Source organism: Tursiops truncatus, chromosome 15 (genome assembly GCF_011762595.2).
Source record: "Tursiops truncatus isolate mTurTru1 chromosome 15, mTurTru1.mat.Y, whole genome shotgun sequence".
Classification (NCBI taxonomy): Eukaryota; Metazoa; Chordata; class Mammalia; order Artiodactyla; family Delphinidae; genus Tursiops; species Tursiops truncatus.
In genome coordinates this window covers 71,810,055-71,951,893 of record NC_047048.1, presented here as the reverse complement: position 1 = coordinate 71,951,893, position 141,839 = coordinate 71,810,055, and the positions used below count along the sequence as shown (strand labels likewise).

Sequence of the window (141,839 nt, the reverse complement as noted above, 5' to 3'; positions counted from 1 at the left end):
GGCTGCTTGGAGGTGGGTTGCGAAGAGACCTTTAAGGCCAGGCTAAGAAAGGATGCTTTGTTCAACTTGACCATGTCTCCTAAAGTCCCCTGAGGGATAGGGGGTTAGTGTGGTTAGCCCAAGTGGGGACACATCAGGACGCTCATGCATATAGGAGCCTTAACCCACGGTTCCTGTAGCTCATGATATGAATGGGTATTGTAATTCGGGGACCACTGGGGTGATGTGTGATCCCCTCTCTCACCCATGTGTGCCCAGCTCTCATGTTCAGAATCCCAACTATTCTCAGGCTGGTTGTTGCCGTCTCCATTGTAGACAGGGAAACCGAGACCCAGACCCAGAGGAGTAAAGTGACGGGCTCAAGGTCACCCAGCTGCTAGGGGACAGAGCTGGGATAACGCAGGACCTCTGATTCCAAGTCTCTGTTCCTTCCACATATGCCCGTTGCCTTGACAGACTCTGACCCCGCCGAGAAGGCGATTACAGGCAGGTGATGTGTCCAGAGGGACGAACAAATACAGAGTCACAAAAACCCCTGAACATCTTGTCCAAACCCCATACATGGGGAATGACTTTCTCAAGGTCACACAGGGTTAAAGAGCTTACAGAAATAAAAAAACATTATTCATCCAGAGTCACCTTCTGAGCCTCTGGCTCTTCCGTTTTCCAGCTGTGTGACTTCAGACAAGTGTTTTACGCTCTCTGTGCCTCTGTTTTCTTATCCAAAAAGTGCACCCACTAGAACACCTACTCCATAGGGTTGCAGCGAGGATAAAATGCAGAAATAACCACTGACACTTACCGAGCATTTCCCACACGCCAGGCACTGCTCTAAGCACTTCACGTGAATTAACTCTTTTAATCCCTCACCAGCCCAGTGAGGTAGCCCTCATTTTATAGGTCAGAAAGTGAGGCACAGAGAGGTTAAGTAACTTGCCAAGATCAAACAGCTAATAAGTGGAGATGCCAAGATTTAATGGGAGCGCTCTGGCCCCCAGAACCTACACCGTCTGCAGCACTCACAGCGCCTGGCACAAAGGAAGCATTGGACATGTGGCCTGGGAGTATCTGATGTCCCCGCCTGTGCCCTGGGAGAACTTCACTCACCGCCACATTCTACAGCCTGTGGGAGTCCTCAAGCCTCCCCGTGATTTCTGCTCATAGTGGGGTGGGGATGGAGGGATAGATCACGTTCCCTTATCCCCTCTGCTTCCAGCTCCTGCACCTGCATTTGCCTTCTCCACTGGGCCCTGAGCCAACCCAGGAGTGAAATACGTGAGTCCGGCCCCTTCTCTGGGTTCCACAAGGTGTCCACTAATGCCAAGCATTTCGTGAGCTTTGTACACTTTTCTGATGGTTTGGGGTCACAGACAAGGGCCTGGTTGTAGCGTACACAGACTTTAACCATCGCCCTCGTTGGTTGCCACCAATTTCCCCCACAAGCTCCGTTTCCTCTCCCTGTGTTACGCAGAGCACAGCCACCCCAGCTCCAGGCTCTAATTGGGCACACCCGACTCTATCACGGAGCTCAGAAAACAAAGAACCTTCCCTTTCCCGTGTCTGCCCCCCTTTCAAGGCATCTGAGAAAATGAAAAGAAAAGAATTTCCCTTTTATTGTCATCATCTCGATCACTGTCGTCAGCACGGGATAGAAGAGCAGTCAGGGTCATGAGCAAGAATCGATATATAATTGGCCAAGAGTTTTAGAAGCAGGGATGTTAATGACAGTGGCAGTGATGGTAATAAGGATGGTGACAGCGCCCATACATGCCGCTTGCTGCGTGCCAGGCACTGTTCTCAGCCCTGTATGTAATTAGTACTAATACAGGTAAAACCCATGCAAGGTGGACTCTTTGTTTACTGTGTTTAGCGCTTTATTTAAGTGGCCTTGTTTAATTTTAAACAGGTACATCATTAGCCCCATTTTATAGATGATTTATAGATGAGGAACCCAGGGCTCCTGGGTTTATAGATGAGGAACCCAGGGCTCACAACTGGAGAGGGACTAGCTCTGGGATACAGAGCGTATAAGGGCTGGGACCATTTCACACGCACCCCACCACAATTCTGAGCGGAACCAGGGCAGCTCGGATTCTGAGTGGAGTTTCTGGGAGAGTGTGGGGAGGGGAGAGAAGCAGGTGGTGAGAAGGGGAGGCACTTGAGACAGATGGCAGAGCTGGGCAGCAAGGTGGAGTCCAAGCCCGGGTCTGCATCTCTGGTATGTCCCAACATGTGTGTGTCTGCACGTGGATGTGGGCACGCGCCGGAGAAGTGGGAAGGCAGCGCAGAGCACACAGGTCAAGAACTAACCTCCCACCTCCTGCTTCTGGCGGCTCAGAGAGCTGGCTGCTGTCACGGGGCGGCTAAGCGCTGCATCTGTCAGCCAGCCGTCATGACTGCCCACCCCCGGGTCACGAATCAGCAGCTCCACTTACCTCCTGCCAGCCAGCGCTCTCAGGCCATCTCTGTCACTGGCCGCTGAGCCTTTGGAAAATGTAACCCTGTCAGCCCTCAATCGGAGGCAAGAGGGTTCACGCTTCGGTGCGTGCACAAGGCGGTACGAGTGCGCCCACGTACTCACGCCAGCACACAACACAGGCACGTGTCTACCTTCAGACGTGTTGCTAGCTGGGTGCGCGTTGCAGACACACATGCTTGCAGCCATGCACGTAGAGCACACCCTGCAGGTCTGCAGATGTGGCCACGTGCCCTCACTCTACGCACGCACTAGAGGCACTCTCACGTGTGCACTGACACTTGTCCACAAAATTTGTACACAGCCTTCCATAGCTGTGTTCTCTTACATGCATGTACGTGTGTGTCCACTGTTACCCTGCCAGGAGCCACCACATTTCCTCATTCAGGCATGCACATATACACATTCATGAACATATGTGTATCTCCAGACACTCCCAGGCAGGTACGTGGTACACATATGCATATCCCCTCCCATGTGCCTGGTCACATGAGCTCGTAGCTCCACGCGTGCATTCATAATGCAAATGCACATTTGCATGCGTGCACGGGAAAGCATGCGTACGTAGCCTCGGGAACCGTTGGTTACAATCTAAATTCAACTGCATGATCCCAGAGATGTGTCTGCACGTGTGAGCACATAGATCTGTGTGTACATAATATACACGATCACTCACAAGCATCTCAACACACAGGCATCCTCCAGTAAGCGCTTGGATCTGCACCAAGGACACACACACATGCAATGGTACGTACCCCCGCACATCTGCCTGCCTACATGTGTGTACCTCCACTTTCGCACCACCTGTCCTCAGGTACCTAACCACCTCTGTTCACATGCGCCTTCAGGCTGGCCCACCATGGCTCACCCACGGCCGTGCCACGTGTGTCTAACTCCACACCCAATCATGCACACAGACAGACACGTGCCTCCGAAGCCCGTCTCCCACACGTGTGTGGGGTCAGAGCCCTGGCACGTGGGAGCACACACACCCACTCTGGGAAGCAGCATGTCCCAGCCCCAGATTGTCAGGTGTGCTGGGGACAGCAGGAATGGTGCCCACTCACAGAAATCACCACTCACGCAGAACTGCATCTGCCGCAAACTTCTCATCTGCTGTGCAAACGCTGATTAAATGTTATTGTGCGAGAGAAAACGGCAAGGAGGGATTCATTAGCTTTATTGTCAGAAAGGACTCCCTGGGCTACAGCTCCCGTCTCCAAGGCTGGCTTAACCCCCTGAATGCTGGGGACATTGCGCTCCGACGTGGGCTTGTGGAAAATGAAGGCCCCGGAGACAGAGATCCCAGCGTTGGGCCCACATGAGCCAGCTGGGTGCAGAGAGCACTGGGAGGGAATCATGAGTCCAGGCAGCTGCTGCAAACGTGCCCCTCATTTGCTAGGTAGGCTTGGTCTTGTCGTTTCATTTATCAAATAATTTCTCCCCCCTACCACGTCCCAGGAATGCAGAGATACAGAGGCCATGGTCCCCTCCTGGCTGCATGAGGCTTCTCAGATAGAGCAGGGCATTCCAGGCTGATGAAACAACTTAAGCAAAGACTTGAAGGCTGGGAGACACGGTAGTAGTGCCAGGCTTGTCCAGGAATCACTGGGCCTGGACAGGTCAGTTGGAGGACAGATTGTAAAGGGCCCAGTAAACCCTTCCAAAGAGCTTGGGCCTTTTCCCAAGAACAATGGAGAACCATGAAAGGTGTATGGAAAGGGTTGACAGATAAACTACAGGGTGCCCAGTGGTATTTGAATTTCAGATAAATAACAAATAGTTGGCCTAGTATCAATATGTCCTAAATATTACACAGGCCATACTTATAATAAAACATGTGTCATTGTTTATCTGAAATTCACATTTAACTGGGAATCCTGTCTTTTTATTTGCCAAATCTGTCAACACTGTGTATGGATTTGCATTTTAGAGGGATCGCCCTAGCTTGCTCTGTCCAGGGTAGAGTAGAGGGTGAGAGAAGAGAACGAGACCAGTGAAGAGATGAGGAGCTCACATTCTCACCTTCTTCCTTAATCAGAAAACCCCCAATTTTCAGCCGGGCACATGGCCCTCTATCACAAGGACCGCATTTCCCCGTCTCCGTCACAACTATGTACTGCATGGACTGAGTCATAGTCAACACAATCTAAGCAGAATTGTTAAGTGGCAGCTTCTGGGAACACCTCCTTAAAAGACTGTCGACCCATGCTTTTAGCCTCTTTTTCCTGCTCCTTTCTCCTTTCTGCTGGCTGAACACAGCTGAGATGGCGAGCACTCAAGCAGCCACCTTGGGGACTTGGCTTGGGTGAAGGAGTGGTGGGGATGAGTCCTCTTTCCCACTCCAAACCGAGAAAGAGGCTGAAACCCTGGGACCCCTCACTGAGACCTTTAGTGGCACCTGCTGTATGCAGAACACAGAGCCACGTGGGGAGAGGGGGAAAATGGGGAGAAAAAGATACGCTTGCTCTCGGAAAGGTGATGAAGCCCAGCCTTGCCAGGAGAGTTTAGATGAAGCTGAGATCTGGGAACAAGGGAGGGATTGGGAAAGGGACAGAGGTGAGGTTATCTAGCCCAGAGGAGGGACTGATGCCCTGAGGCCTTGAGGGCAGTGTGCTTAGCACTAGAGGGAGCTTAGTGGATTCCACCGGGCAGAGCGAAGATGTGGGATAGCCTGCTGATTACAGCATGGGCGCCTGTGAAATGGGTCTGCAGGAAACAGAAGAGCTATAGGAGAAACGCTTTTTTAAAAGGTGTATTTATTTATTTCTTTGGTTGCGCCGGGTCTTAGTTGTGGCACGCGGGATCTTTGGTGCCGCGTGTGGGATCTTCCTTGCAGCATGTGGGATCTTTAGCTGTGGCATGTGATCTCTTAGTTGTGGTATGTGGGATCTAGTCCCCTGACCAGGGATCGAACTGGGGGCCCCCCTGCATTGGGAGCACAGAGTCTTAGCCACTGGACCACCAGGGAAGTCCCAGGAGAAGTGCTTTTAATGCTTCATATCCCCAGATCTGTTTGCTAGGACCGCTGTACCAAAGCACTAGAAGCTGGGTGGTGTAAACAACGGAAATGTATTATCTCACAGTGCTGGAGGATGGGTGTCAGAAATGCAGGTGCCAACAGGGTTGGTTCCTAGCGTGTGGGTATGTGGGCCTAGGTGAGGCCCAGGTATGTGAGGCTATGTGAGGGAAGGATCCGTGAGAGAGAGGCCTCTCTCCTTGGCTGGTAGATGGCTGTCTTCTCCCCTCCGTGCATGTCTGTCTCCCTGTCCAAATTTCCCCTTTTTATAAGGATACTAATCATACTGGATTAGGGGTCCACCCGACTCCAGGATGACCTCCTCTTAGCTAATCACATCTGCAATGACCCTATTTCCAAATAAGGACACATTCTGAAGTACTGCAATTTAGGACTTCAACATATGACGCATCCGCCATGCCAGCCTCAGCACCAGACAGCACCAGAGACACCGGGCTCACAGGCTCTTTAACCGGGACCATGTGGGACTTCCGTCCTTTGGTGGAAGCTTGTACAGTCTGAGGGAGGAGGCCTTGGCACCCTGACCACAAGCTGGAATGGGACATAGTTTTCTCCCTTCTTCTTCTTTCTTACTGGTCGATTCTCTCAGAACTTCACATTTAACCATACACACACACACAAACATACACATATATACACATCCTCACAGACTCTCTACTCAGAGAAAACCCCTGAGACCCTCCCATATACATGAAGGCACATACACAAAGACACTCAGACAGAACCCTCACACACAAAGAATCACATGCGTATATACTCGTGCTCACAGCCACGGGGACACACAGAAACCACAGCTCACACACATCTTCCAGATGCGTGCTAGCAGACCCACACAGGGACAGTGACCGCCACATCGATGGACACACGGGGACATATCTATGGCCTCCCAATCCTACACGATGCAGACCTGCTTGTGCATTCTCACAGGACCTTATAGCCACACACGGACACAGAACATATAGACAAAGGCTTTCCCGTGCACACACACCCACACAGGGGCTGTCTGCACACACAGGACTGTTTAATCCTACTGTGGTTGGCAGAGCCTGGCATGCACACACCATCCCTCTGGCCTCACAGCTCACCATCCACTCCCTGGTAATTGGAAGCAATTTAATCCCCCACCTGCCCAGCCAATCGCAGTCTCCACAGAGCAGGCAGCAATCAAAGTGCCCCACCATGGAGGCAGCGGGGCAGAGAGTCCCCTCCCCACTCTGGCTTCCCCATCCACCTCTGTAGTTGAGATGGGATTTACTAACCTAGACGCACGTGGGCGCGCGCGCACACACACAGGCATGCTGAAGTCTTGAGACTGTACACACCACACACACAATCACGTATACACAGAAACACACAATTGCATACACACACACAACCACACATAGAAGCATAGGAAGATAGATTACACAACAGATACTAAGCCACGGTGAGATAGAGGGTGTCTGTATCTGCAAAGACACACGGTCTCTTGATCGGTGGTGTGATGTGTGTACATCGTTGCAAAAGTTCTACTAACGCGTGTGAACACATAGACATAGGGCGATACCTTGAGTTGGAGGACATGTATACACAGCCATGCACAGATCTCCACGGGTGCTCAGTGAACACCCTCCTGGGGTCTGAGCATATGCACACCGAAACACAGTGACAGTAAGAAGGTACACAGCACAGGGACTTCCCTGGCAGCCCAGTAGTTAAGACTCCACACTTCCATTGCAGGGGACACGGGTTCGGTCCCTGATGGGGGAACTAAGATCCCACATGCCACACGGTGAGGCCAAAAAAAAAAAAAAAGAAGGTACACAGCACAGAAACACAGGAGTAGGTGTACACATGCGTGCACACACACACAAAACACGCAAAACCCTCACTGGCCCATGGCGTGTCCCTCCGAGGCCCATGGTCCACGTTTGCTGAACCCAGAGATGGCCTGGTTCCCTCCTCTGTCAGGGCGATTTCCCATGAAAGGGGGGGTGAAGACCCCACCTGTCAGCCCGCTGTTTGTCACTCCATCATGACCGGCGCGCTGACATTCAGAGCCCGGCACTGCGATGATCGCATCTAGCTGTAATGTGCCACAGATTGCACTGACATTTGGAAAATATTCCACCTCGGGACCCATTCAACTTCAAACTTTTTTTCCTGGAAGAGGAGAGAAATGGCAGAGACGGGGCAGCGAGGGCCTTCCGTGTTCCGCCAAGGAGCTGCTTTCCAGCCCAGACCCCAGGAGCTGACTCCCGGCCCCTCCTCCCAGAGACCCCGGGTCACTGGCTGCCCCATCTGCATCTACCTGGGGACAGGGGGATGGGGAAGAGGAATGGAGGTTCCCAAGGAAGAGACGAGGTTCCAGCCCATCAGCACGTCTTCACAGAGGGTCTGCCGAGAATCCCTCCATCAAGTGTGACCTGGCGATCGCTCCCTGTCATCAGTAGAGCACCTACCAAGCACCAGGCTGTGTTCTAAGCACATTACATACGTGACCTCATTTGCAACTGTAACAACCTTGTGAGGCAGGAACTGTCATCATCCCATTTGAATGGTGATGGACCCAAAGCTCAGAGAGGTGAAGTGACTTGCCCAAGGTCACACAGCCAGAAAAGGCTGGAGCTGAGATTCGAACCCTGGTCTGTCTGGCTCCAGAACTTGCCCTTTTCCCACCTGCGTGTGGTGAACTTATGTGTCGTGGAGTCAGGCAGATGCTGAATCCTCCCCAGTCCCTCCCACTGCCTTTCTCTGTCTCTTCTTTCCCTTCTCCTCCCCTTCCTCTCTCTGCTTTCTTTCTCTCCTCTTGCATCCCCTCTCTGCCTCTCTAAGCAGAATGAGTGTTCCCAGAATGATGGCACAGTCTGAGACAGCTTCCTGGAAGGGAGGAGCAGGTCTGAGCTGCACCTAGAGACTCAGAGGACTGGATGGGTGGGATTGACATCTGCAGAATCAATGAGCAAGCCTCGCAGAAAAACCTCTGGAAGCCACTGCCTTTGGGTGGATGGAATGTTTGAGTCCTTCCTACATTGAGCCAGGACTTGGATGGTTGGATGGGGGAGACTGGCCTGGGGTGGTCCAGCCCTCTCTGAGGTTTTGCTCAGTCTGGAATCGGGGCAACAAGGCCATCCGAGTAAACTAATGGCAGCCAGCGATGTGCCTACCTGTCCCCAAAAGGGAGCCGGCAGAGGCCCCTGCTTAAGTGATCTGGGCAGTTGTGGTAAAAATACAGGCGGGGTCGTGGACAACACGTATTTTGAAGGCACGGTAAAAATGACATGGTCCCAGCTAGTCCAAGAAGAGATGGAAGAAGTAGGAAGACTGTCTGCTTCTCTGATGAGCTGATTAATCTCCTTAAATAACTTGCAGTCCAACTTCCCAAAAGGCAAAGGAAAGTTAAGTTAATCTACTCTAAATGACCCCTGAGCTTCTCAGGGGTGGTAATCAATACACACACACTCTCTCTCTCTTCATAAGTAATTCTCAGTAATTGCAAGAAAGAGGGGTTTTTGGTGGAAAATGACATTCTCACCACAGGATCCCTGGCAAGGGGATCAATAGGCCACTAGCTGGGAGGCTGGCTCCGCAGCTGGGGGGAGGCCACGAGCGGGGCACCATCACATCACACCGCAAGCTGCAGGGTCATCCTGGGCTCTGTCTGCCTGCAGGAATTTTAATTGATTGGGGAAAAGGAGACTGAATGAGATCTCCAGGAGAAGCAAAGACTGGCTCCTCCCCATGCCATCACTGATGTCACTGAGAGAATGACTAGTGCTCAGCAACAGTGCCCACCCCGGATGCCAAAGGAGTACCATCAATGCCCATTACCAGTAACCTTGGGAGTACATCAATGCTTAGCACCAACACCCAGAGGATACCATCAGTGCTCACCAGTGATGACTCTGGGGCACCGTCGATGTTCATCACCAGGGCCCTTGCAGGTCCATCACCTATATTCTCAGGAGTCCCCATCCGTATCCATCCCCAAAGCCTTTGGTTGGCATCCTCATTGATGCACAGGGATTGTATCCTTTTTGGTCATCACCATATCTCCACTAGCCACAGTGCCTGGCACATAGTAGCAACTCAATAAACATCTTTTGAAGAGATGAATAAGTGGGTGAATGTTCTTAGGAAGGACAGGAACTTCTTTATCCTGTTCACCCCCCTACCACCCTATCCTCAGGACCTTACCCCACTGCCTAGCCAAGGAAAGTGCTCCGTAACTATCTGTTGCATGGATGACTAGGTGGGTAGATGAAAGGATAGATGAGTGGGTGGACGCATGGATGGATGGATGGACGGGTGGGTGGATTGCAGATGGATGGTGGATGCATGCATGGAAGAAAGAAAGGATGACCTTGGCAGCACTGTCAGTGCCATCTGTAATTCCAGGCAATCAGCCTCCAAGACCAGAGTTCAGCACAAAGTAATCCCGAGAGAGAAGACGAGCCTGCCTGCTGCCCCACCCCTAGTGGTTCTGGGCCCTCCGTGGTGGCTTCACCTGATTCCCTCCTTTGCTATGGGGCTGGGGTCAGGGGTGCAGGTGGGCGGCTGGGCAGAAGAACCTCTCACCTCCTGGCCTTCCTCTCTCCCTCCCACTCTCCAACCTGAATACAATTTTCTAGAATGTCCCCAGGTCCTGGAGGGAGAGCTCATTACCTGCAATCTGCCCATAAAAACATCAGTAGCTGCCTGCTGGCTGGGGAGCCAGTTACTCTCAGCCCCGCCTGGCAGCGGGTGGGCAGGGAGGCCGAGGTGTGCAGGCTGTGGGAGCAGCTCAGCCTCTCTGGAGATGCCAGTTTTGTGTAGAAACAGCCATGACCTCTGGCAGAGCTGGCCGCCCAGAGGGCCATTCCAGGATGGGGAATGCTCTGTCTGCCTGCCATATATTCCACACGCATTCATTCCCAGCCCTCAACATGCTGCCTGTTATTATTATGAATAACAACGTCGGCAACCCAGGTTGGGGCCCTCTCGGTTCTGGGTACCTCCTGGCCCACCTCCCACCATGCAGCCCCGCCCACTGTTGGGCAGGGTTTCCCACAGCACATCTGCTACACAAATCACTGCCATTGATTTCTTGGAAAGCAGCTTTAGGGATTTTGTGATTTTTTTTTTTTTAAGTTTCATTTTAAAGCCTGGTTTATTCTCAGCACCTTAAAAGAGGAAGTGGAGATTTGAAGGCAGGCTGGATCCTTCCTGCCACTTGGTTCTCCTGCTTTTCACCCTACTTCACCCCCAAACCCAGCCCACCTCTTTTACATAACTTGTCTCTTCCCCCAAAGGGAGTGGCATGGGGACCTCTGCCCTGCCCTGAGATGGGAGGAGGGGATGGAGTGAAAGATAATGACTTGGGGCCCAGGCACTGTCCCCTGTCCTCCTGGTGATTCCCCCCACCCAAGCCCTAGTCAGGATCTCCCCTTCCTACCCCCAGCCTTGGACTCAGGGCACTGTCCCAGGAGCCCCCTAAACTCTGCCGCTTCCAGCTCTGTGGCCTCGGGCACACCATTAAAACTCTCAAGGTCTCTGTTTCTTCCTGCAAAATGGGTATAGAACTGCAATCTCCCCGAACGGTGGAAGGACCCACGGAGATAACCAAGGCAGTGGGGGCTTTGCGAGTGCTCTGAGTCATGAGGGGTTCTCAGTGATCATCGTCTCGCTGGGAGAGGGTCTGGCTGCCTCACAGGGGCCACTGGGTACAGGTGGAGTTAGAGAGGCCTTCCCAGCTGAGTGTTTCAAGCTCAGCCTCTGGAAATGTTGCAGCTGCCACTCTGCTACGACCCAGCTGGGACCCACTGACAGCATCTTAATTTCAGCCCAAGCTCTTCTCCAGACGGACTGCTAATTAGGGCTAATGGGCAGCTCTCCCTGCTGGTTCCCGCTGCCTTCTCCTCCTTTATGAAAGGGAGCCACTGAGCAGGGTCGCTGGGCTGATGCCCCAGGGCCCCATGGGTGAGTCAGTCCTCTGGGTTAAACATTGCTTCCAAAGTCTCTTGGCCAGGGTGAGCTTTTCTGTTGCTTTTTTACCTGACAAATGGGAGGTGGAGGAAGGGGCAATATTCATCCAGGCAGGCAGTTCAGTGACCATGTACCCACTTCCTACTTTATGCCAGGCCCGTGGGAGGCACTGAGGCCATACAGATAAGCTGAACCCGAAACCAGACATTCCTGAATTCAAAACTTAGTTTAAGCTTGTTCTGGCTGTGTGACCTTGGGCAAGTTACTTAATCTCTCTGAACCCAAGCTCCACATTTGTAAGACAGTCCCTACTTCACAGATGTGTTGTAAGGATGAGATTAGATGAAGGAAGCTGAACACAGTGAACAGCACCACGGCCACGAGGCTGGCAGGAGTCTAAGGGATCATAAAAGGCCTTGAACACCATCTTGAGAAGCTAGAACTTCATGCCTAGAGAACAATAAACAAGAACTATTATTCTTATCATGTCTATCTCTGTTCAGTGCTTATTAAGCACCGCCAGAGTGCTGAGAATATGATAATAGCTACACTTACACAGCACTCACTATATGCCAGTCACTGTTCTAAGTAACTCGTTTAATCCCCACAACAACCCTACAAGATAAGGGTGATTATTATCCCCATTTTACAGATATAGAAACTGAGACACAGAAAGGTCTTGCCCATGACCACCTAGTCAGTATTTAGTTATCTATCGCTGTGTAACAAATTAGCCCAAAACTCAACAGCTTAAAACAATAAATATTTATTATCTCACAGTTTCTGTAGGTCGGGACTCCACAGGCACAGTTTACCCGGGTGCCCCAGGTCCTCACTGCTACTGATGGGAGATATTAGTTCCTTGCCATGTGGGTCTCTCCATAGACCATAGGGCAATTCATAACATGGTAGCTGTCTTCCCTCATAGAGAATGAGCAAGATAGGGTGCCCAAGATGGAAGCCATCATCCATAACCTACTCTCAGAGGTGACATTCCATCACTTCTGCTATATTGTATCTATTAGAAGCAAGTCACTAGGTCCAGCCGACACTCAAGAGGAAGGTACTCCACAAAGGCATAAATACCAGATGCCACCACCCCATCGGAGGCCATCTTAGTGGGTATCCAGTGCAGCCAGTAAATCGAGGAGCTGGGACATGAATCTAGGAAGGCTGGGTCCAGAATCCTTGTTCTAAATCCAGAATCTGGTTAATATCCCAGCTCCACAATTGTTGCCTGAAAGATGAGAAGTGAGACACCATCCCTGCCCTCCTGAAGCTCTCCATCTAGAGAGAGAAGCAGAAAAGGAAGAGGGTGAGATGAAAGGTACAGCAGCAGAGGAGGGTGGAGCAGATTAAGCAGGAAGCCTTCCTGAGGGAGGTGCCTGATCTGAGAAGCAAAAGACAAGATGGAGGGCTTCCCTGGTGGCACGGTGGTTAAGAATCCGCCTGCCAATGCAGGGGACACGGGTTTGAGCCCCGGTCCGGGAAGATCCCACATGCCATGGAGCAACTGAGCCCACGCGCCACGACTACTGAGCCTGCTCTCTAGAGACCGCGAGCCACAACTACTGAGCCTGTGTGCCGCAACTACTGAAGCCCGCACGCTTAGAGCCCATGCTCCGCAACAAGAGAAGCCACCGCAATGAGAAGCCCGCGCACCACAAAGAAGAGCAGCCCCCGCTCACCGCAACTAGAGAAAGCCCACGCGCAGCAACGAAGACCCAACGCAGCCATAAATTAATTGATTAATATTTTTAAAAAGACAAGATGGAGTTGGTAAGCAAAGAGGGGTATGGAAAAGAATCTGGCAGCTGGAACAATTTGCGCCAAGGCTCACGTGGAAGACTGGTGCTTTGCGTGAAGGCCAATGCGTGTATGGGGAGAAGAGGGGAGGGCTGGGCTGGGAAAGCAGGAGCTGGAGAGGTAAACAGAGACCAGGGTGTAAAGGGGCAGGTAACGGAGCTTGGATATTATTCTAAAGAACTAGGGAGTCGTGGAAGGCTGTCCACGGTAAGATTTTTTTTTTTTAATTTTTTCAGGACTATTGATTTTTTTTTTTTAATTTATTTTTGGCTGCGTTGGGTCTTCATTGCTGCGCGAGGGCTTTTCTCTAGTTGCGGCGAACGGGGGCTACTCTTCGCTGCGGTGCGCAGGCTTCTTGTTGTGGAGCACAGGCTCTAGGTGCATGGGCTTCAGTAGTATGGCACACGGGCTCAGTAGTTGTGGCGCACGGGCTTACTTGCTCTGCAGCATGCGGGATCTTCCCGAACCAGGGCTCGAACCCGTGTCCCCTGCACTGGCAGGCGGATTCTTAACCACTGCACCACCAGGGAAGCCCTAAGATTTTTGTTTTAAAAAGACTATCTTGGGGCTTCCCTGGTGGTGCAGTGGTTGAGAGTCCGCCTGACGATGCAGGGGGCGCGGGTTCGTGCCCCGGCCCGGGAAGATCCCACATGCCACGGAGCAGCTGGGCCCGTGAGCCATGGCCGCTGAGTCTGAGCGTCCGGAGCCTGTGCTCCGCAATGGGAGAGGCCACAACAGTGAGAGGCCCGTGTACCAAAAAAAAAAAAAAAAAAAAAAGACTATCTTGAGTGGTGTGGAGAATGGAAGAGGGTGGCTGGGGGCAAGGAGAGGAGTGAGGAGGTTCTTCCTTGTTTTATTCATTCATTCAGGTCATGAATATTTAGCAAGGGCCAAGTATATATACGGTTCTAGGCACTGGAGATACAGCCATCAATAACACAAGGCTATTCTCTCTTGGAAGTCACATTCTACTGGGAGAATATAACTTACAAAACTAATAAATAAAAGTGAAAATTACTAAGGTGATAGGTGCTACGAAAAATCATAATCATAAAGCAAAGTAGCATAAAAGCAAAAGTGACCACATAAGCCACATTGACCTTAAACCTGAATGACGAGAAAGAGCTGGCCATGGGAACACAGCATTCCAGGCAGAGAAACAGCTAGTGCAAAGGTCCTGAGGTGGAGTGGCTTTGGTTGGAGGCCAGTACGGCTGAAGCATACTAGCCAAGAGGGAAAAGGACAAGAAATGAGGCTGAAGAAGTAGACAGAAGCCAAAACAAGAGAGCCTGCACCTGACTCCCAGCCCTGGTAGCAGGGAAGAAAGGAGGAAATGCCGAGGGGTGATATGAAGAAGGCGCAATCCACTGGCCTTGTGCAAGCAAATCGGAGGAATGATGCTGGGTCCAGTGGACCAGGGAAGCCATGGCAAATGAGGGAGAGAAGAGAGGCTGGCCTAGCCCTGGCCCACTTTCCAAACGGGCCTCCTCCCCACGGGTCCAGCTGCAAATTAACAGTCATCCCCACGGCAGACCCAGGCAAAGGCAGCAGATAGGCAGTATTTGCATATTTGTTTAATAAAAAGTTATGGATGTACAAAGATGGATAATTAATTACCCAGCATATTTTCCCTCTGTTCCCCCGCCCCTCCTCCACATTACCACCATGGCCCTCTCCTTCTGGCTGAGTCAGCAGAATCTTTGCCTCTGCTTGTGGGGAGCGGGGAAGCCAGGCCCAATAAATATGTACTTATGAAGTGTGTATTGCGGCCCGTCAGGCTTGCACAAGCAGCAGCCCCAGACTGTTCTGCCTGAAATATTTATGCCAGTACCTAGGGCCACTTTATCTATTTATTTCTGCAAAGAAATTAAATTAGATAGTTTGATAGCTTTCAGTGTAATTACAAAAGAAATTTACATGAGATGGTTATGAGAAGGAGGGGGATCGTTAAGCACCCAAACCCCAAGGATATCCATTAGTTGGGACCCCCTCCCTGATTTCCTCCCCAGCTACTGCAAGATGGTGGGGAGGTGTCCCTCCCAGGGAAAGCCGGGGTGGGGGGATTCAAATTGCTGGAACATGAGCCCCAGGAGGGTGGGAGCGTCTGTCTGTTTCAGCCATGGGCGTGGAGCATGGTAAGTGCCCAGCGAATGCTCAGAGTGAGTGGATGCCAGCTCCCCCAAGCAAAGGGGTTTCTTATTCTGAGCCTCAGTTTCCCCATCTGTAATAACGCCTCCCTCACCAAGTTGTTCTGAGAATTCAACGAGATGATGCACGCAAAATGCTCTCTAACCATAGCTGCCATTTATTGAGTGCTTATAATATTTCAGGAACTGTTCCAGGTACCATATTGAATCCTCTCAACAATCATTTTTCCCCGGTGGTCTGGTGGTTAGGACTTGGCCTCTCTCATAACAATCATTTAAATCATATGTCAGTACTTGAAGTTTATCGCCGTTTAACGATGGGAAAAGTGAGAGTTGAGCAGGTTAAATGAGTTATCCCAGCAGATCAGGGCAGGGCCAGGTTTTAAACCAGGCAGCTGGGCAGAGCCCACACCTCTGGTCAGGAGCTAGGAAACCACCATAGCTATCTTTGAACTGGGCGGGTCTTGTATTTCAGAGTTAAAGACCTACTGCCTTCACCTGCACCTGAGTGTAGCCAGGGAAACCCGGACCCAGGAAGGAAGAGAGAGCATTGTACCAGCAACCCACGGAGCGAGCCAGGGCTGGAACCCTCCTAGCACCACTGTGCTCACCTCCCCATGGGCTGAGTCATTATCTGGGTCTGATTAGCACTGATTGCGGGGGGCGAGGGGGGGGGGGGCCGCGGGGAAGAGGAGGGAGCCCCACCTGGGGCTGGGCCTGGGGGGTGGGAGAGTAAGGGCGCCGAGGTGCTAGAGATTCCTCTCTGGAATCTGGTCGCCCGCTCGCCAGGCCAGGGGGCTATGATCTGAGCCCTGGAGGGATGCCCCCTGAAACCCAGGGCTGGGGAAACACACTTTACTCCCAAACTGGGGAGCTGAGGCTGGTTGAGGAAGTTACGGGGGGGCCCAAAATGCCTGAATTCTAATTCTGCCTCTGCCACTTAAACTAGTTGTGTGGCAAGTTAATCTCTCTGAGCCCTGGTTTCTTCATCCACAAAATGGGAAGATAATAATAGTCCCTTCCTCCTTGAGTTTCATAAGGACAAAAGAAGATCTGAAAGGAAGTAAGCACTCAGGAAACATACCGTTATTATTATTATTATTTCCCGAATCCCTGAAAGTGGGAAAAGCAGTGATCTTTTTTTTTTTTTTAATTTATTTTTGGCTGTGTTGGGTCTTCGTTGCTGTGCGCAGCTTTCTCTAGTTGCGGCGAGCGGGGGCCATTCTTTGTTGTGGTGCCTGGGCTTCTCATTGTGGTGGCTTCTCTTGTGGAGCACGGGCGCTAGGCATGTGGGCTTCGGTAGTTGTGGCATGCGGGCTCAGTAGTTGTGGCTCGTGGGCTTAGTTGCTCCGTGGCATGTGGGATCTTCCCAGGCCAGGGCTCGAACCCGTGTCCCCTGCATTGGCAGGCAGATTCTTAACCACTGCGCCACCAGGGAAGTCCTGAACTGTCTTTTTAGCCAGCGGCTGCAGGGCTGATGGAGGCAGGAGAAAGCTCTGCCCTTGGGGCTTAGAGGCAGGGTGGGGTGGCCCTTCTTCCGGCCCTGTGAAAGCCCCCACCCCACGGCCGCCCATCTTGGGGGTGGGCTGAAGAAGGAAACACCATGTGTTAATGGTCTCTGTGTGACGGGTAAAGTCATTCAGGTGAGTCTCATTCCCAGATGAGGACACAGGTGCAGCCTGCAAGTCCTTTGCACAGGTCACCCATCAGGGGGGCGGAGCCAAAATTAGAACCTGGGTCACTCTGACCCCAAAGCCTCTGGGGCATCCAGGGCACCGACTCGAAGCCTTCTTCGTGGCATGGGAAGTCACCTGGGCCCTGGGTGGCCCTGCCTGTCCCAGGCCCTGCCCAGGGCAGAAACTCAGCTAAAAGGAGTACAGAGGATTTAATGGAGGGGGCTAATCAGGGAATCCTAGCGAGGACGCCAGACAAGATTTAATTAAAATGCCGGCCACCATGAGTTCCCTGTTTTAATTTACCACAAATTAGCTTAAAAGGGGGGATGGAAATGAAGATATTAGTTTTTTTTTTTAAGAGCCAAGAGGGAAAATCCTTTGAGGATTTTATTACTTGTTTCTGTTTTTAAAAAAGCCATTCTCAGCTGAGGGATTTGGGTTCCATCTCTATCCCCATCGGAGGCAATTTTCAGGGCCAGCCTCTTAGAGTGCTGGCATGGTAACCCCTTTATAATATAAAACACCATTTCCTGAATGAGCACTTAGCACGTGTACATTCCAACCCTCACCACCCCACAGATCAGCATCATTGCACCTGTTTAACTGAGGCTCAGAGAGGTGAAATGATTTGCTCCAGGTCACCCAGCTGGGAAGTGGTACAGCCTGGTTCCAACAGCCATGTGCTCCCCACTGCAGCCAGGCTCTTGTTCAGCCCCAGATCCTGGTCCAAGCCTCAGACCCACTCTTTAGGAACCAGCAGATTTGAGGAGGGGACACAGGTGGGCTCCAGCCTGTCCTCTGCATCCTGCAGGGCCTGCCAGAGGTCATTAGTATTCCAGAGGCACCATGAACTTCCTGACCTTCACTCAAGGTGGGGTAGTCCCAGGAGGGGAGCAGTGATTTCTGGACCCCCCCCCCCACACACACAGGAACTGTGTCTCTGCCCTTCAGCACCTCGCAGCGGGGACCCAACCCATTCATCACTGTCTCCTGGCAAAGGCCAGCTCCTGCCACCACCACCCCACAGTGACTGGCCCTGGCAACCGGTGCCCTTGATCTCACTGCAGTGTCCTCCCCTCCGTGTTCCCCCCATCCTCCTGTCTACTGGAAATAATTTGTTTTGCCGATGTGGAAACAATACAAACTTAGGCTCAGCAGCAAGAGCAATCCCCCCACCGTGTCTTCTACATAGGCAACAGCACCCCACCCCAATTCCCTGAAGCCTGAGGGCACTCCCAAGCTCTCTTACAACTTCTGGGGCAGGACCTTGGCAGAGACAAAGTTCCCACCCTTCAGGGCTGTGTATCTTTGGACAAGTGACTTAACTTCTCTGTGCCTCTGTATCTTCATCAGCAGAATGGGCATAATAAAAATCTAGTTCACTGCGCTCAAGAGCCTGAGAGCCACAACTACTGAAGCCCGCGCGCCTAGAGCCCGTGCTCCGCAACAAGAGAAGCCACCACAATGAGAAGCCCGCGCACCACAAGGGAGAGTAGGCCCCACTCGCCGCAACTAGAGAAAGCCCGTGTGCAGCAACGAAGACCCAACGCAGCCAAAGTTAAAAAAAAAAAAAAATCTAGCTCAAAAGGTTATGGTGAGTGTTCCATGAGACCACAGTCATGCCAGGCCCTGGTACACAGAAGATGCTTAATAAATGTTACCCTCTTCCCCCAAAAAACTGGGAGGTGAAAGGCCCAGCTGGGATGGGGATTCTAGATGGAAGAGGAGGCAGGAGAGGGCTGAAAAGATGAGACAAGACTTCCTTTAATGGTGTCCCGAGTCCACTGAAAGGGAGATAAATGAGGCATCAGGGACTGGGTGACAGACGAAAATAGCTCGGCTGCCTCCCTGGCCAGTAGTAAGGGCCAGGGCAGACCTGAAACTTCCTAGGTCATTGCTTCCTAAGTCATTGCCAGTGAAACAGTATCTCTGCCCCTGGTGGGCACTGGGAGAGCCAGAGCCTAAGGTGACCTCAAGGTTTGGTGTGAGCTTGTTTGGGGGTGATGCATGAATCTGAGGGTGATTCCTTGGATTCTGGTGGCAGCCCAAGGCTGGGGATGCCCAAGCTAAGGGTTAGAGTCTAGTTCAAGGAGACGTCTAAATCCGGGGTTGTGCTGAACCCACATTTGGGGGAGGTCGGTATAGGGAGTTAACTCTGAACTTGGGGCTGGCCCTGGTTGTGAAGTTCCAGGTTTAGGAGGCGGGACTCAGCATTTGGTGTTGACACTGAGCTGAACCCCAAGTCTGTCTGTGAGCCCGAGCCTAGGAGATATCAGACTTTGAAGTGAGCTCTGAATGTGGGATATGCTGAGAGTGAACCTTAAACTATTGGGGTATCTTCGAGCCCAAGTATGTGAACTTCACATCTGACGGATGCGGTCTGTTTAGGGGCCCTGTGTGTGAGGGTCCACACACCAGCTCTCGAGGTGTGTTGAGGAAGGAGACAGGCATCCCAGGGCACGAGGAAGGAATGAGTCTTGGGGGGCTCCCCGGGCAGCAAGTGAAGCCCCACCCAGTTCCCCGTCCTGTGGCTCATCCCTTACCCTCTATCAGCACACACAATCCTCACCATCACCCATTCATATCCCCTCCCTTACCCCCATCTCTGCCCTGAACTTCTCACTCTCCAGAAACCTCTGTTCTGAAGCCCAAGACTCAGACGCCTCCACATTCCTTCCCTGGGTGAAGAGGATCAAGGGATGAGGGGGAGAGAAAACCCATCATCATCTCCTCCGCCAACAGGGTAAATCCTCCCCAAATCACCCTTCGGGGCCTGGGAAAGGCAGATCCGATTCTTGGGGAGCTCAGAGCCCTGCTTCCTTATCTAAGCCTCTGGAACAAGCGTTTTGCATTTATTCCCCCAAATGTGATGCCAAATTGTGTTCCAGCCTATGGCTCCCAGCCATCTGCAGAGAGAAATCCAGTTAGACCTTGTATATAAGCTCCTGACAATCTTGCCGAGGACGCTGGGGCATAAAAGTCTCCTGGTTTTATCGCTGGTAACAGACACGGAGTGAAATGAAGTTGTCTTATCAAATTTAGATAATATATATCCCTCTAGAGTAGAAGGCTCCGCATGGGGCTTTCATGGTATGAGCCCAGCAGGGGGACGGGGAGGGGAGGAGTGTTCCTAGGATGTGGCACAGGGTGGTGGCCATGCTGGGGAGCCTATCAGAACTGGCAGTCAGGAGGACAAGGTTACTGATGTCCCAGGTCCCAATGTCAGCCAGGCCTGAATTTGAGAACTGACTCTGTCATTTCCATGCTGGGAGAACCTGGACAACTTCCTTTACCTCTCAGTTTCTTCATCTGTGAAGTGGGCATAACGATAATAGCGCCTGCCTCCTGGGTTGTTGTGAAATTTAAATGAGATGCTGCATGCAATAGGCTTAGCCCAGCGCATGGCTGGCGAGCACTTGACATGTGTTGTCTGTAATTTGGGAATGGGAGAAGGGAAACAACGGCTGGATGCTGACATTTATCTGGTCCATTCTCTTCCCATTTTATAGGTGGGGAAACTGAGACGGGGAGTAAGTAGACGGTGGTCACACAGCAGAGTGGGTTCCCAAGTCACCTCTTCAGGACTGAGCCATCCCAACTCTCTTCCACCCCAACTTGGGCCTCCTAAGGAGCTGAATGTTGCCACTTTTCTGCCTCTGTCTGTGGTTCCCCCCACGTTTCAGGGCCTTGCCCCAGGGAATGGACGGACATTCATGGAGGGAAGCTTGGCCATCCCTTTGTTAGTGGAATGGGCTCCCAGGGCATTGCCCAGTGTCAGGCTTCCAGGCTTGCCCAGCTGGTCCTGAAAAACTTTAGTATTTCTTTTCTTTCTTTCTTTTTTTTTTTTTTTTTTTAATTTGGCCACGCCACACAGCTTGCAGGATCTTAGTTCCCCAACCAGGGATCGAACCCAGGCCCCAGCAGTGAAAGAGCCGAGTCCAGGACCGCCAGGGAATTCCCTGGTCCTGGAAAACTTATCCCACTGTCCCAGGAGGGGGCTGTCACACTCCAGAACCAGTGTCGGCCTGATGGAATTGACCTGCCTTTCTCCCACAGCTGGGATCTTCTCTGTGGCAACCTCACACATTGGCATTCCTCCAGTGATGGAGAGCTCATGACCTTACCAGGCAATCATTCCATTTTCCCCAGCCTGAGTGTAAGGCAACCTCAACTCATCTGACTTCTAAGCTAAGACTCATTCATTCTAAAACCACACCCTGCCATCACAACTTCCTTTCAGCACAGCCCAAGTGTATGTGAGCTTGTGTATGTTAATGGTTTCTCTGTGTGTGTGCCACACTGTGAGTTCTAAGGGGAGAGGAAACTGGACTGGTACAGCTCTGTGTTCCCAAGGAACACACAATAGGACTCAAAAAATAATAACCATAGCTAACCTTTATTGCACTTACTGTGTGTCAGGCATGAGTTACATGCATTAACTCATTTAATCACTATAACAACCCCAAGATGCTGCTACCATTATTATCTCCAACTTACAGAGAGGAAACCTGAGGTACAGAGAGGTGAGGCAACTTGCCCAAAGTCACACAGCCAGGACAAGGGAGAGCCAAGATTTGAATGCAGGCTGTGTGAGTCCAGAGCTATGACTCATCTCCCAGGTATTCTTAAGGATTATTTGGAATGAAGGAAGGAAAAGAAAACAGGAAGGGCAGACCCAGGTTTGTGTATCTATCTCTTCCAAATAGACTGGACTCCTGGAGGGCAGGAAATGTGCATCTCTCCCCCAGCACTTAACACAGTGCTTGGCAAACATTAGGTGCTTAATAAATGGTTTTTTTCTCAGTAAATTTTAAATGACTCATCATATGTATATTTTTCTCCCCGGCCATCCCAAGAGCCCTTGGATCAGGAACTGAATTATATTCATCTCTATAGAGCTGTCACTAGCCCATTCTGTATGGATTAGAAAAAAGCAAGCATGATCCCCTGAACATAGCTTGTCAAGCTAATGGCCCACTGTGCAAAAAAAAAAAAAGAAAGAAAAATCTTCTTCTGCCACTAGGGGTCTCAGTTTGACAAATGGAGCCCCACTCTCCCCGGGATGAACCTTTATGCAGCACATAACCTGAAGAACTGTGCGTGGAAATCCTGATCCGGCTCCCTGGGGCCCAGCACTGAGCCTGAACATGCAATAGGCATTGTGAGTGTTTGTTGAATGACTATTTGCCAGTATTTGCCTCTCTCCTACCCTGTTTCACCCGAAGCCAGTCTGAGCCCCAGGAGAACGATTGGTGGAAGAGCCACCAGCTGGGTGTCGTGCAGCCATGGTACTGACGGGGGAGTTTGCAGACACAAGAGGGACAGACAGGGTTAGGCATAATTGGTAAATGTTTGTCTATCTAATCAGAGGGTCTTTTTTTTTTTTTTTTGCGGTACACGGGCCTCTCACCGCTGTGGCCTCTCCCGTTGTGGAGCACAGGCTCCGGACACGCAGGCTCAGCGGCCATGGCTCACAGGCCCAGCCGCTCCGCGGCATGCGGGATCCTCCCGGACCAGGACACGAACCCGCGTCCCCTGCATCGGCAGGCGGACTCTCAACCACTGCGCCACCAGGGAAGCCCCAGAGGGTCTTTTAATTAGCAATTTCATCCTTGCAACTGGTTTATTCTTTTTTTTCTGCGGGAAGTCAATTAAATGTAACAGATGGAAGAGAATATGGGGGTTTCCTTGTCTCCCACCATCTGTCCCATCCCACCATCACCACCACTACCACCCCCAGCTGCACTCACACCTCACTAGTGGAGCTGCCTGCCAGTCGCCAGAGGGAGGCAGGGCCTCTGACCCTCAGGAAATGCTCCTTGATGCTCCCAGTCTCCCAGCTACCCGGCACATCCAGGCTGATCCTGTCTGCAAGACCAGTGGCCCCAGGTCCTGACACGCTCTGACAGCTGGGGATCTCCCCTGCCTGCCTGCCTGGAAGCTAGTATCATGGAAGGTGTGCAAGTTTGACCTCCCACCGCAGGCCTGCCAGGGACCGCATCCAGAGAAGACTTTTGATTAGTGCAACAAATCTTTACTGAGTGTCTGCTCTCTGCCAAGCAATGTGTCAAGCACTGGGGACATAAAACGGGCAGTCCCTGCCCTTCAGGAATTTGCAGCCCATTGGAGAAGACATCCATTCATTCACTTATTCTCTAGATATTTATTAAGCAGCATGTGTGTGCCAAGCTCTGTGCTGGGTCCCGAGGACACAGTGATGAATCCAACCATTCCCTGACTTTAAGTAACTATTAAGCAGAGGAGACAGGCACGTAAATCCATACATTTGATAAGTATTTACGGAGCGTCTGCATGAGCTGTTCTGGCCGTTGAGTACACAGCAGTCAACAGTACAAAGTTCGTGTCCTTTCTAGCAGGGGGGCAGGCAATGATCAGATGGATGTATAATGCCAGGGGTGCCCAGTGATTTGAAGAAAAAATAAGCATAATGTTCTTTGGAATCTACCTGAGCTCTGGAATTAGAAATCCAGAGTCCTTGGCATGGCCACCGAGGGCCCTGAACACCAGTCACCCGATCACTTTCCCTCTAAGACCATTGCTTGCCTCTCCCCGCCTCTCAGGCTACATTCCAGCCACGTCCACCTTCTGATGACTTCTCCAACCTGCTGTGCTCTGTCCTGAGGATTTCACCTAGTCTGTTCCCTCTGCCTGCCACACTCTTATCCCTATTCTTTGCCTGGCTAAGTTGCACAGCTGAAACATCCCCTCTGTCCCCTCTGGATCTCTCAGGCTGTGTTAATTTCTTCCACTGTATTTCTGCAGCCCCAGTGCTCCCCGAATCCCAGATTCTTCTTCCAGCTTGGTTGTTGCCAGGTATTCATCCATCTCCCTCATCCTGCCTGGGAGCTAGCTCAGGGCCCAGACTGTGTCTTTCTCGCTCCTCTGCAGCGTGTCGCCAGCACCAAGCACGGTGCTTTGCAGATGCCTAGCAATCCCATGGATATCGACTGGACCGAATTAAACCAGGCAGAGAAAAGGAGAAAGACATCCCAGTCATGAGCCAAGATTTGCAAAGACAAGGCAGCATGAAAGATTCCCAAGAGTTTCAGAGACAGGGAGCAGCCCAATGTGGCCAGATTAAGGAGAAGAGCTGTGTACGAAGCTGGCGTTAAGCCTTGAGTGTTAAACTACGAGGTCTAGACTTTATCCTTGTAAGCCTACAAGCCAACTTCTAATTACTCACTTTCCTCTTCCATGATTTTTGCCAGAGGTCCATGTGTTTCTGTACAACTGTTGGCTTTTTTCTTTCAATGATCACTTTTTTTTACTGTATTTTTTGATAATGACTTTATCAAGATATAATTCACATAACATAAAATCCGCCATTTTAAAGTATACAATTCAGTGGTTTTTAGCACATTCACAGTCGTACAGCCATCACCACTATCTAATTTCTGAACATTTTCATCACCTATTATCAGTCATTTCCCATTTCCCCTCCCCCCAGAACTCCTGGCAACCACTGATCTATTTTCTGTTTCTATGGACTGACCTATCCTGGACATTTCAGATGAATGGAATCATGCAATACGTGATGTGACCTTTTGTGACTGGCTTTTTTCAATTAGCAAACTGGTGATGAGATCCATCCATGCTGTAGCATGTGGCAGTACTTCATTCCTTTTTGTTGCTAAATAATATGCCATTGTATGGATATCCCACATTCATCAGTTGTACATCTAGTTGTGTCTATTTTTTGGCTCTTTTGAATAATGTCACTGTCAACACTCACATACAAGTTCTTGTGTGGATGTATGTTTTCGATTCTCTTGGGTATATACATAGGAATGGGATGACTGGGCTATATGATAACCCCAACTATTTCCAAAGTGACTGCACCATTTTACAATCCCACCAGCAATGTATGAACATTCCAGTTTCTCCACATCTGTGCTAACACTTGCAAAGATTGTCTGTCTTTTTCATTTTAGCCATTCTAGCAGCTAAATTCTAATGGGTTTGAAATGGCATCTCATTGTGGGTTTAATTTGCATTTCCCCAATGACTAATGATGTTAAGCATCTTTTCATGTGTTTGTGGGCCATTTGTATGTCATCTTTGGAGAATGTCTATTCAAATCCCTTGCCCATTTGTAATTGTGTTGTCTTTTTATTGTTGAGTTGTAAGAGTTCTTTAAATATTCTAGATACAAGTCTCTTATAAGACCTTTTTTGGCTTTATTCTTAAGAGGAAAGTTTATATCACTATCTAAAGTAGAAAAACCAGTGACAGCTGTCATAAATCAAAGGTGATTGTAAAAACATATATAATTCATTAATTCAAGAAACAAATACTTAATAATCATCTCCAACGACCCAGGCACCATTCTTTGGCTTTGGGGATACAGCAATGAACCAGACAGGTTCCTACTGAACATCTTACTAACTAAAGTTCTTGGTCTACAAGTATATGGGGAAAAGCAAAAACCAAACAAAGGAAACAGATAAAAATGTCATGTCCTGCTGTGCTTGAAGAGGCAGATGTGGTCCCGTCTGGGGGTAACCTGGCTATTGGATGGTCAGGGAAGTCCTCTCTGAGGAGGTGACCCTCAAGTGGACAGCTAAAGGAAGAGAAGACACTGAGCCTGCAAAGATCAAGGTTGAGAGGATCCCAGACAGAGAGAATAAGGTGGAACTGAGCTCCGAGTGACCAGGACAGAGTGGGCAGGGCGGAGAGTCACGTGGGGATGAAGAGGGAGAAACAAACAGAAAAGGATCCCAGTTACGTGGGTCCTTGTAAACCAGAGCAAAGGGCTTGGATTTTTTAAGCATAAGGAAACTCCCTTGAGACTCTTAAGCAGTGGAGTGACATCATCTGATTAATGTTTTTAAAAGCCTTTCCGGCTGCTGTGAGGTGGACTGTAGGGGTGCAAGGTGGAAGCAACAGGACCAGTGAGGAGATGACTGTAACGCGCAAGTGAGGAATGAGGATGGCTTGGGCCAGGGCAAGAAGCCATGGAGGGAAGTGGCTGTTTCAGAATATGTTTTGCAGGTAAAGTTGACAGGTATAGCTGATGGATTGGGTGCGGCAGGTGAGAAAGAGAGAGGAACCAAGGATAACCCCTAGAGGTTTAAGCATCTCCTGCAACAGGGCGGGCAAGAGGGGAGGCAGAGGTGTGGGGTAACTAGAGCTCCATTTTGGACTTTTAGGTAGAGATGGACATCTGAGTGGTGTTGTCAAGAAGGCAGCTGGACATTTCTCTGAGTCTGAAGAGAAGTATTTGGGACTCGCTGGTGGTGGTGTTGAAGTCCACGGGATTGGACTTCTCCCCAGACGAGAAGCGGCCTGATGGTACATGAGCTTCAGAGGCCCAGCCCCAGAGGACAATCCAGGACACTGGGGAGAAGCAGCCAGTGAAGTGGATACAAAGAAGAAAGCGCGCAGTTGAGGGGCAAAGAGGAGAGGTGTTTTGAGAGGAAGGAAATGGTTGGAGAAACCTAGTTCGAAAACACGTCAGTGATATTGAGTTCGAACAGAGGCAATTGCTTGCTGATGGCTCTGAGTCTGAGCCTGACCTCCCTTTGGTAGAAGGTGTGAGAGACAAACACCACCAAGAGATGGTATTGAAAGAGAACTGGAAAGCCTCAAAGGACCCCAGATCGTGCACCACCTAAGATTATCCCCCAACTCCCTGGGTTCTCCTGGCGCACTTGGAGAATCACATCCGTGGGCAAAGGGGAGTCATCGAAGGCTGTGGATGAGGCGGTGACATGGTCAAATGAATGGGGATGGAGAATGGAATAGAGGAGAAACTGGGCAGGAAAAGCAGGGAGGGAGGGAGGAGTAACGGCCCTGAAAGGAGACGTGAGGTCTGGTCTGAAGAGAGGAGCCTAGGGATCTGCAGGTGACGTCACCTGAGCCTAACCCCTCAGAAGCCTCAGAACCAGCCCCTGCATTTCCACCTTACCTTCTGTTCATCTTAAGGCCCTCCTTTCCCGCAGCTCTCTCTGATCCCCACCCCCACACCCCCATCCTTTCCCACTCTGCCATACGCCTAACACGCAGTGTTAGAATTTAACCCCTCCATTTCACAGATGAGAAAACTGAAGCACAGAGAGGGCTAGCAAGGTGCCCAGGGTCACACAGTGAAGATTCCAACCCAGGGGCTCTGACTCGAGTCCATATTACAAGGATGGAGAAAATGGAACCCAACCTCCTATCTCTCAAGGAAGCCCTTCGTCAGTGAGCCGCTCCTTGCATACCTCCAGCGATGGGAGTTTCACCACCTCCCAGGTCAGTCTGCTTTGCTGGTCAGGTTGGTTCAGAAATCCCTCTTTTTCCATCCCTACAATCTGTCTCCCTATAACTTCTCCCCACTGGTGATACAGCAGAGGGCTGGGGACTGTCATGGATGGTGGCATAAAGGTAACAGGAGGGCTCTGAGATCAAGCCAACCTGGATTAGTAGCTGTGCATTCCCTCGCGGCTCTGAGCACCGGTTTCCTCACTCAGGAGCCTGGCTGATGATTGAAGTTGCCTCCATGCTGTGAGGATTGATTGACAGATGCCTGGTCCATCGCCAGGCCCACCGAGAGCTCTGGGCGGGTGGGAACTGCTAGGGTCATGGTGACATCTTTATAGTCTGTCTCGCCATCCCCGGGGACCCCGGTCATCAGTCCAGGTCCTCAGCTTAGGCCCTGCTGTGGTTTGTCCCTGGCTCAGCCCTGGGCTCCCCCCAACCCACCACCCACCCCGGGCTGCCTGAGGCTCAGGTGAAGCCTGCTGCCTAATCAGGGTGCCAGGCCCCCCACGCCTGCCCCCCTGCAGGACCCTGGGCGGCTCCTCACTAATTCCTCTTCCTCAATCAGCCAGCACTCTCATGGCCTCTCAACTGATTGCCCCTTTGTTCCCTGCCAGGCCAGGGCCACCTCCAGGGCCCAGCTCTCCCCAGACCGCCCTCTGGGTGCCCTGCCCCCCCCACCCCCCGGCTCTGTCTCTTAGGTTGTGTCTAGACCTGCAGGCTGCTGAGGGGGCTGGGGTAGGACTGGGGCATGTACAGATAAAACCACTGGGAGTGTGTGCCTGTGTACACACACACACAAGAGAATATCAACACATGAGCGGGAAGCAAAGCACTCACGCACGCATTTTAAAAGGACATCCAGGACGAAGTGAGAGAGTGGCATGGACATATCTACACCACCAAGTGTAAAACAGACAGCTAGTGGGAAGCAGCCGCAGAGCACAGGGAGATCCGCTCGCTCGGTGCTTTGTGACCGCCTGGAGGGGTGGGATAGGGAGGGTGGGAGGGAGGGAGACGCAAGAGGGAAGAGATATGGGGACATATGTATATGTATAACTGATTCACTTTGTTATGCAGCAGAAACTAACACACCATTGTAAAGAAATTGTACTCCAATAAAGATGTTAAAAAAAAAAAGGACATCCACATAAACCAGGAAAACACATACACACTTTGGGAGACAAAAAGGCACAAATGTCCCAGGGACACACACACACACACACACACACACACACACACACACACACACAAACACACAACACACACACACACTCCAGCACGTGCTCCGTCCACTGCAGCCTGTGTTTCAGCTCCTGCTACCCCTCTGCTTGCAGGCCCCTCCCCACTTCTTAACTCCTTGGATAGGTTAGTTAATGCCCAGGGCCCTCAGCCTGAGCCGGCATACTTAACAGCACGAATCTCATTTGCAGAGCCGGCTCCACCCCCGCCCTGCTGCCTCCAGGCTGCACTCACACATCAGGCCCCCCACCCAGCCCGAAACGATGGTCAGGCTGTCTGCACTTTACCATCCCCCAGAGTCACTGTGCCCCTTCCTGGGAAGAGGAGGGGGAGGGGAGTCCCAGGACAAGATCAGGGAGAGCAGGGGAGGCCCGTCCTGCCCAGTGACCGCTGCAGAGCCTTGACTCTCACCGATTCCCATGGCAGGAGCTGGCCTTGCTCAGGAGGCCGGATGATCGCATCCCAGCCAGCTGGCTGCGTCCACTTCCAGCTCAACGCTCAGGGTGCAGGGGGGGATCCCCTGAGAGCTGGATGAGGTACGGGTTGGGGGAGGCAGGAAGGCTCCCTGCGTGCACGAGTCCCTGCGTGCCCTTCAGCCTTGGGCTCATCCCCTGGCTCAGTGGCCTAAAGGCCAGCGGTCATGCAGGGTCTTTGGGGAGGGGACCCAGACACTGCCAGCCAGGGTGGAGAGAGAGGGAGCAGGGGGCTTTGGGGAGCTGCTGCCTCAAACCCTTGCCCTGCTCCAAGGCTGGCGTTCAGCTGGAGCACACCATCCCGCTACAGGGGATGCGAACATACTGAACCACACCTGACCCTTGAACAACACGGGTTTGAACTGCACAGGTCCACTAATACGCAGATTTTTTTCAATCAATGCATTCTATGCTACTACACGATCCGAGACTGGTTGAATCTTTGGAGGCGGAATTGCGAGTACGGAGGGCCAACTGTTACACGTGGATTTCCCACTGCATAGAGGGTGGCCGCTCCCAAGCCCCACGTCGTTCAAGGGTCAACTGTACTGCCAAACATACTGGTAACTAGGTGCTGCCCCAAGCTCGCCAAGCAGCCCCCCTCAACACTGATCCCTTCCCTGACTCTCTCCTCATTCCCAGAAATTAAAGAGTTAACACCTGACACAGCAGGGGGCCTCCAAGGACCTGGTCTTCCGAGGGCCCTTCTCATTGGTCCCTGCAGACGATTACAGGTGGACAACAGGTGGAGCATCGCCCAGGACTATGATCCTGGCCCTGATTCTGTTGCCTCCACCCCTCGCCCTGGACCCAACCCCTCCCCCAGTCCAGCTGCCCTGTTCGGGTTGCCCTGCCTATCTCTCTGACTCTGGGAGTCTGGAAGTACCGGTGACTCAGGGCCTCATAGCGGTAGGGTCCTGCCTCCAGTCTCGTGGGTATGAGTCTTGCTGGGCAAGGGGCTTCAAAAGGGAGTTGGAAGCAGAGGTGGAACAGAGCTGCCCACCCCAGCCAAAGGCTTCAACGGGAAGGAAAGTCAGCGGGATCCCCTCTCTGGGTCTCAGCCAAGCGAGGGTGGCCACGGCCCCCCCACCTGAGCCTCAGCTTCCTCTGCCCCTCGCACCCTTGCTGCCTCCACCCTGCCAGAGCCTTCATCATCTGTAGATTTATTTCACGATAATTTCATTTCATCCCTGACTCCAGAAAGATGGATCGGCCAGTGAGGTGACTGGGGAATCTGGGTTGGGCTCATAAATGTCCTGCCCGGCTGTGAAGCCCCCACGAAGTCCCCTGCACTTAGCGAGGTGGGTGGAGAGGAGTGAGCGTGCCTGGCGATCATCCATCTCTCCTTGCCACCCTCTCTGGGGGCAGGAGAGGGGGCGGCACATTCATGGGGAAGGGAATTTTTTAAAATATTTTTCTAATTTTAATTATGCTTTATTATTTGACCTACATGCTATTTATGATTGTATTGATTAATTTTAAATTCTTTTCTTTTTTTTTTTTAAACCCCACATTTGTTTATTTATTTATTTTTCTGGCTGTGTTGGGTCTTCGTTTCTGTGCGAGGGCTGTCTCTAGTTGCGCCAAGCGGGGGCCACTCTTCATCGCGGTGCGCGGGCCTCTCACTATCGCGGCCTCTCTTGTTGCGGAGCACAGGCTCCAGACGCGCAGGCTCAGTAGTTGTGGCTCACGGGCACAGTTGCTCCGCGGCATGTGGGATCTTCCCAGACCAGGGCTCAAACCTGTGTCCCCTGCATTGGCAGGCAGATTCTCAACCACTGCGCCACCAGGGAAGCCCAGATGGGGGAATTTCCCTGCCCTAGAACTATTGAGGGTTTTCTCTCCACATTAGTTCCAAACAAGGCTGCTTGTCACTTGGCTGGCAGGATGACCCACCTTCCCCTGCCCCTCACCAGCCCCCAGCCGTGAGGGGAGGCTGTCTCCTGATTGGGCACTGGAGCTGGCTGGGGGGAAAGGGGACAAGAAGCAGGGGCTGTGCCCTCTCCTCCTTCCTCTCACTGGTCAGCAGGAGGCTTTGTGCTGGGCAGGAACGGGAGGCTGGTGAACAGCTAGCCCCTTTTGGGAGGGAAAAGCGCGCTCATACACACACATCTAACAAGCATACACACAGAGAGAGAATAGCAGCACACCCACACTAACACCTGCTAGAGAAGAGATCCCAAATGCAATAGCAGAATCAAAGCCGCATAAGACAGGAGCACGGGATTCGGGATGCCTGCTGCGCTGTGTTTCCTTGGGCCACTTACTCAACCTTTCTGAGCCTCACCTTGTTCAGCTGTAAGGATAACTATGCCCCCTCAAAGGGTTGTTGTGAGGATCAAATGAGATCATGTGTGAGAAGCGCCTGGCACATTAATGGAAGAATCATGATGACTACACACACACACACACACACACACACCCTCACTCTCCTTTCTGCATCTCCCCATAGCCTCACCTCTGACCTGCAGGAGCTGCCCAGAATAGAGCCGCCTGGGGCCACATTCAGGTCTTCTTCCTTCACCTCCCCCTACCACCCAGAGCAGACACTCACAGGGAACTAAGGTCTAACCAGTGGTTTTCAGTCCTGGTAGAATCTTTGAATCACTGAGAAGCTCTTAAAAAAATACCGACACCTGAACTATTACCATCCCACCCCCACCCCACAGACATTTTAATTTGTCAGGAATGAGGTTTGGGTCATTCTCAGTGTTAGGAACTCAAGCTTGGTATCTAAAGAGGGCTGAGCCCCAGCTTGGCCCCAGCTGGCTCTGATGTGGGATGAATCACTCACTTCCCCTCTCCCAGCCTCAGTGTTCCTCAGCTTAGATAAGGAGCCTGCCACCCAGGAGGGCTGCCGTGAGGATTGTGGCCATCGGTCTTTAGCACATGGTCTGGCCCTGGTAGCCTGGGAGCAAAGGGGACGCTCCTGGGAGCCAGCTGGGTCCCCACAGCTCCAGGTGGGACTGAGGTTTCTTGCTGTCCACCCTCACCCCGGCACATCCCTCCAGGCGCTGCTGGGCCCTCCTGCCTCTCCCCACATGAAACTCTAGCCCCCTGCCTTCCTCGAGGGCCGAAGGCTCAGCATTTCATGTCCCCCAGCCCCCAGCCCCCATAGTAGCCCTTCCAGGGTCCAGGATGGATCGGGCCTGCAATTAGATTCACTCGCGGTATTTGTTTCACCTCCGGATCCCGGCTTCCCGGATGGGAGGGGGACGGGAGAGGCAGCTGGGTTCCTGATTTGATCCCGGCACTCCTGCCTAATTAGTATTCCAAGGAGAGATGGCTCCACAGGCCCCAGGATTTGTTTGCCAGCCGGCCAGTTCCCTGTCTCCCCAGTTCAGAGTGAGTAATTCTGTCCCTCCCAGGCCCATTTAAAGGAGTGAATAATTAGTTACATTCAATTAGGCCTCTCGCTGCCACTGTGGCTCCTGTCTGCCTCACTTGAGGGGACAGCTCACTAATGAGGTGGCACATGTCTGACACGGGGCGGGGGGTGGGGAGTGGGTGTTAAACACCAGTGACCCCCAACCCCTCCGCAGAGGAAGGGAGAGTGAAAGAGGAAACGGAGGGGTGGGGGAGACGCCGTAGAAGCAGGAAGGGGCTGAAGAGCAAAAGAGAAAAGCCGCCTAGATGTCCATCAATACGGAGCCCTCACTTGAATCAAGGCTCCAGCTGGACAATGGAATCCTATGCAGCAATTAAAAAGCACGTTGTCGATCTACATTTATTGGCATGGAGAGATGTCTGCCGTACACAGCTAAGCAAAGAAGATGCTTACAAAGCAGGGTATGTAATAACAGCCCAAGTGGAAACAATATTTTTGGCACGGAAAACAAGTCTGGAGGGACCTGTAGCTCTCGGTTGGGGTGTGGGGAGGACTTACAGGGGGACTGATTTTTCCTGTGTGTTGTTTGGATTGGGGGCACAGGGAGTGCAACGCACAGGTGTGACTTTTGTGATTAGCCCAAACAATAGTACTTCTTCAAAAGAGAACCAGGGTGAGACGCGAGGGCTGGGAGAAGGGAAAGGAGGTGGTCGGTGGGGGAGGGGCAGAGACTGCAGAGGGTGGGAGGGGGTCTTGGAACGAGGAGGTGGCAGGGAACTAGCTCGGTGCCAAGGCCCAGCGAGACGTGCCAGTCAGCGGGAGAGAGGCAGAGAGCCCCCAGGGACTGGGAGGGGACACTGGAGTAGAGAAGCAGGGCACCCCGGCCGCTCCGCCCCGTCTGTCCGGGCGAAAGCTGCTCACTGATTTTACTGAGCAACACGAAGCCGCAGCAGCAACGTTGCACGTCCCAGAGGACATGCCCCCGCCATGAGCGTCTCCATCCCCCAGACTCCGGGACCACAGCATGGGTGTTTTTTCCTTTTTTTTCAAATTAAAACTATCTCCCCACCCCTGCCGGTGGGTTTGTAATTTTCTGTGCCAGAATCACGGGGGGAGAGAAATCCTTCAGGCAGAGTCTTTAATAACTTCTGCTGCCCAAGGAATCGACCACAGGGCCCTAAAGGCTTAAGAGGAGAGTATGTGGGTGCATGCCTGGGGGGCTGAGATGGGGGGGTCATAGGATTAAGAGGACATCTACACCCAGCTCAGCCCCCGCCCCTCGGTCCTAGAGTTTCAATGCTTTAGACCCAGTTAACCGGGGACTTCCCTGGTGATCCAGTGGTTAAGATTCCGTGCTTCCACTGCAGGGGGTGTGGGTTCAATCCCCGGTTGGGGAACTAAGATCCCATATGCCCCGCAAAAAAAAAAAAAAGAATGCTGAATAGAGCCAGTTAACCAGGGTCACAGGGTGGAGCCTAAGGACCTCTCTGCAGCCTCCCAGATGGGGTGCAGAGAAAAGAGACAACCTGCCTAGGACATGTTGCCTAACTTGGCTCTGGACCCTCCCAGGGCCTCAGTTTCCCCATATAGAAAACAAAATTGTCGGACACAATGAAATTCCCAGTCTCTTTTAATTCCAACCCTCCGTGACATGCTTTCTTGGGTTCTCACAGAGTTGTTGTTTTTTCTTTTCTTTTTCTTTTTTTTTTTCTTTTATTTTTGGGATTGGTAGCATTTAAACATTGGGAGATTTCACATAGAAATCTGGATTCCCAGCAATACATAACTCTCATCCCTGGAGGGCAACCATTAGAAGCAATCCATAGATGCTGTCCCACCAAAACGGGCAGAGCCCCGCCGCTTTGCCAGAGTCTGTGCCATCCTGACTCCTCCTGACCCGGCCTCCCTCACTTTCCAGCTCCTGTGCGCTCCGCTGAGTCTACAACTGCTGTCCTAGAGGTGAGCTGCTCCTGCCGTGGGCTTTCGCGGATTTACTCGCTGAGTGGGTAAGAAGCAAAGGTTTTTGGATCAACCTAGTTAGATCCAAATCCCAGCTCTGATTCTTCCGACCTTAGCAAGTCATTTAGCTTCTGAGCCCCATCTGTAAAATGGGCGTTAGAAGAGACTGTGCCTTATGCAGGGTTGTCCTACGGACTTAGACAGTGCATGTGAAGTTCTTAGGACTGTGCCTAGCGCAGCGAGCCCTCTGTCCATGTGCATTCTTAGTGCTGTCATGCACAACCCTAGCTCGGCGAGAGGCCACACTAGGAATGCAGCTGATGCTTGTTAAGAAGAAGGAAGCAGTGGAGAGGGAGACCTGGGGAACGGATGAAGTTAGTAGAGATCGCAGGAGGCTCAGGCGGATGGACGGTGAAGGGAGGAAATGAGAGTTGGCGAAAGCCAGACGCCAGAGTCTTCGGGCATTACTTTGGCGCCACCTTCTGGCTATTGTGAGCCTCACACCCACCCATTCATCCACAGGCCAGAGCAGACACTACAGTGGGCTGATCGCCTTATTTTTAGAATTGGCAAGATCCTTAGAACTTGTAGAATCCCAACCCTTCATCACATCTGGGGGAAAAAAAGCTCAGAACCAGAGAGCAGCTTTCCACAGGTCACACAGAAGGTTCCTGGCTGAGCTCCATTTAGAACCCAGAACTTGCTACAGGTGCCAGGAATAACAACCCCTTCTCTTTGCTGGGGATGCCAAGATATACAAAATTATACCTTCTCATGCTTGACCTCTGCTGACTCTTGGGGGGGGGACTTCTCCAAAAGCAGACTCTGCAACAAGGAAACAATGCAGGTAGTTTACTGGGGAGTTGAACCCAGGAAGCACCAGTGGGGTGGTGGAGAATGACACAGGGAAGGGAAGACAGCCATGGAGGGCATCTGTGGCTCGAGCCCTCTGGGGAACCTAGGAGACAGTATAGAACACACCTCAGATTTGTCCCTCCCAAGGGCAAGGAAGCCGGGTCATGTATCCTCCAACTTTCACTCCTATTTGGTTGAGAGTTTTGGGGGCGTTAGCTCTCCCAGGTACATCTTACCTGCCCTACACCTGCACCAAGCATTTTTTTTAAACCAAGGAGGGACTTCCCTCGTGGCACAGTGGTTAGGACTCCACGCTCCCAACGCAGGGGGGCCGGGTTCGATCCCTGGTCCGGGAACTGGATCCCACGTGCATGCCGCAATTGGGAGCTCGCACGCCACGACTAAGGAGCCAGCAAGCCACAACTAAGGAGCCCGCCTTCCGCAAGTAAGACCCAACGCAACCAAATAAATAACATAAAACCAAGGAAAGCCCCGAGGTAAGCAATCCCAAGTGCTTGCAATCGGAAAGCGACTGCTTATCAAGAAATGTGAATGCCAAGGGTGGTCGTTCTCAAAGTGTGATCCTGGACCAGCATCATCACCTGGGAAACTTGTAGAAATGCACAGTCTTGGACTCCATCCCAGACCTACTGAATCAGAAACCCTGGAGGTGGGGCCCAGCAATCTGTCTTTTAACAAGTCTTACAGGTGGTTCTGATACATGCTCAGGATTGAGAACGAAGGGCCTAGGAGAGAACGAAGGAAGCACCCATAGCGTCAGTCCGTCATATTGTGTCCATTCGCCAGATGAGCAAACTGAGACGCTAAAAGGTGAACGTGACCTACCCAAAGCCACACAGATAATAGGTGGCAGAGATGGGTCTTTTGTCTCCTTCCACCATACTGTCACGTACGGTACGTAACACTAGCATTTTAGACTCTAGGTAGGGGATAAAGGTGAGGTCGCAGAGCTCCCCTCCCCCCACTCCACACCACCACCACTTTGCACTGCTTTCTAAAGCAGACGTCTCCCCCTGGTGCCTCCAAATGGTTCTCTTCTGGGAAGCCTGCCAAGCCAGGTGCCCCTCCCTTGGCTCTCAGCTGCCCTCACCGCCTCCACTGGGGCAAGCCCTCTCCACGCTCACCCTGCAGGCGGCAGGACATGTTGGGAAATCCAAAGCAGCTTCTCACGAAGGCGGGGTTGGGGTGAGATCCCTGGGGTAAACCAGGCTGGCCTCACCCTCACCAGGAACCTCTGTGCTGGGGCTTTGCAATCTTCTTCCTTCCCCTTCTTGCCCTACAACCTTCCCCTCTCCCCTCCCCTGCCCTCCCCTCTGTTCCCTCTCCATCTGCTGCTCCTCCTGGCTAGGCTCCCCCTCAGTTGGCACAGCAGGAAAAGAGAACAGGACGGTTTATTTTTATCCTAAGATACTGCTTAGGGGGAAGGGGACACCATCTGACCGAGAAGCAGCAGCTCCTGTAGCAGTTGGGAGGTCAAAAGGAGATAGAAGGCCCAGGAGCTCCCTGGGAAGGGGCTACAGATGTAGGCTCCAGAGAGCAGGTGGGGCTGGGAGAAGCAGCATAGGACTAGGAGTGGGGAGCTCTGAGGGGCACCACTCTGAACGGCTGTGTGACCATAGATAAATTACTTCACCTCTCTGGGCCTCCATTTCCACCTCTGTTAAAGAGGGAGGGAGGAAAGGAGGGATGCTGGCCCTGCCTGCCCCGAAGGCTACTGTTATGAATGTGAATCAAATGGGGAAAGCCCTTTGCAAACATGATGCCAAACGTGAGTGCATGTGGAAACCACCTTAGAAGGGCAGCAGCCTGGGGGACGTCCTTATTTATCCTCCGAAAGTGCCCTCATTCTGTGAGCCTGACAGCATGTGAAGCAGCTCATGTCACCCAGCGTGTCCGCTCCCTTTTTTCTTTTTACACGTTTGATGACTTTTTAATTACATAAGCAGTCTGTGAATTCACTCTCCTTTTGGGGAAAAAAAATGAAGCATTATGGGAGAGTCAAATCTTTCTTTAACCAACCCTCCCCCAGACCCTTCTTCCCCAACCAAGACATTACAATTCTTTGAGCTGTGCATGTTGTGTGTGTCCTTCCAGAACCCCCCTGCCATCCCGACATATATAACATATACTATGTTTATACACATATCTGTAGAAGATATATTGTTTTGGGTTACTTGCTTTAAAAAAAATGTTTCCATGCCCACCATTCTACAACCTGCTTTTGTTTTCCCCCCATGACAGTGTTTTCAAGATCCTGTTGCATAAATATATTACAGTTTTATTTAGCCAGTCCCCTGTTGATGGACAGTTAAGCAGCTTCCAGTTGCTCACTGTCACAAACAGTGCTGCGATGTGTATCTATGCATATGCCTCCTGGGTTCCCAGAAGCCACCGCGTTACACCTGTTGGCACCGAACCGCTGGGTTGGAAGGTTTGGTGGATACCCTTGTACGGCCTCCCCAAAGTTTTGTTACCATCTTTGATATCAAGTTGGGAGACTGAATGGGCTCCACGGCTGGGGTGAAAGGTTCCCCGAGGTGAACTGTTTCTGGACTGCAGGGGTGCAGGCAGAGGGGGGCTGTCGCCCTCACCAGCAGCAGCCCCAGGCTCTCCAGCCACGTGCCCACATTCCGGTGCCACCACGCTCCTGGGCACACACAGCTTCACTCTCGCTCCTGCACGGAGATGCGGCTTTCTTTGCCATCCTCCTGGGCGACCGGCTGACACCAGTGTAAGGTCTCCTGCACTGGAGGGGTGGAGTGGGGGCCGAGAAAATCCTCTGGATCAATTGTCTCCACAGGATCCTGCCTTTCAGCCTTAGGGTGCAGAGCCTGGGGAGACAAGGCTTGGGGTTACCCCTAGCATCTCAGCCCTTCCTTGGAAGCGATTCCACTCTTCACCCCTTCCCCTTTCCCAAACGGAGGGTCAGTGCTCATTCCATGGGTGCGTCCTGCCCCCTGCTGGCCACACCAAGGGTGTCAAGAAGCTTCCGCAGTAGGAGCCAGTGGGGTTAAGGAAATGTCCCTCCATCACCCACCCATGGATCCCACACCAAGGCCCCAAAGATGCGGTTCCCCCACATATCCAATGCCAGGAAAGAAGAGCAAATGTCAGACTTTGCCAGCGGTGCTAGGGCAGCTCTGTGGGAAGGTGAGCTCAGGAGATGAAAAAGGCGGGTGCTGAGGGAGAGAAGGGGAAGAGCCCTGGAGCACAGGGGAGGGGGCGAGGGAACAGACCTTGAATCAATGTTTCTGCCATATAGGCAACAATGAATCAGTCTTTCTTTCCAGTCTGACAAAACTCAGCCGGTTCCCCAGGGTGACCTACCTTAGTCTCCTGCTTCTTGACCATCTTTCCTAGAGAGAGAGAAAAACATATAGGATGGGGAGTCACTGAGGCCAGATCAGGAAACAGGTGACCCGTCAATTGTACCTTCTGCTGCCTCTTCCCCCATCACCTCCCCACCTGGGGACTCACTGATACAGGCAGATACCAACAGGACAGTGAACAGGATCACCATCGTGATGGGGATCACCACCAGGGCTCGCATCCGATTCTGGAAACCTGGAGAGATCAAGACTTCAGCGATGGCTCCCCACCGCCCTTCCCGAAGCTGCTGCACCTTGCTGGACTTCAATGTCTAAACTCATCCATATCAGAAGTTTCAAATAGGTGGCTCCTGGTAAAATGTGGCCAGCAGATGTCTTTAGTGTGACTGGCACATTTTTTCTTCTTTTTTTTAATATTTGCCGACATTTTTAAATGGGAGATTGTGTATTTAAAATCTGGATATCTGATTTCTCTTGCAAATTGGGAAGATCCAGCCCTAGTGGGCCAGCAGCCCACATGGCGCCCACTGGCCAGAACTGAGTGGTGATAGTTGTCTCTACCGGCTCGCTACACTGCCACCCCTCCCTACTCTTTGCCCAATACCAAGGCCCAGCATCATTTATGTCTGTAACATTGCCTTTGTTATAGAAGAATGGAGGAGAAGGGAAAGTATTTCTTGTGCCTAAGTCTCTATTCTAAATGGGAAAATGAAAAAAAGACCAAGAGACAGGGTAAGGACTAGGGTAAGGCTAGTGAAGCACTGCCTCAGGACAAAATTTAAGGGGACACCAAAAAAACTCAATAACTGGGACTTCCCTGGTAGTCCAGCGGTTAAGACTCTGCACTCCCAATGCAGGGGGCCTGGGTTCCATCCCTGGTCAGGGAACTAAGATCCCACATGCCACAACTAAGAGCCTGCACGCCAACCTACATGCTGCAACTAAAAGACCCCGCATGCCGTAACTAAAGGTCCCGGATGCCTCAACTAAAGATCCTGTATGCCGTAACACAGGATCCAGTGCAGCCAAATAAATAAATAAATATTTTCTTAAAAAACTCAGTAATTAAGATAAGTCATATTTTAATGTCATGTTTTAAAAAATCATATCAGCAAAGTCTGGCCCACAGGCCAGCTGCCTGTTTTTTTAAGTAAAGTTTTATTGGAACCAGGGATGGGATTAGGGTGAGGCAAGTGAGACAAGGTTGTACAAATACAGGGTTGGATCCTGTCTTTATTTAAAATGTTGCTATTCTGTTCATTATGGATTTTTTGCATGAATTTTGATTTTTTTAATATTGCATCAAATGGTTATCTTGATTACGGCATTTTTCTGGCACGCCCTTAAATACCGTGCCCAAGGCAAGTGCCCCTCTCACCTCACTCTAGTCCCAGCCCTGCCAAGAGGCAAGTGAATTTTAAGGAAAAGAAGAGAGTGTATTTGTCTTACCCCTGATCTTTTCACTCATGAACATGATCCTGCCTAATCCCCGTAATTATGTGAGTCTGTGACCTGTGCTGTATGCCAACCTCCTCATTCTAAAATCAAAACTGAGGCCCTGAGGGAGTTCCCTGGTGGCCTAGAGGTTAGGATTCTGGGCTTTCACTGCTGTGGCCTGGGTTTGATCCCCGGTGGGGGAATTAAGATCCTGCAACCGCGTGGTGCAGCCTAAAAAAAAAAAACTACAGCCCTGAGAGGAAACAGAGTCACACCATGCTGGCCCTCAACGTGCAGGGTAGCAGAATAGCACTGAGGGAGCACCTCCAAGGTGTCAGAACCCATGCCAGGTACTTATACCACCCTATTAAGGGAGGTGGTAGTATCCCATTTCACAGATGAAGAAACTGAGGCTCGGGGGTGGGGGACTAACTTGCCCAGGCTCCACAGATAAGTGGCAGAGCTGGTTGCCACAGTTCCAGACTGCTCCTCCTCTTGCTTTGCCTCCCCTCCCTCTTTCCCCACTGGTGCTTCCAGGTGCCCCAGTCTTCCCCTCAGCTCCCCACCTTCCTAGCCTGCTCCCGGGGCCCGTTCTCCAGGACTCACCACAGACAACATCTGTCTTGTTAGTCCCTGCATGTTGTTCCACCAGGCCTTTGCTCTCGCAGCTGTGTACAGACACGTGTACACACACACACACACATACACACACACACAAAGAAAGAGACATTAAGTTTCCCCAACCATGCGATTTCCAACCCCAGAGGGAGACAGCCAACAACCAGCAAGTCCAGGTTCACTGAGCACATATTATGTGCACCCTCCTGGGCTGGTTACTATGGGGATGACACAGACTCTGTTCTTACAGAGCTTGTGAGTGCAGAGGAAAGATGATGGTATATCTTGAAGGAGTAAGGAGAGTCTCTGATGAGGGCCAAGCTTTGTGATACAGGCTCATGTGAACAGGGGGTTGTTCAGAGAAGAGGAGACAGAATCCACAATGGCTGGAATGGAGGGATGATGGGGGCTTCTCAAGCTCGGCACTACTGACGTTTGGGGGCCACATAATCCTTCTTCCGTGGTGGGACCTGTCCTGTACATTGTAGGATGTTCAGCAGCTTCCCTGGCCTCTACCCACTAGACACCAGTAGCCTTCTCCTCCCCAGCTGTGACAACCAAAATGTCTCCAGATATTGTCAAATGTTCCCTGAGGGAGAAAACTGCTCAGCTGAGAATCTCTGGTTTGAGGGTCATCCAGAAAGACTTCCCTGGGGAAGTCAGAGCTGAGTGGGCCCTTGAGGGATATAAAATTTAGAGCATCAGTATTTTCTCTTCAAGCAGGACAACACGATATGGGAGATTAGGTGGGTGACGAGCCAGATGGTATAAGGAAACTCTGGAAAATTGGGTCTTTAGAACCAGATCACTGAGAATCAGCCATGAAGGTTTCAGCTGGATTCAGCTAGTGGGTCATGTCAGCATCCAACCAGATGACTTAAGTTGTAAGAGGACTTAGTTGGCCAGAGAGCTCCCCGGAGGAGAAATGACAGAAAAATGCCAGCCAGGAGGCCATCGACAGAATCCAAACATGAGATGATGAAGACTGGGCCAAAGTGGTCCCAGGAGGAATGGAAAGGGATGGACAGAGAAGGACATTGCAAAGGAACAAAACATCTAAAGCTGGAAAAAGAGAAAGAAGCTTCAAAGAAAGCACATACACAAGAAGAGTGCTTAAGAGTTTTCGAAGCACGTTACATGTCTTTTCCTCAAACCTTGTAAAATGAAGGTCATTCCTATTTTCTTTTTTTTTTTTTTTTTTCATTCCTATTTTCTGAATGAGGGCACCGAGGCTCAGATGAGGGTCACACTTCCACCCCTTCTAAGCTGAGTGAGTTTGGAACCCAGTGCTCTGGTTCTATGACATAAAGGAGCCTCCCTTTCTCATTGAACATTTATCAGTAAAGATTTATTGAGCACCTACTATGCATCAGGCACTGTTCTAGGCATAAGGGATGCATCTGTGGAATAAAAAAAGTCAAGTCTCTATAGTTAAGGAGTTTACCATCTACTGGAGAAAGGCAGACAGTAAACAAATAACAAAGTATATATGGGATGCTACTATTTGTGTGAAAAATATGTCTGCATGTGTGTGCATGTATTTGTTTGTGCATAGACTCTCTAGAAGGACACACATGGTCCAGTGGCTGCTGGATGGTTGAGGGTGAAAGGGAAGCATATCACTAGAGGCCCTTCTGTGCCTTCTGTCCTCACGCCTGTCTTACTCGTTTTTTCAAATTAAATGTAAAAGGTTAATCAGGCGTGTGTTTAAGGTATTCCAGGCAGAAGAGGTTGATGCAAGAGAACGAACAGTGTGTTGACAGGACTGCAAGCAGCAAGATGTGGGAAGAGGTCAGGAAGTGGAGCTAGAAGGTTGGAGGCCATGCACAGGAGTCAGGGTTTTATCCTAAAGGCACAGAGAGCCATGAAGCATTTTAACAGGGAGTGCCGTGATCCAAAATGAATGGTGGAAAGTTTCCTTCGCCAAAGGGATGGAGAACTAGCTGAAGGGGAGAGAGTAGAGGCAGGGCAGCTGGTGATGAAGCCCAAGCTAACGTGGTGATGGTGGGGATAAGTGAAAAGGAGGAGGAGTCCCAAAACATCTGGAAGGTCAGATGGACAGGACCTGGTGACTGATTTGGGGAAGGGGGTAAGGGGAACTTTGGAACGGGTGCCCAGAGGCATGCTTGTGCCTTTCACAGCGGGTATGGGGAGCAGGCAGGTGCCTGTGGGTTGTCTGCACGGAGGTATACCCTCGGCAGTTAGATATGACAGTCTGGGACCCAGGAGACAAATTTCAACAGGAGATGTTGATTGGGAAACGTCCAAGGGCAACGGTAGCCGAAGCCAAGTGTGCGGATGAGATAGATGGTCCAGGGGAGGCGGGCAAGGTGATGGGAGAGTAGAGCCTAGAATAGAGGCCTAGAAAACCAGTTAAGGAGGAGCAGAGGAGGGGTACAAGGAATGGAAGAGAGGCGTCACGGTGCCCCCAAGAAGGGAGGGCTTCACCAAAGATCAGAGATCAGCGGTATCTATTACCACCAAGAGAGAGAAGGCAAGAAATGCTGAAAAGTGTCTGTCTAGTTGGCCACGAGGTCACTCTAGAAGTTCTACAGGTGCACGAGTGTGTGTGGACATGGGGAGCAGGGGCTGAAGGGCAGGTAGCCGGAGAGAATGGAAGCAGGTCCCATGCCCCTCTCGGGGCAGGAAACACAAGGGATGAGTCCTTATACCTTGTCCAAGGGTGACACTTTTCAAAAGCAGATGACACACTGGAGAAGAAGCCGACCGGGCAGCGTTCACAGATGGTATCAGAAACCCCTGTAGCTGAGAGGGTAGAGGAGGAGTTAATCATCACGGCGGACCACCTGTCTGGCTCTCAAGGGAACTGGCAGGCAGGCAGGCCTGGAAGAGCATCCTGCCTTAAGCCCTTCTCCCCCCAGCATCCTGCTGCAGGCAGGCCCCAGGAAGACTTCTCCCACTGCCCTCTCAAGGCAGATCCCCATGGCAGGAGGCAGGAGGCAGGAGGCAAAGTTTCTATTTCCCACCTGCTCTGGTGGAGATATCCGCGTAGGTTGGTCCCTCCCCACCAGGGCTGAGTGCCCACTGCCCAGCCCCGCTCCTTTGGCCTTCACCTCCTCTCTCCTGCCTCTAGAGCTGATTCCCAGACAGACCACTTACCCATCTGCTTGACCCCGAAGCCAGGGAGACACAAGCTGTGCGGGGTGCAACTTTCGCAGGTGTGACTGGTACAGTGATGGCCTTCGTCACATGTGCAAATGGTGTCTGTTATTGAGGTGCCCTCCGTCTGGATCTGGAGCCCTAGGTCTGGGCAGGGATGGGCAAGAAGGATGGGAACCCCTTACTGGCCATGCTTGGGGGGCCCCGATCCTCATACTTCCTGTTCTTTTTCTCTTAGACCCTCTTCCAAGTAGGGGTGGCAATCAAATTAAGTAACAACCAAGACAACCCAGACTCTAACCGATCAGAACAGACCCTCGCTATGAAAAACAAACAAACAAACAAACAGAACGGCTGTGCTGTCAGCAATGAGCTGGAATATCGGCCCAGCTCCCAAGTGCCCCTTCCCCAGCAGCCCACGCACTGGGGTTGCAGTATCTGTGCTGGTGACAGTATTTCTCACTGTTGCGGGTGGCTAGGAATTCGCCTTTACTGCAGGGAAGGCATTCTGTTTCGGTGACCTCTGTGCAGTCATTCTTCAGTTTCTGTCCTGGAAAACATCAGGAAATGAGGTAGCTCTGGCTCACTCAGTGAGTCAGACACTGAACTGAAAACTGATGAGGCCGGGCTTTAGGGAGGGAGAGTCAACGATGACAGTCTCAGACTCTTCCAACTTTCATAGTCTGGTAAGGGACATAGAAGAGATAGGAACCCTAAGTTCTGGGTAGGCAGAGAGGGACCCCAGAACATCCTGGGGCAGGGATGGAAAGTGCCAGGGGTCAAGACACGAGTTTATAATTGACACAGGGGGTCTGTATCTGCCAGCAAACCAAGAGGGGTCCCACTATGGGGCTAAAGGGTTAGCATCTCACCTGGTGGGCACAAATTACAGCACCGGCTGTTTGTTTGGTATTGGTTTTCTCTGCATGAAGTGGGTGGTTCTGCGTGGACCTAAAAACAAAATTGGGCAATTTGAAGGGATCTTGAAATCTCCGATATAGCCTTGGCAGACAGGTGCAAATCAGCCAGGACAGAGGTTAGAACTGAAGTGGAAGTCCAAAGCAGAGAAACAGCGCCTGCATATTACTTGTTGTGTTTGTTTTTAACTAAACTGCCAACTAGTATGATGACAAAGGCACCCAGAGAATCAATCTGGTATTTTACAAAGTAATTGCGCTGGAAACTCACAATAATCACTGAACTAAACAGATCTTCCTTCTGGCTTGACTCCTGAGTCTTTCCTCTACCCAAAAACCCAAGAGCACATGAGGACTCCAGCATCTCCCCTGGAGTCCTGAAGCTGGCTGACTCCAGCTGGTCCTAGTCTGGACAGGGGCTATATTTAGCACCTGACCTCTTCCTTCTATTCTTTTGCTCCCCACCCTCTTCCCCTCTCCAAGTCCCATCATCTGATCATCCAACCCTTCTCTCATGAAATGCAAGGATGGAGAAGCCGGAAGAATAAAATCCAACTCTTTTACTTTACACATGGTGAGACTGAGGACCAGAAAGGGTGGGTCACTTGCCCAAGGTCACACAGTGATAGAATCCAAATGAGAACTCAGGTTTCAATACTCCCTCTCTCCAACAACTTGAGTCTCATCTGCACTATTTTCACTACATCCAGGTACCACCCAAGCTATTCATTACTTCTTGTTCATTTAAATACATTTATTTTCAATGTAAACCTCACATCATTGCCATGAGAGAAAAACCAGTATCACTTCTCATAAATAAAAGGCAACCCTAAAAATAAACTCAACAGAAACAAAACGATGTTATTTATTAAACCCCAGCTGATCGCTTTGCTTGCTGACAGCCCTCTACCTCAGGCCTGCTCTTGATTTTTGTTTAAAAAGGAGGATTAGCAGGCATTTGAGAGGTATTAACTATGTTCTAGCTCCAGCGACTTCCTTCTTGAAAAAATGAAAAGGATTTTAAACAGAACTGTAAAGTGAACCTATGTTGTTAATTCTATGTCCTTGTGCTGCCTAAATCATCCCACACTTTGGGAACAGCCTGTGAAAAGAACACAGCTTTAAGGGTCAAATAGCTTAAGGCTCCAATCTTGACTTTGTAACACTTAACTAGCTATTTTGCCTCTCTTAGCCTCAGTTTCTACATCTCTAAAATGGGAGTGATAATACCTGCCCCACAGATTAGGTTGTGAAGATGAGAAAGAATAGATGTACATGGCCTGGCATAGTATCTGGAACATAGTAGGTGCTCATTGAATGGCAGCTTTAATTATCATACATATATGAGTATCTGCTTGGATGCCTAGCAAGCTGGCTAACTGGCTGGCTTCCAGGATCCTGCCTAATTGGTGGCTCTCATTCAGCCTGGGTGGGCAAATTACTTACAAAGTGTATCTGACCCCAAATGGGGAAGGAAATAGCAAAGGCTACTGCTCCCACCATCACATCGCAACACACTATCCCATGAATGTTCTCCCCGCAAGCCTATGGACTTTCCCACCACACTCCCAGAGCAATGAAAGTCCTTTACGCCATTTTCAAACACACAAGAAATACAGCTCCTCCTCTGTAAATCTGTCAATCCCCAGTTCCCACTTCACAGCTTCGATCCCTCTGACACGAAGGAGCTTAGGACCAAGGCTTGGAGACTCTCACCATCTGAGAGGCAGGCTCAGGAATCAGGCAGCTGGAGATTTATATGCAGGTTCCACCTAGCTATGAGGATTGGGGCAAGACATTTTCTCTCTCTGAGCCTCAGTTTGCTCACCTGTATAATGCGGCGGTTAAAAGAAATCAGACCTAGAGTGCGTGTAAAGCTTCCTGGCCCACAGGAAGCTCTCAACAAATAGCCCCAGTTATTGTTGTCACAGCCTAGTCTCCACCTGGAGCTAAAATTGGGAGATTGTTCTTGAGAAACCACGACCACCCTTCACCCTACCTCCCCTGGCTTTTCCTCCACTCCTCCTCCAAGAGCCCTCTTCCTGCCTCCTTTCTCCCTAAGAGCCATTACTTAGAGTGAAAATGAAAGCTCTCGGACCAAAGCAGCTTTCCCATGAAATCTCTTCCCTTGCTGCTAACCCCCTACTTCATGGGTCACTCCTGCCCTGCCTTCATGCCAGAAACTACAGCCCTTGAAAGTTAGGGGGAGACCAGGGGGGTTGGGATGACAGTGTCCGGTACTTGGGGGATTCCCAGCCTCCAGAATGAGGAACTACAAAAATACACTTAAACTAAAAGCGAGTCAAGTGTGGAACTCTGAAAATCCCGGAGATGTGCTTGGTTGGGCATATCTGAGCCCCTCTCGTGCCTAGAGAAACCCCTGCTGGTCTAGCCCTTTCATGGTCCCATGAACTGTTCAGCTCCCCTGAGAGTCCTCTATGTCGTCTTAAATTCAGGAGGCAGAGACACAGCCTTGGGTATTCCTCCTAACTTGGATCACCCAGGATCTGCGGCCGGTGGTGGGAGTGTTCAAAGCTCCTTGCCTTCTCAAAGAAGCACCTGGGCCTCTACACTCATCCCTTGTTCCCAAAAGATGCCCTGGAAGAAGGCAGCCCCAGCTGGCAAGGAGATGAACCACTCACAGAGGCTGGCGTCTGTCCACAATGGGAAAGAGAAGGGAAACTAGCCAGACCCGCCCCTTCACTTGGCTGCCCTCCCTTCCCGCTTCTGAAACCCCTCACCATCTCTTTGTGGCCAGCCTCTGACGCAGACCCAGACTCCAGTCTTTTGACCAGATCAAGCCTTCAGGTTCCCAAAATCCCAACCCCATCTGCGCTGGCTAGGCACTTTTCCTGCAGCGACCCCACTATGCGCCCTCTGTGGGCTACCTGGGACCCCAACCTGGGAGGAGAGACAGGCAGCCCACCTCATTCAGCCCGGACCCGGGGTACCCTACCCAGCTTCCACCCACCCTCCTGTCCCCCCAAAATCAGCTTGGAAGGTCCCCTCCCCGAAGTATTGTTTCTTTTCCCATTCCCTACTCTCTAATTTCAAATTCCCGCCTCCGGTCGGAACAGAAACTCAACTTACGGCGGTCAGAAAGCAGCCCCAGAGGAGACACTGCAGAGGCAGACGAACCATGGCGAGGTGAGAACCAGGCGGCGGGGGGAGAAAGCGCCAGGACCCGGCCTTTTCCACTTCCACTGTCCCAGCCCATGGACCCTCCCAGGAAAGGGGCGGGTCTTAGGGGACAAATCGCGACCAGCCTCGCTGACGGGGGCGGAGCTCCGGGCGAGTCACCTCTCTGGGGTTTCCCCCAGGACAGTCCCGGGTAGTCTAATTCCCCAAGGAGTTTAGGGACGCGCCTTGGGCGGGGAGGGGTGGGGGAATCGGGAGGCGTGGTTCCAAGGAGAGCCCTTCTTAAGATTCCTCCCCCCCCCCCCGGGACTACAAAGGCCGAACTGAATTGGCCTAGGAGGAAGCCCGCTTCCTGGGGGTGGGGAGGACGCGAAGGGAGTGAAGAGAGATCCCTATGGGTGTTGGGAAGACTCCCCCCGCGCCCCGCGTTCTTCCCCGCCGCCTCCGGCAATCCCGGCAGAACCGAAAGCGTCCCACACCGCGATGGAGAGGTCTGAGGAAGTTCCCAGAAAACGGGAAGGTTACAGCTGAGTGGTGGGAGGAGGGCTGGGGAGGCCTTTCATGGAAAAGAGTTTCTCACCTTACAGTTTCGCTCTCTTTCAAAGGAAATTCCCTCGCGTGGGCGCAGCGTCCCAGCCTCCCCGTCCATCCAGCCGTCCGTCCAGCCATCCATCCAGCCATGCAGCCCCCACCAGATTGTGTTCCATCCCAGTTCCCATCCGCCGCCTGAAGACAGGCACTCAGAGTAGATCAGCCTTTCGTGGGATCGTAGGACCCCCTGAGAATCTTAGGACACTGGAGACCCCCTAGTTCTGCAGAAACACACACACCCTTGTACCTATTATTTCCCCAATTCAAACCCTCCTAGCTGTTCTTGAACCAGTGTTAACACTCTGCTCTGCAGCAGGAAGCACCTGGGTTCTGGCCTAGGCTCTGCTTCTGATGGGCTGAGTTTCCTTGAGCCTTAGTTTTCTTCAATGAAACCTGAGGAGTTTGAACTAGACAGTGGTTGGGGTGATGCCCCCCCCCAAGCTCTGAATTTCTGGACTGGGCCAAAAGGCCAAACTGCACAGATCAAGGAGGATGGGAGAGGAGAGGGCTGCTAACCCCATTCTCCTGGCTTCCGCTGCAAAGGGCACATTTGTAGACCTGCAGATTCTACCTCCGGAATCCATCGCCTCTTTTCTATCCCCCCCCACCCGCCACTACCCTAATTCGGAGGCTCAGCATCTTTCACCTGGGCTGTTGCAACAGCCTCACTCATTCAATAAGTATTTGTTGAATCTCTGCTATGTTCCAGGCAGCTTCCCCACCACCACCACCACCACCCTTTCTCTCTCTCTCTTTCTCCCCCTCATTGTTCACTTTGTTGCAGTTCTCTTTTGTAGGATCTGGTCTGATCAGGGCACTGCTCAGTGCTCCCCTAGGCCCTCAGGATGCTCCAAATTCCTTCTCCTGTCACAGCTGAGTCTCCGCTCAGACCCACCCTCTCCTCCTCCACTCACACCCTGCCATGTCCTCCATGCACGCTGGCTTCAGCCATACTTGCCGTCCCCCCACTTTCCAAACACACAGTTGTTTATTCTGTGTCTTGCTGTTTTCTTCCTTCTCCTTCCTCGAATGAGTTTAAATTTCTCCTCCTCTTCAGTTAAGCCTCCTCTTAACTCCCTGGGACAAAGGTAGATACTCCACCCCACCTTCGCCCCTGCCCCCATGTTCCCACATCATGAGCATGGGACTATCACTCCCATCTGCCTGGCCCTATTTGATGGTGAGCTCATTGAGGGCAGGACTGAATCTATGCCAGGCCTGGGCACCAATACGCATTTGCTGAATGAATAAATGAGTAGGTTTTTCTTATTCTAAGCACAGCCTCCATCGGGAAGGAGATACAAAGCTGGTAGTCCCAACACAGACCTCAAGTTGATGGTCAGACACCAGTAGTCCCAGAACACTTGAAAACTAAGACCAGAGGACGTCATGAAAGCCACACAAGCAAGCCTGGGATAGAGAGAACATTAAAATATCTTTTCCCTTTTTAACCCACACTGAAAAAACAAGCACAGTTTTAATTCCTAAGGGGGCTAGGGAGGGAGTTACTATAATAACTTCAGCCATTACTTATTCATTATTTGCTTGATTCTAAAATTGGGCCCTTCACAAAACTGCCTTGGGAAGCAAGTACACAGAATTAAAACATTAATTATGTTATATAAAACATATCATAGCAGCAATTAAAGCAGCTTAAATTACTATGTGAAAGAATAAATAGTAGCCTTCGGGTGGCCCCATGGGGTGAAAACCAGATGAGATAAAGGGAAGATATTTTAGTATATGCATATCCCAAGGAGACATGGGCTGGCGGGCATGGGCCCAGAGAAGGCATCGAATCTCCTTGCGCTGGAGAAGGAAAGAGAGATGATGACTTATGGGGAGGGTGGCAATATTTCAGAGTCCCATCAAAGGGTGGAACTATGAAGGGTTCAGTGATGGGAGTAGGGCAAAGGACGTTCCAAAGAGTGGGGACCCAGGATTTTGGAATCACAGAGGAAATGGCCTTTGGAGGGAGGTGGGGGTCCCAGGGCCAGGTGAATGGATGAGAAGCATGCCTGGAGCTCAAGTCCACAGCACTGCCAGAATCCGGCTACTAGATGGTTCTAAGATGCAAACCCAATTGTGCTGCTCCCAGGTTTGAATCAACTCCCCAGAGCCCTCACTCCTTAAGCCCGCAGGGCCTCAAGGCCATGGGGTTCCTGGCCTGCCTCTCTAACTGTCCTCTCTGCCTTCAACTTACTCTCCAGACTGTGTTGTCATCTCTCCCTGGAAAGCCCTTTCCCACTGTCCTTTCAATGAATCAACTCTTTCTCATCCTTCAAGGCTCAACTCAGGTGCCCCTTCTCTGGAAAGCCCTCTCCATCAGCCAACCTGGGATGTGCACACCTGCCTCCCCGGGCCCTCTCGGCACCCTGGAGCTGCTCGCCTAAGCCAGACTCCAGTCCTACCAAGCCATGTCTCAGTTATTCTGTTTACTCACAGTACCAGTGCATTGAGGCAACTCGACCTGGTGGGATATAATAATAAAGCTTTTTTCCCCTCTATCTCTGCTTTCAGCCCTGCTGTGTTGAATCTCCATTTTCCATCCTTTAATGACATCTTGGGCAGATTGCATTACTTTTGGATCCCTTTCTGTTGTTAAACCTCCACCCTTGAAAGCTTTATTCTCAAACTCAATTTAAATCTCATTTTATCATCTCCCTTACTGATCCAAGGATTGACTTGTGCCAGGACCCCACCTGTTTGGATAAAAAGTGGAAGCGGGGGCATGGCCTGGTTGGGAGACACGCCCTAGCACCCTCCCTTTATTGAAATTGGGAGGAGGGAGCAGGAACGGCCCTCTGCAATATAGCCCTCTCCCTGTTGCTTGACCCTGCTTTCCTGGCTAACCCAGGGAAGCAAGGGTCCATACATGGTGTCTCATGGAGCGCATAAGTAAGTGTCTTAGGTAAGGGCTTCTCCACTGCAAGGTTCTCTGACAAGGAGCATCCAGCTCAGACTTGAGCTCTCCTACCGTACCCCACCACCAGGGCGCCTGCCACTGGTGGGACCCTCTTGTACAGCAGTCAGCCTGCTTGAGTGGGGTACCGGCAAGTCTGGCTAATGACTGCAGCATCCACTTGACCCAGAGAAACTCATACATCCTGGCCAGCTACTACACTTCCTCCCCTCTCCATCCTTCTCCCTCCCTGCTCAGATAAGCATAGCAAGTCCACCACCAAGTAGACCCCGACTGGGAAACAGCATCCCAGCATCCCCTTCTTGAAGTCACCCCTCAATATCCAGGAGGGACTCCCAATTAAAGGTGTGGAGGTGGGGATTGTCTTCTGCCATAGACACCATATTCCTCAATAAAACCGGAGAAGCCCTCCCTCCCCAGGATTATTATATGGGCAAGGAAAAGGAAAGCAAGGTTTGGGCTAGGGGATATAGGACAAGTTCTACCCCCTTAGTAAACCTCGGAGGGGAAGTATCTGGCTCCCATTTGGAACGCAGGGTACGTAGGGCCAGTGGCTTCTACCAGCTCCTAAGTAACAGGGAACTGTCACTCAATAATGTTTGGACTGGGCCATCCCTCATACCTAACTTGATTCCTGGAAAAGAGGATCTTTGTAGCCAGAGGCCCACAGGGAGCCCAGGCATATGCTGGATGCTGAACAACTGTTGAATGAATGTGGGACCGTGAAATGAGACTGAAGGGATCCATTGGAATCCACCTGCTCGTTCCCACACCATCCAGGGTAACTGCCCATCTTCCCCAGATGACTGGACTCTCTAGCTGGGATTCCCAGGCCCAACAGTGGACAAAAATCTTTCCCCTCAGCTCAGCAGAGCTGGGTTGGAATTTATCAAAGGTAACTAAGGAACTCAGGAAAGAACCCAACCAGAAATTAAGGAAACCCACAAGCTAGCAAAACAGACGGGTGAGTTGACAAAGAAGTTCTTTATCATGATCTGGTTAAAGGCACTCACTGCCTTAGCTGATCCTGATACCCAGACAAGGGGACCTCAGGTCTGATCCTCAGCCTTCTCAGACTCTGATGTCTGGAATAAGAGATGGATTCGGTTGGCGGAAGGGATCCAAGTTCTTTACCGTGACCTCGAGATCCTGCGTGATCTGGCTTCCGCTGACCTCTCCCCCCACTTGCCCACTTGCCTGCTACACTGCAGCCATCCAGGCCTCTCAGCTCCCGCCTCAGAGCCTTTGTCCCTGCTGCTCCCTCTGCCTGAAATGTCTGTCCTTCCACACTACATCTGCTGGCTATCTCACCATTCAGCCCTCTGGGTAAATGGTACTTCCTCAGAGGGGCTTTCCCTGATTACCTTATCTAAAGTGAGTTCCTCCACTACCAACTCACCTTTCCCACCGCTGTCCTCTCCTGTAGCACCCGTTTTAGTCAGGGTTGCCATTGCAAGCAAAAGAAGACAGAGTTGGTGAACTGAAATAGAAGAGAGCGTTGGAAGGATGTCAGGCAACTCGTAGAATTGATGGGAAGTCTGAAGAATCAGACTCAGGCAGGAACCACAGGAGGCAGGACGCAGTCAAGACTCTGCTACAGAACAGGTCTTACAAACCAGCTCTGTGCTAGCCCATCTCCAAGAGCCCTCAGTGATCCTGCCTCCTGGCCTTCCCGCCCTTGGGTAGTACCCTCCTCATTGCGCCAGGGTTGGTCTGTGTGACCAGCAGAAACCAGAAGTGATGATATGTCACTTCCAAGGTTAGTTTCTAAAACTACTGAGGCTTCAGTTGTATGTGCTCTGTTGCATAAACTCTCTCTGCCTCTCCTTCCTCTCTCCTTCTTTCTCCCTATCTCTCTCTCTCCCATCAGGTGCTCTGGGGAAGCCAGCTGCCATGTCATGAGAATACCCAGGTAGTCTATAGAGAAACCCACATGGATGGCAAGGAACCGCAGCTTCTGGCCATCAGCCACATAAGAGAGTTTAGAAGTGGATCCTCCAGCCCCAGTCAAGCCTCAAATGACTTCACACCCAGCTGACACCTTGACTGCAGTCTTGTGAGAGACCCCCTAATCAGAACCACCCACGTAAGCTGCTCCTGGATTGCTGGCCCACAGAAACGGTGAGATAATAAATGTTCGTAAGTCACTAATTTTAGGGTAATTTCTAACACAGCAATAGTTAACTAATACAACCTCTAAATGACTCTGAAGTTGAGCGTTCCCTCAAGGCTCAAAGTCTTGGGAAGGGACATCAGAATGGCCATCATGGCTTACGCTCCATATTCTGGTGGCCAGGAGGTAAGAAAGACTATCTGTGTCCTCTTGTTCTCCTTGGTGGGTCCTGCCCCTGCCCCATTCTCCTCAAATAAAAAGGATGTTTAGATGCTGAGCAGCCCAAACAACTTATTTGCACTGCCACAGTCCTTCAGGACATTTGCCACAAGTTGTAGTTCTTTATGTGGAAAGGCATTTTCTCCTTTCCCCTTCCTCCTCCTAAGTTTGGGCATACACCAGACCCCAAAAACAAAGAATGCAGGTACTTTCTTGGCCCAATAATGTGGAGGAAATATCCTCAAAAGTCAAAAGTCTGATTGCCTTCAAAAATGCCAAACCCTGAGGAAAGAGCTATTCTTCTCAGTGAATTAATAAGGGAAAGAAAATAAAGTTTGGGAATCTAGATGAAGAAATACAATTCTGCATCTTTTCATATAGCCGAAGCCCAATGAATAATCAACTCTTTCCTGCTCACGGTATATATATGAAGCAGACACTTTAAAAAGACCACAAAGGGGAGTTCCCTGGCGGTCCAGTGGTTTAGACTCGGCGCTTTCACTGCCGTGGCCCAGGTTCAATCCCTGGTCGAGGAACACAAGCTCCCACAAGCAGAGCAGCCAAAAAAAAAAAAAGACCAAAATATTACCTATGGTCCCATCCTGAAATTATATCAATATGTTTATTTGTACGTGTCACCTTGTTGTCCTTGTCCGTATATACCTTCAGATTTTTCTTTCCCAAGGATATCATAGGTAAATTTCCTGTTTTATATTTTCCTATAACATTATACCATACGTATTATTTTCACTTTCATAAATAACTGTTTTTTTCTCTGTCTTTACAGCCCCCTCCCTGTAACAGCCTTTTAGGTATCTTCCTTCATATCTAAGGATATGTTTGGTTGTTTAGTTTTTTTTGGGGGGGAGTTGTTTGTTTGTTTGGCTGCTTTGGGTCTTCGTTGCAGTGCGCAGGCTTCTCTTGTTGCGGAGCACAGGTTCTAGGCACGCGGGCTTCAGTAGTTGTGGCACATAGGCTCAGTAGTTGTGGCACACGGGCTTAGTTGCTCCGTGGCATGTGGGATCTTCCCAGACCAGGGATCAAACCTGTGTCTCCTGCATTGGCAGGCGGATTCTTAACCACTGCGCCACCAGGAAAGTCCGATATGTTTATTTCATAGAAAAAGAAATCTTATCACTTTTCTGCAATCACTTTCTCACTTAACCATATATGGTGGAAATCATTCCAGGCTAGTAGACACAGATCTGACACATTCCTTTTTTAATAACTGTGTAATATTCCATGGTGTGGATTGTCACAATTGATTCGACCATTCTTCTGTTGACGTGCATTAAGTCTGCATCCAAGTTCTTACTACTGCAAAGCATGTTGTAACAACACACATGCTTGTACACATATGCTTAGGCATTTGTACTTTTATTTCTATAAAACAGATTTCTAGATATGGAATTTGTGGGTGTGTGTATTGTAAATGCTAACAGATATTTTCAAATAGTTTTTAAAAACTGTATGAAGGGACCTTTACTTTCATTCTCACCATCACTAGACATCATCATTCATTTTACTATTTGACAGTTTGATCAATGAAGAGAGACAGCTCATTGTTGCTTTAATGTACACTTTCCCAATTATTAGTGAAATTCAACACCCTATCAAAGGTTTATCAACCATTTGAATTTCCTCTTCTATAAACTAACTGTATATATCCTTTGCCCACTTTTCTACCAAATTGTCTTTTTCTTATCAATTTCATTTATTCATTTATTCATTCAACAAATATTCTTTGAGTATTTACTGTGTGTCACATGTTGAAGTTACACTACTAACTAGACAAAGTCCCAGACCTAATGAAGATGAAACTGCTCAATTCAGATGGGACTAGAACCCACGGGCCAGGGCTTGAACCTAGCCAGAACACAGATTGGGACCTGAACTCACTGACTTTTCATTGAGATCACACACCTGGTCTCAGGACTTATTGAAGCTCAGGTTCTTTACGTCTCATTACAGAAAGAATTCAGTGAGAGACAAAGTGATAGGTAAGAAGTGGATTTATTTAGAGAGATACACATTCCATAGACAGATGTGGTCTGTCTCAAAAGGCGAGAATGGCCTTGGGAGAAACATACTCCTCAGACAGACTGTGGACCATCTCAGAAGGTGAAACGGACCGAAATATGGGATGGTTCGTTTTTATGGGCTGGGTAATTTCATAGGCTAAGGAGTAAGAGGATTATTCCAACTATTTGGGGGAAGGAGCAGAGATTTCCAGGAATTGGGCCACTGCCCACTTTTTGATCTTTGATGGTTGGCCTCGGAAACTGTCATGGAGCTGGTGAGTCATTTAGCATACACTAGTGTATTACAATGAGTGTATAATGAGGCTCAAGGTCTACTGGAAGTCGAATCTTCTGCCATCTTGGACCTAGTTGGTTCTAACCAGTTTATGTTGTATCCTCAACGGCTATGCATTCTTATAGAGGTTGTGCCCTGACCCGTTCCCTCTCAAAAAGATCTTTGTATATCAATATTAACCCTTTACTCTGTCATCCATGTTGAAAATCAGCTCAGATGTCTAATTGTACCTCCAGGCTTTCCCTGTAAACATTTTCTGGCAGACTGTTAATCATTATGGTTTCAAATTTTATGATGCAAAAATACCTAATGCCAAGCTCAACTAGCCACTAATTTGTTAAAGAGAGCACTCAGTCCAATCTCCCATGTAGCCTCATGTTGGTACCCCACTCACATGCCCTCCATATACACGTCCTTGTTCCCTACTTCAAGCACCCGTGGCCTCTGCCTGGGGGCCTTGTGTGGTTACTGGAGCTTGTTTAGCCCTTGAGCTCAAGACATAAGTGCCAGAGTTAATGCTTTGGGGAACAGCCATCTACAAATGACAAGGATTTGATGGATGAATACCTACCTCCCTCGTTCCTTAGGTGGGATAACTCAGAGGTGCATGTTCTACACTGTCTCCCCCATCAAGATTAAGCTCCATTGCCCACAGTGTAACCTGGTCCTTAACCCACCCTGTAATGGCCTCCTTCCCCTCCCTGTTTCACTTCCCCACTCTCCCCTGTGTTCTTCCTGAGGCCACCTCCCAAAAAAACCAGCTGCACTTAAGTCCTTGTCTCAGTTTCTGTTTCTGGCAGAATCCAACAAAGGCGGCTTCATTTGCATATGAGGAACCGGGGTAGTTAGGTGGGTAGGAATGTGGCCTCTGAAGTCAGAGGCCTGAGTCCAAAGCCAGGTTCTGCTCCTGACCATGTGACCTTGAGCACTGTCTTAAACTCTAGTTTCTCCTCTGTTAAAATCAGGGGCTTCCCTGGTGGTGCAGTGGTTAAGGATTGGCCTGCCAGTGCAGGGGACACGGGTTCGAGCCCTGGTCTGGGAAGATCCCACATGCTTCCCGTGCACCACAACTACTGAGCCTGTGCTCTAGAGCCCTTGAGCCACAACTACTGAAGCCGCGCGCCTAGAGCCCGTGCTGTGCAACAAGAGAAGTCGCCCCAATGAGAAGCCCAGGCACCTCAACCAAGAGTGGCCCCCACTCGCCACAACTAGAGAAAGCCTGCACGCAGCAACGAAGACACAACACAGACAAAAATGAAGATAAATAAAATAAATAAATTTATTTTTTAAAATGGGCCTAGGGCTTCCCTGGTGGCGCAGTGGTTGAGAGTACGCCTGCCAATGCAGGGGACCCGTGTTCATGCCCCGGTCCGGGAAGATCCCACATGCCACGGAGCGGCTAGGTCCATGAACCATGGCCGCTGAGCCTGCGTGTCCAGAGCCTGTGCTCCACAACAGGAAAGGTCACAACAGTGAGAGGCCCACGTACCACACACACACACACACACACACACACACACACACACACACACAAAAAGGGCCTAATAGCTCACATGGTTATCATAAGAATTTAGTTAATTATGTAATTTTCCTATAATATCCAGTAAAATATTTATATTACTCATTAATATTAGAAAACTGAGTCTTAGAGAGTATATGTGCCAGGTCACACAGGAGCCTGGCACTCGTCTGTCCCACTTCAGAAGATTCTACTCTTGTCTTCCCATGGGCTGAGGATGTTACAGTCACAGGGTTCCACTTGTCCTGGACTTCAAATTCTCCTACACTTATAGGTAGAATTGGGTGTTTTTCAGTGCTGTCCAATAGACCTTTCCAGGGTGAGGGAAACATTCTGTGTCTGTGCCATCCAATATGATAGCCACGAACTACATGTGCCTATTAAACACTTGGGAGGTGGTGAGTGCAGCCAAGGAAGTGAATTTTTTTATTTACTCCTAATAAATGTAAATAGTCACATATAGCTAGTGGCTACCATATTAGACAGCTCAGGTCCAGAGAATAGGGGTTGGGTGATGGTGGGAAGAATCTCTTAGTTCTTTTCTTCTTCTCCTGTTTTCTCTTTCCTCCTGTCACCTTTCTTAGCCCCAGCTATTCAGCCCCCTCTTCATAGCACTCTCTGCCTTTCCCTCCTTTGTACATGCTATGTTCTATGAAAGGAAGCAGTAGTGACTGTGACAACCGTTGTATTTTCATACACCCAGCAAGGTGAAACAAACTCCTTTGTGATCCCCATTTTGAAAGACAAGACGAATACCTGCTATAAATAAAGCTGAATAAAGATCCTTTTCTAGACGGCTTCCACTGTTCCCTGTTCCCTGTTCCCTTACGGTATTCACGCTGAGATAATTTCCAGCTTCTCAGATCCTCAACAGTTATAAAACATACCATTACCTCATTTTCATTTCATTAGATTTACAGGTCACAAGACTACTTTGATCTTTACCAAGTTCATCATTAATGCTTTCAAAGTAATGGTTCTTTCCGTTTCAGCATGAGCTCAATACAGAACTTCCTACTTGTGTATTCTTTTATCTCCTGCTTCCTACTTTTAACTCTGTCTAGACAATAGCAGCTAATGGAGTTTCCCAGATGCCAGTGTGTATTTCACATCCACGAAGATGTTCCATACAGCGCTCTGTAACCCCACAGCAAAAGCAGCAAAAGTAATTTCTTTCTAAACAGTCTAATCCTAGTGGATGGCATGAAAAGTTCTGCCTGAGTCATATATCTGATAAACCATCCGCTCTCCAAGCCTGATGGTACCTTTCATCAACTCCGCAGGGCACGGTGGGGCACATGGCCTTTGGAGCCTGACAGACGTGGGTTTGAATCCTGACTCTGTTGTTTATCTGTGAGAAAAAATAACTAATCATCTTTGAGTCTCAGTTTCCTCATCTGTAAAATGGAGGAATAGGATACTTACTTGGCAGGATAGTGGAAGGACTAAGAGGATTTATATAGGAAGCAGGATATTGAAGTCATTAAAAGCATGGACTTCACCACTAGTAGAGTGTCCCGTGACCTTGGGTAATCTACCCACCTCTCTGAGCCTCTATTTTCTCATCTATAAAATGGGAATAGTAATACCTACCTACCTACCTATTAGGGTGTTACAAGGATTAAATAAGGATATGTATAAAGTCCTCAGACAGTGACTGACTCACCTCTTAGTGTACCCGGAGAAGAGTGCCTCATCCCAGTCATTGACTACTTTCTTTTTTTTGGTTGAAATATAGTTGAGGTATATGTGAGAGGTGTACAATATAGAAATTCACAATTTTAAAGGTTATACTCCATTTATACTTATTTTAAAATATTGGTTATATTCCCTGTGTTGTACAATATATTCTTGTAGCTTATTTTATACATAATAGTTTGTACTTCTTAATCCCCTACTCCTATATTGCCCCTCCCCCTTCCCTCTCCCCACTGGTAACCACTGGTTTGTTCTCTATATCTGTGAGTCTGCTTCTTTTTTGTTATATTCACTGGTTTGTTGTATGCTTTAGATTCCACATATAAGTAACATCATACAGTATATGTCTTTCTCTGACTTATTTCACTTAGCATAATACCCTCCAAGTCCATCCATGTTTTTGCAAATGGCAAAATTTCATTCTTTTTAATGGTTGAGTACTATTCCATTGTATATATAAGCCACATCTTCTTTATCCATTCACCTGCTGATGAACACTTAGGTTGTTCCATACCTTGGCTGTTGTAAATAATGCTGCTATGAATATTGGGGTGTGTGTATCTTTTCGAATTATTGTCTTGGTATTTTTGGATGTATATCCAGGAATTGCTGGATCACATGGTAGTTCTATTTTCAGGGTTTTTGTGGGGTTTTTTTGGCCATGCCACGCGCGGCTTGTGTGCCCCAACCAGGGATTAAACCCGGGCCCTCGGCAGTGAGAGCACAGAGTCCTAACCACTGGATCGCCACGGAATTCCCAACTTCTAGTTTTTTGAGAAACCTGCATACTGTTTTCCACAGTGGATGCACCAATTTACATTCCCTCTAACAGCATATGAGGGTTTCCTCTTCTCCACATCCTCGCCAACATTTGTTTCTTGTGGGGTTTTTTTTTTTTTTTTTTGCGGTACGCGGGCCTCTCACTGTTGTGGTCTCTCCCGTTGCGGAGCACAGGCTCCGGACGCGCAGGCTCAGCGGGCATGGCTCACGGGCCCAGCCGCTCCGCGGCATGAGGGATCTTCCCGGACTGGGGCACGAAGCCGTGTCCCCCGCATCGGCAGGCGGACCCTCAACCACTGCGCCACCAGGGAAGCCCCTCTTGTGTTCTTTTTGATGATAGGCATTCTGACAGGTGTAAGGTGAGATCTCATTGTGGTTTTGATTTACATTTTCCTGATGATTACTGATGTTGAGCATATTTTCATGTGCCTGTTGGCCATCTGAATTTCCTCTTTGGAAAAATGTCTATTCAGGTCTTCTCATTTTTTAAAATCAGGTTGTTTTTTTAATGTTGAGTTGTATGAGCTGTTTATATATTTCGGATATTAACCCCTTATTGGTCATATCATTTGCAGATATTTTCTCCCATTCAGTAGATTTTCTTTTCGTTTTGTTGATGGTTTCCTTTGCTTTCAAGTTTAATTAGATCCCGTTTATTTTTGCTTTTATTTCCTTTGCTTTAGGAGACAGATCCAAGAAAACATTGCTACGATTTATGTCTAAGAGTGATTGACTACTTTTTTTTAGATTCTTAAGTTTTTTTGTGTGTTATGGACCCATCTGACCATCTGGAGAAGCCTAGGGACCCTTTCAGGAAAATGTTTGAAAATGCATAAAATATAATAAATAGGGTTACAAAGAAAACCAATTATATTGAAATACAGTCATCAAAATATTAAAAAGACAAATGTGTGATATAGCACTGTATGTGCTTCTTTATTAATGGTTTAACTAATAAGATCTAGTGGTGAGTCTAAAATTTACATAATTTCAAAGTAATTATATGTGCAAACAATAATTCAAGACATCTCTAATAATTGTGATATGAAATATCTGTGATTTCTGTTGGAGACAATATAGCAGGCTCTGCTAATACTGTTGTTTGTTGACTACATTCCTAATTGAAATGAATGCTTAATTTCAGTAAGAAGTAAATGAAAATATGGAAGTAGGTTTTTCCCAGTTCGTGAACCTCAGGTCAAGGGCCCCTGCTTTATACTTAGTACCTCTTTATCCTCAGCTGTGGGATTAGGAGGTAACCCATTGCATATCCCTTTGCATAACCTCTGACTGGAAAGGTAATTTTAAGACAGAAGAGCACAGTTCTATGAGTGTGCAATAGGCTGGCAAACTACGACCAGCTAATGCTCATTGAGCCGTACATGGCAGGCACTGTTCTAAGTGTTTTAAATATGTTAACTCAGCAACATTCACAATAATCCTTCGAAATAGGTCTTTTTACTATCTCTATTTTACAAAGGAGGAAACTGAGGCACAGAGAGGTTAGGTAACATGCCCAAGGTCACACAGCTAGTAAATGGTAGAGCCAGGATTTGGACCCAAGTAGTCTGAATCCATAGTTTGTTCTCCTAGCTACCATGCTATACTATCTCTCTACTCTGAATGGAGAGGGGGAGTGAGATTTAAATTAAAGCCCTCAGGATGAATAGGAGATAAAGATGTGGCAGAAAAGGGAGGAGAGGGAATGGGAGGGTCAAAGGTCCTGAGGTGGAAAGAATGCTGTGAATGTAGGGCCTGAAATAACACCAATGGGGCTGCAGGTTGGAAAGCAAGGGGAACAGTGGTATAAAATGAGGCTGGATGGCAGAAGGTTTCCAGATCTTGCAGGGCCTTGAAGGCAGTTTTATCGTTATCCTAAAGGACAATGGGAAGTGACAATCAGATTTCTTATAAATATGTATGTATACAAACAAACTCTAGCTGTAGAAGAGAAAGAATTGGAGGCAAGAAAAGTGGAAGCAAGGAGCCTAGTTTGGAGGTAAGCTAGGAGTGATGATAGTTTGGACTGGGTGATGGCCAGAGGTTCCTAGAGAAGGTACCTAGAGAAGTGGACAGATTTGAGAAAGACTTGGGGTCAGGTGCACTGAATGTGGACCTGAATGTGGAGGCAAGGGATGTGGAGGCAAGGGATAACTCTGGGGCAGACTCTATTTCCCAGAGACAGCCAGAGCTATATCTCCGATCCACACACTCTTTTTTTTTTTTTTTTAACTTTTTATTTGATATTGGAGCAGAGTTGACTAACAATGTTGTGTTAGTTTCAGGTGTACAGCAAAGTGATTCAGTTATACATATACATGTATCTATTCTTTTTCAAATTCTTTTCCCATTTAGGATGTTACAGAATATTGAGCAGAGTTCCCTGGGCTATACAGTAGGTCCTTCTTGGTTATCCATTTTACATATAGCAGTGTGTGCATGTCAATCCCAAACTCCCTAACTATCCCTTCCCCCCACGCTTCCCCCCTGGTAATCATAAATTCATTCTCTAAGTCTGTGAGTCTGTTTCTGTTTTGTAAATAAGTTCATTTTCTATCATTTCTTTTCAGATTCTACATATAAGTGATATCATTTGATATTTCTCTTTCTCTGTCTGACTTACTTCACTCAGTATGACAATCTCTAGGTCCACCCATGTTGATGCAAATGGCATTATTTCATTCTTTTTAATGGCTGAGTAATATTCCATTGTATATATGTACCACATCTTCTTTATCCATTCCTCTGTCGATGGACATTTAGGTTGCTTCCATGTCTTGGCTATTGTAAACAGTGTTGCAATGAACATTGGGGTGCATGTAGCCTTTTGAACCATGTCTTTCTCCGGGCATATGCCCAGGAGTGGGATTGCAGAATCATATGGTAGCTCTATTTTTAGTTTTTTAAGGAACCTCCATGCTGTTCTCCATAGTGGCTGTACCAAGTTACATTCCCACCAACAGTGTAGGAGGGTTTCCTTCTCTCCACACCCTCTCCAGCCTGTATTGTTTGTGGATTTTTTGATGAGAGCCATTTTGACTAGTGTGAGGTGATATCACATTTTGGTTCTGATTTGCATTTCTCTAAGAATTAGCGATGATGAACATCTTTTCATGTGCCTCTTGGCCATCTGAATGTCTTCTTTGGAGAAATGTCTATTTAGGTCTTCTGCCCACTTTTGGATTGGGTTGTTTTCATGATATTAAGCCTCTTCACAGAGTCTTCTTACAGTGGGACCATGCTATTCCTCTCATGGAGAGGTAGGCCTATGTTCCTTCCCCTTGAATCTGGGCGGCCTCATGAGGCTATACGACTTCCAAGGCAATGTCATACAAGGCCATACAGCTCCTGCCTGGTTCTTTCAGCCACTCTCTCAGAGCCCTGAGCTCCATTTAAGGAGCACAAGTGCTCTGAAACCACCATGCTGTGAGGAAGCCAAACTAACCCATGTGGAGAGACCACGTGGGGAGGCCCTGAGACTATGTGAAGCGAGATATCCAGCCAGCCTGCAGCGACTCCATCCCCCTGCTGTTCCAGCTGCAGCCACTGTCTGACTAACTCTGAAGCAGAACTTCTCAACCAGGCCCTTCGCAAATTCCTGATTCCCAGAAACGATGAACAAGGATAAAATGGCCGCTTTACATCACTAAGTTAGAATCTGGAACACTCATCCTTCAGATTTTGTCTCTACTGACTTGGCCGGTTTTCCAGTTCTAAACCTGGTAAGAGAGAGTCAACATTCTCATTTGGGGTTATTTGTAAGGGACTCTGAAACATGGTAACTAGCATTTACTTATGCTGTCTCTGCAATTTTAATTACCCAGCCCAGTGGTTTGCAAATCTGGGAGGGCTTTTTTAACAAAAAAATGGATTCTCAAGTTCTACCCTAGACTCGCTGAATCATAATCGCCAGGAAAGAGTGAGCCATTGACTTAGCTGAACTGTCTTACTCTCTGATATTATCCTTAAACAGTTTTATGATTATTATATTTATATTCTATTTCTATACCCCAACCTATGTAGGCAAATTAGGAGATGGATCCTTTGAGAATTTCAAGGGAAGGGAGGCATTAATCAGATTCCCTGGTCATCTGAGGAGTACAAACAGAATTCAATTACCTATGTCAAAGAATTCTCTTTAAATGTTTTCACTAGTATATTTTACATGGCTCTGGAAATAAAATAACTAAATATATTCCATCTAGAGTAACAATAATTGAAATGGTGTGAATCACCCCAAAAAGGAATATTATGAAAACAATGAAGAGAGGCCGCGACAGTGAGAGGCCTGCGCACCGCGATGAAGAGTGGCCCCCGCTTGCCACAACTAGAGAAAGCCCTCGCACAGAAACGAAGACCCAACACAGCCAAAATAAATAAATAAATTTATTTAAAAAAAAAAAAGGGGGTCAGTTGGGCTTCCCTGGTGGCGCAGTGGTTGAGAGTCTGCCTGCCGATGCAGGGGACACAGGTTCGTGCCCCAGTCCGGGAAGATCCCACATGCCGCGGAGCGGCTGGGCCCGTGAGCCATGGCCGCTGAGCCTGCGCACGTCCGGAGCCTGTGCTCCACAATGGGAGAGGCCACAGCAGTAAGAGGCCCGCGTACCGCAAAAAAAAAAAAAAGGGTCAGCAAGGCTGTGCTCCTTCTGGAAGCTCTAGGAGGAAATCTGTCTTCTCGCTCTCTCCTGCTTCTAGAGGCCTCCTGCATTCCTTGGCTTATGGCCCCATTCTCCATCTTCAAAGCCAGCAGTGCAGTAACATGTTCTGATCTCTCTCTCCCCCTCCCTCTCTCTATCTCTATCTCTGTCTCTCACCCCTGCTCTGCTTTTGTCATCATATCTCCTTCTCTGACTCTGACCTTCCTACCTCCCTCTGATAAGGGCCCTTGTGATTACACTGGGCCCACCTGGATAATTGAGGACTATCTCCCCATCTGAAGATCCTTAGTCTAATGACATCTGCAAAGTCCCTGTGCCATATAAGGTGACATATCCACAGGTTCCAGACATTAGGCTGTGGACATCTTTTGGAGGACATTATTCTGACTACCACAGTTGCATAGAGCTATCCTGACATAAATGGGTGTGTTGTGGAGGCCAGACTCCCTGATGGCTGGGAGGGACCTTAGGGTGACTGCACTGCATTTCTGGAGCCGCCTCTTTCAATGTACAACACACTTGCCAAGTGGGGGCAAAGTCATTCTGATCCGCTTTGTTGGCAGAATCTTGCTTTGAGGAGTATTAGGTCTGTTGGGCTCACCAGGAACTCATTATCATCACAATAAAGTCCCCTCCACCGCCACCCCAATGTCCTGGGGAAAAGGACACACTGACCAGCTTCCAGCGACATTTATTCCATCTGTGAACAGAGTAGGCCATGAAAAGCCAAGGGCCTCTGTTTTCTAGGGATGGTCTAAAAACTGTTAGCAAAAGCAAATGTATAGAAAGGTGCAAACCATAATGTCATAAAATAAACCTAGATGAGATCTATGAGCTGATGAGGCCACGTGGTGAGCCAGGCATGATATGTGCTACTTCATTTAATTTAACTTACTGACCTTACGAGGTACGTCCTATTCTTATCCCCAACTTACAGATTAAGAAAATGAGACGGGATGCAAACTATTATATACAGAATGGACAAACAACAAGGTCCTACTGTGTAGCACAGGGAACTATATTCAATAGTCTGTGATAAACCATAATGGAAAAGGATACGAAAAAGAATGCATATATATATATATACGTGTGTGTGTATATATATATACACATATATATACAACTGAACCACTTTGCTGTGCAGTAGAAATTAACACAACATTGTAAATCAACTATACTTCAATAAAATACATTAAAAAATAAATAAATAAGATAATGAGACATGGGAGGTTAAACAACAAGCTCAAGTTTGCCCAGCTAGAAAGTGATGAAGCAGAGTAGTGGACATGGGACTGTCTGATTCCACAGTCCACATTTGGGGAATCTGGGTGAAGGACATTCAGGAATTCTTCATCCTACTTTAGCAACTCTATTGTAAATCTGAAATTATTTGAAAAATTTCAAAATATTTCTAAGAATCACGAAGTCTAGAGCCAGAGGTTTCCGTGATGTAGTAAATGAGAATTGCACTTAACCTGCAGCCTGTCTGAACTCTGCACATCCTCCACATCAATAGAAAAAGGCTGAGAAGTGGTCTCATGAGACAACTAGCAGAACGGGGTGGCAAGAGACTCCTCAGTTGTGGAGTGCAGTGCAACCCGGGGGGTCAAGAGCCCAAGTCACTCACCTCCAGTCTCTGTGGCCTTGGGCAAGTCATATCAGCTCTCGGTGCCTCAACTGACTCACCTGTAAGATTGGCATACTGATAGTATTTACCTAGGAGAATATCTACATGACATCACAAGAGGGAAGGAATCCTCAGACAAGACACTGAACACTACAAACAGTAAAGGGAAAGATTGAAACATATGACTACATTAAAATTTTAAACTTTTGAATGATGAGATACCATTAACAAAGTAAATCGACAAACTACAGAAAGAAGACCTAACTAACGCAAGATCAGTATCCAGAATATGTAAACAACTCCTATGGATCAATAAGAAAAACATAAATAAACCCGTCAGAAAAATGGTCTGGAAATATCAACAGGCAGAAACCTGGATAGCCTGTAAGAAAAGATGCTCCATATCACTAAATTCAAGAAAGTTAAAACTAAAACAACAAAGATATCATTTCACACCTATTGTCATAAGCAAAAATAAATGAATAAAGTCTGAAAATATCAAAAGTTGGCAAAGATATCTAGAAATGGTACTTACACATTGCTGGCAGAAGTATGTATTAACAATTCTTTGGAGAGCAATCTGGCTATAAACCTCCTAAAGCTCAAGATGTGATATACTACAAAGTCATCAGTTCCACTCTTAAGTGTGTATTCTAGAAAAGTATGACATGTATACACAAGGAGGTATGTACCAATGTGTTCAATGTAGCACTCCTTGTAATAGAAGTCTAAGTGTTCCTTAGTACAGATACATAAACTGTGACTGATTCATACAATAAAATACTATGCAGCAAAAAAATGCATAATTTAGAGCAGTAGTTCTCAAACATTAGGGTGCATCAGAATCACCAGAAGGGCTTGGCAAAGGGCAAATTGCTGGATCCTATCCCTAGAGTTTCTGATTCAATGGATCTTGGGTGGAGCCAATTTTTTGCATTTCTAACAAGTTCTCAATGTTACTACTGCTGCTTGCTGGTCTAGGGACCACACTTTAAGAACCACTAAACTAGCTATATGTTTCAACACAGTTAAATCTTGAAAACCTAGTCCAGTTTCCAGCAAGTTGTGAAAAGATACATAATATATCTCTAAACACAGTAAACAATAGCATACAGATTATGAATATATATTTTTTTCTTTATAATAAAAATACAAAATATACCTGAAAATGTATAGAGAGTGATTATCTCTAGAAGAGAGGGGAAGGCAATGGAAGGAGAATCTTAGTAGTGAGTAGAAAGGTATGTGTTATATTATTTTATGTAGTTTAACACATGTTTGAAATGTTAAGGAATTTTTAAAGTTTAAATTATATAGTATCAGAACAGAATAGAGAACCCAGAAATAAAAATAAAATTTTAAAAATATACAGTATCTATCACATAGAGTTGTTGTGAAGAGTAAATGAGATAATGTGAAACTTCTGGGTGGGTAAAAATAGCAGGATGCAGTGGAGTCACAGAATCTCTGTCCTTGTGTATCTAACCAATAATAAAAAATTAAGTTAAAGGATACCCCCCAAAATTAAGAGAATTCAACCAGACAATGAAAAGGGTACAATTTGGACTTTCCTGGCGGCACACTGGTTAAGAATCCGCCTGCCAATGCAGGGGAGATGGGTTCGAGCCCTGCTCCGGGTAGACCCCACATGCCGTGGAGCAACTAAGCCTGTGTGCCACGACTACTGAAGCCCGTGCTCCTCAACAAGAGAATCCACCGCAATGAGAAGCATGTGCACCGCAAAGAAGAGTAGCTCCTGCTCGCCGCAAGTAGAGAAAGCCCGCGAGCAGCAACAAAGACCCAGTGCAGCCAAAAATAAATAAATAAATTTTTTTTAAAAAGAAAAGGGTACAACTTTATGGCATAAACATCAAAAAGGCGTAATCAAGGAAAGAAACAGAAGATTCTAAACTGAGTCAGTGTGGTTTTTAACCTGACCCAGAAAAGGATATCAGGAAAGCAGGTGAATCCACAAAATCCTGAGCCTTCTCATCTAGAGTGAGTGAACAACCTGGGATAAAGGGGAAACTCCTGGGAGTAGACGTCCCTATCTGCCTTCAGAACCTCTCAGTGGAGTCGGAAAAAAACACACAGCTTCCATTTTCCCAGGTGCCATGATGAATTATGGGAAGGATCTGAAGGCCAAACATATCTGCTCATAGGCATCAGACACACCCTGTACTATTCACAAGGAGAAAAACTAGACAAAAGAGTGGATCCCTATTTCTTTCCTTCAGTTATTTTTGTTTGTACACAAGTGTGATTATTCGCCTAATTCTATCTCTCCACTGCACAGCATCTCCAAGATAGCAGGGATGGGTCTGCCTTTGCTTATGATAGTGCCTAGCAAGTAGGTGTATAATAAATCATAGGGCCACCTAGTAGGTGTATAATAAACATTCAGTGAATAAATTAGTGAAGGAGGGAGCATATGAGCTGGTGTCAAAGAAATCTGATTTCCCATAGTGTTCAGATTTCACAGCCACCGTTTTTATTTTGCATGAACTATTCACAAGGAGAAAAACTAGACCCCATGGGGTCTGGGGCATTTCCTAACTAATAAAAAAGCCTACCTGATTCACATAGCCATCGGCGTGATTAATAGAGTGTATTTACAATTGTGTGAGCAAATTCTATTCCCTGTGACAAATATATTCTACAGATTAAATGAACAATACAACATTTTACGTGCTTCACGGTCAACATTCTGGGAAATTTCTTTTTGACACTGAATGAATATTCCAGAAAGAAAGAAATAATTCAAAAAGAACCTGTGACTATATCACCAGAATCCTTTTGCCTCTTGTTAGTGAAACTAATAGGACACACAGCCTCTTTAAATGTAAATTTAAATAAAACATCTTCTCTACCTCTCTGCTCTCTTTGTTCCTTGTGATCCGCAGATTACGGGAATATATATACTAGTCTCCAATACACACATCTATAGGTGTTGAGTTTTATGCAAGACGAAATCAAGGTATTCTAGAATTTAAATGATCTATTTCCACAGTTAGAGAGGAAAGAAAGTACTCTGAACATCAGAAGAAAGGCGAAGCCCTTTAGGGGGAGGGGACCAGGACTGGGACCCATCCTCAGCCGGGGACGCCGTTACTAGGCAACCCCTCGCGTTCTCAACCACCGCCCGAGCCACTTCCACGCCCTCATTGCTAAGGAGATCGACGCTCCAACTCAGCCCTGCCGCAAACCTGCGCGCTCTTGCGACATTGCCGCGCCTGCCGCTGCGTGCGCGCCCTCTGCCCCCACTCTCCGCCCCGGCCGCCATTGCCTCGTGCCCGCGCTGGTCGGTTGGTGGCGCCTTTGTCCTACGGCGGGCAGGTGGGCTGAGGCGGAGGCGGCAGCGGCGGGCCTAAGGCGAAGAAGCGGCCGGGAGCCCGCCGCGCTGGTAGCGGTGAGTGCCGGGAAGCGGTGGCCGTCCGCCGAGGCGTGGGGCTGACGGGCAGGCGGTTGAGGGGGGCCGGGGCCGGATGGGGAGGCTGAAGCGGGAGGGCCCGCTCGACGCGCGGCCGCGGCCTCGGCTCCTCTCCGGGTGCGCGCGGGGCTGCGCATGCCCGGTGCGGGGCGCGGCCTTCTTTGGCTCCCGTCGGGCATAGGCCCGGCCAGTCGGAGCGGCTGGAGGTGGGCTCCGGGCGGGCAGCGCCGCATTGCCGCTTCCAGTCTGTGCGCGACCCGCCGATAACAGTCCTCCGGGCTCCTCTGTAGGCTAGGGCTGCACACCCCGCGCCCCTTTCTCGAAACGTGAAGTCGCTCGCCTGCGGGTCCTCAGCGAGTCGGTGGCGCAGTCGGGATTCAAACCTGGGACGAGGCGGCCGGCCTCACCGGGCGTTCCGCTGGGCGCGCGGCGCCGGGCGGCGAACCGAATGCTCTGTCCCCCATCGCCGCCGCCCGCCTCGCGGCCCCTTGATAGCATCCTCGAGGCGTCTCGTTGTTATGTGACACCCTCCCCCCACACACCCGTTTTATAACGCGGACCCGGGCCCAGAAAACGGGGAAAGCAACCGGGCCTGCGGTTACCCTGGCAACTAGCGACCGAGCCAGCGTCCCAACCGGCTGGCTCTCTTTCTCTGGACCCCGGGCACTTTCCGCACCCGGACGACCCGCCGGGGGCTTTTTTTAGAACGGCGTTTCCCCTGTTTCAGTCTCTCGCGTTGCACTTTTATGTCCGTGTACCCATTGTACTGCTGTTTATTTACCAAATGTTACTTTTTTCTTCTTTAAACTGACTCTTTTCTTCTTTTTAAATATATTTGTTTAAGGTGGAAACGTAAATCACGAAGCGTATGATGGAAAGCCAGTTATTTTTCTAATGCTCATAAAGAAATAAATACTTATGTATTAAAATAAACAGTGCGTCCTGATTCCTCCTGAAATTATTCTGCGTTCCACGCTCTGGGAAACGCTGCTCTAGGAGTATGGGGTTAATTGTGCTCCTTCTGCGTTTAGCTCTGTGCACGAAATTGTTCCCTGAGGCATAGCAGATTCCATGAAATGCCCCAGGGTCTTCGGGGATAATAATGTTGTAAGCTTTCTCGTTGTAAACTGTTCTCGTTATTGACTTAACGCGGGATAGTCCCAGAGAACTTCAGGGACTGCGCTCAAGGGCATCCGGTGTGCCTCCTCAGTTTTCTTGTAGCATCGTGGTGTGGTAGCTACCGGACAGTTCAAAAAAGATGTTTCTGCCAGCGCCGATGGATTTGGCTTTTGACAACTCTAGGTTTAATGTTTTCTGTACGAGTCAGTCTGGGTGTGAAAACTAACTTTGGTGTTGACTTTTCCAAAACAGTAAAGCCCAAGCTTTGCGCTGTGAATATTGGCGATCACTTGGCTATATTTCAACATCAGTTTCTTCCTTCATTCTGATCTCTTTGCCTTTCTTCTAGCTCATCTGTCACTCTCCAGATATTCTTTGAAACCTCTGACAGTCTTTTAACCTAAAACATAGAAACAGTGATTTTCCTTGTAGGCTGTGCTGGAGAAGGCCCAGTGGAAGGAATTTTTCTAGGCGCAGGTTGTTCAATGGCACACGCCTCTAAACACCACACTTTGAAGGAGGCATTGGTGAATTAACTTATTCATTAGTTAACCGTCTGTTCCTATTTGCAGTATGTCCATAAGCTCTGTTTTTGTGTGTGAGAGAGTAGATTGACTCTCACTCACTGAGAGAAAAGTCAGCATAGGCCATTCAAGGGTTTTTTTCCCTCAAAGGCTGTGTGAAAAATCCATATTCCTTGGGATTACTTTGTATGAGCACAGTGTAGAATTTATGGAAGGCTAAGGTAATTTTCTTCACATTTCTAAGCAGCAGTCCTGTGTGGAGAAGAAATGAGAATGTTATTTTACTCCAGTCAGTTTCAGAACTTCAGCAAATGGAGCCTCATCTACCAGTGCTCCAAGGCTAAGAATAAACATTTTTTGGAAAGGCTTTAGAAGTCTAATGAGAAGGAGCACCTGATGGTTTGAAACTTCATTTTAAATAACCATTGCAAGCATTCATTCTCTATGGCCTGCAGATGGCAGTGCCTTTGTACAGCTTATTATTTTTGTGCAAATTGTTGGAGTTCAGTTGTGCTTTTAAGAATGGAAAACCTTTGGAGGAAGTATATTTAATATTTTATTCTGTTCTGTTTACATTGTTTCTTTGTGTTGGTTTTTTTTTGTTGTTGTTGTTGTTTTTTGCGGTACGCGGGCCTCTCACTGCTGCGGCCCCTCCCGTTGCGGAGCACAGGCTCTGGACGCGCAGGTTCAGCGGCCATGGCTCACGGGCCCAGCCGCTCCGTGGCATGTGGGATCTTCCCGGGCCGGGGCACGAACCCGTGTCCCCTGCGTCGGCAGGGAGACTCTCAACCACTGCGCCACCAGGGAAGCCCTGTTTCTTTGTTTTTGACTCTCCACACTAGGAATGAAACATCTATTCCTACACTCACTATTACTCTTGGTGGTAATGATAACATACAACTAGCAGTGCTTATGGTTCACAAAGCAGGTTTACAAATACCAACCCATTTTCTCCTGCCAATCCTCTTGTGAGATAGGTAGACCTGTCTTATTGTTATATCTTTTTTGCATATGAGGAAAACAGTGGCTCAGAGAGGTTATATTTCTTGCCCAATATAACGTATTAGTAGAACATATTCAAGAAATTATTGAAGGTAAAAGATTTTGTGGTCAAGCAAAATTGGGAATTGTTGAGGTAAAGCATTGTTCTTACTCCAAAACTTCTCAGAGGCTTTAATATACTGAACATGTGCAATGTAGATGTCCAAGAGAGGAAGGTATTGTGATGCCTTTCTCTTGCTCTCCTCCCACGAACATCCTATGGTAGTAGTGTTCCCCCAAACTGACCACTCTTTCTTCTATTCTCGGTTTGCTCTCTGTACCTTGCCGTTAACTAATGATTACCATATGTCTTTAAGACAAATACTTTTAAAGCTCTATCAGCCTTTTTGTGCCAAAAGATTTGTCCTGTGAACAGCGTACACATTGTCCAGACTATTCAGTTACTTGAAGTAAACTATCAGGAAGTTAAAAGAACAGTGACAAACAGAAAATTACCCTCTGTGTAATTCTCATTAATGAGAGGCATTAAGGAAAGGATCAGGGTAAGGCCACTGGCTGAAGCAGCAGCACATTAGGGAAATATGAACTGTACTGACAGCTAAATATATAATACCAGCATGCCTGCTGCTTTTTAAATGGTGGTTTTATTACCACCAGATACGAGTATTTATAGGGATGGTCATTTTCATTCTTTATCCTGTCACTAAAAAATAAAAGATAATAGGTCAACTGGACCAATTACTTTCATGTTAAGAAAATAATTCCCCTCAAAGAATCAGAACTTTTCCAGACCATAAGACTCTTTTCCCTTTATTTCATGTTCAAAACAACATTATTGTTGACCTATGCAAAGACCAACAACTTTAGGCAAAGAGCAGGGGAACTTAAGTTGCATTAGTGAACAGTTATAAAGCAGAGTGTCTTATAACTTTAGTTCTAAAAAATATCTTGAGTGGTCCCCTGGTTTGGATCTGGAATGATTGAATTACTGAAGGTTAGGTTGATTCTGCAGTTAGTGGGCAAGCTTTGAAGAACTTTGAATTGTAAGTACTTTGGCTTGAAGTTGCATACTTAATCATGCAGTTGGAGATTGAGATAGTAATAACAAGTATTTAGGGTCAGAGATGATACAAGAAATTTATTTTTAATCTCTATTCAGAAATTACTTTTGATATCCAAAAGAAAAATATAGGAAAAACATGACTTCCGCTCAATTTTACAACTTAGAGTTATAAATATATAATTGAACTTTTTTGCAGCCTTTGGTAAACTTACAGTAGGACAGCATCAGAATCACTAGAACAGCTTTTTGGAAATACAGATTCTTGGATGCAGCTCCCCACCCCAACTCCTAACTGACCTATCTTTGGAAGAGAAAGCTAGAGAATCTGCCTTTCAGAAGCCACCCGTGCAGTTTTTATGTACGTTAAAGTTTTGAGAACCCCCGATGTAGGACTTTAGAAAATGAGCTTTCACTGAAAATGGAAGGTTGAAGCAGGTTCTAGTACTAATCTATTTGTATAAGATTACTAATGGGAATTGACAGCTCTGGTTTATGGTTGAGTTTCCGTTAATGCGTTTGTTTTAAGAGAGACATTAATTTTAACTATAAAATGTTTTTTGGCTTCATAGTTTGAACTAGAGGTAAGAAGAATAGTTATAATGTCTGGAGTTTTCAATATTTTAATCCCTTCCATTCACATCAGTCAGAGCTTTCACCTTATGGAGAAGAAAGCAGACCTACCAAGATTGCATGGTCTGCTTAATAACTTTAGATTTGCTTCACTTTGCTTGTAATAGTGTGAATGTGAAATTATATGTATGTGTCCATTTTTCTCTTTGTTGCATTTAGGTATGAAAGCAAAATGCCTCAGAAGTTCTAGCCCCTGCCAGCAAAACTATACTGACAGCTCTAGTTTGCAGAATTTAGAGAGAACTTTAATGGGTAGTTTGACCCTTTTTAGCCAAAGAAGTGGATAACATGCTGTTAAAAAGTGGCAAACTTGGTGGTTAATATTTTTCCTGCCAGTTTGTAACTACAGGATTGGAAAAAGAAGCTTAAATTTTCAGGATACTTTTTAAATGATCAGATGAAATTGAAGGGAAGTGATGGACTGCACACTCCTTGTGGGGGGAGGGGGCACTGACCTTATAATTGGATATTATTATTACCTTTAGCACTATGGAAACTTGGGTTGATCCCATTTCCTTTGGAGGTTGCTATGTGATTATACTTTCTATACTGTTTTCAGGGATTGTATTTTTACAGATTTTAGCCATTGTGACATGTTCTTTGTAACATGTTTATGAGCTATTTCCCCTTGAACACAGGAGTTTAGAAGGGTTTTTAAATGGAGAACCTAATTATATGTTATGCATAAACTACAGGGATAAATAGATAATAGAGTAGTACTGTAGTTCCCAAATACCTGCCAAGAATCACCTGAGAAACTTGTTAAAATGCAGATTCCCAGGCTTCATCCTCAGATTCTAAAAGTTTGAGAAGGGTCTAGGAATCTGATTTTTAAACATCTTCTCAGATGGCGCTGATGTATCTTCATTAAAGAAATGTGATGTGGAGAGTGAAAAGAATATATATATAAACGAAGGGAGAGGGTGAGGAGTTGTTTAATGGGTATAAGAGTTAGTTTTGCAAGGTGAAAAAATGCTGGAGACCTGTTGCACAACTGTGTGAATATGCGTAACACTACTGAACCGTACACTTAAAAATAGTTAAGATGATAAATGTATATGATGTGTTTTTTATCACAATTAGATTTTTTTTTACGATATTAGAAAAAAATGAGGAAGAGCGGTTTGTTGTTTGTTTCTTCGTAATCAGTGGATTGTTGCTATTAAATACTGATTCCTCTGGCCATCAGTTCATTTTATATCCCTTTATTGAAGGTAAAATCATAACGTTTTAAATATTTTTCTCCCACATGGTCCCTTCAGTGTCAAACCAATGATCCTTGAAGGACATTATTATAATGGGCAGTATTTTGAATGTCTGAGGTTTAAATACATTCTTTTTTTGAATATACATACAGTAAACCTTCCTTAATTTGGCTTCACTGAAACTCTGTTTATGGTAGTTCAGCGCATAGCCTCCTAACAGGCCCTCTTGCCACCAATTTCTTCCTTTGCCATGGCAAAGTTTTTTGTTATCTAGTCTACTCTGGCTTGCATCTGTAATTCCTCTCTTTTCCTGCTCCTATCCTCCCATTCCCTACATTAAACTCCTATGGTATTTCTAACTTATGTCCTTCACACCACTCCTTTCCCTTTGCACGTGCTGTAGTGACTTCTCTCTTTCTGGTAAACTTCTGCTCATTCTTCAGGACTCATTTTAAATGTTACTTTTAGGCCTTCCCACCTCCTCCACCTCTCCTTTGCCCCCTATTCCTCCCAGTCTTCTCTCTGCCCTGCCACACATATACACATAGTTAGGCCTTCATTGTCTCTGCCACAATCCCACTTTAAATTATATTGTGATTATATACATGTGCCTCTCTCCTTTATTAAGCAGTGAACTCCTTTAAGGCAGAGACTTTAGCCTTGTTGTTTCCATATATCTTAAGACCTAGTATAGAGTGTGACACGTGGTATGTATAGAAGCATTTGATGTACCGTACTTTTTAAGTTCATTAATTTAGTTCTCTAAGGATCTCTACTTGTACAGTTTACTGAAATTTTACCTGTTTTAAATACACCTGTATTTTGAATTTTGTGTAGGTACAACTTTTTTAGTAGTTTAGATTAGCTCAACCTTTGTCAATCCAAATTAGTGAGCTTTTTCTCTTAGCTGATAATCTTGAATCAATATAACTAATACAGGTAGAATATCCACTTTATCAGGTTCAGAGAACCTGACTAAATCCGCCCCCACCCCGCCAAAGTAGGACTAGAACTCAGATTTGCTGATCCGAGCCAAGTGTTCTTTTCTCAAAAGAAGTCAAAAGGGCAGAAAATTAAATGTTGACAGAGAATTTTTGTCTGAGAGGTTGAAGTGAATAGAATGTCAGTAGCAAAAGCCAGAAACATTGTGGTTTGAGGTGATAGAAATCGAAGTTGTAATTGAATAAGCAGGTCCTATCCTATTGAGTGTCTGGGGCACTTACACATTGCAGTGACCAGCATAGACTGTGCCTTTTCCAGATTCCATCAGCATTTGATCAGGGAGTCCTCGCCAGTATTTAGAATGGAAATCAGGTCTTTCTACTCCCTGTTGGAGTCAGCATAACATGTTTAAGCACTTTAGTGTCAGACACACCTGGTTTTGAGTTCTAGCTCTGCCTTTTGATCATCTTGTGACCTCAGCTAAGTCACTTAATTTCTCTAAACTTCAGATTTCCTCATTCACAAAATAGAGATCATAATAGTACTTAACTCCAAGAGTTGTAGAAAGGATTGCATGAGATAATGCACATAATGTTCTTATGCAGGCTCTTTCCCCCATTCCTGTTCCCTGGAATAATATTCTACCATTAAGGGCATAATAATTATTTTAATTAGAAATTGAAGGAGATAATCAAATATGAGGGAATGTGTAGTTTTCAAAGTGAGCGTAAAGGATTGATTTAGAAACAGCAAGCAGGGCATTCTCTTATCCCTGACTCTTTACAGTATAACGCATAAATGATATCCCTGATGTTACAATATATCATCAAAGTCATCTTCATAAATATAGTTTCAATGAGAAGTCCTGTCCTTTCCCTTCCCAGCTTTAGGAGTTACTGTGTGATATCCACTGTCTCATCAGTATGGTTTTCCAAGTACATCACCTTTGTCATCATGTATCTCCAATTTAATAATTCCTGATTGTTGGTTGGTTTTCAACTAGACCTTTTGGCAAGCTTTATTTCATTTGTAATCACTTATTGAAATTGTAGTGAATTCCCTGGTGGTCCAGTGGTTAGGACTCTGTGCTTCCACTGCAGGGGGCCTGGGTTCAATCCCTAGTCAGGGAACTAAGATCCTGCAAGCCCTGTGGCGCAGCCAAAAAAAAAAAAAAAAGAGAGAGAAAAGAAATTGTATAGACTTCTGGGTTATTTCAACCAGTCGTGGTACTGTCAAATGTTGTGGTTCAAAATGCACTTGTTTAAAGTAGTTCTCACTGTTTTCCATTGTGATAGTCTTTGAAGTATAAAAATTGGTTTTAAGGGGAAAAGAATTATTTTACAGTGATACAGTTAAAAAATAGAGCATGGGGCTTCCCTGTTGGCACAGTGGTTAAGAATCCACCTGCCAGTGCATGGGACGTGGGTTTGAGCCCTGGGCCGGGAAGATCCCACATGCAGCGGAGCAACTAAGCCTGTGCGCCACAACTACTGAGCCTGTTGTGCTCTAGAGCCCACATGCCACAACTGCTGAGCTCACGTGCCACAACTACCGACGCCCGAGCACCTAGAGCCCGTGCTCCGCAACAAGAGAAGCCACTGCAATGAGATGCCCGTGTGCCGCAACAACGCAGCCAAAAGTAAATAAAAAAAAAAATAGAGCCAAAGCAGTTTCTGATACTATGAATGAAACATGCATTTTTATTTATAACATATCTAAGAACATTGTGTGAACCCTGTCTGGCATATTAGTCTAAAATAAAATTGTAGATTAGGCATTGTGTCTTCCTTTGGGAGTTCTTTACCCCATTCTTTTGTGATTTAAAATAGCTCTGCCACTTCCTGTATAACATTATGTTTTCCAGATTTTTTTCGCATTTTTTCCTTTTATGTAAATCCCTTCAATTGATGCTGTTTTTCTTGTCTAAAAATTCTTACCTGAGTAGTACTTTTAACTGTTTTCACCCGTTGGAAATTATAGATATTCAGGTGAAAGTTAAGCACCTTGTGGTGATGGTGATTTTGAATGGCATTCACATTGCTAATAAATTGACAAAGTATAGAACTACCAACCAAACTGAGGTGGAAGAGACACTAAGAGACTGAGTTGGCCCGGATAAAGTAAAGCAGGAGGGAAAAGAAGCACCATTTCTTCCCTTTTCTATGCAGAGGAGGCATTCCACCTCTCATTGGAGGCTCTTAAGTTACCACTGCCCTCTTGTTAGTTATATTCTCTCCAATTTTGTTTCCCACCTAATGTCCAGAAAGATTCCCAAATTGTCTTTCCGTCTGTTTTCCCTTCTCCTTTACATTAATATTTCTGTTTCCTTGGTGTAGATTATGTATCTCAGTAAGGATTAAGAAATAAAATAATCTAATTCAACTAATTAATACAAAAGCCTCCTTTACCAGTCCCAGTATTTTCATTTTCAGAGAGAAACTTGTTCAAATGAACCTCCAATTGATGAGTTTTCAAATTGTTTGACAGAAAATTGGGAATGGGCAAGGTTTTTTTTTTCTGATTCTTTAAATCTTTGCTGTACCATGATAAGCCCCCTGAAGTTATTTCCACTTTTGGTAGCTTCTGTAGTCTTCCTGTATTTCTGAACTCCTAGGTTTTCCAAAAGTTCTGTGTGCATATATGTTAGGATTTTTTCTGTATGGGAATTGGTGGTGATAATAGTTTTTCATAACTCTCACTGAAAACCCCTCCACCTCTACCCTAACCTGAGCAGTGAGTCCTCTTAGATGGCAATGAGACTATCAAAATTTTCCAGGTCTCATTTTCTCCATATCTTACTCAAGATGGAGGTTTAAGGAACTCTTAAATAGGAATGAATAAACAAACACTTGACATACCACACTAAAAGTTTGCTAACTCCTAAAATTAAGAAAATAGTCTAAGAATTCTCTTTTTTGCAAAAGAAACATAAGCCACACCATCCAAATATAATTCCTTTGTACTACTCCATGAAAATAGATACTAGGAGGCAAATTACAATCAGAATCGTTTAAAGATATAATCTTGAATTTTTAAATCTTTCAAATGATTGCAAAAAAATTTCACCGACTTCAAAGGAAAATATTTACCTCCTTCATTCTAACTGGAACCAGTTTTGCTCCAAAGGTGTATGGTACACGACTACTTTGGTCTCCCCAGTCCTGTATATAATGGCCCTCACAGAATTGGATATAATTATACAATGTAGTAGTCCTTTTCATATGATGAGGGCAAAATTATATAGTATTTATAGACACCAATTAGAGTAGTACCATATGTTCCATGTCACCTAAACATTTGCCAGGTCAAGTCAGTGTTTAGATGAGTTTTCTTCATTCACAAGGCCATTTAATAATACATGGAATCCTGCTGGGAAATATGGTACCTATTTATTTATTTTTAAATAGCTATTTATTTGGTTGCTCCAGGTCTTAGTTGTGGCAAGTGGGCTCCTTAGTTGTGGCAGGCAGGCTCCTTAGTTGCGGCTTGTGGGCTCCTTAGTTGTGGCATGTGAACTTTTAGTTGTGGCACGCATGTGGGATCTAGTTCCCTGACTAGAGATTGAACCCAGGCCTCTTGCTTCGGGAGTGTGGAGTCTTATCCACTGCGCCACTAGGGAAGTCCCTATGGTACCTGTTTAAAAAAATCTGCACACCACCAACACCACTCCCCATGTATTCCAGAGATACTTTGAAAACTACTTAAATAAAGACATTACATTTGTCTCTGAATCATAGTCACCGTGTATTAGAAAGCAGTACAAAGTAAGTGAGCAGACTAGGTCAGTAGGCCCTTCTAAACCTGAACTGATACTCTTCACAATTACATATAAAAGGAACTAGATAGTCCCTGTAAGACCTGTCATTATACAACATGTAATTCAGGCCTTAGTGAACTTTAAGGGTTGCAACTTGTGACATGCAGTACCAAACCCATGGTCAGGTATTACTGGCCAAGTCCTTTAGAGAACATATTTTGTTACCTTCAGTTTGGTCAAAAGCCATTCTACTAAAGATAATGGGTTTTGACTTAAAATGGAATTGAAGATCATTCTCATTTGAACAGGAACTCACAAGTTGACAACATAGCAGGGTAAAGGCTATCCAAGACCTCTTAAGTTTTGTTATTACTGAGGTCTTTCACATGATAAGATTCTGGTTAGAATTTTTCAAACACATAATTACTATTTTAAAGCACTCTATGTGAGTGCTTAATACCATTTAATGTCACTAGATACACTGTTAACTGCTTAATATGGAACAAGGGGAATAAAATTACACTGCAGCAGAAAGCAGTTTTATTTCTCCATTTACTAAAGTATGAAATCTTTAATGTACTTATTTATCTTTAAGGCATATAAAAATTGTCAAGTATTATCTTTGGGCATGGATTGGTACTTTAGATACTTCATCAGTTTTTTACTTACATAATGGTGTTTTTATTATTCAGTTTTTGCAGAGCAGGTTTGTTTTGTTTTTAGCAGGGAGGCTTTAACTGCACAAATTGGCTTTCTGTAAGTTTGTATGTTTCCACTGTTCTTTATCTGGTTGTGTATGCTAGGCTTCTGTAACGAAAACTTACAATGAGTGTTTTATTACCTAACCTTACTATACCAGATGCCAGTTTTTATTCTTAGGTACTTGCCTATGAGGGTTATAGATGTTAACATGTCATATACTTTGTTTAGAAAATAATAAATTTCTTTCCTACATCTCATCCTGGAAGATTCTATCCAGTGGAATGCAACACAAGGCAAACTAAAAGGAGGCCCTGCTTCATGGAATATTCGAAGTTTTAAGACAGTGGATTCCAGCCATTACTTCTTTATAGCATAAAATGGAACGATTTGCCTTTGCTCTTTCTTTTTTTTTTTTTTTAATTCTCTTTCTTCCTTTCTCCTCCCTCAAAAAAGAATCTTACAGCTGGTTCTCCAAGAGTTTAGAAGACAACCTTTTCCCCTTTCAGAGGGGGCAGTTGTTAGGTTTAGGCTTGGCATAGTGTTAAAGCATTGACATAATCAGTTTTACACAAATTATGTGTTAGCTAGAAAACTGAGGGGCATTCCCTACGAAGCCATGACCATGTACTGCCGTAACTTAATAAAAATTGCCCAAGTGACTGTGCGTCTGCTGAATGGATTTTCTTACACCATCTGGTTGTCATTGTAGTTTTTTTGTTGTTGCTTTCATTTGAAATGTGCTGATGATCTTGTTTTTATTCCGTAGCATTGAACAGATGGGTTGATTATTCTTTTCAGATATTAATAAGGCAGCGGAAAGAAGAAATATGAATACGGCTCCATCAAGACCCAGCCCCACACGAAGGTAAAGTACCCTGAAGCAGTGAGTTACCTTGGGAGAGTTGGGCTCTGGGGAGTTAAGCCCAACTTCGTACATCAAGGGTCTTTTCTTCCCCCCAACAAATCAGAAACGCTCAAGCAAACAATAAGAACATGAACCTTGTGTGAAGGGCCTTGCTGCTTTTTTAAAACTTACATCAGGAGATGCAGAGGAAGCTTTGTGTTTTCCGTGACAAACCCAGCAAGTTCAGCTTGCAACATAAGTTGCAGGCGATTGGAAGAGGATAAATCTCTGTCTGTCCCCAGCTCACGTGTCAATGGGAGCCTCCACAGCAGGAGTGCCCAAGGGTCGTTGGTGTGTGCTGCGCTGCACTGCAGCAGGCAGCAGAGATTCGACTCTTCATTCCAAATGGCTGCTGGTCCAGATGTTAACCCAGGTTTACAGAAAGTGCTGCTTGAGAGATTGCTACTGTGCCTGTGCTGCAGATCCCCTGTGTGCTCGCATGCTTGGGTTACCTATCGAGGGGAAATAAAAAGGGCAAAAACACCCCACCTCTCAGAAGTCTCCCTTTTTCTTAGCTTTCCTGGAAATAAAAGGCATTTCCCCAGATGTTCTTCCACTATTTACAAAAGAGGTAGTCCTGATGTGTATCCTCAAGGTGTGCATTAAATTGGTCCCTTCTCTTAAAGAAGAGCCTTATTAACGTTACCATTTATACCAAAGATGAGAATATTATATTCAAACTGTCTGGCTCCGTAAACAGCACACAAGTGGATGTAGTGTGTGCGGTTTTGTGTGGAATGTGGACATATATATCTCATATCTGGTGTCTCTTCATGGCCCAAGTGGATATTCAGCATGGGTTTTGACTTTTCCCCTAAGTAAAACGCCAGTTTTCTGCCTAAACTATATACCACAGTAAACTACATTTCATATGATAAACTGAACACTGCTGAGTACAATGAATCCTAGTCTGTACTGGTAGCTCCACAGGTCACCTAGGGATATACCCAACTAGCTGGGCATTTACACATAACATACAGTTGTCCTGCTTTGGACCAAAAACACCTATAGTTTGTTACCTACTTATAGGAAGGAATGGCTGCTGTGTGTTTGGTGTATATGCCCCCACTTGGATGTGAGGATATTTTCTAAGCTACCAGGATTAAATTACGCGTGTCTGTTCTGCAGAGCTCAAGCAGACCCTAGAGGCAAAGTAATGCTGCTGATTTCAGTTAGATTCTTTGAGCACTCTGCCTGCACAGAGGAGTTGAGTCTGACACCACAACTATAGCTACACCACAGCTGTTAGGTGGATACCCTGGTCATCCATTGGTTTCACTGCAGAAATGAGCATATACATTGGTATTCTGTTTGTTCTCTCTAACACCATAACGAACACCTGCAGCTTGCAGGTAAATACTGTATTGATTCATTTTGTGTGTATGTGTGAGTATGCTAAAGAACATAAACGAATCCTGTAGAGCTTCAGCAAATCCATATAATGTCTGCTTCCGTTGTGCTGCATCTAACCGTGCTGCAGATGTTGGGCAGTCCCTCTGTGTTGCCCCTTGCCCCGGTAAACATGGAATACAGGTGGCTAAGAGTTTGCATCTGTTGGTCAGAAATATGGGGCTCCACTGGAAGTTGTGGTTGCTAAATGACTTGAAAGGAGATACGGTGTATACCTAATTTCTAAGGAGCTCTAGTGTGTGTGTTTCTGAAGTAGGTAGCTTACCAGGAGTGTGGAATTGGTCACTATAAAACACTCCATTGGTAAAATCCTCCTCCTTTCTGTTGTCCCCATGATGCTTATGATCTCTAGATAATGTTGGTGTGTTTCCGCAGGCAAAAAAGGGGGAGTGCACATCGCAGAATACAGAGTAGTTCCCATTTGTGCTATGGATTGAGAAGAATATTTTATGTCATTCCATTAACAGTATACCTAACCAGATGCTTTTAACATTTCCAGTTGATTGTAGGCATTCAACCTGCATTGGCAATGTAGGGGAAATAACCAACTCACCTGGTTGGAATCCAATATAGCCATTGCCAGGGCAATTTACATTTTAAATTGCATTAAATTTAAAAGATTAATTTCATCCCAACCTAAAATGCCACTCCATAATTTCATCTGTGATAGAAGAAATATTTTATGCTGTTTTTCTTCTTTTAATACCCCCCCCCCCAAGGAAAAACATACAAACAACATTGGAGGGGGTCTTTTAAAATGTTCTCCTTAACCAGATTTACAAATAGAAATACACGTTACCTTTATATACCTTTTAATATATCATCTTCCTCAGAAATAAATTCTCAAATGAGGTTGTTTGGGATGTGGATAGGGCTGTGGCTTCCCACTTTATTTACAATCAATAGAAGGGACAGCTAGGCTAATTCAAATTCCATTAAGAATCAGTCTTCCTTGGTGATAGTCCCTAACTGGATTCCTCATCGTGGTGTTTGCCATGATTAAGTTTCATATAGTCATGCTTTAGTAAGGTTCGGGGAAGAGGGATGTTCACATTTAGTAAAATCTTTTCTGGGCCCCATCTAAAAATCTAAGCAGAGTTTTTTTACATTTAATAAAAATAAAAATTTTCAAACCTTAAAGCCAGATAAATTGAACACTGTATTCAGAATAGAACACTAACATTTTGATCATTGCCCTGATCACGAATTATCTCAAGATATACCAATAGGTATATCTACCAATAGGGTAGAAATAAAATACAGTAAGTAGGCAAAGTGTGTGGTTAGTCTGGAAGGGGCTAATCATTTCTCTGAGGGTGAACACTGGATAGCACTGTCTTTTTGGGTGCATGCTTCCAGTCAGAACCTTGAGATAATTCCAGGCAAACCAGTATGTTGACAACAATCCAACTGCCTTCATTTGGCAACCCTAATCATTTTATGTGCCCCCAGGCATAGAGAAATGCATTATTCACAGGAAAAAACCCCACTACCTATAGCACACATTTCCCTTAAGTTGTAACTCTGTGTCTTCAGTGTTGCTACTTTTAATAAGAGAATTGTTTTTAAGCATGTTGGCAGGACCTTTGTAACATCTTGTTTTGCTGGACTTTAACCTTGAGTGTCAAAACACCTCAGTATCTTTGGGAGTTTTCACAGGATTATCACCTCTTCAAATGTCTCTGTAAGCCACGGTTCTGCTGGCTTTGCTCTCCGTTCAGTAATATGCCTCCCTAATGACTCCAGCTGTCAGAATGTGGTTCTGACAATATTGGCCCAGCCAAGCACAGAATTCTGCATCAGGGATCCCTGCTCTGGATCAGATTTCAGCCTGAATTCTCATCATTTAATCCTTGGACCACTTCATTGGACTCCATTGTATGCATTGAGTACATTGCATAGTTACCATGCAGCTTGTCTAGCATTGGTGCTAGGCATCAGTCCTTACCTTCCTCAGAGACTGGACCATGATTCTAGTCGTACCTCAGTTCTCAGTTTCCATCTTCAGCTCAACACTTCGGCAATCCAGGTCTGGAATATATCCTTATGCAGACGTGGCCTCCAAGTGAGACTCTGCATTTCCTAAACCTTCCTGCATGACCTGAAAAAAAGCAAATAGAATTAACTTGTCTACATCACGAACTCTGCAGAGAATTTCCCTATGTATTCGTGAAGGATGTTAGGCCTGGTGCCTCTTTGGTGAAAATCATCAAGGATTGGTTCATCAAAAATAACCTCGTCATCATCAACTATATTTCAGTTCTTTAAAGAAGAAAAGAAATAACCTAACTGTAGACAAGTTTCTTATGTAGCCCGAGGTGATTTCTGTGTATCCACAGTGTTAATTCCTTTGATAACTGCTTGCTCCTTGGGTATGAGACGGCCCTAGCTCTAGGTGGGCTTCACAATTAAAGATTGCAGGCTGTGATTACCTCTGCACTAACACTTAAAGAAGAGCCGTCAGTTCTCAGCAAGTGCCGCCTCTCTCTACCAACAGAAGAGTCGTATTTGTGTTTGAGAAAATCATCAGTGTGCTTCCTAGGGAGAAGCATGGGCACTTATAAAATTTGGATTTGTAATGTGTGATATCTCATTGCACCCCATTATCCTACCTGCACCTAATGGCAAAATTCTGTACAAGTCTGTTGTCTCTGTTTCTAACAGCATGGAGCGCATGGTGGGGGATCAACATCACACAGCAGCCGGCCATTTAGAGAATGGTATTTGTGGACAGTATCTGTGACAGAACAGAAGTACGAAGAGCTGATGAAGGATTTTTTTTTCAGGAGCAAAAAAAAAAAGGCTGGCCTCCCAAGGAAAATATTAATGTGAACAGAAAGAAAAAAAGGAGATGCTGACAAAGAATAGGACAGAGGCCTTCCTCCCTAATCTTCTGTACAGCCAAGGCCAAAGGACACCATCCTGGGCTTGAGGTCTCAGTCTCTAGACAGAAGCTCAAAGTACATCAGTTGTCCAAGATAATCATCTTATCAGTAAGCTGTCAAATGCCTAGTGCTCTGCATACCCCTATCATCCCCAGGAAGAGAAGCACTTCTACCAGAAGCACCTCACTTGCCATGGTTTTTCCCTTCGCCCATCCCTCCTTACCTCTCAGATGTTTCCAAATGGTGTGACTTTATTTCTCTCAAGGCAAAGAGTATTTGGCCTTTTCCCCCCTCCTGCTGAATAGCTGAGGAATTTGCAACAGAATTTTAGTGGGTTTTATCATTTGCCTTCAGTTTGTGGACTCTGGTTCTGAAATTTCTTTAACAACTATTCAGTTTCTTTTTAGCCTCTAGTGACCTAGTACCTGAGGGTACAATGCATTGGTCTCCAGTTAAACACCTCTGGTACTGTGGGATGATATAGTGAACTGTATTCTCCAGAAACTTACTTCTAACCCATTTGTTATCTGAGGTCAAGCATCTCATTCAGCAGGCTTCATCCTTGCGGCACTCTGAATCCTGCACACTGTACCACCTTTTTGTTACCCGGTTCTTGCTTTGAGAAACATGTTGGGGCCAGAAGCAGGAGCCCTTTTGTTCTGGGGAGTTCTTTGTTTGGGTTTTAAAGTGACCTTAAAGGGTTTTTTGTTTTTGCCTCCAGAAGAGCAGCAGTCTGCCATACTGCTCGTCTTTTGGAGAAAGGAAAAAAGCGTTGCCTTTTCATTTTAGAGAATTACTATCCTCTCTGTCCCTGCTTCTACCACTCCTTTGGTTCTTCCCCATGTGAATATTGTCTCTTCTACATTTTTACCCAGAAGTTAATTGAGGGGAAATTTGTAGTTTTGTTGCACACAGACTTTAGATTCATTGAGGGGAGGAGAGTGCTTGCCTTCCCAAACTGGAAGCACGAACCCAGATTTGGGGAATCTAGGGTGTTATGGTCAACCTCCAGGGAAAACTCTTGACAGGTGAGTAAGGTATTTCAGTGGATTCAAAAGAATGCGCACCAAATATGGCATTTATAATTATCCTGAGTCTGTGAGAAACATGCTCTGACATGGTGTTCTTATCCCTGTCCCCACCCCTGTTTTCACCAGCCCACGGCTTTGTGTGGTCTGTGGTCTGTCAGGTTCATGATCCCTTTCAGCCTTGATTGCCAGGGAACACTTGAAATCTGATTCCACCTCTAATAACTGTTTCTAACTGCTCCCCAAGGCAGGTTTATCTGCTGATCATTAATCCAGAAATACTTTACAGTTGTCCCTTTCCATTAGATCCTGGGTATTTGCCCATATTATACACTAGATCAGATGTTACACGTGTTAGGCGGATTTATGTGACATAATAAAAGTTGAAGTAAAAATCTTGGTTAGTCTGCACTTTATTTTAATAGGAAAAATGTTTAGCTGTCCTCATTTAAATTCTCTAGTCTCCCATATGTTTGCTCCCACAAATCAGGAGTACTTGTGAGCCTTAAAACATATGACAAGGACTTTTCATAGAAGCAGAATTGGCATTTAAATTGTTTTTGCTGTGACCATGTGGATGAAGTGAAATTGAGGTTCTCTTCCAAGCTGAGGGCATCATGATGAATGCCCATATGTGTAGTCATGGTAGATAACAAAACTATAAAGAAAACATGGTGCCTGCTCTTGAGAGGCTTACATTTTAGTTGAACAATTCAATTCATTAAACATTTACTGAACTCTTTTCTGTGTCCTATGGATACAAAGCATTTGGAAGAGCTTACTGTTTGGTAGGGAAGCCATGTAAACAAATAACTACAGAACAGTGTGATAAGTGCAGCAGTAGAAATATGTGTGCAGAGCAAGACTCATTTAACATATTCATGGAACGTCTGCTACATGCCAGACAATATAAACCTATGCGGTGGCTTTATCATGGAGAGTGAAACTGACAGTCCTTGTCCTCATGGACTTACAGTCTAGTAGGGCAAACAGACATTAAACAAATTGATAATGCGACATCAAATTGTGATAAATGACGTCAAATTGTGATAAATGACGTCAAATTGTGATAAATGAGTGAAAACAAAGTGCTATGAGAGAAAGTGGCCAGGATTTAGGGACAGAAGATAAACTTTTAAACTAACAGAATCAGGGAGTAAGGGATACTTAAGCCTGAGACCTGGAAAATGAGTATGGATTCGTTCCTGCTACTCAAGTAGAGGCATCAGGAAAAACCTTGACTAGTTATAGCTGAAAAGTCAGTATGGTAAGAAAGTGGTGAACTAGGGAGAAGGTGAGACTAGGTTGGAGAAGACAGGAGCCAAGGCCAGGGAGAATCTTACTAGCCTCAGTAGAGATTTTAGACTGAATTCGAAATACTGTGGGAAACCAGTGAAGGGTTTTATATGTGTAAAAGATCACTTTAGAGTAATCTGGAGAAAGATTGGGAAACAGGCAAGAGGAGAGGTGAGGAGACTGCTTTAGAAGGCTCTTACTGTGGTTTTGGGGAGAGATGGTTTGGGGTTGGCCTTCAGTGGTACTTTATAGAGGTAAAGAAACGGGCAGAATGGACATTAATTTCAGAGAAAGAGTTAACAGAATTTGGAAATGTGATTGGAAGAGTGGATGCGACTTTAAGGAAAGGATGACATCCAGTTTCCTGGCTTGAGCAACTGAGTAGGTAGATGAGATGGAAAAGAATGGAGGAGGAGCATATTTGTTGGAAAAGATCAAGAGTTCAGGGTAGGTTCTATGGAGGAGGTAATCCTTAAAGTGGGTCACACGGGAAGACGTAAAAAGGTAAACAGATCAAGATGAGTAATAGAAATAGTAAGTGCTCAGAGAGTTTAGCAGGAGGGGTCAGCGGTTGCTAGAGATTAGAGATTCCTTGGAAGACATGGGACATGAACTTGCCTTTGAGGATTGGGTGACACCAGAGTTAGTGCAAGAAGAACATTCCATGTTGAAAAGCCGTATGAACAGAAATACTGAGATGCGTAGTGTGAGTTAAGTCATAAGAACAGCTTAAGTAAAACTAAGGAGGTTGGATCAGGAAATGGGGGAGAAATAATAAATGCAAAGGGGCCAGATCTGTTAGGGAAGGGTGCCCAGAAGCGTGATAGCCAAGCTGCAGTTGGTAACAGGTGGAAATTCAGATGATTAATCTGGTATTTGCTGAATGAATTGAAATCTGGAAGATTGGGTTTTGATTTTGTTTTTTGGAAACTCTTGGTGGTGCCAGCATAAAAATAAGAGTTTGCATTGAACTTAGAAATCCAATGAGAATGAACAAGGAAAACAAACAGGATTCAAGTGACCTAGTGGAGATAGAGAGGAAAAACCAGTTAACTTTCAAGAACTTAAACCATGGTAAATGGGAAGATGATTTTAGGTAGAAATGAAAAAGTCAGTCTGGGCCTGATTGGGTTGAATAAGAAGTTGGGGATGAGTTCCCAGTTGGGTGGGATGTCTCATGAAGAATATTGAAGCAGATCAGGCCAAACATACCTGTGACTTCAAATACTGGGTTTTTTTTGGGGTTTTTTTTTTTTTAAACAAAAAAACACCTTGGCAAAAAAGGAACCAGGTTCTACATAAACCTCAGACTGAGAGAGACCACTTCTCAATAAGTATGTTAAGAAGGTAGAGAAACTGAGTGTACCTGTACCTGACTGTATGTCTCATATTGTACTTCTTTCTTTTTTCCCCTTAATTTGATTAATCCTGCTAGATGTTTTAAGTGACGGTTTTCTGTACTTTAAGGACAACGCCTTTGATCACCGTTACTTTGTATGAGATGGTGCCGTTTGCTCATTTTTTCTTCATGAGTCTTGCCCCGTATTATGACACACACACACGCACGCATGCAACGTTCCGCCCCTTTTAAAGTCTCTTTCGAACAAGTCTGATGGGAGGAAATAGGTTCTGAGGGAAGACACTTTCACTTTGAAAATCTGTTGAGATAGAGATGATAGTTTGACATGTATACAGAATACTGAATTAGTCCCTGAAGCCTGATAGACACTATGATCCCAGTCAGAACTTTTGACTCTGGATCATACATTCTTCCCTCAATATCCTAATCTTTTGAGATTCTAGAACCTACTAGTCTTTATTTGCTGACCAGATGGTAACTATCCTTAAAATTTTAATCACGTTCTCACTGACTGCCGTATTTTAGAGAAAAATGCTTAGAGGGTGGGGGCTTCCTCCAATAAAGAGCTGAAAGGTTGGCTCCTTCAATTTCTTTGTCTTAGCATTTTCTTGCTACCTCCCACAGGGATCCATATGGCTTTGGAGACAGCCGAGATACAAGACGCGATCGATCCCCCATTCGAGGAAGTCCAAGAAGAGAGCCCAGGGATGGCAGAAATGGCCGGGATGCTCGAGATAGCAGAGACATGCGAGACCCCCGAGATTTGCGGGACCACAGAGAGAGCAGAGACATTCGGGATCACAGAGACAGCAGAAGTATGCGTGATGCTCGGGACATGAGGGATCCTAGAGACTTTCGTGACCTAAGAGACTCTAGGGATTTTCGAGATCACCGGGACCCCATGTATGACAGATACAGAGATATGAGAGACTCCCGAGATCCCATGTACAGGTACCTGTATAGCTATTCTGCTTGGTTTTTTTGTAATAGTCTTTTTTATGTGTGTTCTGCTGAACTAATGGAAAGCTCTGTATAGCAGTGACTTTATCAGCCCTATATTTCCAATGTCTGTCAAATGGTAGATGTGCTGCTTAATAAGTATGTGGTGAATGTGTGAATGATGATGAACTGTGCTTAGTGAATGAATCTCCCTGTGGCCTCTGAAAGGCAACATCATGCAAATGGAAAAAAAGATGGAGTACAAATTGTTTTGGCCGTGCAAAACCGCAGGGAAGATGCACAAATGGCCAATAAATACGTGAAAAGATGCTCGACATACTTAGTTATCAGAGAAATGCAAATTAAAGCCACGATGAGATACCACTTCATACCTACTAGGATGGCTATAATAATTTATTTTAAAAAAAGTGTTGGTGAGGTGTGGAGAAACTGGAATCCTCATACATTGCTGGTGGGAATGTAAAGTAGTATGGCCACTGTGAAAAAGTTGGGCGGTTCCTCAAAAAGTTAAATATAGTAGAATTAATGATCCATCAGTTCCACTCCTGAATATATATCCAAAAGAATTGAAAAGAGGAACTCACACAGATGAATGTGAATGTACATAGCAACACTATTCACGGTAGCCAGAAGGTAGACACAATTCAAATGTCCATCAATAGATGGATAAAAAAATGTGATATATCCATAAAACAATATTATTCAGCCATAAAAAGAAAGGTAATTCTGACACCTGCTACAACCTTGATGGTCCTTGAAAACATTATGCTACGTGAAATAAGCCAGACAGACACAAAAGACAAATACATGTTTTCACTTATATGAAGTATTTAGAAAAGGCAAATTCATAGAGACAAAGTAACAGCAAAGGGGGTTGAGTCTGTGTTCGGGGTGATGAAAAATTATTTATGTGGATTTTTTGATTTTTTTGGTTTTTAACCACAGTTTTTCAAAAGCACAGGGAAGGAGGCTTGGGATGAGGGCATGGAATGGTTCCTCAAAACTAATATCAATCATTGCTACCAGGGCTTCCCTGGTGGCGCAGTGGTTAAGAATCCGCCTGCCAATGCACAGGACGCGGGTTCGAGTCCTGATCCGGGAAGGTCCCACATGCCGCAGAGCAACTAAGCCCCGTGCACCACAACTACTGAGCCTGTGCTCTAGAGCCCTCGAGCCACAACTACTGAAGCCCGTGTGCCTAGAGCCCATGCTCTGCAACAAGAGAAGCCACCGCAATGAGAAGCCTGCGCACCGCAACGAAGAGTAGCCCCCGCTCACCACAACTAGAGAAAGCCCATGTGCAGCAACGAAGACCCAACACAGCCAAAAATAAATAAATAAAATAAATAAAATTTAAAAAAAAAATAATAATAATAATAATTACTACCAGTTATTTTGTATTTACTTTAGGCCAGAGAGCTTACTTTATGCTGAGAGCTTTCTGTACATCCTCCCAGTCATTTTGGAAGGTAGGTTAACTCAGTCCCAGCCACAGAGCTGATAAGCAGTGAGTCCCAGATACTAATTTCGTTTGTCTGATCCCAAAGTCCTATGCCTTACTGTGCCTTACTTCCTCACAGACAACTGGGTCCTGAAGAATTCTCTGTATTTGATTTTTGCAGGATAAGACTTTTAACTTTGCGCACATTTCTGTAACTTTTCAGGAGAGAAGGCTCTTACGACCGATACCTGCGAATGGATGACTACTGCAGGAGGAAGGATGACTCTTACTTTGACCGTTACAGAGATAGCTTTGATGGACGAGGCCCTCCAGGCCCAGAAAGTCAGTCTCGTGCAAAAGGTAAAGTAGCAGAAACAGCACTTAGCACTGGTAGGACACTTTACAAAAGAAAGAGGAAGCTAATAACCAACTGGAAAGGGGCTAATGACTTGGCTAAGCAATTCACAAAAAGAAGAAATACAAATATCCTATTCATGTGTAGAGAACATTCAGCTTGAAAATCATTTTTAAAATGCGAAGTAGTACCGTCATCTGGTTTAGTCATCTAACAAGAAGAAATAAATACGAAATTCCAGCAATAAGAAAAAAAATGAACAAAAGATGGGAGCAGAAGAGGTCATTTGCTTTTTTTTTTGCTCATTGACCAAGTAAAACTGTTTGCATTATCTATGTAGTATGTGGGGTTTTTTGTTTTATTTATAATTTTTACCTAACAGCATCTACTTTTTAGGTAAAGACAAACATGTTTTTTATTGATAAAAGCCTTGATTTTCTCAATATATTCAATACATCTTTAAAGATTTTTAGATTGTTTTACACCTGGTCAAGTTAAGAACCTCTTTTTCTCTCTCTCTCTCTCTCTCTCTCTCTCTCTCTCTCTCTCTCTCTCTCTCTCTCTCTCTCTCCCCCCCCCCCCCCTCCATTCGGTCTTCGTTGCTGCTCTCAGGCTTTCTTTAGTTGAGGCGAGCAGGGGTCACTCTTCGTTGCAGTGCGCAGGCTTCTCACTTCGGTGGCTTCTCTTGATGCAGAGCACGGGCTCCAGGCCCGCGGACCCCAGCAGTTGTGGCATGTGGGCTAGTAGTTGTGGCTTGTGGGCTCTAGAGCACAGACTCAGTGGCTTTGGCGCACGGGCTTAGCTGCTCCACGGCATGTGGGATCCTCCTGAACCAGGCCCCGAACCCGCATCCCCTGCGTTGGCAGGCGGACTCTTAACCACTGTGCCACCAGGGAAGGCCAAGAACCTCATTTCTAATTTGTTACAAAACTTACACTTTACTGCCTGATTTTGTTTGTTTGGGGTGGGGGTTGTGTTTGTTTGTTTACTGCCTGATTTTTTTTAAACAAATTACAATTACCTGTCAATAGGGGACTTAAATAGTTGTCCCAAAAATGAAAATTAGAATAATAATGAAATACCATCTTTTACCTATCAAGTTGGCAGGAGGTTTTTTTGGTTTGTTTTTTGTTTTGTTTTTTAATGACAATACTCAATGTTGACTAAGATGTGGAGAAATAGCACTAGGTGCTCCACCCCTGTGAAAGGATAAATTAGTAACAGCCTTTCTAGAGGGCATTTTGGCAGCATGTATGAGATTAAAACAACCATGCCATTGAATCCAATCATTCCATGTCAATGGATTTATAATAGTAAAAGACAATAATAAGGGTTATTTTTAGGAGGTAGTCTAGAGGATTAATTCAGAGAAGTGTGTGTGTGTGTGTGTGTGTGTGTGTGTGTGTGTGTGTGTGTGTGTTATGACCTTTGCCTACAAGTAGTTCAGGATTGAAAATAAGGCCTGTGACTTATTTTTATAGAAAGGCACGGTCCATGTTTCAGTTTTCTCTGGTGTCATCCTGCAGAGCGTTTGAAACGTGAGGAACGGCGTAGAGAAGAGCTTTATCGTCAGTATTTTGAGGAAATCCAGAGACGCTTTGATGCTGAGAGGCCTGTTGATTGTTCTGTGATTGTGGTCAACAAGCAGACTAAGTAAGAACCCTTTGGATATTTTTCCTGAGTGAGGAGAAGGATCAGAAGAGAAATTCAGGTTCCTTGGCAGCTGTACACACTTAACTTGGGCTGTTGTGTACTCTGGCATTGTTATACTGTGTTAACCAGGGTTCTTTCACTTGTAGGTGACAGAAGACCCATTGCAAACTGGCTTAGGCCCAAAGGGAAATTTTTAGTTTGCTTGACTGGGAAGTTCAGGCATGGCCACATACAGGGTCACACTGTCATAAAGACTTGTTCTCTCTGTTGCCTTCACTCTCAGACAAGCTTTCTACTCAAAAAGGCAGAACAGCACTGGCTCTAGACATGTATCTTCTTAGCTCAGCAAACCAGTGGAAAGAGAGCTGCTCTTTCCCATTGCTTCCACCTGAAGTCCTGGAATTGTTTCTCATTGGACTGCCCAGGCTTACTTTCCCATCCCTGAACTATCACTCTGACCAGCAGTGCTGGGATGCCCTGATTGGCCAGGGCTAGGTCATGTGCCCACCCCTAGAGCTAAAAGTGGAATTAGCCCTGTGGAACCATATGGACTGAGTGGGAAAGGGGTGCCTTCCCAAGGAAAATCAAAGGGGAATATATGCTGGTCAGGCAAAGCAATAAATGTCCCCTTTGTGAGACAACACCGAATCCCCAGTACTTTGGAAGGCATACGTCTCTGCATTTGTCAGCCAAGAGCCAGGCTTTCTTTGTGAAGTGCCGTGGCCTTGCAGAGCTGTTAGGTGACCATGCTAGCCAAGCCAGAGTTACAGCAGTATTTTACTCTACCTCTGTTTCACATTCTTTTCCTTGAAGAAGCAGAGTAGAGGTGTAGAAGGGAGTATATAGCAGCTTGCAAGTTTGAGAGTAGCTATGTTCCCTTTCCCCAAGTGGTTAGTAAATAACTTCATGTATTTTCTAGCAGTTTGGGGTTAAAGAGCTAATTTCAAGGCAGAGACTAGGGAAATAGGTGTTGAGACACCAAGCAGCAGGCAGCATCACAGGCTCTGGGCTGCCTTGTTTAGAAACAGATGCTGCTTTAACTTGCAGATGGCTTTTTTTTTTTGCCCCCCCCCCCCCCACTTTTGACTCATGATAATGTCATTTTCTGAGCACCTACTCCGAACTACTACATGCTAGGCACTTAAATAAATTTTTTAATCTTCACAGTAATCCTGTTTCATGTGTATTCACTCATCAAATTTCTTCTATGTGTGACAGGTGCTAGGTCCTGGAGCTGTAATGCTAATAAGCAAACACACATGGCCCCTTCCTCTTGTGGAGCTTATACCCTAGTTGGACAAATGACAGAAATAAATGTATTGGTGATGTGTCTTATAAGAAATATATCAAGGATCTGATTTAGATTGCAGAGAAAGTCAAGGAAGTGACGTATGAGCTGAGCCATATTAATCCTGTCTGACTGGTAAAGAAACTGAGGTTTGTAAGAGGTAAAGGGACTTGCTTAAAGCTTCAACTTTGCAAGTAAATGTTAGTGGTAGGATCCAAGCCTGTCTTTCTAGCATTTAGAACCCATGCTTTTCCCACTATGTTGTGTAGCCTCTACAAAGACGGACATGTGTTACAAGTCTTAGGCATCAGGATGGTGTTTAGGAATGAACATCAGAGTAGAGAATCAAGAGAAGGACCTGGGTACTAAATACTGTGCTATTGGCAACTTTATGTGTGACCATTCTGAGCCAATATAGAGAAGGAATTGGTCTAGATTCTTGGAGCCTGAAGAGGGCGCTAGGGAGACACTGGTAGAGCTGGGATTTGAAGTCTTCATAGGAGCTCACACAGCTAGCTGAGGTGCCACAGTGGGAGTTGGGAGTTGGTCAGGGAGTACTCACTGGGTCCTGTTTGTTTCTACAGAGATTATGCTGAATCTGTGGGGCGGAAGGTTCGAGACCTAGGCATGGTAGTGGACTTGATCTTCCTCAACACAGAGGTGTCACTGTCACAAGCCTTGGAGGATGTTAGCAGGGGAGGGTCTCCCTTTGCTATTGTCATCACCCAGCAACACCAGATTCACCGCTCCTGTACAGTCAACATCATGTTTGGAACCCCACAAGGTATGGAGGCCCAAGCGGGTCAGAATTTCAGAAGTAGTCACTAGTCCATTAATTTTTTTATGCCTTACTCAGAAGCAGCAGGTTTTAGGTAAATGTATTTCAGCTCAAATGTAGTAGGGCCCTTTTATAAGTGCACGGCAGAGACTTGCATAGTCATTTAGTCGTCTGATATTCTTTCACTGGATACAGTTCTGGGCCTGCTGTATATGACGTTATATTTAGCACTTAGGTATATACAGTGATGTGCTGGCAAATGTTTAACAACCAGTTCTGGGGGGGGGGCGGTGTGGTTTATAGCATTTGCTGATTTCCATGGTGTAAATACTCCCACTGTGTTCTATATCAAGCTCCCAACATGAAGTCACTTCAGGGCAAGTTGGGAAGAGATGCACACAGTCTGCTCTCACCAGTGAGGGCCGGCTCCAGCGCAGCTCTGGCACATACTACACTGAATGCAATAGAGTCCTTGCTTTCACCAGATTTTCTAATGAGGGACAAAGCATACAACAGGCAATTAGGTTACTCTGTAAGTGTGCTAGAGAAGTGGGTGGAGGGGCTGTGAGAACAGGGAGGAGGCCCAGAGTAGGTTCCTTGAAGTCCTTCCCTGAAGTAGCTTTTAGTCCTTTGCTCCCAGATTGTTGAGACTCAGCCAGCTGATTCCCTGCTCGTTGCTTGCGCTCACAGCACAGACCTTTCGCTTTTCCCGCCACCCTGGGGCTTTCTATTTGCCCCACCAGTTTTACCCATAACAATGGAGTGCAGAAGCCTCTCCAGCGGGTCATTTGTCTTTCTGAGGAACAGTCCCTCAGGATGTGTGAAGACATTTCTATCAAGTGCTGAGAAGTCTCACAACGCTGTAAATCATTGTTGCCCAGGGGTGAGGAGAGGAGGTTATTTAGGGTCACAATTTGATCTTAATCCGTAACCTTTGAACTGATCTATTAAAAAAACAGCTCTATTCTTAGGAGCACAGTAGAGAGCCAGGCTTTGCAGAAGGGCTTTTTGGACCCCCGTGGCCTGCCTCCTGCGGTTATTCTCCGCATGGTCTTTTTGAATCTGAGAGAGACTGTCATGTTTCTTTGGTTTTTACTACACGTCTGTGATCTAAGAATTCCCCAAAGAACTAGCTCTGTACAAGGGTGTCTGTTGCCCAGCAAAGAAATCCATTCACCTATCTTCCCAACCTTCATCCCCCTCCTCTCCCAACCTCTCCCCATCCCCATCCCAAGGCTTTTTGTCACTGTAATGGTTTTCTTGCTCATCTGAGCTTGGTAGAGTCCAGTAGGTGGGCACTCAGATCTGTCATGGGAGAAAATAACTCAGGTCATTCCCTCCTGCAGAGCATCGCAACATGCCCCAGGCAGATGCCATGGTGCTGGTGGCCAGAAATTATGAGCGCTATAAGAACGAGTGCCGGGAGAAGGAACGCGAGGAGATTGCCAGACAGGCGGCCAAGATGGCCGATGAAGCCCTCCTCCAGGAAAGAGAGCGGGGAGGCCCTGAGGAGGGACTGCGCGGGGGGCACCCTCCAGCCATCCAGAGCCTCATCAACCTGCTGGCCGACAACAGGTACCTCACTGCTGAAGAGACTGACAAGATCATCAACTACCTTCGAGAGCGGAAGGAGCGGCTGATGAGGAGCAGCGCCGACTCTCTGCCTGGTGAGCTACGTGGCAGGGCCGAGGTGAAGTTCTGACTCTGCATTTCTCTAATCCCCAGGCTCTGTTGGGAGGGTGGCAGGCCCAGGGCTCTTGGGGTGGGCAAGGGAAATGAGCGCATCCCTTGGGCTCTCCCGTTGGGCCAGCCATGCTGGTGTAATGATAACTTAAGACCTGGGCTCTGCTCTGTAGTTACCGTGGTGGGTGGGTTAGTATGCTGGCTCCCTGGGAACCAAGGTGGACGCCCTTCTTTCTTTAAGTAGTTGTCTGGAGGAATGAAGCTGTTTTCTGGGAACAGCACGTACCATGAAGTGGCCCCTTTGGGAAATTGATGTTATAGTCTGTGTACTGTGTGATTGATGTGATCAGTGATTGTTGTTCTTCCCTGGGCTGCTAAGCCTCCTGCCCATGGAGGGTACTTTCAACCAGATACCTCCTCCTTCTGTCTTGTAGGCCCGATTTCCCGTCAACCACTCGGGGCGACCTCGGGTGCCTCGCTGAAGACACAGCCAAGCTCCCAAACGCTCCAGAGCGGCCAAGTGCTCCCCTCTGCTACACCCACTCCAGCGGCACCCCCCACCTCCCAGCAAGAGCTTCAGGCCAAAATCCTCAGCCTCTTCAATAGTGGCACGGTTGTGGCCAATAGCAGCTCTGCATCCCCCTCAGTTGCTGCCGGAAACACCCAGAACCAGAATTTTTCCATAGCAGCGAACAGCCAGCCTCAGCAAAGATCACAGGCCTCTGGCAATCAGCCTCCAAACATTTTGGGACAGGCAGGATCTGCTCGGAACATGGGCCCCAGGCCTGGGGCTCCTTCCCAAGGGCTCTTTGGCCAGCCTTCCACTCGCCTGGCACCCGCCAGCAACTTGGCTAGCCAGAGGCCCGTGTCTTCCACAGGTATCAACTTTGACAATCCAAGTGTACAGAAGGCTCTGGACACTCTGATACAGAGTGGCCCTGCTCTCTCCCACCTGGTTAGCCAGACCACAGCACAGGTGGGGCGGCCCCAAGCCCCCATGGGATCATACCAGAGGCATTACTGAGGCTAAATCTCAACTACCCCTGGTCCCCTCTTCCTCTGGCCTCCCACCTCTTGCGTTCTAAATAGAGTTATTTGGAAGATGTTCTCTGCACCTCTCCAGGTCCACATCGAATGTCATAAGTTTCTACCATCTGCTCTCTTCTGCCCAAGGCTATGTTGCTTACCCCTTCCAGAGTTCGAGTTTATACTGCACTGGAGGTGTATTTTGGTGGTGGTGGGGTGGGGGTTTGGGGGGTTTTGTTTTTGTTTTTTTGTGGGTTTTTTTGGTAGAAAGTAAATATCTCTGGGGTCATGGGCAGTATAGATGTCTGGGCTCCATTTGTATTTCAGTTGTCTCTCTGTCAGCTGGACGTGGGGCAGGGGAGGAAGAAGCAGCTGAGCCCCAGCTGGGTGAGCTTGGGGTAGCATTTTCATGTTGAAAGCCACTGCCTTTGTTCATTCTGAACCTACCATGGGTGTCCAGCCTCACACAGGCCCACCAGAGCTCGAGCTTCTGCCTGCAGCTCCTGTGTAGGGTTCCAGAGCAGCAGGTTGGGCTTGGTGGGCACGGTGTCCTCTTACCCCATCCCACATGACGTGGGGTCTGCTTGAGGACTCAGAAGCCGGCTGGCTACTCAGCTACTGGAGTTGTTGAGGAGTGGCCAAGCCGGCCACTTTTCTGCCTGACCCAGGGTTGTTGGGTTTTGGTTTTCTCTTTTTTTCTTTTTGGCTTTCATTTCAATGAAAGATCTCCCGTGGACTGCACAGCTCCAGTCACCAGCAGTTTAACACAAACTGTGAACCTGGGCCCCAGCCACTCTTACCCCTAATATTTCTGTTAGCCTCTCCCTCACCAGTGGTAGTTGAAAGGAATCGGCTCTGAGAAGGCAACTCTAGACTCTGGCAGTGAACACCCTTTTTTTTTTTTCAGTGATTGCTTTGAGCTTTTGACTCAAAAATCTGGCTCTTGTTCTGTTTTCTAAGCAGCAGGAGATAGGGACCATTTTGATGTCAGACTTTTGGTAGCTGGACATGTTCTTGTTACAGGAGGCTGTTCATAACTTTTGAGCCAGAGTGAAGATACTAGAGGGAGGACTTCTGGCTGCTGCTCTACATGGAAACAAAGGAAGCTGCCCTCTCCCTAGGGATGGTGCTCATTAGAGCCTTGCGGATCAGTCTCAAGGGGCCCCTGGCAGAAACGAGGGAGAGCAGTGACTTCACCTGAGTCCCTGCCAGTGGCTGAGTAAACAGTGGTTTCAAAAACTCAAGGTCCCCAGATGGCAGCATTTTATGTTCTGACCTGTTTGTGTTATATAGTGTTTTTTTCCTCTTTGGAACTTTTGTGTTGTTAATAAGATGAGATGATTACTTTTTAATTAAAACGAAAAAGTGAAAGCTGTGTTGTCTTTCTTGGGTGTGCATATCCGCAGGGCCTCTTTGTGAGCGTTCCTTCCCAGAGTTTGAAGGTGAGGTTCCCTGACAGAGCACTGATGGGTTTCGGTCTGCCATGAGCCTGCAGTCAGGCCTCAGAACCTCTTTTAACCCTAGCTTCTCTCCTTATGCAGCTCACCTAGTACAGTTCAGAGCAAAAGCCTGCTGGTTAATTATAATGCTATGTAAACATCCTTGTTTGTGGCAGACTTGCATTGTGTCAGAGACTTATCCTCTTATTCTAGGAAAGGAAAACAGGACTTGTGAAGAGGCCTTTCCTGGCCAAAGGCGAATGGAGAGTGGGGTGCTCTCCTGTTTTGATTTTGTCTCACTTGCCGCCCTCTGTCCAGCCCATTATGCAAGGAGTTGGCAGAAGCAGAGTCACAGGTAGGAGCTCTGGAGAGCATTTAATAGCCCTATCAGGAAATTTGGAGTGGGTGTGGTGAAGTGACTGGCACAAGGCCTCCAGTGGATTAGGGACCAAGATGCTGACATTGCTGAGCCTGACCTAGAAGTGCTCACCATCTCATAGGAGATGTGGGTGCAATGCCCCTGCTGCCAGTGCCTTTGTCCCTCTAGGACAGGGCCCCAGAACTATCAGTACACTAGGCAACCCGCCTGGAGTGGTGGTCAGTGTTTCTGATTAAGAGTCTAGGGTCCTCCTGGAGGGCCACCTTTTAACACCCCTCTTCCCACCTACTAATTCTTCCCCCTGGAGTGTCCAAACAGCACACCTCAGGCTGTGAAGGGTATAATAAAATTATTTTTATTGCATTTTGTGCAGATGGGAGTCTAAAAAATTAATACATAAAAGCTATAAAGCATTAAATGGGAGCATTCAACAATAAAGGAAAGAACCAACCCTCTCCTTTTCATATTGGCACAGAGAACACAAGATCAATACTGAGGCAGAATGCGGAATACTGAAACACATGGAAAGTTAAAGGCAGGCCTAATAATAGTAATAAATACTCTTGATTTGGTTTGCAACCTCTCCTATTTACAAGGGTGTTCAACTTCATTGCATTGCCCTGCACATAGATCGTCTAAAACAAAAGCAACACTAGTTATCACTACAAGGCTATTGAAATATTGCACTCAGAATAAAAGTCACTTGAATGGACATGAAACATCTAGCTACATGATTATAAAGATAATTTGATGAGTGACGTGTGATAACGTTCATAACAAATATTGCACATGTAGCACAGAAAACTTGGGGTTTTGTTGTGGGATGTCTGTTTTCATCAACCGAAACTGCTCTTGCCAACCAGACAGTCTAGGCCCAGATAGTGCAACTTTGGTTCCCTAACTGATGTTAATATACCCCCTTTCCCTTCTACCTAGCCCACCACTTCAGCCCAGGAGTGCTCAGGACCCCAGAAGGCTAGACCCAGCTGCGTCTGTCAGAGGGAGGTTCTTTGGAGGATGAGCGTGGGGAGTGCTGGTGTCTGATACCTCCGACTTCTGATTACTACCCGGAAGAATCTATCCAGCCCCCTGATCAAATTTCAGAGGGGCCTTGGCCTAACCGGCAGACATCCAAACCTACCTCCAGCCACACCTGGCCCAGTCTAGGTGGCACCAGCTCCAGCTCTGCCTTGGGCTCAAAGGAAAGGAGGTGGTGAGGTCAGGAGTACCCAGTAGCCTCAGCTCTGGGAGGTGGGCAGGATGTCTAACTAGATGCAAAGTTCAGGGCCCTGGGGCTGAAGGTACTGTACCCAGTCCCAGAGGGCGCTGGAACGAGCATGCAGTGCCTGCCGCCCTTAGTAAGGTGCCCTGGGGGAAGGGAGCCCGGCCAATGCGGTTTCCCTAAGGGTAGAGGGCACCTGCAACCGGGCTGGTGGAGCAGAAGCGCCAAGGACTGGTGTTGGAGAAGCCAAAGGCCTTGGCTCCTAGTTGGAGGAGGGCAGAGAGGCGCTAAGAACAAAGCACATAGCGACTCCAGCCCTCCCCCACGCCCAGGTGCCTGGGAGACGCAGCTAGAGGCAGCGAGGCCGGGCCCCGGGACGCGGAGAAGGCGGCTGGGTCCCCGAGGCCAGAGCTGCCAGATGGACACAGAGGAGGGAACATCAGGGACAGCGCTGGGGCCTCCCCGGTGAGTCCGGCCCCCAACCCAGAACCGCCCCCGCCTCCCTCATCTGTCCCAGGGAGGAAACTCCAGGGGAAGGGACGCCCTCCAGCTCCCCGATTTCAGTCTTTGGCGAAGAGCCATGGGATAGGAGGAGCAGGCGACAAGCCGATTGAGGAGAGCCGCCTGCTCCCCCAGCGAAGGCACCGGGGCGGGGCTTCCTCGGTGGGGCGAGGGCCTCTCTCGGTTCTCTTCCTTGAGGAGCGCCCCTCCCCTATCCTGGCCCCAGCTTGCATAAGAGCCGATGAGAAGAGGCTGTGCCCGTCTCTGCAGCCACAGTGGAAGCTCACTCCGCTGGGAGGCGAATCCAGGAAAAGCTGGACACTTGTCTCACTTCGTCTCCGAGAAGAACTAGAGGGAAGGGTCGGAAGCCAAGGGCGCGAGGAAAGGGTGAGGAGACGTCGAGGGGGTGTCGAGGGACCACGACTCCCGCCTGGGCCTAAAGCACTTTTGCTCTCAAAACTCTCGGACGTCAAGGAAAACCCAGCCTCCCGAGGCCTCCGCCTTCCCTGGGCGCCCCCAGCGGGAGAGCTCGACAGTGGCGAGAAGAGAAGTCCGTTGCGCTTCTAGTCACAGAAATATGGGGACGTTAAAAATACACGCGATGTCTCCTGTACACTATGTATAGGCTCGGCCGGCCGGCGCCTGCGGCCGCGCGAAGACAAGTGACGTAGACGGCGGAGCGCAGCCTCCCCACCCCGCGCCCTCCGGGCCGCCGGGGGAGGGGTGCAGAGCGAGGACGGGGCGGGGCGCGGGAAGAGAGGGAAAGGGCCGCGCGGACTACCGGGGGTCCTCAAAGCCCCAGCTCCGCTCCTCTCTGCGCCTCCTCCGACCTTTATTGCAGCGTCTCCTCTGGCGGGGCGAGGCCGGGCTTAGAAAAAGGGCAGCCGGGGCCGACAGGGCGACGCGCCAACGGGGCGCTCGGGGCTCTGGTCTCCGCGCGGGGCGGTCCTCTCCGAGTCAGCCCCGACCGACGTGGCCTCCGGGCTTCAGGCAGCGGGGAAGGGGGCCAGGGCGCGGGCACAGGGTCTGTATGTAAACGGTGACAGCGGCGGGGGGCGCGGCGAGGGCTCCGGGGCCGCGCGGGCCGGACGCGCTCGGGCCCGGGTGGCAGGTCCTGGCTCTCAGGAGTAGATGGTGATGACCTCGCGGCCGCCGCCGCGGACCAGCATCACCCGGTCCAGGTGCTCGGTGAGGACCTCGAGGAACTCCATGTCTGAGCGCCCGTCAAGGAGAAAGACCGTCCCCTTCCCTCCCGTTGGAATTAGGGCCGCGCGTGTTGGGCGCCAGGGGAACGCTGGGTTCGCGTCCCTGTTCGCGGTGCTGATTCTGAAGCAGACCCGTCTCAACTCTTCCTTCCCAGGGCCAGGACCTAAGTCCCCTGACATCCACCTCCCGCTTCCTCCCAATTTTAAGCCCAGGATACAATTTTCGTCACCGTTGCGGTTGCGGGGAGGCCCTGGCATGTTGAGCAAAACAAGCTTGGCGTCCCGGGATTTCTTGACGATGACCTCGTTCAGCCGCACAGCGGTGTGCATGCGCCGCACGTTGGACTGGTTCCTGAGGGAGGGACGGAGGGAGGCACGTAAGGCTGGGAGAAGGGAGAGTTGGATCCAGTCTCCCTTCCAGCCCCCCCACCCCAGCACTGGGCTGCTGGGATCTAGTCCTTGCAAGCCAGGGACCACCAACCCTAGACTTCTCCAAGCTGGGCTATTCAGAGACCCCAGAGGTCAGGGGCACAAACTGAGGGTTCATGGTGGAGTGAGAAGAGGAGGGACCCTGGCCAACCTAGGTGAGAAGTTAAAAATTCTGAAGCACTTACAAGTTCTCCCACTCCCTTCGGGAAACATAAGAGAAGCAAAGAGAGGAAGAAAAAGAGGGGTCAGAAAAAGCAGGAGAAGCTGAGGACTACCTGAGCCACCATCAACCACCCTGTGTGCAAACTGGTCCCGCTCTCCCAGCCCCCCAGGCTTCGCCTTTCCACTGCCTGCCCCAGGGAGTTCTGACCCTTAGCAATCAAGCCCAATCTGAGTCCTCAGATGGGGAAACCAAGACAAGGTCTGGGCGGGGTCTTCCGACTACCAGGCCAGGACCCCTTCTGCTCATTTGCTCTGCCATGGGGAGCAAGGACCCTGTAGGCTCACCCCAGACCCTAGCCCTTAGCCCCCAGGCCCATACGGCTTCATGCTGAAGAAGTCCTTGATGCCCTCTGAGGAGACAGGACTGGGGCCCTTGTTCTTCTCTGCCACAGATTTGTCCTTGGTCCAGGTGAGATGCACTTTCTCTGGATCTGCCTCGCCCTCCCGTTCGGGCTCCTCCCCCGGGGATGGTGAGCTGCTGGGGCAGCTGGGAGCACTCTGGTCATGGATCAGCTGCACCTGAGGGATAAAAGAAGGGACAACATGTGACTCCTTCGGAGGCCAAAGTTCCTGCTCGCACTGGCTGGAGCCAAACCACCCCGCTGCATACCTCCTCTTCCGGCTTCTCCTCGCTGTCACCAGCTGTCTCTTCTGGGACGTTGAGGCGAAGCCGAGTGTTGGCTGGATTCTTTCTCCGGATTGAGCCCCGAGACTCATCTGTGATACTCTGGATCTAGGGAGTGACACATGTTGGTGCCAGCTCTGCTGGAAATCACTACCCATGCCCGCCCTGCAAAGAGCTACCCCCAGAGCTGATGTTCAGCCAGGATGTGCACTTTCGGGATCCCTACCAGTTGTTAAACTAGTGCAATGCTTCCACATCAAATAGCTATTGCCGCCACTGACCTGGCCACTCCAACCCCTCTCCAGGACCCCTGACCTCCCCACTATCCAGCAACCAAAGGGTTAACACCTGGTCCAGCTGGGCTCTACCTTAGCACTATGGTCCAGTGCCAGTTCTGATTGGTCATAGCACATGCCATTTCTTACAATTTTACTGTCACCCACCTCCAAGATCTCTTCTGTCCCCAACCCCCAGGGTACCATAGCTCATTTCCCCAAGGACCCCACTCCCTGGGGTGGGGCTTTCATTCAAATGCCAGAGGGCCAGTGGTCCCACATTACCCACACTGGGGAGATCTTACACCCATACCCCATGAGAGCTCATCATTGTTACCCCTGAGAACCCAGTTGGAGGTTTGCCCCCAACTCTCATCATCAGCTGCATCCTGAAATATCCATCTGTTACCCACTCTCTAAGCCTCTCGAAGGGTCTGTCACATAATCCCTTGTCCCCCACACTGGCAGCCCACGCCCCTGAGGAATCATCCATACATATTTAACATCCACTATTCTCCCTTGGGCCCCAGAAGTCACATAGTGAGCGGAAGATCTGTCACGCATGCCAAAGCCCCTCTGCATCCTGGCTGGGAGGCTTGAGAGATGCAGCCGCTGTGTGTACCCCTGCTGCTGGGGAACCCAGTGCCAGAAGGTGGCAGTGCCAATGGCCAGGAATGGGCCATCCCAAACCTGTGCACGCCCAGAGCTGGCAGCAGCTTGAGACTCTCCGAGCCCAGCCAGGGCAACCTCACCTCCCTCTCCCGCTCATTCTTGGTTAAATGCATCTGCTTGAGGATCTGGGAACGCTGCTCCATCACCAGCGTCTTCTCGTAGGTGTAAGCGGAGATGTCGCTTTCATGCTGTGGGCAGGCAGGGGTGGAGATGGGGTGGAGGAGGGGAAAGGGGGGGAAAGTACGAGCTTCGGTGCAAGGCCAAGGGGAGGGAGGCAGGCCCCCTTCTTTCTGCCAACCTAGGGTTTCCCTATCCAATGACCTAGTTTAATCAACAGTTGTGGGAGGCAAGGACGAAGCAGAGGGCGATGCTCTTTGGAGGCAATGCGGCTCATTCCCTCCTCAGCCAAGCACAGGACTGGGCGAATGAATGGGTGAATTAATGAATGAGTGGATTAATTAATTACCTGGGTGAATGGAGATGGGGGAGAAATATAAAAAGGAACACAGAGATGAATGAATTTTGTACATGGATGAATGGATGAGTGAGTGAATAAATACATTAATGGATATGTGGGTGGATTAATGAATACACAGAGAGATGGGTAAATGGATAAATAAGCTGAGAGAAATGGACAGACAAGAGGCTGTAGCATGTAAGTGCGAGGAGCATGGACTCTAGAGCCAGTCTGCTTGGGGTTGAATCCTGGCCCTGCCACTTAGTGTGTGTTCGGGGCAAATTACTTAACCTTTCTGTGCCTCAACTGCCTAATCTGTAAAATGGAAATGCTGATAATTGTATCTATTTCATTGATTGCTGTGAGAAGTAATATACATAAAGTGCATAGTACAGTGCCTCACACGTAGTAAGCATTATTAGACATGGCTATTCTTACGAACGAGAGGAGGGTGTATGGATGGATGGATGGATGGGCTCTCGGGTGAATACGTGAGAGGCTAAAAAGTGGATGCAGGGAAGGGATCCAGCATCACAAGCTGATGGGAGTTGGAGTTCCCCATTTGGTTCTGGGGCCAAAGGGAAAGAGTCCAGAAGGGATTCCAAAACGTCAGAGGTGGCTCCTGGGGACTCACCATCTCCACCACTTCGACCTCCGCGGTGATACGTAAATGGTACAGAAATGTGGTCAAATCCTTCTTCATCTGGATGCTATTGTCGTCCATCTGGGCCACAGTGAAGATTCGCATCTTGCACTTCCGCCAGACCTGGAGTGGTGAAGGGGACCCAGAAAGGTCCAGCCCAGGTGCAGTGCGGAGACCCAGGGCCAGAACGTAGACAGGACCCTGTCCCTCACCCTTCCCACACACCTTCCCACACATACATGCAGCCCCCCAGTCCTCTATCTCAGCGGCCACTCCCTACAAAAACGCCTCTGCGGGGCTTCCCTGGTGGCGCAGTGGTTGAGAGTCCGCCTGCCGATGCAGGGGACACGGGTTCGTGCCCCGGTCCGGGAGGATCCTACATGCCGCGCAGCGGCTGGGCCCGTGAGCCATGGCCGCTGAGCCTGCGCGTCCGGAGCCTGTGCTCCACAACGGGAGAGGCCACAACAGTGAGAGGACCGTGTACCGCAAAAAAAAAAAAAAAAAAAAAAAAAAAGTTTTGAAAAACGCCTCTGCGTAGATGAGGGTCCCCTCATTAAAGCATCACTCGATTGAGTTAAACATTGCTCTCCTTTATAGTTCAAGGACATCTGCAAGGGGAGACACCTTCAGTTCCAAGCACCTCAGAATTAAGGAGGGGATTGGAGCCCTTTCCCAGGAGCTCACGTGGAGGCTGGCCCCTTCCGGAGCCCAGAAACCCCGCCCATGGATGTGGGCGCGAGCACGCGCGGACGCTCACTCACGCACACGCATGCGCACCTTGTGGTGCCGCAGCAGGAAGGGCAGCAGCATGAGCATGCCGCCGTCGTGCACAATCCACCAGACGTCGATGCTGCCCTCCGAGAAGCGCTCCGGGTTACCAGGAAACATGGAAACGTTCTTGGTGACCAGCAGAGCCAGGTGACCGGCCGTGGTTTCCCGGACCAGCTCTGGAGGAGACCAAAGAGATGGCCAGACGGTAAAACAGTGACCCTGGTCCCCTTCTGGCACCCAGCACCCCACCCCCACCCCATCCCGCCTTGGTCTTGGGCTGAGGAGTCAGAAAAACCCCACCTACCTGGGCCTCATCGCTTGTTTGAATTTGGGGAAGCCTCTCTGGGCCTCCGTTTCCCCACCGTTCAAGTGGTGATAACAACACCTGCCCTTTCTGATTAAGAACTCGACCATGCAGGGCTCACTTAATCCTCCCAACCACCTTCTAACTAGGATCTACCGGTAAAGCCGCCTCAGGGTTTACCAGCTGCGTGACCTTAATCTCTCCGTGCCTCAGTTTCACACCAATAAAATGGAGACAGCAATGCCTAGCCCTCACAGGCCTGCTGAGAGAATGAGAGAAAGCCTCCACTTGTCTGGCACACAGAACACAGTCTGTAAGTGTTAGTTATTGTATTACTTAGTACCCACTACTACCAAGGCATCTGATGCCCAGAGAGGGTGAGGCACTTGTGAACAGTCACACAGCGAGGAAGGGCCAGAGGGGAGATGTAGACCCGGGCCTCAGCGACTTCAAAGCTGTAGCTCTTCCCACTCCCTGCACTGTCTTCCTGCCAGCGTTGTGAACCCTGCCGGAGCCAAGACTGTCTCCTCCACACCTGAGTCCCTGGGCTCCCCGCACAGTGCCTGGCACATGGGAGGCTTTGAACGCCATCACCTGCATATGCCGACTCCATACCTGTTACGCCTGGGAAATGATCCCCAGGCCCAAAGAAGGACCCCCCACACACCCAGCCCTCTACCACCCCAAGCCCACACCGCTTTACCAATGAAGTTCCTCCACGTCTGATGAGCTTCCTTCTGCCGCCAGTTTCGGGGCCAGCCAACAAGCACGGTGTTGTGCTGCAGCCCCCCGAGGCCCCCGGACTGAATCAGGTGGGACACGCCATCTCGCAGGTTGGAGGAGATCACTACCTGGCAGAAGCCCTTCACCTTCTCTGCCTCCATCAGGCGCCGGATGGACTGCGGGGAGGGGAGGGCTCTGAAAAGGACTAGCCTCAGGCCTCCCTAGCCCTGCCCAGCCCCTTGCAGCCTCCCTAGCCCCCATCTCTCCCCGCCATCAACCCTCCATTCCTGAAGCTCAGCTCTGAGCATGTCGGCCTCTGGCACCCCATCACCTATGGCCCCCGTTCCCCGCTGCTCAGTCAGAGCTCTTCATGTTGGGACACCACGCTTCCCACCGCCCTGCCGTTGCTCACACAGTCCCCCTGCAAGCTCTCACCCACCACCCAGAGCCCCTCCCCGGCCGACCCCATTGTCCATGACACTCTGCCTGGCCCAACTCAACCATCACCTTCCTCAGACACCACCCGTCCACCCAAACCACGATGAAACTGGGCCCCTCTGCATAGCCAGACAATTTGGTTTTTAACAGTTTTTAAAAGTCAGCATGACAGTAAGCATTTAAAACGCACATTCAATCTGCACAATGAGGGAAGTGTTCTATTACTCTCACTTTATAAGTAAGGAAATTGAGGCTCAGAGAAATTAAGACTTGCTTCAGGCCATACAGATAATGGATGTTACTGTAGAAGTTCAAGTCCAGGGGTCTGACTCCATCCTTCACACTCTTAACCAAGCCTCTGATGTCAAACAGAAAGGACTCCTGGGCTTCCCTGGTGGCGCAGTAGTTAAGAATCCCCCTGCCAATGCAGGGGACATGGGTTCGAGCCCTGGTCCGGGAAGATCCCACATGCCGCGGAGCAACTAAGCCCATGGGCCACAACTACTGAGCCTGCGCTCTAGAGCCCATGAGCCATAACTACTGAGCCTGAATGCCACAACTACTGAAGCCCACACGCCTAGAGCCCATGCTCCGCCACAAGAGAAGCCACCGCAATGAGAAGCCCACGCACCGCAACGAAGAGTAGCCCCCGCTCGCCGCAACCAGAGAAAGCCCGCGCACAGCAACAAAGACTGAACGCAGCCAAAAATAAAGAGAGAAAAAAAAAAAGAGAGGGCTCCTATTTCTATCTCTGCCCCCGCCTGTTTAATTCAGCATGCAGTGGCTGAGAATGCGCTGTGCACCGGGCCAGGCCCCAGGGGAGATGGAGAGGCACAAGACCAAACCCCAGCCCTCAAGCTGGTCACAGGCTGGTGGGGAAGACAGAACGTACACAGAAGGCTCTCAAGCCCACCTGAGGTTGACAGGTGCTACGTTAGAGTTAATAACTGCAGAGCAATGTTGGGCAAATCACCTCCCTCTATGAGCCTCAGATTTCTCATCAGTCAAATGGGCATCGTGACAGCTACCTCGTCCAGGAAGAGGGTGGATGACATAACATGATGCGAGTAGAGCTTAGTATATACAGCCTGAGAGATCCTAAACACTCAACACGTTCTATTGCTCTGCAGTTATTCACTCTAACCTCGGACGGGTTTAGAGCCTTCTGTGTGTGTTCTATCTTCCCCACCAGCCTGTGACCACCTTGAGGGCTGAGATTTGGTCATCTACCTCTCCACGTCCCCCGGGGCCTAGCCTGGTGCCTGGTACACAGCACATTTGCAGCCACTGCAAGTTGAATTAAATGGACCAGTGGAGGCCTCCAGCCCAGGGCCCTGACAGATCAGTGTGAACGGCCCAGTGAGGCAGAAACAGCAACTGTCGCAAGCCATTAGGTGTGTCCCTCCCCCTCTCATCTCACCTCCCTCAGGCCCCCTTTCCTCTCTCCACTTCTAGCCATGGCCCCGAGAGGAGAGAGACCTGAATCGCCGACAGAACCCACTTCCTCTGTCACCCACCAGACACCTGTTAATGACGCTTAATGCAGAGCCCAGCTGCCCCAGCCCACACTGGCTGTGTACACTGCTCTGTGGACATGGACCAGGGGATTAGAACAAGAGCAGGTGACCCAGAGTCAGGGACCCGGGTTCAAATCCTGACTATGCTTCCAGCCACCTTTGTGACTTCCAGCAAGCTGCTTTCCGTCTCTGGGCCTCTGTTTCTCCCTGGGCCAAACAGGGGTATTCACCCTGCCCACTCCACTTGGTGTGGGGACCAAAAGGGTCCACCTATGTGAAAACGCTTTAAAAGATTTATGCTTCGGCAGGTGGAGTAGGGGTCTAGCAGTTTTAATGTGAGTCTCTGTTTTCTGTCCTTAAACAAATGACCTGACTTCTCTAAGCCTCAGTTTCCTTATCCATAAAATGGGCACTTCCGGCTCTGATCGTCTTTGGTTCTGCGAGTTGGATTCTAAGGAACTCACTTGCTGAGCCCTTGGACTCCTCTTCTAAGGAAGAGGACAGAAAAGCCTGAGCTCCAGCTGATGGCAAAGGTGGCAGGAGGGAAAGTGGAAAGGAGCAAGGACTGCCTTCCTGAGTGCTGCATCCTTCCGCCCTCCCCACCAGGGCCTCTACTTACCTCCTCCGCCCGCTGGGCCTGGGGATGGTTGTCCAGAAAGGTGCCCTCAAGGACAGAGCCCACAATGGTCAGGCCCTTCCCTGCCTTGAGCTGGGAGGTCAGCGAGAGCAGCTGTGGATGTGCCACGTTCTGGTCTTGGTCCACACGCACCAGCACCAGCAGCTGTGGCCTGAAGAGGGTGCAAGGTCACATGATCCATCCACCACCTACCCAACCGCCATAAACTCATACACCCGTACGCCATACGCTGGTGAGTTCACTAACCACACGACCTCCATACTCCTGTCCCACCCACCACCCACCCATCCACCTACACATCCATCCATCCATTGCCTTGAATATCAAGACATCCAACCATCTCCCACACATCTATCCATCTACCCACCCATCCATCTCTCCATCTACCTCACTCACCCATGTTTCCATCCACGCCCCCACCCATTTTATCCTTCAGTTATCCACTCATATCCATGTTAATTTACCTACACATCCTTCTACCGCCATCCATTCACACATTCACCTATTCACCCCACCACCCTCCCATACATATACACATTCAGCCATCTACCCATTGATTTATCTGTTCATTTCCTTATTCATTTAGCCACTGCAGCCAGCCAGCCACCATCAATTTAATAGCTTTCTCTAAACACCTACTCTGGGCTAGACCCTGTGCTAAGCATTTGAGGATTCACAGACAAATCATGCAAAGCCCCGGTCTCTGGAAGCCCAGTTTAATAGACATCAGCAAGGACAAGCCAACGATGTCCTAGGCATAGTTCAGGGTTCCAGGCCTTACTCTTAGCAAAACGAACCTGAGGGAGAAGAAGGAGGGATTGGCCTTGCAGAGCAATTAGTTAGAAAGCACCCTGGGGGGCTTCCCTGGTGGCGCAGTGGTTGAGAATCTGCCTGCCAATGCAGGGGACACGGGTTCGAGCCCTGGTCTGGGAGGATCCCACATGCCGCAGAGCAACTGGGCCCGTGCGCCACAATTACTGAGCCTGCGCGTCTGGAGCCTGTGCTCCGCAGCAAGAGAGGCCGCGACAGTGAGAGGCCCGCACACCGCGATGAAGAGTGGCCCCCACTCGCCGCAACTGGAGAGAGCCCTCGCACAGAAATGAAGACCCAACACAGCCAAAACTAAATAAATAAATTTTTTTTAAAAAAGCACCCTGGGCTGAGAGGCAGGAGGTGAAGATTCTGGGTCCAGTTCTGCCTTCCATGACCCCTGAGACCTTCTCTAGGCCCTGACTGTCACGTGAATAAAATGGAGATTGTTATTCATCTAGAGATTTCTAAGAGGCCCCATAACTCTCAAGGTGGAAGATTCACCTCTCCCAGAGCAAATGCTACACGATACTGCGTTTACCTGTCTGTGCGCATGCCTTGTCCACGGAACTGTGAGCTCACTACATCCCCAGAGACAGGAAGGGGGCAGGGCATAGATCACACGTTCGTATATTTTTTCTAACACATGATGGAATGAATGGATGGATGGATAGATGGTCAGGAGACTGGCCTGGCGGGTGGGGTTTCGGAGAACAAATGTCTGGAACTCAGCTCAGCCTCGGTGTTGTAGGTGGGAAGGGTTCAGACAAGGCTGAACACCACTCAGCAACCCCAAAACAAAGCAAGCAGGGTGGGTTGGGCCCTGCTCCCTGCCTCTCCCCCCGCTGAGCCCTCACGCTTGTGCCTCCACCACTGACCTCCAGTTCTTGGTGTGCGGGGGCCCTTCCTCTAGGCGTAACAGGGCGTAGCGAGCCGCACTGAGAGACAGGCCTCGGATGCCATCGCCCCACTCCTTCTCCGCCCTGGGGCCGGGAAGGGGGATCGCAAGAGGCAGAAAGCCAAGGAGAGTCAGGGAGAGCCGTCCACCCCGAAGTGGCCACCCCAGCACAGAGCCGTCTATCTCAGGCTCAGAAAGGAGGTCGCTCCTGCCACCTCCATTTCTCAAAGCTTCAGCCCCTCCCTCTGCTCCTGTTCCGTCTCTCCCCATCCCATCCCATCCCCCTTTGCCCTCCACTCTAGTGCCACCTTCTCCCACTTCCTGCCTCATCTCCCCGACCGCCCCACCCCCGAGCACTCATCACCCCTCTCTCTCCCCTCCTCACCTCCTCCCATCCCTCAGTCTCGCCCAGCCCTCCCCACTTCCCCGCGCTTACCCACGGTACTCGATATACTTGTAGATGAGCCCAGCAATGAGCATGGCCACCAAGGCATAATACCAGGAGCAGATGAACATGAGGGCCAGGCAGAGGCTCATGCCCAGGAACGAGAGTGTCCTGGACAGGGGGAGGAAGGGCCAGCCTCTGAGCCCTGGTGGGGCTGTCACTGGTGCCTGGGCTCAGACAGCAGGAGTTAGATGGGGCGGGGCATGGGCAAGACCGGGGAGGCTACAGCCAGGTCTAGGGGAAATCACACCGTCATCTCCATGAGCACCACGGGGACGTGGGGCCTCTGGATGAACGAGCAGCCAGGGCACCTCCCCTCGCCCCACCCAACTCCTAAGTCACCACCCTGCCCTGTCCCAGTGCCTTAGACCCTGCCAGACCGCCCTGCCAGGGAGGTTCTGAGGCAGGAGTGTCTGGAGAAAGTTGGAGGCAAGATCTCCCAGGAGGAATGTGACCCCAGGGAAGAGGTGACTGGCACAGCAGTAGCACTGAGATGGGGGGCAGGCAGCCTGGGTTCTGGGCCAGGTGTACCATAGTCTTGCTGGGTGGCCTTAGGCCACCTTTCCCTATTGGAGCCTCCGTTTCCCTTTGGTAGAACAAGCATGATCATTCCTGCCCTGTCTGCCCCACAGGCCTATTGTGAAGATAAGGAGCCGTCAAGGAAAATGATCAGAAGTCCAGCCCCCGTAAGGAGCATCTTCCGTGCACCAAGCAGTGTAATGCTTACAAGGGCCTATGAGGTAGGTGCAGTTATTGTCCCATTTCACAGCTGAGGAAACTGAGGTTTCCTTGTCAAGACTGGAAGGTGTTGCACACTATTGACAGGAGAGGGATTCTGGCTGAGACCGTTTATACAGTGTTGTGTTATTACTTGTGATTATAAGGAGACCTTCTCCAGGACTTTTCTCATGCTAGTTGTGAAAAGTGGAGTTTGGGATCCTTAGACCTGGAGGGGATGGGCTGGGGTGAGGGGGAGAGGAGAGGACGGTCCTCTGGGGCAGGGAGGGGGAACGGGCACCCACCAGTGGTAATAGCGAAAGCGTGGCCGCCAGTTGGGCGTCCTCAGCAGCGTCTGCACCGCACAGGCCAGGTTCACAAACATGTAGCACATCAGAAAGAACCTAGAACACGGAAAGGTCCCAGGAGAGACAGAGATGCAAGGGGAGACAGTCAGAAGCACAGGGAGAGACAGGAAAGGGAGAAAGAAACTGCGGAGATGGCCAAGTCATCGGCTTAGGAAGAGGTTCAAAGGCCAAATCCCCTTACAACATGCCCTGGTGCATGTGGGGGTGAATCTCCGTATAACAAAGGACAGGTTTCTACGACAGTGGGGCTGTTAAAGTGTTTGGGTGGGCTGTCCAGGGTCACAGCTGAAGGACCCAGGTAGAGAGACCCCCAGAGATGATGGGGAGGGCAAGAGGCCAGCACGCACATAGAGAGGATGGGGGCGACCTCGTCCAGGGACGCAATGAGGATGCCAATCTCGCAGATGCAGGCGGTGAGAAGCAAGGCCCACGTTGGCTCTCCGTTGGCTTTGCCGTGGCCGAAAACCTGAGGACAGAGCAACCATCACAGGGGGCTGAGACCTTAGGACTTCTTGTGTCTCTGTTCCAGTCTTGGAGACCAGTACGGCAGAGGCAGGGAGAGGATGCTGTATTTCTCATCCTTTAAATGTACCCAAGGGGATACCAGGTTTTTGCTGTATCTTGCCCACTCTGACATTGGTACCCCAGTGCAGTGCAGTTCAAATGATCCCTGAAGGGGAAAAGGAGGGGACACATGGATGAGGAGCTGCAGGGGGCCAGCAAGCAGCCATGACTGAGTTTACCATAAATCTTTTTTTTTTTTAAGTACCACAGAGAGCACCCTCCTCTTACTTGCCCTTTGGCTGCCTCCCTGAGCCCCTGCCCAATCACGAGGCCAAAGGAGGACCATTCATTTTTCCCCTAAGCGTGGACAACCCTGCCCAAAGAGATGGCCCTGATGTTGGGCCCAAAGGCACACCCGTTCTTCTTAGTGGCGGCACAGAGCAGCAGGGCCCTGCTCCCTGGGTAGCCGCCCTGGGCAGGGGCCTGGCTGGCTGGTGTAGGCGGTGGACTGCTGTCCCCACACCCTGCCCCTGCCACTGACCTGCAGGAAGGGCACTATGCCATCGCGGGAGATGGCCTGCAGCAGGCGTGGAGCCCCCGTGAGGCTCTGCAGCCCAGCCCCGCAGGTGGAGAAGAAGGATCCGATGACGATAACCCAGGGGGACGGCCAGGCCAGGGTGCCCACCACCAGGTTGCCATTCACAGCTTCGCCAAACCTGGAATGAAGCAGCAAAGGGACAAGAGATGCTGGGTGAGCACCGCCACCTGGATTTCCAAGGTCTCCCGCACAAATTGCGGGACCAACTGTACATCCACTATGAGGCTAGGCTGTGCAGGGGAGAGGGGACAGACAAAGCCCCTGATGACCTGGGCACTTTCTGTCTGTGTGACCTTGGGCGAGACATTCAACCTCTCTGTGCCTCAAATTCTTCAGCTGTAAAGTGCGGATCGTTATAAACCTATCTCATACAATTGGTGGGACGAATAAGGAGATAGCATATGTAAAATACTTGGCACAGTGCCTGCTACGTGGTACTAAGAGTGACACTATTTTTTTTTTATTGAGGTGTAGTTGATATTCAAGATTATTTAAGTTTCAGGTGTACAACATGGTGGTTCACAATTTTTAGAAGTTGTACTCCACTTATAGTTATAAAATATTTGCTGTATTCCATGTGCTGAACAATATATCCTTGTAGCTTATTTATTTTGTACATAGTAGTTTCTACCTTTTAATCCCCTGCCCTTATCTCGCCCCTCCCCCCAATAGTGATTCCAGTACGAGGTCAATTGTGTGATACTGTGTCATCCTGGGCAGATGTCTCAAACTATTAGAACCTCAGTGTCTCCATCTGAAAACTGGGGGTTCTGGCCTCATCGTGTAGTGATGGTATGTGGTGTGAGGATCAAGAAAAGCATTTTCGAACAATGACACTGTCTTCAAATGGAAGATGCTGCCTCAGTAGGTAGAGAGAGCCCTGTCCCTTCAGTGTGCAAGCAAAGGTACACTCAGATGGGCCGTTGCTAAAGGACTTCAAGAAGCAGATGAAAGATTATCCTGAATGACCTGCCGAATCCCTTGCAATCTTGTGGGAGGTCTGCGATGAAATGAAATGAGATAAATGGAGGTTAAGTTGCCCTAAAAGCTAATAGGTGTAATATATGCGAATTGCCCATTTGGCCAGGTCACCTCCCTACTTAAAATCCTTCAGGGTTTCCCCCATTTTTTATAAAGTAAAGCTCCAGTTTCCTGGTGCCAAAACCCAGGCGTCCAGGACTGGCCCTAGCCTAGGTCTCCAGCCTCATGTCCCCACTTCCTGGAAGCCAGAATGGCGCCTCGGAAACTGACTTCTGTGACAGGACCTCCTGTCTCACCCCGCTGGTCGTGTATGCACACACCCTCCAGAGCTGTGTGCTCCAGAAGCTCTGAATGCTTACAGCCACTGGTACCTACATGCGTGCGCGCGCACACGCGGCTCTGGGTCCCCTCTACTTTGGCCATGCTGTTCCCACTGCCTGGAGTGCCCCTCCCCCTCCTACTTTCCTAGGTAGTCTCTACCACTCAGCGCGTAAAGTGGGAAGGAGAGATGAGAAAGCGTGTATAAGGCACTCCCACAGCATCTCCTCTTCCCCGACCCTCTGGGACTGGATCGCAGCCTCCATAACCCCCAGGCTTTGCTTTATCGCCACCCCTACTGCTCTGCGTTTCAAGTCTGTTGACAAGTATGGTGACCAGCTCCAAAGAGCTCCTTCAGAACAAAAATCATTAGTTATTTATCTTTGTTATTTATCCCTGCCCCCAGAACCCTGGACAGCAGCTAACACATAGACATCCAGGAAGTAGTAAATGAATTAGTAGATTTTAAAGAAAAAGGAAAGGAAAGGATCATTATCTTAAAGGAAATCAGACACCACTCATACTTCTTGAGTTGGAGTGACAAGAGAAAGGTGAATTATAAGAAAGTGAGTTGACAGGCAAACCCTGTGGCCTCCCTCCCACAAGGCCCCTTGCCCACGTTTCAACTACCCTGCCAGGCCTGTTTCCCAGAACCCGGCCCTCCATGCCCCCCCGCCCCCCCAGAACAGAATCCTCCCTGATCCCCTTACTTACTTGTCCCGAAGGACGACCCCCTCGATGCAGGCCCCAAACAGAACAACGGAGCTGATGTCTGCAGCGGAGGATGAAGGAGAATCCCTAGGGTGGCACTGTCCTTCCTCCCCACCCCTCCTGAGCCAGCCAGGTGAGGCGGCAGCTTCAGAAGCCCTCTGTCTAGCCCTCCCCACCCACGGTGGTCCCTGCCCAGCAGTGAAGGATACAGACAGCGGAGGTGGTGGCGATGGCCAGGATGGTGCCAGTGGGAATTGACTTCTGGGCATCCCGCAGGTCCCCAGAGCGGTTAGAACCAGCCATGATCCCTGTGAACAGAGGAGCAGCTAGGACAGGAGCCACAGGAGACCAGACAGACTGAGAAGAAAGGACATCAGCCTCAGAGTCAGGAAGCCGGGGATCTAGTCCTGGTCCACTGACTCCTATGAGACCTTGGGCTTGTTACTTGGCTTCTCTGGGCCTTAATTCCCTCACCTGTCTGTCCAGTGGGAACTGAACTGTTGGCTCCTGCCTATGTAATGGGGCTGCTGGACTCAGAAATTCCCCACATCGTGACTGACTCTCTCCCTACCCATCCACTCCCAGCCAGAGTTCTCCCTTTCTGAGCTCCCCTTCACCTGTGACCGAGGGGAAGTAGATGCCAACCAGCAGGGTGAAGTAGGAGGTCATATCGCTGAAGACATAGGGATGGTCCATGTCGACAGGGGTACCATCTCCCAGGCCCACCGAGGGCATCCCACGCCTTTCCACAATCACCCCCTTGGTCAGGTAGGAGCTCCAGAGGTTCTCTGTGGGAGAGACAGGATGCTCAAGGAGAAGACCAGATGACAGGGTGCCAGAGCTCTGGGGCCAGGAGGTGGGGTGGGCAGAAAGAAGGGTCAGGGTCAACCACTTCTCACTCCCCCTGGGCCTTATTTCCACCAACACTTCCGAAGCTCCCGCTTTGGGCCAGGTCATGTGCAGGGGCTTTGCACATGAATCAGATCTAGTCCTTGCCCTCAAATGGTCCAGTCTACTGGGGGACACAGACACACACATCTCAGGCTGATTCAGTGTGTCCCAAACTGATCTCACCACCTACTCACTCCAAATGGCTCCTTTCCTATATCCCTTATTTTGGTAAATGACACTACCATCAACTCAGAGAGCTTGACATTGCCCTCAACTGCACCCTTTCCCCATCTCCGTTTCAAAAATCTCCAACTCCTGTCCCTTATTCCTCCTAAATATTTCTCAAATACGCCCCTTCTCTCCTTTCCAGGGTTCCTCCACTTCTGCACTAAACGTCAAATTTAGCAATAATTGTGATGAAAACAGGCAATTCTTGTGTGGAGGGCTGTCCTGTAGCACTGTAGGGTGTGTAAGAACATCCCTGGCCTCCGCCGCCAGATGCCAGTAATAAGCCTTCCGTCGTGATAACCCAAAATGTCTCCAGACGTTGCCACACATCTCCTGGGGGGCAAAACAGCCCTGGTGGAGAGCCACTGTGTCATTCCCACTGCTGTCACTCCGTCACTCCAGGTAAGAAAACCACCAGCTCTCACCTGGACCCAGCATCAGCCTCCTCCTAGACTCCCTGACTCGGTCCCCTCTCTGCTTTCAGCCCATCCACGTTAGCAGCCAGAGTGAACCTTCACAAGCAACAAGCTGACCCGGTCCGTCCCTTTACTCAGAACCCTTTGGTGGCTCCTCGTTGCCCTCAGAACACCGTCCAAACCCTTCAACGCGGCTTCCAGGGCTGACCACAGTCAGGCTCACGCCAGCCTCTCCAACATCATTTCTCGGTTGCCCCTCCTTCCTTTGTACTTTATGCCCCAGTCACACCAAATTACCTGTGGTTGGAAGGACACAATATGCTCTTCTGTGTCTGCATACTTTTAGGCAAGCTGTTCTTCTGCCTGTAATTCCCTTATTCCCTTTGTATAACTGAAAATCTCTTATTTGTCCATCAAAACCCTTCTCAAATGAGTCCAGGAAGCCTTGTCTCACCACCTTATACACATGACCACTCCCTCCCTTGGGAGGTCTCTGTTCATTGAATGCACACCTACACATGTCCTAATTTATTTGCTATTACTTCTGCCTCTGCTATTAGACTCCTTGAGGCCAAGAACTGTGACTTATTTATGTTGTGTTCCTGGTGCCCAGTGCAGTGCTAGAAAGTTAGCAGGTACTTAGCGAATACTTGTTAAGCTGATAACTTTCTTTCCCACTAGGTGGTAAGGTACCCGAAGGCTCCCTTTCATCTCTACCTCTCCGTGATCCCAAGGATAGAACATGGCCCAGAGTAGGTGCTCAATTAAAACTGATCGAATTTAACTGAATCCCAAGGAGTCCCTTAATCCTGTTTAAGCCACAATCCCTGCAGCATTCCCTGGACACCAGACCTCTTCCCTCCCTCAGACCTTTGATGAGGCCACTGGCAGCGCCAGGAATGCCCTGGATCTCCGTGACATTGTTTCGGGTGAAGTACTCATCACAGGTGGCGTTGAGGAATCGGGAGGAGCAGAAAAGGCCCCAGAGCCGTGTGGTCACTGTCTCATTTCCTTCCCAAGCCAGCTTGGCACAGACATCAAAGCCATGGCGAGACAGTGTGCGGTTCCCCAGGAGGCAGATCCTAGGGAGAGAAACAAGGGAGGAGGGTGGTGAGGGACGTAACTTTGCCCTGGTTTCACAATAGAACCACCATGGGAGCACGAAAAACATAGATGCCAGGGCCCCATATCCAGAGATTCTGATTTAATTGGGATGGAGCCCAGGATCTGTGTTCTTTCAAAGCTCCCCACAAGTGATTCTTTTCTTTCCCCCAGGCCCTGGGAGTCCTAATCCCTGGACCACCAGGGAATTCCCTCCCCCCAAGTGATTCTAATATGCAGCCACGGCAGAGAACCACTGCTTTCGGGAGACGCTATTTCAGCACCGTGGACAGCAGTCTCCGTGTGCCGTTCTTCTGGGCAGTGGGATGTAGGGGAATGTGCCCTAGGGAGAGAGACAGAACCAACAGGGATCTGAGCCCCGAGACCCTCTCTTCTATGTCCTTTCCCATGATAGAGAAGGTGTTTAATACTAAGAGGTTGTCACATTCCAGAAGGTTGTCTCTACCCAAGAAAGGTTCCCTAACACAGACCGGTCTTCCCTTTAGAAATTGTTCCACTTGGCTCTTCCTAAGTCCACCTCACCAGCCAGCCCTTGACCCTCACAAGGAAAACTGTGCACCCCTCCAAAAAATGTTATCCCATCCTAAAGAGATTTCCCTTAAACTCCCTCCCAAGGGAGTTTATTGTAAATCCACAACCACTCTGATTCTGAGAGATGGGGGCAGGGGGGCTGGCAGAAACTAGTGTGAAGACCCTGAAACCAGTCCAGGGAGGAGGGGGAGGATGCCTGAGGCTCAGGGCAGTAGCACTTACGGGAAGTTGGGTGGGTCAAAGGCAGATTTGATGACCCCGGCATAGATGGCCAGGATGGAGAGGATGACACAACCCAGGAAGACAAGGGCAAACTTGTTGACATACTTGACGCCCACAAATACCACGGTGGCCATGCAGGTGAGCACGCAGGTGCCGTACACACGCATATTGTTCAGCATGGCTGCCGCCTCCCCACTGGCATCTTCTGCCTTGAAAATGGCCATAGCTGGGAAGAGGTAAGCCTGTGGGAAAGGGGTGCGGAGGTCAAGTAAGTAGGTAACCCACTAAGTAACCAACTAAGAATCACCCCAAGGAAATAACCTGAGGTGCAGGCAGGGCTTTGGAGAAAAGATACGCATCACAGCATATTTACAGTAGTACAAGACTGGAAATGACATCCAATGATAGGGCAATAGTTAAGGAAATCATGGTCTAGCCTGCAAGGACTATTATACTGTCATTAAAAGATTGTATTGCAGAAATGTTGGGAGCAATTATTAAGTTCTATTCTTTTGTTATCAAGTATAGTTCTTAATGATTATTTATTTTTATTATTTCAATAAGAAAGGCAGATATAAATTAGACATTCATCCCTAGAGGGTTGGGTAAATAAATCATGATATTTCCGAATAGACTATGTAGCTGTTCAAAAGGACAACATAGATTTATATGAACTGACTCAAAAAGGCTATCCATGTTATATTAGGTAAAAACAATCAATTTTTGAAAAGAATGTGTCTTATCTCATTTTTGTAAATATATATGTGTACTTACATGTGACTATATACACACATATGTGTATATATGTCTGTCTGTGTGTAGATACATCAAAATGTTAACAGTCGTTTCCCCTGAATGGTAAAAATGTGAATAATCTTTATTCTTTTTGCACATCTGTATTTTCCATAATTTCTATACTAAATATTAATATATTTATATTCTTACAAAAGTTATTTTCACTTGTGATATTTGCAAAGAGGGTCTTGCATGATTAGAGAAACCTATAGAGTTATATTTTCTAAAGACAGAATACAATATCACAAAAAACTAGAAGGACGCACCCAATGATAGTGATGATTTGCCTTAGGAGACTGGTATTTCCTTTTTTACATTCTTTGATTTTTTTCCAATTTTATGCAATGGGTAGAATTGCTTTTATAATAGTTCTTTGATTTTGTAAAAGCCATAGAGGTCTATTATTATTCTCTCACAATTTGGCTTTTGGGGTCCTTTATTCCCCATCTACCCTCCCTGCCCCTGGACTCCTCCATTCCATCCCAAAACCAGAAGCTGCAACATCTGTTAGTTCTAGTTCTCTGAAGCCGAGTGGTTGGGTGGACAAGCACGGGCTTCAGGGTCAGGAAGACACAGGTTCATATCCCTTCCATACATCCATTAAACTCTCTGAGCCTTGCTTTCCGCATCCATAAAATGGGGACATCTTCTAACTAATGCAAGGGTCGTGAGGATAAAATAAAATGGTACGTTGAAGGCCACGGGGCCTGGGTAGAGTAGGGGTTTGGGAAATAAATGTCAGCCCCACTTTCTATATACCAAGGAACCCTCTTCAGCTCCCACCTCACCTCCTCCTGCAGGGGCAGGAAGAACCGAGACCAAAGTCAGCAGCCGTCCACTTCGAACACTGCCCAGGGACCTGACTTCTCATCAGTCACTGCTTCTAACAGATCTCTTTCTCAGCTCCCTCTTCTTCTCCTCTGCCGTCCGCTAGCCATCAGCCCCCTACCACTAACATTCACAGAGTGCTTAGCACTGTCCCTGGCACACAGTAGGCAATCACTGTGTGACATGACTTATTATTTCTTATTTCATGATTTTACTCTTCCCAACCCACCTCTGCCACTCGGTAGCTGAGTGACCTTGAGCAAGTCATTTCACCTGTCTGAGCTTATCATTTGTAAAATGGGCATGATAATACTTAAACCTCATGAGGATTCAGGCTAATGACCGTAAAGCACTTGGAACTCTGCTGAGAGCACAGTGGGTGCCTGATAAACGACAGCTGTTCATGTTACATAATTAGTGTATCCTGTCTCCCCAACTAGACTGTGAACTCTTTCCAGACAGAACCGTGTCTGATTTTCCCTTGGCCTTACTTAGTGACCCAGCCTACAGGAGGTGTCCAGGGAGCATCAGTTAACTGACTGACAGCCTGGGGCCCACACCTCCTCCTTGGCCCCTCTCACCAGCAGGATTTCGATGGTGCCCAGGATGTACATGGCCCCAGCAAACGTAGTGCCCAGGTAGAAGCAGAGGCCCACAGCGCCCCCAAACTCTGGACCCAGAGACCTGGAAATCATGTAGTAGGAGCCGCCAGCTGCAGAAAAAACCCAGTATCAGCAAGAGGTTCGAGGGGCACTGGGCTGCCGTAGGGGATGAGGGAGGATCAGAGACAGTGGTGGGAAGGAGGATGCTCTGCGCCTCCCAAGCCTTACAAGCTGTAGCCCTAGGACTGAAGGGAGACCCAGCCAGACGCTCTGAGTGGCTTCTCTAGCACTAATTCCCATGTTGCTAATTACCCCTCTAAGGAGGTCATGGCTCAGAAAATAGGATGATGGAGAGGAGGATCTCAGGCAAAGGGAGGAGATCTTGCATTGCCCCATTCAACGCCATCAACACCTCTGTCCCCTCCCCTTCACACGGCTGCCCCCATCTATCCCACAAAAACGCCGTAACCCAGCCCCCGAATCTGCGGTATTGCTTCTCTGGGGTCCCGATGGTACCCAAAGCCCAGGACACTGTCCCTCCTTCCAACTACCCAGGCCTCCCTCCCAACCATCCAGGCCCCTTCCCCTCCAAGAAGCCCCAGTCACATACCAGGCACAACACCGTTGGTTGCAATTGCACTCATGGAAATGGCCGTGAGCATCGTCTGTGAGGAGAGAGATCGTCAGAGTGGCGAGTAGGGTGGGGGCCAAACCTTCTACCCCATAAACACCCGCCAGACCCACAAGTCCTCTTCCATCGAGCTTGTCCTCGGTCCTGTTCCAACTCCTACTCCTGCCAAGTCCTTCTTGTCCAGAAAACCCCTTCTTCACCAAGCACATGAAAGAAACGCAAGCTATAGCATCAGAGAGCTCTGGAAACCCCAGCTTGGCCTCTGACCAGCTGTGTGACCGGAGACAAGTCACTTCAGTTCTCTAAGCCTCAGTTTCTTCATTTATTAAATAGGCAGGTGTACTAGCTTCAGCACTGGCTACTCACACGCAGAGGGGGCTCAAGGGTCACATGTGAGGAAACGTAAATGTCGTGAGAAGTAGGTGGTTAGTGAACATGTGATTTTTTTAGAGAGGATGGGAATAATTCAGTTACAAAGCTGTTTGGGACCCGTAATCCCATTTTTTGTGAGTCAAGACCTACTGAAATGTTAACTACTGTGAGACTGTAGGTGAGTTTTATTTATTAATGTACACCTATCTTTTTCATCAATGAGTCTGCGGTACCTGTGTAATTACAGCCAAGCACACACACACAGCCAGGCGAAACCTGGTTAATAGCCATCAGGGACTAGCCTGTGAGATGCTGGAAGGACCAGGCAGACCTAATTTACTCTCAAAGATTACACGCAGTGGTTCCTATAAAAAGATCAGGTCTCATGCTTCCCCCTCCTCCCCCTCCCCCCGCCAGGTCCCTGCTCAGCCCCAGCTGCCAGGCGTCAGGAGAGGGGAGCGTGTCACTCACACAGGAGCAGCAGATGAAGACCATGCAGAAGGACTCCATGATGCCCGCGATGCCCACCACCCAAGTGAGCCGCAAGAAGAGGATGACACCAAAGATGTTCTGCAGGCACGGTAGGTACACGCCCATGAAGGTGCCCATGCGGGGGGCCTGCCAGGGAGGCCAGCGTCAGTTTCTGCAGCCCCCCAGTCACTGCCAACACCCCAGGCCCACTCCTCCTACCCCGGCCCCTCCATCCCCCACTTTCCTCTTCTCTCCATCCCCGTCCCTTCATCCCTCTTCCCTCTGATTCTCATCTTGCTTCCCTCCTCCCTTCAGGCCTCTATCACCTACCCTTCAAGCCTCCCCTCCCTCTCCCCTCCATGTCTATCCCTCATCTCCCATCCCTTCCCCTCCCTCAGCATCCACCTCCCATCCCTCTGTCTCCATCATGCACCCCTCCATCTGAATCCATCTTTCCTGCCCCACCCCCTCTCCCCTCCCACCCTCCCTCCTCCCTCAGCCCTTCCTCCCCGAGGCCCTCACCTGCACCGGCTTCTTTTTTCCACCCTCATTGTTTTCTGCCTCTTCGTGCTCCCTACTTCCCTGAGGCAGGTTGGTGTAGTTGGCCAGGCCACTGAGCAGGGAGGACACCATGGGGCTGGTGTCCATCTCCTCCTGTGGAGGGAGGCTCTCAGTGTTGGGAGGCTAAGCCCTGGTCGGGGGTGGGGGGGCTAGACGGTAGGAGGCCGAGAGAGATGCAGACCAGGGGCAAACCGTTGAGGCTAGGATGAGATGAGCAAGGACGAGGAGAGCAAGGAGAACAGGGAGAGAGCGGGTTGGGGTAAGAAGGGGGATAGCAGGGGAAAAGGGGAGGAGAAGAAATGACAGGGAGGTTCAGGGAGGAAGGTGGACCTGAGGGAGAGATGGAGAGGAGGGGACTGTTCCCCAGGGAAGGAGGGAGGGGGTGGCTGGTGGCTGACGAAGGCGGAGGTGAACTGTGGGTGGAGGCCCAACTCCCCTGGCAACCCACCTCAAACAGGGCCATGTTCTTGCCATCATACTCCTTCCCCTTCTCTGTGTCGGTGCTGTTGATGAAGGGGCTGCTCTCCTTGGGGTTGCCATCACCTGAGAAGGCGGAGGAGTCAGGGGCCTGGCACCAGCTGGGTGTGGCCCACATACCTGGACGTCCAGCTGAGTGGCCGCTTTAACTCTCTGAACCTCGGTCTGCACATTGGAAAACGAGCTAATACAACCTCCCTTGCAGAATTTTAGTTGACAGCGCATACGAAGAGCCTAGTGTGCTCCCTGGCTCGTACGGGGTATTTAATGAACGTGGAAGTGCTCCCTTGCTCTTGGGGGTCCTACTTCATTCACCAGGGCACCCTAGACTCTCCAGCGTCCCCTCCTTGACCACAACTAGCCCATCCTGGTGTTTGGGGGTGGGGGGAAGGCAGAGAACCCTGCAGCTGAGGCCCCAAGGATACTCCACCTCTTGGAAGAGTGACCCCCCTTTGGCATCTCCTGTGTCCCTCATTCATCTTCAGTCAACAAGTATTTACTGGATGTCTCCTGTGTGCCAGCGTGGGCATGGGCATGGGGGAGTAAAACACAGAATAAGACACCATCCCAGCCCTTGGGGAACCCAAAGGCAGGGGAGATAAACCAGCAGCCAGGAATTTCCAACCCAGAGGATAAGGTCCGTGGTAGAATATGAAAGAAGAGCTGTGGTAACACAGGAGAAGTGTTCAGTCCAGCCTGGGAGGTCACGGAAGGCTTCCCAGAGGAAGTGACGTGTCGGCTGAGAACTGAAGGATGAGTAAGAGCTAGACTGGGAGGGAGGCGGGAGGGTGTTCCAGGCAAATAGAACAGCAGAACAGCATGTTCGATGGCCCAGAGGTGAGAGTGAGAGGAGTGGGTCAGAGGAGCTGGAGGAAGCTTGATCCGGCAGGAGTCTAAGGAAGGAGTACGGTGGGGTGGGGGGCAAGGATGGGGAGTAGCATGTAAAAAAAAAGAGGCTAGGAAGGTAACTGCGGGCCGGGTCCTTAAATGACTAGCCAGCCATGTTAAGGATTTTGGACTTCATCCAGAGGACAATGGGAAGTCATTGAAGAGTTTCAGGCAAAAAAACACCATGAACAGATTTGTGTTTTAGAGCAATTGCTCTGGCCTTTAGATGAAGAATACAGAAGCTAGTTAGGGACTTTCAGAAATCTGGGCAAGGGCCAATGATACCCAGACCAGAAGCAGGGCGGAACAATGAATAGACTCCAGAATTATTGGCACACATTTCCATGCCAGATATTTGAGGATGTGGGAAGGAGGAATCTGGGATAAGGCCTGGGTTTCTAGCATGGGTAAATGGGTGGATATGGTGCTATTTAATAAACAGGGGAGGGCTTCCCTGGTGGCGCAGTGGTTGAGAGTCCGCCTGCCGATGCAGGGGACGCGGGTTCGTACCCCGGTCCGGGAAGATTCCACATGCCGCAGAGCAGCTGGGCCCATGAGCCATGGCCGCTGGGCCTGCGCGTCCGGAGCCTGTGCTCCGCAATGGGAGAGGCCACAGCAGTGAGAGGCCCGCGTACCGCAAAAAAATAAATAAATAAACAGGGGAGAGAAGGAGATTGGGGGTGGGGAAGTTGCTGAATTTGATTGCTGGTGAGGCGCTATAGGACACCCAAGTGAATATGTCCAGAAGCACTTGGATGTACGGATCAGTCTGGGTCCCAGGAGAGAGGCCAGACAGGGGGAAGACATGGGGGTAGCCCATGAAAAGGCGTGTAGGAAGTGTGTGAAACCGTGTGCCTGGAGATCATCCAAGAAGAAAGCCTCTAGGGCATTAAGGAGAGGGTCCTTTCAAAGAGATGTAAGGGGCCCTCCACAGACACACTCCCTTGGCTTCAGCCATCACACTTTCTCAGTTTCAGGGCTGAACCCCAGCAGTAGACATCTCTTTGGACTCCGGAGAAACTCGCCAATGACCAAAACAGAAGTGAAGTTGAGGCCCTACATATTCTGAATTTCCTGTCCCCTCATCTCCTGGTCCCTCTCTCTCTCCCCATCTCCCCAAATCCTCCCCAGCCTCTCCTCCTGGAAACCTTCCTTCATCTCCCAGCCAGGGTCCATCCCCAGAGCATGACCTGCTATAACCAATCTCATCCCGACTCAAAACTGTGGAAGTGATGCCTCACATCCTCAAGGGAAACCCACCACCGTCTCCTGTCACCACCTCCACTTCACTCATCAAGCCAAGAACTTCTCCCAACAGGGGCCTCCACCAGCTCACTCTTCTCCTCACATATGTGGGTTCCTGGGACTTGCAGACCGGTCCTCCCAGTGGGAGCCTGGCATGTAATAGGTGCTCAGGAAAAAGTCTGTGGAGGTGAATTCCCCCAGGCTCCCTTCCTGACCCCCAGTGTCTCAGAAGAGCTGTTTGGGGCCAGAGAAAAGGAGAAATAAAAGTGAGGTGGGTCCCTCCTCCTTTTAAAATGCTGGCAAGATGTTCCTATCACACTATGGTGGTAACTAGAGAGGTTGAAGGGGGATGAGGTGAGAAGAAATTTCTTAATGGTTAAGAAAACAGGCTGGAGCCAAGGAGATTTAGGTTCCAGTCCCAACTTTGGTGGCTGTGTCGACACGTTGGGCAAGTCACTTAAACTAAGCCTCAGTTTCCTACTTTGCAAAGGGATAATAATGGTGTTTAACTCATAGGGCTGTTGTGGGGATTAAGTAAAATAATGCCTGTTGGGCGTGCCCGGCACCTAAGTGTAGCTACTGCCGTTACTGTTACAATTACGATTACTAATAGACGTGGTACCCCGTCCAGCCTGGGCTCCCTATCCCACACGCCTTCCCCGGCAGCAAGATTTAGGGGCCCTGTCTCCTGTGGGACTGGGTCCCTCTCTCCACAGCGTCCGCTCTTAGGGGCAGGACAACCAGACACGAGAGCCCCCCATTCCTTTCACACCCCCTCCCCTCCTCCTTCGTGGGGGCGCGGGGCGCGTGCAGGGCGGGGATGGGGGGCGTCCCGGCCCGAGACCCGGCATCGAAGCACCTCCGCGCCGGTCTCCATGGCGACGGCGCGGGCAGAGAGCGCCGCGCGGAGCAGAGCCGGCCACGCGCCCGCAGCGGCTTATGTAACGCGACGCGCAGCGCGGAGCCGGACTCCCGGCCGGATCCCAGCCCCGAGATGAGGGCAGGGGAGGGAGCGGTTCGTAGGCTTGTCCTGGGTCCCGCCTTTCCACCCGCCGCCTGGGTGGGACGCCAGGCCCCCGGTCTCGTCTGCCAGGGCTGATTTCGTCCCCTCCCTGGAACACCGGTTGAAGGGGAGGGGTGAGCTTCATGAGTTCTCAGAGGAGCAGGACTACGAAGGGGGAACTCGCCCTGATTCCCCGGAGCCAGGAGTCAGGATGATGGGAGAGCGCCGTGCGGCGCGCGCGCGAGAGGCAGGGCCAGACTGAGGCTGAGCCCTCTCGGCCCCCACCCCCCCCCGCCCCCTGGGAGCTCTCCGCCCGAATCGGCTTTCAATTAAGCGGCGGCGGCCAGAGCTCCCGGGGAGGAAACAGGCTAGCGGCGCGGGCTAAGGAGCCTCCCCTGGGGGCCTGGGGCCAGGCCTGTGGGAATCCCCAAGCCAGATTGGGGGAGTAGGGGAAGGCGTCAGACCCCAAGAGGAAAGGAGACCTGGGGGCCAGAGACAATAAATATCCTTGTGTCCTTTCGTCCAGAGGAGCCTTCTTACTCTGGTCATTCCCACCTCCCCGAGGTCAGGACCAAGGGTCCCCTCCTACATTTCCAAGAACCTGAGTTAAGAGATGCCAGTGGTTGTCGGCCTGGTGGTCTTCCCTCAAGCCCAGGAGGTCCTTAGAGCCGCCTGTCATCGTCTCCAGGCACCACTGGGAGGCCTTCTTTCTCTCTCTGGGACCCAACATGCCAGACCCAGGTCCTGGCCACTCTAGTTCCAGATCCTGGACACTGATATCTAGGGAGAAAGTCTCCCCACGAGCCTGCTACACTCAGAGTCTGGGAAACTTATGGGGAGGGGTAGAACTGAAGGAGTTCCTAGTTTGACTACTGCTTCACACCCAGAGGCCACTTTTCTAGGCCACGTGAGACCCCATGGAAATCCCATGGCGCCCAGTAAGACGCCATCCTCAGGGTAGAGAAAGCAGGGACTGGGGGATTGGACCCATACCCCGTGTCTGCGAGAACAGAGTCCCCTCCTCAGAGTGGTGACATCTGAAGGGGATCCCAGGTGGACACGGCCCCCCTTCGTTCCCTAGGAACCGCGACGGGATGCCGGGCTCTGCTGCGGACTCGACTTTGCCAAACCCCCTCCCTCCCGCAGCCTAAGCCCGCTGTGGAGGGGGGCGGCTGCGGACTGAGGTAACCTCAGGGTGACTGTGGAGATGGATGAGTTAGGCAGCCAGTAGTTCCTACCCGTACTCAGCCTCAGGGAGGAAGAAGGGGTGTCAGACAAAGGATCGGGGACCCTGGTGTCCACAGACTTCCCAAGCGACCCCTTGGCTCTGACTTGGACCCAGGATCCGGAGGACTTCAAGGCCAGGCTGCCAGTCCCTGGAAGACCCTGCTCTTTCAGCCTTGGGCCACCCCTGGGGGAGGTCTGCAGGAGTCTCGGCCCAGAGGGTCAAGCAATGCCCAGGGGAGCGTTTGAGGCGCTGAGCGCAGACAGCCAGAGCGGGAGGCGCGCTAGTGCGCAAGGGACGCAGCACCGCTGGAGGGTGGGGGCTGGGGGCGGCTGACGGCCGTGCTGGGTGGCTGAGACCGCGGGGGGGCGGCGGGGGGCCCGAGAGCCCGAGGGGGTGGCTGGCCTCGCAGACCTCGGAGCAGGGAAAGCGCGGAGGAGAGTGGGAGCCGCGAACGGACTCACTCCAAGCCCCTCGGCTCCTAGCGAGTCTCCGCACCCACCGCAGCGCGTCCGCAGTGTCCGCGCCACGGCGCCAGGAATTCGGCCGCTGGGACCCCATTCCCGAGGCCTCACTGGGGAAGCTAGCAGAGCTGACTGGAAAGACTCTCCCCTGCCCCGCCCTTGAAACCACACTGCTATGCCAGGGTACTCAGAGGAAGGGGAAAGGGGGAAGAAAGGAGGGTGATCTTGCTTCCCGTCCCAAACCCACGGGAACGCGAGAGGGAGAAGGAGATTCCGCAAAGTAGAGCTGAAAATCCCCGGAGGGGGTACGCTTCGGTCTGAGGTCGGACCCCGGGCAGCTTTGGGGGAGGAGGCCCGGACCACATCAAGTGACCCCTTAAGGAGACACCGCAGCCGGACGGGGGCTGTCATATGGCTCCAATCCCCCCATAGGCACCTTCCCCCCATCTTTCAGCTGGAAGTCTCAGAGCGAGGGACTGCCGCAGACTGCGCCCCCCGCAACCCCCGCGCTCTGCGCCAGGACGCCAGGGTCCCTCCTCGGGAAGAGGAGCCCTCCTCCCTCCCGTCGAGCTACACGTCAGCCCGTTCTAGCTCTTCCAACCCCTTCCCACCGCCTCCCCCGCTTAGCTACCCCACGTCTGCCCCCGGGCCGTGGGCAATGGCAGCCCCTTGGCCCCCAGCCCTGTCCCCGGGCGCGGCGCATTCCAGCACCTCGTACAGTGCCTGGCGCATTCCAATGGAGCTGGGCTCCAGGCCGCCTTGGGCGCCCACCGCCCCGGTCAATCCCCGCCTCTCCTCTGAAGGAGGCGGCCCCCGCTCTGCCTCTAACCCCAGAGCCGCTTCCTCTCCTCGCCGCCCCCGGACCGCTGCTTACCAGGGTTGGCTCCCCCATCGCCGTCCTCGCAGTCCGTCAGGTTGTTTAGCATGGTGGCGGCGCGGCGCCGGGCCCGGGGATGGCTGCGGCGCCTCACCCGCGCCCCTCTGCCTGCCTCCGCCGCTCTCTCGCTCGCTCTAGCTCTCTCTCGCTCTCCGCTCCACGGAGGAAGAAGCTGCAGTGCCCGCCCGCCCGGCGCACACACACTCGCACACGGACACACGCTCACACCCGCGCGCGCCCCCTCTCAGCGGCGGCGCTGCTCGCCTCATCCCGTATGCAGGAGGCATGAGCCACTGGCGGGGTTTTGCGGGGGGGAGCGAGGGAGGGAGAAAGAAGAGGGGACGAGGGGTGGGCAGTGCTCTCTTGGAGGCCCCCTCGCACGAAAACTGGGGGCTTGCGCGGGTGGGATGGAGAGGGTGCTGCGGGGGATGGGGACCTCGCCTCCCTTGAGCAGACGTAGCTCCGCCCGCCCCCCACTCTCCGGCGCAGGCGGGGCCGGCACGTGGGCAGGTGCCATCCCGCGCCCTAAAAATAACGGCAGGGAACTAGGTCGCGGCCGCGGGGAGGCGGCCCCGCAGAGGCTGCCTGGCCGAGGGTCATCCGCCCCCTAGAGGGAAGATGAGGGGGGCTGAGGCGGCAGGGGTAGGGCGCCATGGAATATGGGTCCCTGGAGAGCCTGTCTGCAAAGCTGGGAAGGCCAGCCCCGAAGAACGGTGGAGAACCAGACCCTCTCCCATAATCACTGTTCAAGAGGTTGGAGCTAGGGATGTATGGAGGCCAGAGCTTTTAACCGAAGCACTGTGCTGCCCCCCGTGGGGTTCAGGGTCACTGGCTGAACTGTCTGGCTCATCCTGTCTTGAAATGGGAGGATGAATCTGAGGAGTTGCAGTGAACACTTTACTGCGCTTAGACTGATGGAAGTCTTAGCATCTCACCTCCAAGGCAAATCACTGGAGCCCAAAGACAAGGACCCTCTGACTGTGGAATGACCCTGGGAAGGAGAGGTGGTGAGGAAGAGAGAAGGCAGCAGTGAGGTTTCAGGGAGCGCTGACTCCCCACTGGGGATGGTGCAGCCTTTAGGGAGGGCAGGCGGGTCGGAGGCATGCCAGGAACAGAGTGGGGGAGGGGAGAATGAGGCCGCCTGTCCGTTTGGGACCAGATTTTCTCCCGGGGCGAGAGTGTCTAATCCCCTAATCCAGGATTGCTTTCTGAGGATTCCAGAACTGACATGCTTTCTGTGTTCCTCCCCCTCCCCTGACATCATCCCCGTAGAAGCTTGATTGTCCTGGGACCCCTCAGCACCCTTAGAATCCAGGCTTGAGCCAGGGGTGGAGAGATCTCAGGAAGCGGCATCAGAGGTTTGGACCCTTTGAGTCCCTGGAAAAAACTAATTATCCAAGGAGGAGAGCAGATCAAGGGGAAATGATTTTCAGACTCACCCAAGCCTCCAACACTAGCCCTCTAAATCCCAGGAGAGTTCCAGGGCTGGAGAGGCTCGTGTCAATCATCTTAGCTAATGCACAGCTTTCATTTTACAGGTGAAAAAGCTAAGGCCCAAAGGGTGGGGGTAAGATGACTGCCTGTGGACACTATGCCAGTGAATGGCAGAACTTGGTCTAGAATCCAGTTTCCTTTATTCCAGTTTCGGACTCTTTTCCTCAACATAACCTCTTTTTAAATGGGTCCTGCCTCCAATAGAAGGGACACGAATGCAGTCATATCCAAACTGCTCAGTGGCCTCTGATCCTTGGCTACTAAGAAAGGAACAGGGACTGGGTCGGAGATGAGCTCTCTCCCTTTTCTTGTGCTCAGCCTTCAGACGTGCAGCTAGAGTGGCCTCTCAGCTTGCAATTGGAGGTGGGCCCAGAGACCTTCAAGGATTCTTAAAAAACAAAACAAAACAAAACTGTCCACTCGACCAGAGGCCCAGTTCTAGGATGGGAGTTTTCAGGACCATGGACAGGGCCCGCTGCTCGGATTCCGTTGTCGCATTATTTGTCAGTGGCTTCAGATTCGGTCAACCACAGAGTCTTCAGCAGCTGACTGGAGGGGCCCTCTGAGGGATCCACCAGTAAGCTATCCCTGCCACTGTGTTTTATGGACGCCAGAAGGACTCTTTAGGGTGGAGAGCTAGGTATTCAGACCAGGTGTGAGAACTGGTCCTCTTGGCTTTCCCAGAGACAAAACCACACACACACAAAAGTGCAGTGAGTTTGGATTGGTGACAGAGGTTTAAAGGGTTGCAGGTGGGTAGGCCAGTGTGCAAGAGTTTCTAAACACTCCACTCCATGCACCACCACCACCACCACCACCATCACCACCATTATGGTTTTCTACTACTCTGCAGAGACAGGTAATATAGTAAAATGTGCAGTAGGTTTGTCTGAGAAGCGCTGTGAAATAAATACTGAGGTTTTTCAGCAATCCCGGGTCTGGGATGTTCCCCTGGGGGTAGTTCTCTTCATCTGTGGTCCAGAGCCCTGGCTGCTCAGGGACTGAGCCCGCCCATGGAGAAAAGCTAGATCCCAAGGGAGTATAGGGGAAGGCAGGGGTGATCCTCTTCCCCTGGGCATCCCATCTGTCCACCCCCACCAGACCTCCTATCTCACAAGGCATCTGGGATTCAGGAGATGCTGGTGCTGTCTGTCCTCTGCCCTCAAACTCTGTGTTTCCTTGGGCAAAACTGACGTCCTCTCAGGGCCTGTGTATCTCCATCTATGAAACGAAAGGGTTAGGCTGCATAACCCATGGGCCTTCTTCCCACCCTGAAAACTCTCAGTGCTCTCTCAATTTATCTCAGACTAAAGCCAGGGAGCTCTTCATGAGGAGACAAGACCAAGTGAAGAGACAGCCGCAAGGGGAGACCCCGGTCCTTTGATTCACACACCCCCCCACACACACCTCTCAAGAAGACTGATCTCTATTCTGGCTTCAGGCCAACCCTCTGCAGTGAGGCTTTCAGAAAACACATTGCAGGCACCTCCTGCACTGCCAGCCTGGCCTTGGCCAGTAAGATGACCCTCAGCTCTGAGCCCCAGGAACATGGCTACCAGCTCAGCACCGCTTCCCCACCCAGAGCCCTTGGAAGATCTAGGGCCAGGGGAATCTCCTCATTAAAGCATCACGAGATGCAGAGCTGGGCAGGGTCTTATTTCTAAACTCCGAGTCTCTAAAATTCCTCTCCCCTCCCACCTTATGCTTCTCATAGAGAAAAAAGGTCAGGGAAGCTGCCTCCTAAATATCAGGACTGGGGAACTGGAAGGAACTTTGTAAGTTATTTTTTTAATCGTCCTCATTTATGGGGAAATTGGAGTCTAGAAATGGAAAGGTACAAATTTTCTCCATGAGGTGAACTCGTGGCAGATTGGGGGCCAGAATCTGGCTTCCTGACCTGCAGCCCAGGGCCGCAGCCACTGAATCAGGACCAGGAACTGTCTGGAAGAAACTGGAGCCACCTGACTGGGTCCTCCTTCCACGAAAGGCAGGCACAGTGTTCCTCCTTATGGCTTAATCCCTATCCATCTTTGTCTCTATATCATTAGCCCCACGGCCTAACCCACCCACCCCCAGCTCTGGCCTCATGGAACCAAGGCCCTGAACTCCTTTCTTCACTCTTCTCTCCCCCACCTGCAGGCCCCGTCCTCCAGACCCCAGACCCTTGCAGTGAATTGACGAGTCCGGCACAGAGCACACCCCATACACACAGGGCTCGCAGCAGACACGTCAACCACCATCGTCTCCGTGGTAACCGGGGGCTTAATTAACAGGCTGCAGCCCTGTCACCATGGAAATGGCACCCCAACAGCCCCCCACTCCTCGGCAGATTCAGCCCATCTTCCCTCTTTCTGAATCAGGACCCCTTTCTCACTGTACCCCCCATCCCCACCCCACCTGGAGAGCTGGTGCCCGCAGATCGCTCTGGTTCATTGAGAAGAGGGGAGGGGAGATGAGGGGGATGAGAGAGAGAGAGAGAGAGAGAGAGAGAGAGCAGCCCATCACCATGGCAACTACAGCCCCGTTCATAACCAGTTTGTTGCCATGGAGATTTCCAGGCCTCACCTTGGGCTGAGGTACTGGGCCGTGAGGTTCTGAGTCCCGGCTTGAGGAGTGGGTGACTGGAGAACTCCTTGGATGGGCTAGAGATCTCCAGATCAGGTATTTTTACCAATAATTCAGTGTCATTCTTCCCAATTTACAGATAAAGAGACTGAAACAGGAGGTTTGGGTATGGGGGAGGCAGAGAACATCACTCTTGTAGATCATCAAAGGATTTGAGCATTTTTATGGCTAGAAGGACCCTCAGGTAGCTTCCTGTTCAACTTCTTTATGCTACAGATGGGGAAACTGAGGCCCAGAGAGGGGAAGCAATGTGCCCAAGGCCACACCACAGAGGCTGTGCTAGCGAGTGGATAGGCTACATCGTGGTCTTGCTCCAGTCCCCTAGCGTAAGTTGGCTCCCTCTCACTCCATGGGGACACATCCCAACTCCTGTTAGTCTTAACCAGGCCCAGCGCTCTTCCCAGTGCCCTGTCTTCCTCTATGAGAAACTGAGGCACAGCAGGGAGTGGTGCAAAGGGATGGGGGAGTCGCTCAGAATTGTAACAGTTGGTCCCAGGTTCAATTCTGTCCAGCCAAGTCACCATCCATCTTCCCATGGTACAAATGAGGCAACTGAGGCATGTGGGCTGCTGCCCAGTGTTAGTGGTAGATTCAAGGATCACCTTCTGACTTGCTTCTTTCCTCCCCTGTAAGTCGCATTCCCACCTATAGCTGATCTCCTGGCAGCAGGAAGCACCTCCAGGGGCAAACTCCACTCCCTGGGTCCAGAGTGAAAGGTAACACTTGTATGTAAATGACCTACAAACCCTCCCCCAAGCGTTCCCCCACCTCCCACATGCTGCCATCTCTCCCTAAGGGGCCTGGGTGATGACAACAGGTGGGGAGAGCATCCCCCTGGGGCCAGAGCACTGGCACAAAAACAGCTGTGGGAAAGATACCAGCAGATTTTATGTTCCCCTAGGGAGCCCTTGTCCACTTCCCCATGTAGCGACCTACCAAGGAGAGGTGCTGGAGGCTGTCTCAGGGCCTAAGAGGTTCAAAATCCCCAAATTACTCTCAAGATGGAACTTCAGTAAACTGCTGCACACAGGTACCCATCCCACAGATAGACACAGAAATACACACATCAACATGCCAATCAACACACTGGCATACAATGACACACGTAAGCACTGACTCACTGACTGCCCCACAGGTCAACAGAGCTAGCGTGGGATGCTTCTCCCTCAAGACATGCAAAGACACACACACACACCGCCTCTGCCACAAGCCCACAGCGTTCCAGATTCACATCCAATTTGCACACACACCTGCACACCCAACACTGGGAGCCGTACTTTACTTCATTATGCAAGAGCTTGGAAATGGGAATGGAAAGACGGAACAGTCACCTTGGGATAAGAGAGCGAGCCATCTTATTCTCAAGCCAGGGGGTGGGGAATGACAGGAGAGAAGGCAAGGTAGGGGAAGCAGGAGTCTACAGCCACTCCCCCTCTTATCTGATGAGCAGGAAGCACCTACTAAGTGCCAGGCTGTGGGCTTGGTACTCGGAACACAAAGTTAAAAGGATGTGGTCCCTGCCCTTGAGATGTAGGAGACACACAAGTAAATAACTTCCATCCATTGGGACATGTGCTATAATAGTGCAGTGGTCAGGCAGAAGAGGAATGTCTGCCTCTGCCTGGAAGTGAGGGAACGTGAAAAAGATTTTCAGAAAAGGTTAAATGAGCTATAACTTACAGAGTGAGGAGGAGTTTCCCTGGCTAATGGAGGTGGGAGAAGAACACGGACAGGTATACCAGGAGCAGATGAGGGAAAGGTTTGAATGACAGACTAAAGGGTTTGCCATTTATCCTACAAGCGATGGGGGGGGGGGGGGGGGGGGGGGGGGGTTGTGTGGTGTGAACAGGATTGGAGGCAGGCAGACCAGTGAGGAGGCTGTGGTCATGGCCACGTGAGAGATGATGGAGGTTTGGACCAGGGTGATGATGACAGGAGGAGAGATGTGGCCAGATTCAGGATAAGTTTTGAAGGTGAAGTGGCCAAGACATGAGGACCAATCAGATCTGGTGGGAAGAGAAAAGGGGGCGTTGAGAATGGCTTCTAGAGCTCTGACTTTTCCTCCTGTGGGGATAGCAATAATTATAATGGCTGATGTAAAATATGCTCGTGTATCTACGTCTATACCAACTGTGAAAATGAGAAAAGGGGCAGATTATGGGAAAGATGAAGAAAGGAAAGAGCCCCCCAATATGACAACGTCCAGGAGGCGGTTGGTTCACGGGACTGGAGCCCTGCTGAAATATACGCCTCAGTTTGGTCATCTATCCAATGCAGAGGTTCGCCAAATAAACCCCTAAAGGGGTTTTGGTGCTTAGTTTTGCTGGGGTCAGGGTGAGCTCACCTGCGGCTCAGCAGCGACCCCTGGCGGCCCGGGGAGGCTCTTCCTCCTCCCCGCGCTGGGGCCAAGCGAGTTCTCCACGTTCCTTTCAGGCCTGAGGGGCCCAGAGTCAGGCAGGGGACCCCTGAAAAGTGGCCCCTGCGGAGAAGACTGTGTGTGCATCCAGGATGCTAATTCTTCACCGAAGCCTAGAAGGATCCCTTCCCTCCTCTCTCTTCTGTACCCTGCATGTAACTTCCATTACAAGACCACTGCAGTGGGCCCTCCAGGAAGACGCCCCCAGTACAGCCTGAGCTGGCTCCACCCACCGCTTGTGGAGCTGGAGTAGAAGGAGCTAAGCGAATCCCCCAGGGACGGGACTAGAGTGCCCACGGAATCCTGCCAGGATCGAGCTGCCCGGGGACCAAATTTCTCATTCTCCTGTCTTCTTCCCGGGATCCCCAGGCGCTGTCCGCGACGCCTCCTGGGTGACTGAAGATTGGAGACCTAGCGACCCGGACTCATGTCTCCTCCCTCCCTCAACTCCACCCCTATACTACTAGCCCAACCCCTTCGTCTCTGGTCCCGCCCTTTTCTGCCCCCAAAACGAGATAGTCCTGCCTCCACCCATTGGCTGTGGACGCACACGGCCCTCCCTTGTTCCTCCCTGGTTCCACCTTCTTCCCCTCTGGTCCCGCCCCCTACCCGAGATGACCCCGCCCCTTTATTGCGCTCCGGCCCAGCACCCTGGACCCTAGCTTCTTTATAAGATCCGCCCCTTCGCCTCTAGCGCCACCCTCTTCCCTGTGTCCCCTCCCACCTCAAATGTGGTCCCTCCCTTCATCATTTCCCCTCCAGCCTTCCCCCAGTTCCCTAGGTTCCACCTCCTCTCCCTTCTCTGGCCTTCGGCTGGGACCCTCTGCCTACCAGTCCTGGTCCCACCCTTCCCAACAGAAGGCCCGCCCACTGTGTCCCCTCCCCTTCTCTCGCCCCGCCCCACTCCGGCAGGCCCCGCCCCCTGCGGCCTCTACCTTTGGCGTCTTCCCCTGAGAGGCGACGGAGATCGGCTGCTGAATGCCGGTGGGACTCCGAGTCAGAGGTCCCGGCAGGCCCCGCGGGGGGCAGTGAAGTGACAGTGAACCTGCGGCTCATGGTGCGGAAAGGAGCCGGGCGGCCGCGGTACGGGCCCGGATCGCACAAGTGGCCGCAGCCGGGCTCCAGGAGGCAGAAAGAGCGTATTCCCCCATCCCCGCCGGCCGCCCCCCGCCGGCCGTGACGCCGCGCAGGGTCCTAGTGCCCTCTGTGCTGAGCCACTGTATCTGGCCACTGCGCTTTGAGGCCCTGGGCTGTCAATTCCACTGGAAGCGCTTGAGGATCCAACCTGCTGCTGAGAGCCACCCCTGCACCTCCCCTGCACCAGGAGCCCGGGCCCTCCTCGGCTGGGGTCTCCTAAACACCTGGGTTTAATTCACTCATTCAGCACATCTTGATAGCGCGCCTGTGTTTGAGGCTTTGGTGCTAGGCACTGATTGGATAAGATCGACTGGCTTCCTGCCCTCGTGTGGCTCAAATTCTAATGAGTGAGAGGAGAAAGATTACAAGTGAGCAAACGCATAGACAAGATAATTTGAGACTGTGGTATATGTTAAGAAGAAAAAGTAGGGCCAAGGGGTAATGACTAGGGGGAAGGACTACTTTAGGGGATGGTCTAAGAAGACCTCTCAGAAGATGTGATATTTGACCTGAGCCCTCACTGATGAGAAGGAGCCAGCTAAGCAAAGATCTGGAAGAAGAGCTCTCTAGCAGAGAAAATAGCAAGTGCAAAGGCCCTGGGGTGAAAAGAAGCCTGGACTGTTCAGGGAGCAGCAAGAAGGCCAGTGTGTCTGGAGCAGAGTGAACGGAGAGTAGACTGATGGAGATGAGGGAGGAGAGGAGGGCAGATCGTATGGTCTCTTGAAGGCTTCAGGGAGGAGTCTGGATTCTTTTCTAATCTACAAGGGAAGTCATGGGAAGTTTTTGAGTAGGGGAACGTTGGCTGCTGGGTGAAGACTCAACTAAGGGCAGGAGTGGAAGCTGGGAGTCAATTAGGAGGCTCCTGCAACCCCCAGGTAAGTGGTGATGATTAGCCGGGCTAGGGTGGTGGCAGTTGTCCAATTCCAGATACATTTTGGAAGTAGAACCTACAGGACCTGCTGCTGGATTGGACATTGCATGTAAAGGAAAGAGGAGTCAAGGAGGACTCCTAGACTCTCATGCACTGCTGGTGGGAGTATAGATGGGCAACACCACTTGGGAAAATTGTTCCGTCAGCTAAAGTTGAACTTATACATACCTGTCTACTCAGCAATTCCACTCCAAGATACATGCCCCAAAGAAATGGCCCGTGAGCCACAACTACTGAGCCCATGTGCCATTACTGCAGCCCGCGGGCCTAGAGCCCGTGCTCCACAACAAGAGAAGCTAACGCAGTGAGAAGCCCGCGCACCACAACAAGCTAGCCCCGCCCACCGCAACTAGAGAAAGCCCGCGCGAAGCAACAAAGACCCAAAACAGCCAAAAATAAATAAATAAAATAAATTAACTTTTTTAAAAAAAGCCAGACACAAAAGAGTATATACTGTAAAATACTCTTTAAATAAAGTAAAAAATAGTCAAAATGTATCTTTAAGCTGTTAGAAGTAATGGTGGTAACTCTTGGGATGAAGGGGTAGTGATTAAAAAGGGGCATGAGGGGGCTTCTGGGGTGCTAAGAATGTTTTGTTTCTTGATCTGGTTGCTGGTTAGACAGTCGTGTTCAGTTTGTTGAAATGTACACTTATGATGGGTCAAGCTGTCTGAAGGTTTGTTACATTAGAGCAATGGTTCTCAACTCGGGGCAGTTTTGCCCACCAGGGAACGTTTGGCAATATTCAGAGACGTTTTTGGTGTCACAACTGGAGGAGGGTGGCACTGCATCTAGTTGGTAGAGGCCACCTGTGCCATCTAGTCCTACACCAAGACTGCCAGCCAGGAGCCGCAGATTCACCATCGCCTCCCTGCACCCTGTCCCCATGTTAGGGCCCGTGATAGAGGGAGGGAGACTGACCCTGAATGGGTCTAGCATCTGTCCATGGATCCCACTACCTCCTGGAGGAAGTCATCAAACGTCCTACAGTGTATGGACAGTCCCCCACAACTAAGAGTAATTTGATCCAAATTGTCAACAGTGCCGAGGTTGAGATACCCTGTGCCAGAATAAGGAGTTTAACAGATCCCTAGATTTTAAGACTGATCAGGTTCTAAGCTCGATTGAGGGCAGATGACGTTGTCTTCTATTAAGGTGGTGACAACCGATGGAGCAGTATGCTTGGAAGGTGGCGCCCGAGAGCTCAGGTGGACCCGGTATATTGAGATATCTCTTTGGCACCTAAGGATCATGCGGAGGTGGCAGTAGAACATCTGATTCTGGAGCTCAGGGGAGAGTATAAGGCTGGGGATATAAATTTCGGCGTCTTTAGCAGAGAGATGCTGTGTAAAGCTGCAGGGCTAGAAGAGATCACAGGGAATGCGTGTACACAGCGAAGACGTCCAAGGATAGAGCACAGGGGCACACCATCATTTAAAGGTTGGCAAGAGGGAGATCCTAGCGAGAGGGGAGAAGAACCAGGAGGAAGGGGTGACCCAGAGAACAAGTGACGAAACACTTCAGGAAGAAGGGCATTATCCACTGGGTCAAAAAAGCCGAGAGATGGTATGGAACGAGCCCAGAGAAGTACCCACTGTATCGGGCTACGGGAAGATCACAGGTGGCTTTGAAGAGAGTCATTTCCGTGGAGGAGTGCAGTGGGTGCCAGGTTGCAGATGACTGAGAAGAGAATAGGAGACAGTGAGTAGAAACCGTACTTGGGGACGTTTTCCTGTGGATGGGGGTGGGCAGTAGAGAAATGGAACAGAACTGAGAGACAGGGGTCTAGAGGGATTTTAAACAAGCCATATTAAGGAACATTGGTATGCCAGTGGGAGTGGGTCATTCCTGAGTGAAAAACGGGTGAGTTAAGAGAGAGGGGCCCCACCCACAGGAAGCTTAGGAAGA

General features: G+C 49.4%; 3 protein-coding genes, 1 long non-coding RNA gene and 1 other non-coding gene across 12 annotated transcripts; 2 read left to right on the top strand and 3 right to left on the bottom strand.

The window, feature by feature from the left end:
- Nucleotides 1–33,398: 33,398 nt before the first annotated feature.
- Nucleotides 33,399–36,769, bottom strand: LOC109551315 (uncharacterized). The gene is made up of 3 exons (XR_002178039.3): nt 35,808–36,769; nt 35,119–35,175; nt 33,399–34,389 (listed from the first exon to the last, which is right to left on the bottom strand). It is a non-coding gene; the product is annotated as an uncharacterized lncRNA (long non-coding RNA).
- A 1,036-nt stretch (nt 36,770–37,805) lies between these two features.
- Nucleotides 37,806–47,877, bottom strand: CD40 (CD40 molecule). 2 transcript variants are annotated; one of them, XM_033840310.2, is made up of 9 exons: nt 47,738–47,877; nt 44,603–44,681; nt 44,155–44,280; nt 43,731–43,877; nt 43,283–43,376; nt 40,599–40,660; nt 38,692–38,790; nt 38,554–38,582; nt 37,806–38,057 (listed from the first exon to the last, which is right to left on the bottom strand). In XM_033840310.2, the coding sequence occupies exons 1-9, from the start codon at nt 47,786–47,788 to the stop codon at nt 37,890–37,892; spliced, it is 855 nt and encodes a 284-aa protein (XP_033696201.1). In that variant the 5' UTR covers nt 47,789–47,877; the 3' UTR covers nt 37,806–37,889. The 2 variants fall into 2 exon arrangements, with proteins under 2 accessions (XP_033696201.1, XP_033696202.1); XM_033840311.2 differs by having other exon boundaries at nt 38,704–38,790.
- A 21,618-nt stretch (nt 47,878–69,495) lies between these two features.
- Nucleotides 69,496–116,074, top strand: NCOA5 (nuclear receptor coactivator 5). 7 transcript variants are annotated; one of them, XR_012326371.1, is made up of 12 exons: nt 69,496–69,638; nt 81,402–81,468; nt 90,111–90,437; nt 92,111–92,247; nt 93,769–93,895; nt 95,768–95,967; nt 97,308–97,628; nt 98,079–98,522; nt 100,323–100,464; nt 101,425–107,715; nt 113,915–114,022; nt 115,134–116,074. XR_012326371.1 is itself a non-coding variant. In XM_019943933.3 (9 exons), the coding sequence occupies exons 2-9, from the start codon at nt 90,232–90,234 to the stop codon at nt 101,507–101,509; spliced, it is 1,662 nt and encodes a 553-aa protein (XP_019799492.1). In that variant the 5' UTR covers nt 69,496–69,638; nt 90,111–90,231; the 3' UTR covers nt 101,510–106,493. The 7 variants fall into 7 exon arrangements, 3 of the variants coding, with proteins under 3 accessions (XP_019799492.1, XP_004320551.1, XP_019799493.1); XR_012326370.1 differs by having other exon boundaries at nt 101,425–114,022; XR_012326373.1 differs by lacking the exons at nt 113,915–114,022; nt 115,134–116,074 and having other exon boundaries at nt 101,425–101,706; nt 102,043–106,493.
- TRNAG-UCC (transfer RNA glycine (anticodon UCC)) lies at nt 77,202–77,274 on the top strand. Its single transcript has one exon. It is a non-coding gene; the product is annotated as a tRNA-Gly (tRNA).
- On the bottom strand, nt 103,333–138,993 carry SLC12A5 (solute carrier family 12 member 5). The gene is made up of 25 exons (XM_073793052.1): nt 138,799–138,993; nt 125,598–125,692; nt 125,111–125,242; nt 124,589–124,735; nt 123,725–123,779; nt 123,094–123,224; nt 120,890–121,131; nt 119,885–120,096; nt 118,097–118,267; nt 117,689–117,787; nt 117,483–117,540; nt 115,413–115,587; nt 114,715–114,833; nt 114,305–114,403; nt 113,274–113,393; nt 112,818–112,922; nt 111,112–111,280; nt 108,518–108,713; nt 107,517–107,686; nt 106,731–106,862; nt 105,720–105,827; nt 104,678–104,800; nt 104,387–104,586; nt 103,635–103,768; nt 103,333–103,424 (listed from the first exon to the last, which is right to left on the bottom strand). Exons 1-25 carry the CDS (start codon nt 138,917–138,919, stop codon nt 103,333–103,335), a joined length of 3,405 nt encoding a protein of 1,134 aa, XP_073649153.1. The 5' UTR covers nt 138,920–138,993.
- Nucleotides 138,994–141,839: the final 2,846 nt, after the last annotated feature.

Bases quoted from the DNA above. Each gene is read 5' to 3' on its own strand.
- CD40 (XM_033840310.2), bottom strand. From the start codon at position 47,788: ATGGTTCGTCTGCCTCTGCAGTGTCTCCTCTGGGGCTGCTTTCTGACC. The intron at 44,682-47,737 runs GTAAGTTGAGTT...TTTTGTTTTTAG, and splicing joins GGGGCTGCTTTCTGACCGCC to GTCCACGCAGAACCACCCAC. The intron at 43,377-43,730 runs GTAAGTGGTCTG...CTACCCTCTCAG, and splicing joins CTTCGGGGTCAAGCAGATGG to CTACAGGGGTTTCTGATACC.
- NCOA5 (XM_004320503.4), top strand. From the start codon at position 81,431: ATGAATACGGCTCCATCAAGACCCAGCCCCACACGAAG. The intron at 90,438-92,110 runs GTACCTGTATAG...GTAACTTTTCAG, and splicing joins TCCCGAGATCCCATGTACAG to GAGAGAAGGCTCTTACGACC. The intron at 97,629-98,078 runs GTGAGCTACGTG...TCTGTCTTGTAG, and splicing joins CAGCGCCGACTCTCTGCCTG to GCCCGATTTCCCGTCAACCA.
- SLC12A5 (XM_073793052.1), bottom strand. From the start codon at position 138,919: ATGAGCCGCAGGTTCACTGTCACTTCACTGCCCCCCGCGGGGCCTGCC. The intron at 120,097-120,889 runs GTAAGTGCTACT...TTCTCTCCCTAG, and splicing joins TTTGACCCACCCAACTTCCC to GATCTGCCTCCTGGGGAACC. The intron at 103,769-104,386 runs GTATGGGCCTGG...TCCCTCCCTCAG, and splicing joins GACTTCTTCAGCATGAAGCC to GAACCAGTCCAACGTGCGGC.